The sequence below is a fragment of the Pelodiscus sinensis genome, chromosome 18 (assembly GCF_052426305.1).
Source record: "Pelodiscus sinensis isolate ZL-2025 chromosome 18, ASM5242630v1, whole genome shotgun sequence".
In the NCBI taxonomy this organism is placed as follows: domain Eukaryota; kingdom Metazoa; phylum Chordata; order Testudines; family Trionychidae; genus Pelodiscus; species Pelodiscus sinensis.
In genome coordinates, this window is record NC_143069.1 from 4,460,065 (window position 1) to 4,583,311 (window position 123,247).

Below are 123,247 nucleotides of genomic sequence, written 5' to 3' on the forward strand. Positions count from 1 at the left end.
TATTGAACTATGGGTCTGCCTGCTGTTCCCAGACCAGAGGAAGGGCTCTGGGGAGCTCCGAAGATTGTCTCTCTCCCCACAGCAGATGCTACAAGGCAAGATGTTACCACCAATGTTCCCTCTAATCTTTTCCATCCACATGCAGCTTTTTTCCCTCCATGTGCGGAATATTTGTATGTGCACGGAGGCATGTAGAATGTGCACCACCAGTAAAGACAAAAAACGTACTGTGGGCGCTCTGCTACTCAGCTGAGCGGCATTTAAATCTCTCCTGAGTGACTCCACAAAGCGCCCAGCGTACAGGGAGCAGCGTAAACCTCCCGCACTTGGCTGTGCCATTAAAAACGAACGAAGGATTTCAGAAGCCAGGCGGAATGGAGGTGTAGCAAAAGTCAGGAGAGAGCGAAACCGGTAAAAACATCAAACCCGGACAGGGACAGACGGCTGATCGGGGGCAGGGGCAGGAATATTGAAACGGTCAGAGACCAAATGCGCCGTAAGCCCGACAGCGGGCAAAGCAGAATTGTCCTTGTCGAGACGCCAACGCAGCACAACCCAGATCTGCTTTTGTTTAAACCGTAAACAACGGTTGCATCAGAGGGCTGCCCCCGCACAGAACTAACGCCCATCGAACTTTTCCTGCATGCTCGCGGCTGCCCGAGGCTGAGACGAAGGCAGGCCTGGCAGCGGGTTTGCGTTCTCGCCCGCTGCTCTTTCTCATTCCCAGGCCTGGCCTGCCGCCAGCGTCAAGGGTCACGGATCCAGCCAGGTTAATGCCGATAATGGGAGCCAAGGTGCCGGAGGAGAGAACCGCTCAGGGTACAAATCTAAGCAGCAATTCCCGCGGCAGCGGCAAACGCCGATTTGCTCCCCACTCCGGCGAGTCCTGCTTGACTGTCACTGGTGGAGATCAAACACTATGTGGCCTCCACATTGACAGCTGAGAACTCCTCGGGCGCCAGGCCAAGCCCGACCCCTGGCCAGGTGGTGCCCGGGGGGGGGGGGGGCCGGGTGTCCCAGAGGCTCTGGTCATATACTGGTGCATGCTGCCCCCTGCTGGTTAAAGTGGGAAGCAACATCACACAGGAATCCCAAGCAAAAAAGCCTCCATCCCTGCAGCGCACAGGGGAAGGCTCAGTGACAGCTCCTGCCCCTCTCCCCACAGCGCCCCCTGCTGGGAGAAGTTGGGACTGGAGTAGCCAGGAGCCCACCCTCAGCCAGTTCCTGCCCCTCTCCCACAGCGCCCCCTGCTGGGAGAAGATGGGGCTGGAGTAGCCAGGAGCTTCCCCCTCCCACCCACAGCCAGTTCCTTCCCCTCTCCCCACAGTGCCCCCTGCTGGGAGAAGTTGGGGCTGGAGTAGCCAGGAGCTTCCCCCTCCCACCCACAGCCAGTTCCTTCCCCTCTCCCCACAGCGCCCCCTGCTGGGAGAAGTTGGGGCTGGAGTAGCCAGGAGCCCTCCTCCCCCACAGCCAGCTCCTGCCCCTCTCCACACAGCGCCCCCTGCTGGGAGAGGCCAGGATTGGAGTAGCCAGGAGCTCCCCCCAGAGCCAGCACCTATCCTCCACACAGCGCCCCCTGCTGGGAGAGGCCAGGGTTGGAGTAGCCAGGAGCTCCCCCCAGAGCCAGCACCTATCCTCCACACAGCGCCCCCTGCTGGGAGAGGCCAGGGTTGGAGTAGCCAGGAGCTCCCCCTGCCCCCACAGCCAGCTCCTGCCCCTCTCCACACACCACCGCTGGCGGAGCGAGAGTGGGATTGGCCTTGGCTCAGTAGGGCAGCATGGGGGTCTTGGCGCTTGCCTTACGGTGCCCAGGCCGGGTCTCTGACCCTAGGGCTGCTCAGGGCCTCGAACCCGTCCCCAGCGGCCATCACATCCCAGAGCAGCGGGGGAGGGAGCAGGGCTGGTTTGGAGCCATCACCCCGGCGGGAGGGAAGGGGGAGTCCGGCACTGACAGTGTGAAAGTCACTCGCAAAGACCCAGCGCCCTCCACTCGGGCCCCAATTCACTGACCCTCCCCCCCCCCGGGAGCAGGGGCCTCCCTCTCTGACCGGGGCAGTGTGTGGCGCCACCCCGTGGAGACTGGGCAGAACTACCTGGCCCAGCGTGTGCCCGAAGGCGGGGGAGGGGGGAGAGGGAGTCCCCCACGAGTCCCCTGTCGGGGTTAAAGGACTGGCTGTGGATGGGGGGAGGGGGTGTCACAGGCAAACACGTGAATGGGGGTTGGGTCCCAGGGAACAGGGGAGCTGGCCGGGGAGTGGGAGGGAAAGGCGAGGCTGGTGGGCAGCAGACAGGAGAGGGATGGGGAAGGGACCCTGGGCAGGTGCGAGGGGTTGTAGGGAGGGTACGATGTGAGCAGCTCACCAGATTGCAAATGGAGACGAGACGGCTGGGTTCCTTCCTAGGCAGGTCAGCTGACATGGCCTGGGGCACGTTCCTCACCCTTCCTCCCTCTGGACCTGCTCCCCCCGCTGTCTGTCTGGGTGGCACCCGGCCCGACGGGCCCTGATCTCGGTCACTGTGTGTCTGGGCGGCACCCAGCCCGACGGGGCCCTGATCTCGGTCACTGTGTGTCTGGGTGGCACCCGGCCCGACGGGCCCTGATCTCGGTCACTGTGTGTCTGGGCGGCACCCGGCCCGACGGGGCCCTGATCTCGGTCACTGTGTGTCTGGGCGGCGCCCGGCCCGACGGGGCCCTGATCTCGGTCACTGTGTGTCTGGGCGGCACCCAGCCCGACGGGGCCCTGATCTCGGTCACTGTGTGTCTGGGTGGCACCCGGCCCGACGGGCCCTGATCTCGGTCACTGTGTGTCTGGGCGGCACCCAGCCCGACGGGGCCCTGATCTCGGTCGCTGTGTGTCTGGGTGGCACCCGGCCCGACGGGCCCTGATCTCGGTCACTGTGTGTCTGGGCGGCGCCTGGCCCGACGGGCCCTGATCTCGGTCACTGTGTGTCTGGGCGGCACCCAGCCCGACGGGCCCTGATCTCGGTCGCTGTGTGTCTGGGTGGCACCCGGCCCGACGGGCCCTGATCTCGGTCACTGTGTGTCTGGGCGGCACCCGGCCCGACGGGCCCTGATCTCGGTCGCTGTGTGTCTGGGCGGCACCCAGCCCGACGGGGCCCTGATCTCGGTCGCTGTGTGTCTGGGCGGCGCCCGGCCCGACGGGGCCCTGATCTCGGTCACTGTGTGTCTGGGCGGCGCCCGGCCCGACGGGCCCTGATCTCGGTCACTGTGTGTCTGGGCGGCGCCCGGCCCGACGGGCCCTGATCTCGGTCACTGTGTGTCTGGGCAGCGCCCGGCCCGACGGGCCCTGATCTCGGTCACTGTGTGTCTGGGCGGCGCCCGGCCCGACGGGGCCCTGATCTCGGTCACTGTGTGTCTGGGCGGCGCCCGGCCCGACGGGCCCTGATCTCGGTCACTGTGTGTCTGGGCGGCGCCCGGCCCGACGGGGCCCTGATCTCGGTCGCTGTGTGTCTGGGCAGCGCCCGGCCCGACGGGCCCTGATCTCGGTCACTGTGTGTCTGGGCGGCACCCGGCCCGACGGGCCCTGATCTCGGTCACTGTGTGTCTGGGCGGCACCCGGCCCGACGGGCCCTGATCTCGGTCACTGTGTGTCTGGGCGGCACCCAGCCCGACGGGGCCCTGATCTCGGTCACTGTGTGTCTGGGCGGCGCCCGGCCCGACGGGGCCCTGATCTCGGTCACTGTGTGTCTGGGCGGCACCCGGCCCGACGGGGCCCTGATCTCGGTCGCTGTGTGTCTGGGCGGCGCCCGGCCCGACGGGGCCCTGATCTCGGTCACTGTGTGTCTGGGCGGCACCCAGCCCGACGGGGCCCTGATCTCGGTCACTGTGTGTCTGGGTGGCACCCGGCCCGACGGGCCCTGATCTCGGTCACTGTGTGTCTGGGCGGCACCCAGCCCGACGGGGCCCTGATCTCGGTCGCTGTGTGTCTGGGTGGCACCCGGCCCGACGGGCCCTGATCTCGGTCACTGTGTGTCTGGGCGGCACCCAGCCCGACGGGCCCTGATCTCGGTCGCTGTGTGTCTGGGTGGCACCCGGCCCGACGGGCCCTGATCTCGGTCACTGTGTGTCTGGGCGGCACCCGGCCCGACGGGCCCTGATCTCGGTCGCTGTGTGTCTGGGCGGCACCCAGCCCGACGGGGCCCTGATCTCGGTCGCTGTGTGTCTGGGCGGCGCCCGGCCCGACGGGGCCCTGATCTCGGTCACTGTGTGTCTGGGCGGCGCCCGGCCCGACGGGCCCTGATCTCGGTCACTGTGTGTCTGGGCGGCGCCCGGCCCGATGGGCCCTGATCTCGGTCACTGTGTGTCTGGGCGCCCGGCCCGACGGGCCCTGATCTCGGTCACTGTGTGTCTGGGCAGCGCCCGGCCCGACGGGCCCCGATCTCGGTCACTGTGTGTCTGGGCAGCACCCGGCCCGACGGGCCCCGATCTCGGTCACTGTGTGTCTGGGCGGCGCCCGGCCCGACGGGCCCTGATCTCGGTCACTGTGTGTCTGGGCAGCGCCCGGCCCGACGGGCCCTGATCTCGGTCACTGTGTGTCTGGGCGGCGCCCGGCCCGACGGGCCCTGATCTCGGTCACTGTGTGTCTGGGCGGCGCCCGGCCCAATGGGGCCCTGATCTCGGTCACTGTGTGTCTGGGCGGCGCCCGGCCCGACGGGGCCCTGATCTCGGTCACTGTGTGTCTGGGCGGCACCCGGCCCGATGGGGCCCTGATCTCGGTCACTGTGTGTCTGGGCGGCGCCCGGCCCGACGGGGCCCTGATCTCGGTCACTGTGTGTCTGGGCGGCGCCCGGCCCGACGGGCCCTGATCTCGGTCACTGTGTGTCTGGGCGGCGCCCGGCCCGACGGGGCCCTGATCTCGGTCACTGTGTGTCTGGGCGGCGCCCGGCCCGACGGGGCCCTGATCTCGGTCACTGTGTGTCTGGGCGGCGCCCGGCCCGACGGGCCCTGATCTCGGTCACTGTGTGTCTGGGCGGCGCCCGGCCCGACGGGGCCCTGATCTCAGTCACTGTGTGTCTGGGCGGCGCCCGGCCCAACGGGGCCCCGATTTCGGTCACTGCACCAGCACAAATCATTGTAACAACACCACACTGATCCTGTTCTCATTGCAATGTTACGGGAGTGAGAGTCACCTGACCCAGTTTCTCCTGTTTACACCAGAGAAAGCCGATTCGGACCTTTGGACTTGCTCCTTTCAGATGTGAACTCTGAATCCTGGGTGAGCATTAGCTGATTGAGCCTAAGACCAAAATGGGGCAACATCAGCCATCTCCATTATAAAGAAGGGGAAACTGAGGTACAGAGACAGTAGGTTACTCCAGCATCCCGCCCTGTTCCCACCACTAGACCCCACTTCCTCCCAGAGCCTGGAATCAGACAAAGAAGTCCTGGCCTGCAACCCCCACACACTGTAGCCACTTGACTCCACTCCCTTCCCATAGCTGGGTGCAGAACCTAGGAGTCAGGACTCATGACCCCCCCCCCCCCCGCCCCATTGGCTCTCTGTGCCCCGCTACTCCGCCGTGCACAGTCCCTGCAGGAGGCACAAGACCAGTGCAAGGCATGGAGCAGGACCAGGAAGGGGCAGTAACTGAATCCTGCCCCACGCTACCAGGCCGGGGCAGGCCCGGGCAGGGTGCTGGTGCAGCAATCGAAGGCAAAGCGGGGGACACGGAAGGGGCGGCAGGCTGCGTCTGTCCCGGGGAATCCTCAGTCTGCGCCGTCCCGCAGCAGGGAGGCAGCGTGTCTGAGGGCTAGGGCACTGGGAGTGAAGCTGCCTGGGTTGCAGTCTGGGAGGAGAGTGGGGTCTAGTGGTTAGAGCAAAGGCGAGCCTGGGAGCTGTCCCTGGCTCTGGCACTGATGTGATGGGTCATGCAGGACGGATCGTTTCAGTGGGTGGATTCCTGGCCGAGGCAGGGAATGGAGGGGGATGGGGGCAGAGTCTGGCTAGGAGCACAGCTGGCCGTTTCTGCTGCGCCCTTGGGCAGGGAGAACCCCAACGGGGCCTGATCCCACACAGGGCCTGATCCACCGCGCAGCTCTCTCTGGCGCTAGCAGCGCTCCCGCGATTGGAGGGTTAAACCCGGGCAGCCGGGCCGGCTTGCCAGCAGCGCTCCCGCGAGCGGAGGGTTGAACCCAGGGCAGCCAGGCCGGCTTTTCAGTTTGCTCAGCCCTGCGTGCCCCAGCCTCTTGAGAAAGCCGCGACCTTGGCTGTTCTTTTCTCTTCTCTCCTCCTGTCCTTTCGGGACCCCTTGGGCCCTGCGCCCACGGCCCCTCCGCCCCGGGCTTCGCAAACACAAGGAGGCTTTCTCAGGCTGCTGGGCTGGGAAAGGGGGCCGAGGGTTGGGTTTACATTGCCGTTAAGTAAACAGTCTGGGGGGGCAGGAGTTAAAATAAGGGGGGGAACAGGGAGCCCCCCATTGCAGGGAATGCACCCCCTTGCTCGGGCAGGAAAGAACATTTCTTTCCAGGTCAGTTTTGTGGTGGCGAAACTGACGTCCGATCTGGTTCCAATCTGGATTGAGTGGGGGAGGGGCTGAGTCTGATGGGGTCTCCCTCCACCCCCAAGCATCACCTGAGGGGGCCAAGGAGCCTGAACTCTATGCCCAGGGGCCTGGATCCATGTGAAAATCGGCAGGCTTCCCCTAGGTTTGGCTCTCAGCCACACTCGGGGGTGGGGCGGGTTTCTCCTAGGTTCAGCACCCAGTCTAGACGGGCCAAATGTCGGAAAAGACAAAAGAATCGGAAAAAGCAGTACCTGAGAGGGGACAGGATAGCGGTTTTCAAGTATCTAAAAGGGTATTACGAGGAGGGAGAAAATTGTTCTCCTTGGCTGCTGAGGATAGGACAAGAAGCAATGGGCGTACATTTCAGCAAGGGAGGTTGAGTAGGGGTGAGTAGGGGTCAGTTACCAGCTCCCCGAGACGCCCCTCTTGCTCCCCCGTAGGCGTGACTATTGTGAAAGCGGTGTGTTAGGTGTGGCGAGTTTATCAGGGCTGAGCTCTGTGTCACAGCAGCCCACCATCACAGTCGCCCCTGTGAATCCAGGGGCGTCCCGGACAGACCGCCCAGGGCCAACACGGAGAGCGGGGGATGCAGGGGAGCAACGAGGCATTGCATTGTGGGGGGGACGGGACCAGAAAGAACCTAGAAAAAAGCTCTCTATTGTAATGTCAGGGACATGGTACCAGCTGGCTGCACCTGGCCAGGCTGGACTGAGCCCGCAAGAGGCTGGGATGGTAGGGTTACACCCCGGGGTGTGGGAAGGTGCCAGGTGGGGAGAGTGGGGTGCAGGCTGGGAGAGGAGGTGGGAGAGCAATAACAGCATTGTGAGTGGCATTTGGAGTGGGCAATGCTACTAGAAAGGTGCCAGGGCGGGGACCTGGCTGGCCCAGGGGGATGGGGAGTGGGGCGTGGAGTTTTCCCCCCTCTAGGGCAGGCCTGGGGAAAGCCCCAGGCTGCTACAGCACAAGCCATACTGCCCATGACCAGCAGGGGGAGCAGGCAGTGCAGCTGTGTGCAGGCCTGGGGGGGACTGCAAGGAACCGGCTGCCTTGAAGCCAGGAGAGGCTGTCTGGGGAGGGGATGGGGGGGCAGCTGCTGAGCTGTGAAATCCGCCCTAAGGGACTAGGAGGGGGGTGGGGATGGCTGTAGGAGTGGGGGAGGGGCTGGGAATGCAATCCTACTTGCCCAGGGGCACCAGCTGACGCAGTTCCGGATTTCCTGGGCACTGTTGTAAGGAAGCTCACAGCATTCCCGCTTGGCACTGACAGGACACTGCTGTAGGGAAGCTCGCAGCACCAGGCCTGGGTACTGACTAATCCTGCCTTTTTCTTGGGCTCTATAGTTCCCAGTCCAGGCAGACGAAGGTCTTTTAGGACGTCTTTCTGCCCTGGCCTGGCTGTCTTTCTTGGGGGAACTGTTCTGTGTGAACAGGGCAAGAGACTCTGGAGGATCCCAAAGCGCTTAACCAGTGGCACAGAGAGATTGCTCGCTGAGCACCGAGATGCAGCCACCTCTGGGGTTGGGTGCAGCAGCTGTTTATACAGGGATCCCTCAGCCAACCCTGAGATGCAGCCTCCTCTGGGGTGAAAAGTGGCAGCTATTTATTCTTCAGCCGCACAGCGATGGTCCTTGTTTCTTTGGGCTGGGAGTGGGCAGCGCTTTAGCCCAAGTTTGCTCCACCAGCCTTAAATACAGTCACCTCTAGGGTGGGAGAAGCCAAGCAGTTGTTTAGCACGCCTTCTCCCGCAAGACAACTTAGGACAGGAAGTGGGGGGGGGGGGGGATGGATGGATGGATGGATTGACCAAAGTATATAGGGATTGGATGGATGGCAAGGTTTTGTGTCTGGACAGATAGACAGACAGATGGATGTACATTGGGTGGTGGATGGACCAACATGGGAGTGAGGATGGATGGATAATTGGGTGGTGGATGGACCAATGTTTATAGTGGGTGCTTCATGGGCTGATGGACAGACTGATCTGTAGTGGGGAGATGGATGGATGTGTATCGGCAGTGTAGTGGACAGAGGGAGATGGATGGGTGTATATTGGATGGTAGATGGACCAATATGTGAGGTGGGGACGGACGGACAGATAGACCGATGTATGGACCAATATGTGGGGCGGGAACAGATGGATGGACAGATGGACGGACAGACGGATGTATGGACTGAGCTGCGGGGTGGGGACTGACGGACAGATGTACAGACCTAGCTGTGGGGCGGGGACGGACAGATGATACGGACTCTGAGGAGGGAAAGGACGAACGGATGGATGGTTGGATGGACAAATGGACGGACACGTGTATATTGGGTGGTGGATGGAGTGAGCTGTGGGTGGGGACGAATGGACAGATGGATGGTTAGACGGACAGACGAGTGTATATTGGGTGGTGGATGGACCCAGCTGTGGGCGGGGACAGAAAGACAAATGGTTGGACAGACAGGCGGACGGACAGGTATATATTGGGTGGTGGGGCCAGATGGACGGATGGTTGGATGGACAGATGGCTGGACGGGTGTGTATTGGGGGGCTGGATGGACTGAGCTGTGGGCGGGGCCAGACAGACAGACAGATGGTTGGACGGACGGACAGACGGGTGTGTGTTGAGGGGCGGATGGACCAAGCTGAGGGCGGGGCCGGCCGACTGGCCGGATGGTTGGATGGACGGACAGACGGGTGTGTGTTGGGGGGCGGATGGACCGAGCTGAGGGCGGGGCCGGCTGGCCGGATGGTTGGACGGACGGACGGACGGACGGACAGATGGGGGTGTGTTGGGGGGGCGGATGGACCGAGCTGTGGGCAGGGCCGGATGGACAGATGGATGGTTGGACGGACGGACAGACGGGTGTGTATTGGGGGGCGGATGGACCGAGCTGTGGGCGGGGCCGGATGGACAGATGGATGGTTGGACGGACGGACAGACGGGTGTGTATTGGGGGGCAGATGGACTGAGCTGTGGGCGGGGCCGGCCGGACGGACGGATGGTTGGACGGACGGACAGACGGGGGTGTGCTGGGGGGCGGATGGACCGAGCTGTGGGCGGGGCCAGACGGATGGATGGTTGGACGGACGGACAGACGGGGGTGTGTTGGGGGGCGGATGGACCGAGCTATGGGCGGGGCTGGATGGACAGACGGATGGTTGGACGGACGGACAGACGGGTGTGTATTGGGGGGCGGATGGACCGAGCTATGGGCGGGGCTAGATGGACAGACGGATGGTTGGACGGACAGACAGACGGGGTTGTGTATGGGGGCGGATGGACCGAGCTGTGGGCGGGTCCGGACGGACGGATGGATGGTTGGACGGACGGACAGATGGGGGTGTGTTGGGGGGCGGATGGACCGAGCTATGGGCGGGGCTGGATGGACAGACGGATGGTTGGACGGACGGACAGACGAGGGTGTGTTGGGGGGCGGATGGACCGAGCTGTGGGCGGGTCCGGACGGACGGATGGATGGTTGGACGGACGGACAGACGGAGGTGTGCTGGGGGGCGGATGGCCCGAGCTATGGGCGGGGCCGGCCGGACGGATGGATGGTTGGACGGACGGACAGACGGAGGTGTGCTGGGGGGCGGATGGCCCGAGCTGTGGGCGGGGCCGGCCGGACAGACGGATGGTTGGACGGACGGACAGACGGGGGTGTGCTGGGGGGCGGATGGACTGAGCTGTGGGCGGGGCCGGACGGACGGACGGACGGATGGTTGGACGGACAGACGGGTGTGTATTGGGGGGCGGATGGACCGAGCTATGGGCGGGGCTGGATGGACAGACGGATGGTTGGACGGACGGACAGACGGGGGTGTGTTGGGGGGCGGATGGACCGAGCTGTGGGCGGGGCCGGACGGACGGATGGTTGGACGGACGGACAGACGGGGGTGTATTGGGGGGCAGATGGCCCGAGCTATGGGCGGGGCCGGCCAGACGGACGGATGGTTGGACGGACGGACAGACGGGGGTGTGCTGGGGGGCGGATGGCCCGAGCTATGGGCGGGGCCGGCCGGACGGACGGATGGTTGGACGGACGGACAGACGGAGGTGTGCTGGGGGGCGGATGGCCCGAGCTATGGGCGGGGCCGGCCGGACGGACGGATGGTTGGACGGACGGACAGACGGAGGTGTGCTGGGGGGCGGATGGCCCGAGCTATGGGCGGGGCCGGCCGGACGGATGGATGGTTGGACGGACGGACAGACGGGGGTGTGCTGGGGGGCAGATGGCCCGAGCTATGGGCGGGGCCGGCCGGACGGATGGATGGTTGGACGGACGGACAGACGGGGGTGTGCTGGGGGGCGGATGGCCCGAGCTATGGGCGGGGCCGGCCGGACGGATGGATGGTTGGACGGACGGACAGACGGGGGTGTGCTGGGGGGCGGATGGACCGAGCTATGGGCGGGGCCGGCCGGACAGACGGATGGTTGGACGGACGGACAGACGGGGGTGTGCTGGGGGGCGGATGGCCCGAGCTATGGGCGGGGCCGGCCGGACGGACGGATGGTTGGACGGACGGACAGACGGGGGTGTGCTGGGGGGCGGATGGCCCGAGCTATGGGCGGGGCCGGCCAGACGGATGGATGGTTGGACGGACGGACAGACGGGGGTGTGCTGGGGGGCGGATGGCCCGAGCTGTGGGCGGGGCCTGCCGGACAGACGGATGGTTGGACGGACGGACAGACGGGGGTGTGTTGGGGGGCGGATGGCCCGAGCTGTGGGCGGGGCCTGCCGGACAGACGGATGGTTGGACGGACGGACAGACGGGGGTGTGCTGGGGGGCGGATGGCCCGAGCTGTGGGCGGGGCCTGCCGGACAGACGGATGGTTGGACGGACGGACAGACGGGGGTGTGCTGGGGGGCGGATGGCCCGAGCTGTGGGCGGGGCCGGCCGGACAGACGGACAGACGGGTCCTGTCCCCCCCCAGTCCCCACGGCCCCTCCTGCCGGCCCCCCCCCCTCTCCGCGGGGAAGTTGCCCGGCCGGGCGGGCGGCGCTGGCCCCACCCTCCCGCATGATGTCAGGCGGCTCGGCGAGCGCCCGGCCGGGAGGCAGCCGGGGCTGGGGGCGCCGGCTCCTGCACCCTGCGCCGCGAGGGGCCGGGCCGGGCGGAGACAATGAGGCTGGGACCGAGCTGCTGGCTGCTCTGCGCCCTCCTCGGGCTCCCCATGCGGCCCCAGGTGAGTCCGGCCCCCCGCCCGGCTGCCCTTTGTCTGGGGACTGGCCACTGGCTATGGGGCAGGGCGAGGGGGGGCTGTCCCCAGGCAGGGGGGCCTGCGCCCCCATGGCACAGTGGGGATCCCTGGAAATCCCCCCCTCAGCCCATGGGGCGCTTGGAAATGGCGAGGAGCAAGGGGGGGGGGGTCTCTGGCTCAGCAGGCACCCCCATGGGCAGGCTCGGGGGGGGGGGGCAGCGAAGTCCCCCCTCCCCAGCCATGGGCCCCCCAATGGGGTGTGGGGTACGTTGCGGCTGTGGGATGTAAAGGTGGCGTGAGGGCGAACTCTGCGACCCCCAGCTGGTGAGAACCCACCCAATGGGACCCCCCACTGCCCTTCGGCACAGCCGCACCCCTCTTGTGCTGCGCGGGGGGGGCCTGGATCCACGGTTCCCGTCCCTCCGTGGGGCACCCGAACCCCACGTCTCCCTCGGGCCACTGTGAGGAATCGGGGTCCGGTTGCTCCTTGCCCTGGGTCCCAGTCCTGCCCGGGCAGGTGTCCTAACACATTCCAGCCTGCAGCCATCCGCCGTGCCTGGGCAGGCTCTGTGCCGGGATGGGGCGCTGCAGGGAGCCGGGCGGGGGCTCACGAAGGGGCACACCCTCCCGGCTCAGTGCTGAGGCCCACACGGGGTTAGGGGGTGCCAGGCTCTTGGGGGGTGATGCCTGCCTCCATCATAACGACCAGGATCTCGAATGAGACGCCAAGCAAGATCATAATGGCCTATGTGCCCCGCCCATCTCATGTGACCCCTGGGGTCCCACTGGCTGAATCCACTGGGGTGGGGGGTTCCAGTTGCTTTCCCCCCAAGTCCCTCTATGGACTCAGTTGGATGGAGGAGCCTGCGTGGCTTCAACTGCTGCCCAGTGTTAAACAGCCGTTGCGCCCCACCCCAGAGGTGGCTGCACCTCAGCGCTGGGTGAGGGATCCCTGTAGAAACAGCCGCTGTGCCCCACCCCAGAGGTGGCTGCATCTCAGCACTGGGTGAGGGATCCCTGTACAAACAGCCGCTGCGCCCCACCCCAGAGGTGGCTGCATCTCAGCACTGGGTGAGGGATCCCTGTACAAACAGCCGCTGCGCCCCACCCCAGAGGTGGCTGCACCTCAGCGCTGGGTGAGGGATCCCTGTAGAAACAGCCGCTGCGCCCCACCCCAGAGGTGGCTGCATCTCAGCGCTGGGTGAGGGATCCCTGTAGAAACAGCCGCTGCGCCCCACCCCAGAGGTGGCTGCACCTCAGCGCTGGGTGAGGGATCCCTGTAGAAACAGCCGCTGCGCCCCACCCCAGAGGTGGCTGCACCTCAGCGCTGGGTGAGGGATCCCTGTAGAAACAGCCGCTGCGCCCCACCCCAGAGGTGGCTGCATCTCAGCGCTGGGTGAGGGATCCCTGTAGAAACAGCCGCTGCGCCCCACCCCAGAGGTGGCTGCACCTCAGCGCTGGGTGAGGGATCCATGTAGTAACAGCCGCTGCGCCCCACCCCAGGGGCGGATGCCTCTTAGCACGGGGCGAGGGAATCGCTGTCTGTTTGCTGCCTTAGTCCTGCTACTCCATCTAACCATGGACAGTGGATCCTGTTTTCTCCGGGCTGGGCTTGGAGGCTGAGCAGAGCTGGGGGAGGGGGAGTCTGGATCTTGCATTTGGCAGCTCCCTGCCCTGAGTTGGCAATGGTCCCCGATACCCCTCTTCCCCCTGAGCCCCAGAGATCAGCGGGTGCCTGCACAGTCTGGGGACCTGCCTGGGGCCCAGTGGGTCTGGGGCGGGGGGATGGGAGACACAGGTAGCTGCTAAGACGCCATCAAAGGCCCAGGAGCCCCACCCACCGAGCCCCACCCACCGAGGAAAGGAGCGCGGCAGTGAAACCAGGCTCATGGAACACCAGCTATGCCCGGTTTTCCCTGGCAGCTGGTGCTAGGGCCTGGGGCGGGGCAAGAACTGGTGGCGTGGGGACATGTCCAGCTGCCCCCCCTTCTTTCACTCAGCCCCGGGCTTGCCAGTGGGGTGGGGATCAGGCAGACGGGGAGGGAGGTGAGAGCTGGCGTGAGGGGCAGGCGCAGAGGGCCTGGATTCACACCCCAGCCTTCAGCTAGGGCGGCTCTGTGGGGGCAGCTCAGGGCATCTTCTGGCCTGGGCCAGGGTCCTGTGTAAGCTGGGCCAGGCGTTCCCCTGGGTGTTATGTGCTTCCGCACTCCACCCCAGAGATGGCTGCATCCCCGTGGAGCCAGTGCCAAGCCCCAGAGCTGTGGGGTGGGGCAGATCAGGGAGAAAACTTTGCATTCCCTGGGCTGGGCCCAGCCCCCAGCTCCGGCTCAAGCTGTGATGCCCAGACGGAGTTTGTCACTGCTTGCATAGGGGGCCGCAAGCCTTTCGGGCTTAATTCAGATGGGGTGGCAGCCAGGAGCGTCTGCTGTCACCACAATGGGCTTGGGGCACAGCTGCGGCTTCTTACTGGATGAAATCAGCGCCGTAGTGTGTGTCATGGGCCCTGTACTGCTCAGAGCTGGCGAGGGAGTCTCCCTTTGTGCTTGCAGCGCGATGGGAAGAGGTGGGAGGAAAGTTCCAGCCTCTGCTCTGACCAGCTTCTCTCCCTCGCAGATCCTCGAAGCAGCTGGCACCTTCGAGCTGCAGATCCGACTGATGCGCAACGAGAGAGGGGTGCTGGCCGACGGGCGCTGCTGCCAGGGCGGGGCGGCCCCGCCGTGTGCCAGGCAGGAGCAGTGTCGCACCTACTTCCGGGCCTGCCTGAAGGAATACCAGCTGCGTGTGGTCCCTGGGGAGCCCTGCGTGCTGGGGGCTGGCACCACCCCTGTGCTGGGGGGTAACACCTTCGCGGCCAAGCCCCAGGAGGGCGCAGAGCCCGTGGGCAGGATCACTGTGCCGTTCCAGTTCGCCTGGCCGGTAAGGCCTGAGTCCTTCCCCGAGCGGGGAGCTGTGGGGCGGGGGCCTGGGGCACCAGCGCTGGGCTGAGCTGGCTGCAAATAGGACGAGGTTTGTCCAGGCTGGATGGGAAGGGGGCGGGGTTTATCTCGTCTGAGTGTGTAATGGGTGGGGTTTATTTGGCCTCGGTGTGCAAGGGGCGGGGTTTATCTGGCCTGGGTGTGCAAGGGGTGGGGTTTATCTGGCCTGGGTGTGCAAGGGGTGGGGTTTATCTGGCCTCCGTGTACAAGGGGTGGGGTTTAATCTAGTCTGTGTGTGTAATGGGTGGGGTTTATCTGGTCTGGGTGTGCAAGGGGTGGGGTTTATCTGGCCTCCGTGTACAAGGGGTGGGGTTTAATCTAGTCTGAGTGTGTAATGGGTGGGGTTTATCTGGTCTGGGTGTGCAAGGGGTGGGGTTTATCTGGCCTCCGTGTACAAGGGGTGGGGTTTAATCTAGTCTGAGTGTGTAATGGGCGGGGTTTATCTGGTCTGGGTGTGCAAGGGGTGGGGTTTATCTGGCCTCCGTGTACAAGGGGTGGGGTTTAATCTAGTCTGAGTGTGTAATGGGTGGGGTTTATCTGGCCTCCGTGTGCAAGGGGTGGGGTTTATCTGGCCTGGGTGTGCAAGGGGCGGGGTTTATCTGGCCTGGGTGTGTAATGGGCGGGGTTTATCTGACCTGGGGGTATGTCTACACTACAAAGTTAGTTCGAACTAACTTTCATAGGCACTACACTAGCGCTCCGTTAGTTCGAACTTAATTCGAACTAACGGAGCGCTTAGTTCGAACTAGGTAAACCTCATTTTACGAGGATTAAGCCTAGTTCGAACTAGCTAGTTCGAATTAAGGGGTGTGTAGCCCCTTAATTCAAACTAGTGGGAGCCTAGCCCTCCCCAGGTTTCCCTGGTGGCCACTCTGGCCAACACCAGGGAAACTCTATTGCCCCCCTCCAGGCCCCGGAGCCCTTAAAGGGGCACGGTCTGGCTACACAGTTTGTGCCAGTTGCAAGGCTGCCAGCACCCGTGCCAGCAGACCCTGCACCTGACACCCATGAGCCAGCCACCCGAGGACACCCAGCCCTCCACTGCTCCCCAGGACCAGCCTGGCGGCTCCCAGGAGCCTGCCCGGGGACGCAAGAGGCGGGGACCCGCTTGGTCAAGTGGACCTCATCCAGGTTTGGGGGGAAGCCTCCAATGTCCACGATCTCCGCACTAGCCACAGGAACGCGGCCGTCTATGGCCGCATGGCTGCCAGCCTGGCCGCCAGGGGCCACCAGCGCAGCCGGGAGCAGGTGCGCTGCAAGATTAAAGATCTGCGGCAGTCCTACTCCCGGGCCTGCCAGCCAGGGGCCAACCTGGAGGCCTGCCCCCACTTCCAGGATCTGGACTGCCTCCTGGGGGCTCATGCCGTCCCTGCCCCCCGGGACGTGATAGACCCCAGGGCAGAGGGACCGCTCCAGGAGATGGAGGAGGAGGAGGAGGGCTCTGAGAGCCAGGAGCCTGCCGCCAGCCTGCCCAGGATCCGGGACCCCTGAGGCACCCCACAGAGCCGCTCGCCTGTGTCGTCCGAGGCCGGGGAGGCGTCCACCTGTGAGTACCATCGTGCTCCCCTTATGTGTACGGGGGGCTGGGGCGAGAGGGAGCCCCGGGACCGTGCGCCTGGGCCTTGCCCACCACGGAGCAGCAGCTGGGGATCCTGCAGGGGCCCTGGCCTTGCAGAGGGGAGCTGGGTTTCACACACCTGGGCCCCTGGGGTAATTGACCGCTGGTCTTGTTGCACCACAGCTGCAGCATCTGGGCCTGCAGGGCACACCATACCGCCTGCAGCAGCTGCCCGTGCCGGCAAGCAGGAGAGCCAGAAATGAGGAGGAGTACCAGAGGCGGCACCTCCGGTTCCTGGATCACCAGCTCCCAGGACCACTGGGTCCAGGAGGACCTGAGGCTGCGCTGGAGGAGTTTGGAGGCCCTGGAGGAGCAGGGCTGTGCCCTGCAAGGCCACCTCCAGAGCCTGCTCGACCGCTTCCCAATTCCTCCTGCTCCTGCTCCCCCTGCTGCTCCCTCTGTTCCCCCTGCTCCCCCTCCTGCTCCCGCTCCTGCTTCCTCCACACCCCCCATCCCTCCTGCCCCCCCTCCACAACCATTCCCCACCGACGACCCCGGACCCGCAGTGTGGCGAGACGGGAGAGGCTCCCACCCCTGAGCTTTCCTTTCCCTTCCTCCCTTCCCTCCCCTTCCAGCTCCCTCGTCCCAGGTTTCCCCCTCCCCTCTCCCACCCTCATTCCTCCCTTCCCCCACCCCAGTTATGTGAAATAAACATACGTTTTTGTTTGAAAAACAGGTGTCTTTATTTTACAGTAGGTAGGGAGGGGAAAGGGGAAGGGGGGTAGGGTGGAAGAAGGCCCCAGTGGGGCATGCAAGGGAGAGGTCAGTCCTCCTCCTCCACCTGGAAGCTCTCCCGCAGGGCTTCCCGGATCCGGACGGCCCCCCGCTGGGCTTCCCGGATGGCGGCGGTGCGGGGCTGACCGTAGTGTCCAGCCATGCGGTCAGCCTCAGCCACCCCCCTTTCGCTCACACAAATTGTGGAGCACACAACATGCTGCCACCATGGGAGGGATGTTGTGCTCGGCCAGGTCCAGACGGGTGAGGAGGCATCGAAAGCGGGCTTTCAGTCGCCCGAAGGCCCCCTCCACCATGATGCAGGCCCTGGTCTGCCTGGCATTGAAGGCCTGGCGGGAGGGATTGAGGTGCCCCGTGTAGGGCTTCATCAGCCACGGCTGCAGTGGGTAGGCGGCATCCCCCACCAGGCACACGGGCATGTCCACGTCCCCGACCCTGATGTGGCGGTCGGGGAAGAAGGTCCCGGCCTGCAGCCACTGGAACACGGAGGAGTTGCGGTACACCCGGGCGTCGTGTGCTTTGCCGGATCAGCCCACATTAATGTCCGTGAACTGGCCCCGGTGGTCACACACGGCCTGCAGGATCACGGAGAAGTACCCCCTGCGGTTGACGTACCGGGACGCCTGGTGTTCCGGGGCACGGATGGGGATGTGCGTCCCGTCGATGGCCCCCACGCAGTTGGGGAAGCCGAGGGCGCCGAACCCCCGGATGACGGCGTCCGGGTCGGCGAGGCGGACCACCCTGCGGAGCAGCACCCGGTTGATGGCCTTGACCACCTGCGGAGAGAGACACAGCAAAGCGCCAATCAGTGGGGCGCCAGGGTGGCTGGGAGCGTTCGTGCCCTGGCAGTGCCCCGCGCCCCACTCCCGGAAGCAACCCCCTGGCGGCGTGTAGTACGGCCGGGACAGACCAACCCCTCTGGTGCGGGGCGCTTTCGCCTCTTCCCGCCCCGCCTTTGTCCCTGGGGCGGCCCATCCCCTCCTCGCAGCCCTCCTCCCCCCCCGGCGCAGTGGCCGACGAGTGCCGTACCTGCATGAGCACCGCTCCGACGATGGATCTCCCCACGCTGAACTGGTTCCTGACGGATCGGTAGCTGTCCGGCGTGGAGAGCTTCCAGAGGGCGATGGCCACCTGCTTCTGGAGGGGGATGGCGGGCCTCATGCGAGTGTCCCTTCTTTGCAGGGCAGGGGCGAGCCACTCGCAGAGCTCCAGGAAGGTGTCCCTCCTCATCCTGAAGTTCTGGGTCCACTGTCGGTCCTCCCAGCGCTCCAGGACGATGAGGTCCCACCAGTCGCTGCTGGTGTCCAGACGCCAGATGCGGCGGGGCACGCTGGTGCCGGGGCGCCGCCGCGGCCCCTCCACGGCCCCCAGGGCGGCCAGGCGGAGAGGCAGGGGGCTGACGTGCACCAGGAGGTGCCAGGCAGCCTCGAGCCATTGCTGACAGGCTTGCAGCAGCAAGTCCAGAAAGTGCACCAGAAGGTGCAGGGCGAGCTCTGGCTCCATGTTGCCACCTGCGGCGGCCCCCCCGAAGGGAAGCACCGACACAGACGGGCACAGAGACCAACGCTTTGCTGTCCCTCGGCGAGGTTGGCAAGGAAGCAGGAAAAGCTGAGAACCGGCTGTCCGGGGGGGTCCCTTTAAGCACGAGCCTCAGATAGCCTCAGACAGCAGCCACACAAAGCAACTGCTGACCTGATGCCCTGCCGGAACCGGTTTCAGCTGCCCTTAAATGCCCCCCTGCGTCCAATCAGTGTGGACGCGCTAGTTCGAATTAGCAAAACGCTAATTCCAACTAGTTTTTAGTTCTAGACGCGTTAGTTCGAATTAGCGCTGTAGTGTAGACGTACCCTGGGTGTGCAAGGGGCGGGGTTTATCTGGCCTGGGTGTGCAAGGGGCAGGATTTATCTAATCTGGGTGTGCAATGGGTGCAGTTTATCTGGCCTGGGTGTGCAAGGGGCAGGATTTATCTAATCTGGGTGTGCAATGGGTGCAGTTTATCTGGCCTGGGTGTGCAAGGGGCGGGGTTTATCTAATCTGGGTGTGCAATGGGTGCAGTTTATCTGGCCTGGCCGCGCAAGGAGACAGATTTTGTCCAAGTTGTTGAATGCAAACCAGTCCTGGGGGTCTCCCAACCTCTCCCCCTTGGCCTGCTGCTGCGGGAGGGGTCATGCACCCTGCTGGCCCCAATCCACCCATCATGCCTAGGCCCAGGCAGGCTCCTCTCCCATGGCTCCATTTGGAGCTGCGATCGACTGGGGGAGGGATCCCTGTCAGCTGCAAGCTGCCCAGGGCTCAGGGAAGGTGGCTGCTGGGCCATTGCCCTAGTTGGAGGAAACAGATGTGGAGAAGGGAGTAGAGTCTAGTGGCTATAGCGGGGACAGCTGGGCTATAGCGGGGACAGCTGGGCCATGTAGCTCAGCTCTGAGGCAGTGATGTGAGAAGCCCCCAGGAGGGGGGGTGGGGACAGTGACATGTCTGGACACTCGCCTCGCCCGGCTCCCAGGGGACTGGCAGATGCTAAATCTCTTTCCATCCTTGTGATTCAGTGGGTAGCCCCGGCTGCTCCGTGATTTATTGATCCTGGGCTCCATCCAGCTCCCGCCTCCCTTGGCCTCCCAGCCCTTCGCTCTCCGGCTTCTATTCCAGTCAGCTTCCGCCGGGCCGCGTTATCAGGCAGCTCACGGCAGCTCCCCGCCCGGGCGCGGAGCATGAGACAGTCCCTGCCTTGCAGCGCTCGCCGTCTGAATGCACAAAGAGCGGCAGGGGAAACTGAGGCACCGCCAGGCCTCAGAACTGAGGGCGCCCGGCCTGGCCCGTGAGAAGCTGGGCCCCATCACAGGGGCCAGAATGTTCCCTGCCCCCACCCTTTCTCTGTGGGAGCTGGAGGAGGGGTCCCCAAGGGACCGGCAGCTGTCAGGGGGAGCAGACTATAAGCCAGCTGTGGGCAGAGGGCCGGGCAGAGATGAATGCACACAAAAGGCCTGGCTGATCTGCATGCACAGAGGCCCGTTCAGCCCACTCACTTGGCCATGGCACCTCCGGCCGCAGGATGCTGGGAGCCCGTGTCCCACCCTTTGCGGCATGGGGCTTCCTGGGGCCGTGACCGGACTTTGGCCCTAGCGGCTCAGCGGCCCGCCCTGCGTGACCTTTCCCAGGGCCCGGATCCAGCGCCGCTCACTGCGCCCAGCATCCTGGGGCCGGGCTCCCAAAGCCCCTAGGCACCATCCCCACTGCCATAGGGAAAGGCCAGCGCCTCGCCCTGCTCCCCGCAGCGCCCCCTGCTGGGAAAGGCTGGGACTGCAGTGGCTGGATATAAGGTGCCCATATAAGGTGCTGGGATGTGGGGTGTGGCCAGGTGAAGGGGACAGCTCCCCCTATGCCCCCCTGTGGTGTTGGGAATGGGGTGCGGCCAGGTGAGAGGGACGGTTCCCCCTAGTCCCCCCTGTGGTGTTGGGAAGAGGGGTGTGGCCTGGTTTGAGGGGAGAGCGCCCTCTAGTGCCCATGTAGGGAGCTGGGATGTGGGGTGTGGCCAGGTGAGAGGGACGGCACCCCTACTGCCCCCTGTGGTGTTGGGTAGTGAGGTGTGTCCTGGTTTGAGGGTGAGAGCGCCCCCTAGTGCCCATATAGGGTGCTGGGATGTGGGGTGTGGCCAAGTGAAGGGGACAACGCCCCCTACTGCCCTCCTGTGGTGTTGGGAAGTGGGGTGTGGCCTGGTTTGAGGGGAGAGTGCCCCCTAGTGCCCATATAGGGTGCTGGGATGTGGGGTGTGGCCAAGTGAATGGGACAACGCCCCCTACTGCCCCCCTGTGGTATTGGGAAGTGGGGTGTGGCCTGGTTTGAGGGGAGAGCGCCCCCTAGTGCCCATATAAGGTGCTGGGATGTGGGGTGTGGCCAGGTGAGGGGGACAGCGCCCCCTAGTGCTCCCCTGTAGTGTTGGGAAGTGGAATGTGGGCAGGTGAGGGGAGACAGCGCCCCCTAGGGACTTGCTGGAGATTGCCCTCTTAGCAGGGATCGCTCCCTCAGCCTAGGACAGCCTCCCTTGGCAAGGGTGGCCTGCACCGGGCCAGGCTGCGAGTTCATGCATGTCAGTGCACATGCGTGTGAGACAGGCCCAGGCTGCTCCCACCCCACAGTGGAGGGGGCTGAGCTGGAGCAAGGGCCGCTCTAGACTCTGCCTGTAGACAAGGCTCCCAGCGGGATCTCAGCTGGATAACGCCCCCTCCCCCGAAAGATGGGGGGCTCCGTGGCTCAGCAGGAGCCAGGGGTCACTGGGCTTGGGGGACAGACCTCCCCTCCCACCCCCAGAGACAGGGCCCCCTCTGCATCAGGACCAAGGGCACCGGCAGAGCCTGGAGGAGGGGAGCCCAGGGCTAGGCTGGCAGGGAGCTGCCGGGCGTGATGGGGGGCACAGGCAGAGCTGGAGTGGGGCATGGCAGGGTGAGGAGGGGGAGCAAAGCTGTGGGATCTGCCTGCCCTGGGGGAGTACAAGACCCTCTCACCCCTGTCCTCCAAGCCACCCCACTGTGACGGGTTGCAGCTGAACCCTGTGTGGGGCCAGACCCGTGGTTCCCTGCAGGGCAGGCCTGGCCCGGCAAGGAAAAGGATTTCTGCTGATGCCAATTGCGGGAAACAGGCCGTCGCGCCCGGCCCGCGGGGCCTGCGCCAGCTGCTGCCCAGGAAGTACAGGGCTGCGGTCCCACCCCGTCCCTCGCCCCTGCCCAGGGGGAAGCAGAAGGTAAATAACTTAATTACATAACTTCCTTAATTACCGGGAAGACACGTACCCTGCGCCCATCCTGTGCCCTCCAGCCAGCTGGCAGATGTGCCCGCCATTCCAGGCTGGGTTAGTGGAGAGAGGGCGGTGAGCTTTCCTGCAGCAGTGCTCCCACCAGGGGCTGAGGCGCTGCGAGCTTCCTCGTGGCAGTGCCCTCTGCATCCAGCTGCCCTGGCTAATGCTAGATGAGATTCACTGCAAAGCAGCTTACATCACTTGGGCACAGACAGGGCACTTCTATGGGGAAGCTCACAGCACCGGAGCCCCCAGCTTGACGCTGACATGGCAGTGGGTTAGAGATACCCATCATCCTCTGCTCCAGCTTTTTTCCCCCTTTGGCGTGCCCGGCTTGGGGGGCCCCTCTGCCAGTGGGGCCAGGGTGCACCAGTGTTTGGAAAATTGGTGAAGGGGGGGAGCAGATAGGGACCTCCTTGGGACTCAGCTGGAGGAGGGGGGTACATGCCAGACTGTATCACTGGGCCCCCTCCCTCATATCCTTCCACCTCTAGGGGCCCTTTTCTGCCCCCTTTCTCCTGCTCATACTATTTCTGCCTCTAGGGCCCCTTCACTCTCTCATATGGACTCATATGGCCTACCTCTCTCATAAGGACTCTACTTCCCAGCCTCCCCGCCTGTATCCTTCCACCTCTAGGGACCCCTTCACTCGCCCCTACCTCCACCCATATCCTTCCACCTCTAGGGACCCCTTCACTCACTTCTCAACCCCGCCTGTATCCTTCTGCCTCTAGGGACCCCTTCACTCACTTCTCAACCCTGCCTGTATCCTTCTGCTTCTAGGGACCCCTTCACTTGCCCCTACCTCCACCTGTATCCTTCCGCCTCTAGGGACCCCTTCACTTACCTCCTCACCTGTATCCTTCCACCTCTAGGGGACCCCTTCACTCGCCTCCTCACCTGTATCCTTCCACCCCTAGGACCCCTTCACTCACCCCTTCCTCCCACCTGTATCCTTCCACCTCTAGGGACCCCTTCACTCACCTCCTATCCCTGCCTGTATCCTTCTGCCTCTAGGGACCCCTTCACTCACCCCTTCCTCCCACCTGTATCCTTGCGCCTCTAGGGACCCCTTCACTCCCCTCCCCCCAGCCTGTATCCTTCCATCTCTAGGGACCCCTTCACTCACCCCCACACCTCTATCCTTCTCCTTCTAGGGACCCTTTCACTGCCCCTCCCCATGTGTATACTTCTGGATATGGCACATCCCAGGTCTCCAAACACCCATGGGGAGGCAGCGGGGGGGGGGGAGGTGTATGGGGGGGGCATATCCCAGGTCTCTCCACATCCACAGGGAGGCGGGAGGGGCAGTGACAGCCACATATGGGGCAGCCCCTTTTCCTTCCAGAGTAGAAGTGTCTGGACTGGATCCATGGGGAAGGGGGTTTCCTGCCTAGGGCGAGGCTGCTGGGCATGGGCTGAGCCTGGGGAGAGGGTCTCTCTGCTGCAGCTCCCCCCCCCCCCACCCATTGGGCTCTCCCTCCCAGCAGACACCGCCCAGGGAGTCAGGCAGGATTGCTACTGGGCCAGGATGGTGCTAGAAGGGGATATTGGGGGGACTTGTCCAGAGGTCCCTGGAATATGGGTGGAGGGAAGGGAGCATGGTGCCCTCCACCCCCACTTCTGCTTTCAGAGAGAAGGTGGGATGCCTGGTTGGCTGGACCTGTTGATCTGATCTGGCCTGGGTTCAGTCAGACCTGATGTTCCGTGTGTCATGGCCCCTATACTGCCAGCCGCTCGCAGGGAGTCTCCTTAAGCTAGAGTGGCATTTGCAGCAGCTGAGCTGTGTCCCTATGGTGGTTGTTCCCCCAAGTGGCTCCAGATGACCCCAGGGGAGGGGGGGCCATGCCCCCAGCCTCTGAGTGAATGCAGAGATGGGGCAGCAGGGTGGGTCTGTCTGGCAGCAGGAGGGAACAGCAGGGCCTGGGTGTCTCAGTGCCCAGTCACCTGTGAGAAGGGAAATAGGGCTCCACCAAGCTCAGCCCCATCAGCTCGGCTAAAGGACGGCGGACGCCCTTGCTCGGCCCTGAGGGGCACTGGCAGGGGTGGAGGTGGGGAACCCTCCTCCCCCAGAGTATGGGCCATGCCTGGACCGTTACATGGGCAGAAGGAATGTTTCATGCGGGTGGAGGCAGCTGCGGGAGGTAGCATGGACAGAGCCAAGCTCTGAGTTTCGTCCCTCCGTGCCTCCATTTTCCCACCTGGGAAATGGGGTTGAAGATACTGAGCCCCTGGGGAAAGCACTGGGGATTGTTTTGGGGTTTGGGCTGTCTCCAATGCTGTCCTCCATTCATGCAGCCCCTGGCGCTTGCAGGCACAGCACCGACGTAACAGGGCAGCCGCCTTTGGGGAGGAGAGGAGTCGATTGCTGCACAGTAAAGAGTGGGGAAAGGAACTCTAAAATGCCCAGCAATCATCCGTCTCCAACAGGGATCCCTCTAATTTTTTCCATTCACGTGCAGAATAAATTTTATTACTTGCACCCAGGCATGTGCAGATGTGCACAACTAGTAGAAAGACATGCTGCCCTCTCTGTTGATCAGCAGGGAGGCATTTGAATCTCTCCCGAGTGGCTGCCCAAGCACACAGCTTAACAGAGAACCCTGGCAGGAAGGAATTCACTGGCACAAGGAACGGGAAGGCAGGACTCCTGGGTTCTATCCAGGTTTGGGAGTAGGACAGTGGGGGGTCTAGTGGATTAGAGGGGGGGCTGGGAATCAGGACTTGTGGGTTCTATCCCCAGCTCTGGAAACGGAGTGGGGGGGGGGGGGGGGGGGGGGGGGGGGGGGGGGGGGGGTCTAGTGGCTACAGTTGGGGGCAGAGGATGGGAGTTGAGATACCAGCGCTGTGTACCTCAGTTTCCCTCAGTCTCACCCCACTCCCCCAGCCCTGCAACAACTGGATCACAGGGGGGAGGGAGTGGAAGTCAGGATGTGACACCTGTCCCCTCTACCTTGTTCTTTCATCCCACAGCGTTCGTATTCGCTGATCCTGGAAGCCTGGGATGCTGACAACACGACCGGCCCTGACACACAAGGTAAGGCACCCCCCGTTGGCCAGCGCCCCCCCTCCTGGGGCTGGATTGGAGCCAGTGCTCCCTAGAGGGGAAAGGCCTCATGCCACATTCCCCACCCTCCCAAGCCAACCGAGGAGGGGGGCCGCTGGTGCCGGGTGCATGAGGCCGGGCAGGGCATGACAGGCTCCCTCTCTGGCAGGCGGGTCCCTGGTGGAGCGGGTGACGCGCTCGGGGATGCTGAACCCGGACGAGGGCTGGCAGGATTTCCAGCACCACGGGCGGGGCACGGCGCTGGAGTACCGGCTGCGGGTGCGCTGCGCCCCCCACTACTACGGCGCCGCCTGCAACCGCCTGTGCCGGCCCCGCGACGATTTCTTCGGCCACCACCGCTGCGAGGCCGGCGGCAGCAAGGTCTGTCTGGACGGCTGGACGGGAGCGCAGTGCACTCAGGGTACGTGGCTGGGCATGGTGTCCCCAGGAACCGAAGGGGTGCGTGGGGGGCATGGTGCCCAGGGGAGCAGGTGGCCATGGAGGAAGGGGGAGGTGATGGGGGCTATTCCCGCCCTTCACCCCCCTCCCGTTTCTCTCCCAGCCGTTTGCCACCAGGACTGCCACCAGCTCCACGGTTTCTGCGAGGCGCCCGGAGAGTGCACGTGAGTGAGACGGGCCCCGATCTCGGCCCCCCCCCCCCCACCCCCGACTTCCTACGAAGGACAGATCTGGGGGGAGGGGCTGTGTGTCTGGTGGCTCCCCACAGCCGGAGCCCAGCCCAAGCGTGTCCCTGCGGCCGGCCCGGCTCGCCGGTGGGCAGGACCGGAGGCACTGCAGAGGCCAGGCTGCCTTCTGCCCCCTGCCCTTGGGGGAGGAAGCAGCCGGCTAGGCAGGGAGGGGAACACTGGGCGTTTTCCTGTGCGGATGAGGCTTCGCAGGGCAGGGAACCAGCCAGGGCAAACCTGCCCGCCTCCCTCCCTCCCTGTGCAGAACTAGGGATAGAACCCAGGAGTCCTGGCTCCCAGCCCCTTCCCCCCCCCACTCACCACTAGACTCCCCTCCCCTCTCAGGCAGCTGCCCCTAACGCTAATCTCCCTGCCCAGTTCCCTTCCCCCAGACCCCCCAATAAGGCATCATGGGACTCTCTACCACCCCCTCGGGGCTCCAGCTCCCCCTGGGCATCCCATCCCCCACCATAGGGAACCTCAGGGCCGGAGATTGCTTGGGGGGGGGGGGGGTCACAAGCAGAGACACCTCCTCCCCCGCAGGCCCAGCGCCGGCGCCCCCGTGGCCCACAGGAGACAAGATGCCCCTGGCTGTTCAGAGGGAGGCTCCCTGCTAGGTTGGGTTCCTCCCCCTTCTTTCCCCCCCTTTCCTCTCCCGTGTGTCCATCTCCCCCCCCCCCCCCCCGGGCGTCTCCGCAGGTGTCACTACGGCTGGACAGGCTCCAATTGTGACGAATGCATCCCCTTCCCTGGCTGCCTGCACGGCACCTGCACGGAGCCCTGGAAGTGCGACTGCGACACCAACTGGGGCGGGCTGCTGTGCGACAAGGGTGAGCAGCGTCCTGCCCCACAGCCCAGCCCCCCAGCACCTCCGGCTGAGACAGCCCGGAGCTGGAGTAGCCAGGGACTACCCCACAGCCAGCGCCTACCCTGCTCCCCACAGCGCCCCCTGCTGGGAAAGGCTGGGACTGGGGTATCCGGAGACTGCCCCAGAGCCAGTGTTCCTGTCCCACAGCGCCACCTGCTGGGAGAAGCCAGGACTGGAGTAGCTGGGGGCTCCCCTATAGCCAGCATCCCACAGTGCCCCCTGCTGGGAAAGGCTGGGACTGGGGTATCCGGAGACTGCCCCAGAGCCAGTGTTCCTGCCCCACAGCGCCACCTGCTGGGAGAAGCCAGGACTGGAGTAGCTGGGGGCTCCCCTATAGCCAGCATCCCACAGTGCCCCCTGCTGGGAAAGGCTGGGACTGGGGTATCCGGAGACTGCCCCAGAGCCAGTGTTCCTGCCCCCACAGCGCCACCTGCTGGGAGAAGCCAAGACTGGAATATCCAGAGGCTCCCCCATAGCCAGCGTCCCACAGCGCCTCCTACTGGGAGGGGCTGGGACTGGGGTATCCAGAGGCTGCCCCAGAGCCAGTGTTCCTGCCCCACAGCGCCCCCTGCTGGGAGAAGCCAGGACTGGAGTATCCAGAGGCTCCCCCATAGCCAGCGTCCCACAGCGCCTCCTACTGGGAGAGGCTGGGACTTGGGTATCCAGAGACTGCCCCCACAGTCAGTGTTCCTGCCCCACAGCGCCTCCTGCTGGGAGAGGCTGGGACTAGGGTATTCAGAGACTGCCCCCACAGTCAGTGTTCCTGCCCCACACCTCCCCCTGCTGGGAGAGGCTGGGACTGGAGTAACTGAGCGCTCCCCCACTCAGCCAGCCCCTGCCTGCCCTGCTCCCCACAGCCTGCTGGGAGGGGCTGGGATATCAATGGGCTCCCCCATCCCACAGCGCCCCCTGCTGGGGGAGGCCGGGGCTGCAGTAGCCGGGAGCTCTCCCCACAGCCAGCGCCCCCTGCAGTTGCTTGTCAGGGTTCCCTCTCCCCCGTGGGAGGGCAGGGCCTGACCGCAGCTGGCCGGGCTGTCTGGCCTTTGCCCCGAGCTGAGCCGAGCCCTTCTCCTTCCAGACCTGAACTACTGCGGCTCCCACCGGCCCTGCCGGAACGGCGGCACCTGCACCAACACGGAGCCGGACGAGTACCAGTGCCTCTGCCCGGCCGGCTTCCGGGGCCGGGACTGCGAGAGAGGTGAGGGGGCAGCGGGCGCTGGAGAGGGGGCGTGGGATGAGGCGGGGGCGGGGGCTGGCTCGGGGAGGACCCCAGTTTCTCCGCCCCTCCTCTCGGCTGCTCTCGTGAGCTTCGGGGCACCCGAGGGTGGGGGGAACTGGGTGCCAAGGGGCCCTGTGGTAAGCCATGGGGGGAGGGAGATGGGGCGTTCAGAGGGGCAGGGAGAGAGCTGGGGGCTGGGGTTACAGGGGGAATTGGGGGTGTCCTGGGAGAAAAGGCCCAGTGTTGTGGGGAGTCGAGTGACAGGGGGGCAGGCTATCAGGGAGAGGGGCTGGGGGCGAGTGTGGCAGAGGAAGCTGGGGGTGGGGTACAGGAGGTTGTTGGGGGGCTGGCGGGCAGGGCTGGATCCCCCCATGGCTTAGGTCGTCCCAAAGCACTTGGGGCAGGACCCATAACTCAGCCTTGGGAGGTTCCTGCCTCGGGACCCCGTGGATCGGGGTCTAGGTCCCGTCCCTGCTCAGCGGCCAGACCCTGCTCCCAGGCTCCCCGCTGCCCAGATGGGCATGTGGCATTGCTGGGCGTGATGCCCAGGCCCATGGCTGGGGCCGCCCCACACGCTGCAGGGTCCCTGGGTCCGACCCTCCCTAATCGCTGCCTGTCCTGGCAGGGCTGGACGAGTGTCTGCCGGAGCCCTGCGCCCACGGCGGGACCTGCCACCCCCACCCAGATGGGTTCAGCTGCACCTGCCCGCCCCAATGGACCGGCCAAACCTGCCAGCTGGGTGAGGTGGTACCCCAGGCACAGAGCGCAGGGGTCCCTGGCATCCCCCGTGTGCCCCCGCACTCTGCCTCCTGCCCCATGGCACCCCTCCTACTCCCATACCCTGCCCCTGCCCTGTGGCACCCCCATACCCTGCCCCTGCCCCGTGGCACCCCTCCTAGCCCCATCCCCTGCCCCTGTCCCATGGCACCCCCATACCCTGCCCCTGCCCCGTGGCACCCCTCCTAGCCCCATCCCCTGCCCCTGTCCCATGGCACCCCCATACCCTGCCCCTGCCCCATGGCACCCCTCCTACTCCCATACCCTGCCCCTGCCCTGTGGCACCCCTCCTAGCCCCATACCCTGCCCTGCCCCATGGCACCCCCATACCCTGCCCCTGCCCCTGCCCCATGGCACCCCTCCTAGCCCCATACCCTGCCCCTGTCCCATGGCACCCCCATCCCCTGCCCCTGCCCCATGGCACCCCTCCTAGCCCCATACCCTGCCCCTGCCCCGTGGCACCCCTCCTAGCCCCATCCCCTGCCCCTGTCCCATGGCACCCCCATACCCTGCCCCTGCCCCATGGCACCCCTCCTAGCCCCATACCCTGCCCCTGCCCCGTGGCACCCCTCCTAGCCCCATACCCTGCTCCTGCCCCGTGGCACCCCTCCTAGCCCCATACCCTGCCCCTGCCCCTTGGCACCCCTCCTAGCCCCATACCCTGCTCCTGCCCCGTGGCACCCCTCCTAGCCCCATACCCTGCCCCTGCCCCGTGGCACCCCTCCTAGCCCCATACCCTGCTCCTGCCCCGTGGCACCCCTCCTAGCCCCATACCCTGCCCCTGCCCCTTGGCACCCCTCCTAGCCCCATACCCTGCTCCTGCCCCGTGGCACCCCTCCTAGCCCCATACCCTGCCCCTGCCCCTGCCCCGTGGCACCCCTCCTAGCCCCATACCCTGCCCCTGCCCCTGCCCCGTGGCACCCCTCCTAGCCCCATACCCTGCTCCTGCCCCGTGGCACCCCTCCTAGCCCCATACCCTGCCCCTGCCCCGTGGCACCCCTCCTAGCCCCATACCCTGCCCCTGCCCCGTGGCACCCCTCCTAGCCCCATCCCCTGCCCCTGTCCCATGGCACCCCCATACCCTGCCCCTGCCCCATGGCACCCCTCCTAACCCCATACCCTGCCCCTGCCCCATGGCACCCCTCCTAACCCCATACCCTGCCCCTGCCCCATGGCACCCCTCCTAGCCCCATACCCTGCCCCATGGCACCCCTCCTAGCCCCATACCCTGCCCCATGGCACCCCTCCTAGCCTCGCACCCTGCCCCTGCCCCATGGCATCCCTCCTACCCCAACACCCTGCCACTGCCCCCATGGCATCCCTCCTACCCCCACACCCTGCCACCCCTCCTACTCCTGCACCCTGCCTCTGCTCCCTGCCCCATGGCACCTTTTCCTGCCCCCACACTCTGACACTACCCTCCGCTCCATGGCAACCCCTCCTCCCTCTGTGCCCTTGTGCTGTGGGTACCATCCCGTCCCCTTTTTGTGAGTCTGCAGCAGGGGGCCCTGAACTCTTCCCCAAACTGGGCCCAGGAGTGGATGTGCCCCCCCCCCCCCGCAGTGCTGCCCCCAGCCGGATGGGGAGTGGGGATGAAGGGAAGCCACGTCCCAGGGACCGAGCCGAGCCGGGTGCCAGGCCCTGGGGGTCCTTCTCGGCCGTGCCCAGCCCTGACCCAGCTCACCCGCCCCCAGATGCCGACGAGTGTGAGCACGAGCCCTGTGTGCACGCCCGGGCCTGCCGGAACCTCATCGGGGGCTACTTCTGCGACTGCCTGGAGGGCTGGGCCGGCCCCAACTGCGACGCCAGTAAGAGCCACCGGCGGGCCGGGGGGGCCGGGACTGATCCGGGACAGGGGGCCTGGGGGCCAGTCCAGGACCCGGTGGGGCCGATTCCCAGTCGCCAAGCGAGGAGGTTTTACTCACGCCCCCGATCCGCCCCCATGGGCCCTGGGGGGCAGGGAATAGCCACTGGACTGTGAGCCCTGGCCACGCCCCCGATCCACCCCCATGGGCTCTGTGGGGCAGGGGACAGCCACAGCATGGCGCTTTCCACCACACCCCTGCGCCAGAGCGCTGGAGTCAGAGCCCTTCTGCCCACTCACACCTGCTGGGGGGTCCCACCTCCTTTCCGCTATGGGAGGGGCCTGAGCGTGACCGAGAATTGCCCCGCCCCCCCCAACAGCTGGCACCGGCGGGTGCTGATCGGCAGCATAACCTCCCCCGCCCTCCTAGGCACCACCTGCCGCAGGTGGGACAGGATAGCGTGGATGGGGTTGAGGGAGGGGGGATGGTCGTGGGGCACGTGGGTTGCGGGTTTGAATCCTGCCTCACCAGGAGGCCCCAAGCTTCGAACTGGTCCCTGCCCCTCCTCCTTTTCGCCCCCATCTGGGAGGCAGTGGGAGAGCCAGGCCAGATGCCTGGGGACCCTCGGCTTGCTCCCCGGGATCCCCCCCCCCCATGCTGCTGCGTCTCTCCCTGACCCTCGGCCTCTCTCCGTCTGCAGGACACAACGGCTGCCCAGCTCCATGCCTCAATGGTGGGCAGTGTCAGGTGGGTGCGCGCCCCTCGGGCTCTGCCCCCCGGGAGGGTTGGGGGGGGGCCAGGCAGCTCCTCTCCCCTTTACTCCCCGCCCGGAGAGCAGACAGAGGGACCTGGGAACGCAGGCAGTGGTGGGGGATGGGCATGGAGGCTGGGGGGACATGAAAGGTTAGTGGGGGATGGACACGTGGGCAACCCCAAAGGCAGGCAGTTGCAAGATGTTGGGGAGAGAAGATGGATGGGGGGGCTCAAAGGCTGGGGTGAAGGGAGGGGTTCCTGGAGGTGGGGGAGAGAGGCAGTGGATTTGGGGGGAACCCCAGAGGCTGGGGGTGGGAAGGGGACAAACACGGGGGGGACCCAATTGCTGGTGGGGGGGTGGGTGAATATTGGGGGGCCCCAAAGGCTGGTGTGGAGAAGGGAGGGGTTCCTGGAGGTGGGGGAGAGAGGCAGTGGATTTGGGGGGCACCCCAGAGGCTGGGGGTGGGAAGGGGACAAACACGGGGGGGACCCAATTGCTGGTGGGGGGGTGGGTGAATATTGGAGGGCCCCAAAGGCTGACACCCGGACACTTGAGGTAAATTTGCTAGTGCGGGAGGGGAACGTGCCGTGGCCACGGCCCAGGCCCTAGTGGCTTGTGTCCTACCGGCCTGGGGTCTCCGTTGCCATGTCACTGTGGGGGGGCTGCTCTCTGCTATGCCAATGCCAGTGTTCCTGCTCCTCCCCCTCCCCCCCGCAGGTGGTGGGCACCCGACACGTGTGCTCCTGTCCCGCTGGCTACACGGGCCCCGCCTGCGAGGCAGAGCTGAGCGGCTGCGCCGGCTCCCCATGCCAGCACGGAGCCCGCTGCCAGGAGACGCCGGAGGGGGGGGTGGCGTGCAGCTGCCCGCCCGGCTTCAGCGGCCCCTTCTGCGAGGTGAGAGCCGCAGGGATTTGAGAGGCAGGGGCCATGTCAGAGATGGGAGGGGTGTGGGGGCTAGTGGTTAGAGCGGAGGGGGGAGGGGCTGAGTTCCATTCCGAGGTCTAGGAGCGGGGTGGGGTCAGGTGGGTTGATGCGTGGAGGGTGGGGGTGGCTGGAAACCAGGGCTCACTGGTCCTACTGCTGGCTGTGGCCCCCCCCCCCCCGCCTGTAACCTTCTGCAAGTCACTTCCTCCTACCCACCTTTTTGCCTCAGTTTCCCCATCTATAAAATGGGGACCGTGATCCTGGCCCAGGGAGGCTGTGCGGCTTCAATGGGCCAGATCCAGTCCAGGAAGAAGCTGGATCAGCCCTCCGTGTGGGGCTGCGTTCTCCCCTCTCCACCACCACACACGTGCGCCATGGGGCTGCCCAGACCAGAGGCCCCCTGGCCTGGCAGTCTTGCGCCCCCCACTCCCCCCACTCCCAGCATGGGGCCAGCCAGGCCGTGTGGGGTCCTGCTAGCTCCTCTCTCCCTGTGCCCTAGGTCTGGCTGGATCTCTGCTCCCCGAACCCCTGCCCCAGAGGGGCCTCCTGCCTCAGTGGGGCAGGCAGCTACGTGTGTTCCTGCCCCGAGGGCGATTGTGCAGGTACAGCCGGGTGGCAGTGGCTATGGGCCAGGCACGGTGTGTGGGGGGGGGGAGGGAATGCTGTGAGTGGGAGAGGGGCAGGAGCTCGGGGTTGGTGACAGGTGGGGGAGGGACACATCCCAGGGAGGGGGGCAGAGGGGGAAGGGAGCCAGAGGAGAGGGGCGGGGACTGGGTACCGCGGAAAGGAGGCGGGGGTGGGCATTGGGGTGCAGGGAGGGGTGGGTGGGGAAGCTATCAGGGTGGGGGAAGGGCTGGGCTTGGGGCTGGGGTTCTGGGGGGCTGCCTGTGCCTGCTCACCCCTCTCTCCTCCCGCAGGGGCTGCCCACCAGACCCTGCTCTATGCCCTGCTGCCTCTGGCACTGCTGCCACTCCTGGCGCTGCTCTGCGCCCTCCTGGCGCTGTGGGCCCGGCGGAAAGGCCGGGCACTGCCCCCCCCAGAGCTGCTGGCCAACAACACCTCGCACCTCATCCACAATGCGACCCGGGAGGAGCACGGCCGGCCCCCGGACAAGGGGGGGCCGCCCGTCCCCCCGCCCCACGGCCTCCCCAAGACAGACATCTCCAACTTGGAGAGAGCCAAGCTGAACAGACTCAAATCCCCAGCTGGCCTGGCGCCCGAGCTCTGAGCCGCACGGGGGGAGAGCGGGCTGGACCCATGTTGCCCCCCCATGCCGCGATAAACGGGGCTGGGGGTGCGGCTCAGACCCCGCGGGCTCCCCCTGCAGTGGGGACCCTCATGCCCCCTGGTTCCCCCCAGCTCTGCTAAAGCACCTTAACCAGCCCCCCCATGGGGGGGTACATTTGCTGTCCTCACCCTCCCAAGATGCCCCCTGGGGGTGATTCAGAGCAGCCGGCTGAGGCTGCCCCCGTTCGTCACACTGGTGAGTGTGGCCGCGCCAGGTGGAAGCTCGGCGGGGGAGGGGCAGCGGATCGCGGCCTAGAGGGAGCCTGACTTGCCAGGGTGCTGCCCCCTGCCAGCTGCTCCAGCGCCAGGAAACAGGCTGGCAGGGAAAGGATCCATCTCCTCTCCCCCACGGCCGGGATGGCCGTGGAACGGGCACGAGGGGAACTGGTGCATGGTGGGCAACGGGGATGTGGGGCCTTTCTCCTCCAGGGGGCGCCATCTCTGACCTGGCCCTGGGGGCCCTTCCCCCCTAGAGGTGCACCCACCCCACCCCATTCAGTCCTCACCGACTGTCCCGACAGCTTCCCTGTGGATAATGAGCTCCACCCTGCCAGGGTCTCCTGGGGTGGGACTGAGAATTGGGGACCTCTCTCAGGGCATGTCCCCCCCACACCTCTGCCTGGGCTGTGCTCACTCTGCCCAGTAGATTTCTGGGACGGGGATGACTGTCCATCTGGCGTCTGCGCTCCATAGATGGAGAGCAGGTCTGCCCGTTTCCAGGAGCTCCACGCCCCATTATCTCTCCATCACCCAGTCCAGCCCCGTCTGTTTCTGTTCCGAGAAGTCCATTGGCCCCTCTCCAGCCCCCTCTGTCTTGGAAACACCCACCGGGAAAGGAGTAGGGGGGGCTGGTGGGAAAATTTCCACCAAAACTGTTCGTTTTTTCTCCAGGAAATTGAGTGGGCAACCAAAGGAAATTTATCTCCAAAAGCACCTGATCCCCTAGGGTGAGTCCACGAAAACCACAAACCCGGACCAATCTACTAGTGCCTCATGGGACTCATAGGCTGTGTCTACGTTGGCACCCTTTTCCGGAAAAGGGATGCTAATGAGACCAGTCGGAATTGCAAATGCCGCGGGGGATTTAAATATCCTCCGCGGCATTTGCATGAACATGGCTGCCGCTTTTTTCCGGCACGGGGCTTTGCCGGAGAAAAGCACCAGTCTAGTCGGGATCTTTCGGAAAATAAAGCCTTTTCCGGAAGATCCCTTATTCCTGATTTTAAGTAGGAATAAGGGATCTTCCAGAAAAGGCTTTATTTTCCGAAAGATCCCGACTAGACTGGCGGTTTTCTCCGGCAAAGCCCCGAGCCGGAAAAAAGCGGCAGCCATGTTCATGCAAATGCCGCGGGGGATATTTAAATCCCCCGCGGCATTTGCAATTCCGACTGGTCTCATTAGCATCCCTTTTCCGGAAAAGGGTGCCAATGTAGACACAGCCCTGGTGTGGTCGCCTCATGTTTCAGTTCTCTACAGCGGGCCGTGGCAGCTGGACTACATTTCCCATGATGCCCCATAGAGAGGGACTCCCCTGGAGCATCATGGGAGATGTAGTCCAACCAGACAGCTTGGCCTACACAGAATGGGAGCATGAGGCAATGGAACTACCTCACCCATGATGCACCACAGACTCCCTTTGGTGCCAACTGCATCCTGTAAATTGTGGGCTAGCTGGGGAGCCTGGTGTATAGAGGAGTGTAAGAGGACTTGGACTACTTCTCCCATGATGCACCATGCCCTCGACCTGTTGGCCAGAAGGCTGTGGCTCTGTGGCCATGAAGCATCATGGGAGATATAGTCCAGTTGGGGAGCCCAGCCCATACAGATGAATAGGATAATGCAGCAACAGAACTACAACTCCCATGATGCACCTCAGCAGCACTTCCAAGTATTCCGAGTTTCTGCCAGAAATCCACGTTTTCCATAGAACCCCCATGCCATCATTTTCAATTAGCTCTTTGCCTAGGGGGCCCTTTGGAGACTCCCCTCCACTTCCACTCCACATTCCCACTGGGCCTGGAATTAGGAAAAATAAATTATTCTGTGCCAGAATCAAGGCACAGTCCCCCAACCCTGGGGGAGGGAGGGGTTCCCACTGCAGCACCCCCTGGTGGCAGGTGCCTGTGTGCTGAATGTATCTATGGTGTATGATATTGTACAGCTCCCTTTGTAGAGTTTTCGTGCCCCTTTGCTTTTTTGTACCAGGTTCTATTCCAGCCCTGGTGTGGCACAACCTCGCGTGGGGTGAGGAGTTTGAGCCATGAATAAATATTTTCCAAGTCTCCCCCCAAAGCTGAGAGACTTTTGTCTTGGGGCAGTCACACGGCAGGAAGGTTGAGAGGTGGCTGAGCACTGGGAAAGGGAGGGAGAATTGGATTAGATTGGTGGTTTCTAGCCAACCGTTAGGATTAGAATCCAGGGTGGGTTTGTTTGCTTTTTTTTTGAGATTTGACTGTACCACAAGCTGCAGCCCCAGCCAAAGGCCTGTGGTGTTGATAGCTTGGTCCAACAGGACACCCCATTGACCTCTGCTGGTTGGTATCAGATCTGCTGTCCTGCATGTCATAGCCCCTGTACTGCAATGGGGGATTCTCCTGTAGCTCAATGGGCTTTCAGAGCTGAGGAGTCTGGGTTCTATCACGATGAAGCATCACAAAGCCCAGCATGGCCAGAGATGGACTGCGATGCTGAGGAAAGCACTACAGCAGGAAAGTCGGGGGGACCCCAGGGCAAAGGGAGAGAGGAGGAGCAGAGACAAGGAGAGGGGGAACAGAGGCGCTGGGGAAAGACAGGGAGGCAGTGGGAGGAGATCAGAGCCCATGTTGTGTCCCTGCTTGTCGGAGGATGCGCTCAGGGCTAGCAAGGCAGCTGAGGAATTTTGGCTCTGTGCCTCGCTGTACCCAGCCCGTTTAAACCCCACTTGAGTGTTAGCGCAGCTTTAGCCTGGGGCAGCCACCCACAGGCCACAGCACCCTCCCTCCCCCACCCTCACCTAGGGTGGGTTCCTCTTCACATGGCTCCCAGCCAGGTTAGCCGCTGACCGGTTTGAGAGGGCGTCTTTGGATGGCAGTGAATCGCTGGTCTGTGGTAAGAGTGGGAGGGGAGAATTGCGGCCTTCTTCATCTGAAATGCCATGGTCTACTGGAGAATCCCCACTAGCTACCAGCCATATGGGGACTATGACACACAGCTAGGTGGTACTGATTGCAGCCAGCGGTGGCCACACTCATACAGTGCTCTCCTTGTCCCCATCCCAAGCTCTGCGGAATTCAGCTTGGTGGTGCCACGTTTCCTGCTGATTCACGGTGAAACTCCGGCAGGGTTTCGTGGACGCGAGGCCGCAGGGAGGAGGCACTGCCCTTGGCAGCCCTGTTCTAATGCCCCCATCCCCACCCAGCTGCAGCTGCAGGAGTGGCTGGTGTCCAGCCAACTGAAGCATTGGCACCTGAACCGGATCCCTGGCTGCCAGCAGGATGAGACCTGCCCTGCCTGCAGCGCTGGCAGCGGGGAGACAGGGATAAGGTCTTAGCAGAGGCCGCATCTATAGGTAGGTCCCTACCAAATTCACAGCCATGCAAAATGCATCATGGCCAATAAACGCTAGCCACCAACAGCTGTGCAGACATAAAAGAAGCAGTACAGCAACCCCCATGCAATAACCTTGGGCCCCCCCAACCTCCATAGATCCCTTGTGGGGTAGGACCCCTACAATTACAACCCCGTGACATTTCAAATGTACATCTCTCAAAGCAGGGCGTTTACCCTTTTACAAATCCTGTGCCCATGAAATTGACCAAACTGGATGGCGACTTTGATAGGGCCCTATCCATAAGGAAGCAATGGCTGTCTGGTGCCCCCCATAGCTAATGAGTCTGGGAGGAGAGGAGGAAGTTAAGCCAGTTCCCAGCGGACCAAGTGTTCTACATCCCAGAAACCATCACCAGCTCAGCCATCCCCTTCCCCGTGTTGGTAACTTCAGTCCCTAATTGGATCGATGGCACTGGGAAAGCTGTCCCCCACAGTTTGTTTTAGAGGCTGTGGCCCCACCGGGAGAATGGGACGAAGCAAAGAGCCACTGGTGCTGCTGAGAAGGAGGGACAGAGCTCGCTGTGGATTCAGGATGCCTATGGGGCAGGGGAAAAGGGGGCAGCAGTGGGAGTGCCTGCCTGAGACTGCAGGAGAAAGGCTGGATTCAAAAGATACTGCTGGGGGTGGGTGGGGAGGAGGGATAGAGGCATATCCTGGGACAGGAAGGAGGAGGGATGGCTAGATTGCAGAGGACAGGAATAATAGCGAGGAGACAGAGAAAACAGAGTTAGACGTTAGCCATGCTGTGGGAAGGGGCAGAGAGATGCATAGGATGGGAGGAGGGAGGGAGACAGATATTGCAGATGGAAAGACAGACAGGAAATTGATACTGGGAAGGGAAAGAGAGAAAAAACCCAGCTAGCTACTGAAACTAGACCTGGCAGAGAAAAATCTATCCCGCTGCTGCCAGGCAAGCTAGCCCCAATCCCCCAGGCAGCAGGTTCCTAGCGACCGGAGGATGGGTTGGGCACAGCTGGTGGGGGATTACGGAAGGGTGGAGGGGGGCTCAGGGGAGCTAGCTATTCCTGCCCACTCAACACTCCCATTTCAGGCTGGAGCCCTGAAAGGACAGGGTGGGGACAGGGAGGTGACGCGGAGTTGGCTGCCACCTAGCTGTTGAGAGAGGGATGCAGAGAAGTGGGGAGGCAAAGCAGCAGGTGTTCAGAGACTGGGCAGGAGGGCTGCAAAACTGGGGCCAGGATTTCCGCGGCTTGCCCCCACAGTGGTGGCTTGTTTGGCCTGGGCCCTGAGACATCTGGGTCCACAGGCCTGGGGCATGATGGGCCGAGGCGGGGCCATGGGTGCAGTGGGGGTATCAGGAAGGGAGCTGGGAGGTGGAGAATGGGGTAGGCCGGGGTGGGGGGTACCAGTGGTGAAGGTGCTGGGGCAGGGCTGTTAGGAAGGGGGTGTGATGGAAGAATGGGAGTGCTGTGGGTGACTGTCTGCGGGGTGGGAGGGAATGATGTTCGGGGGCTCTGGGAATGGGGGTGGAGTGGGTCCTTAGACATTTCAGAGGGAGGCAGACCTGGGAAGGATCCAATGGATCATAAACTGGGAGGACTAAACGTGGATTGCTACAAGGCAGAGACAGTTGCTGGGCTGTGGGGTATCAGCATCCTCAGGACCCATCCAAACCAGGCAGGCAGCAGCCGGCTCCAGCAGCAGGGCCCCGGGCAGTCAGCGAAACCACTCATCTCAGCAACATGGGCTGTGTGCGCCCTGACTCCCCCCTCTCCCCCGGGAAGGGGGGACAGGGAAGGAGGGGGGCAGGGAAGGGCCTGAGTGTGGACTGACTCCCCCATCTCCCCTGGGAAGGGGGGACAGGGAAGGAGGGGGGCAGGGAAGGGCCTGAGTGTGCCCTGACTCCCCCATCTCCCCTGGGAAGGGGGGACAGGGAAGGAGGGGGGCAGGGAAGGGCCTGAGTGCGCCCTGACTCCCCCATCTCCCCTGGGAAGGGGTGTCCTTTCCATCAGACTGGCCACGTGGTGGGGGGGTGGGAGGGGGCTGTCCCTGGGTGGTGCACTCCAGCCTAGTGAATGGGGCTGCCCCCAAGTTCCACGTGCACCAGGCACGATGGAGGTGTGGTCCTGAGAAAAAGAGGCGTGGCCAATGGAGATATGGGCGTGGCATTAGGAGCAGGGGCGTGGCTATAACTGAGAGAGTGGTGCTGGGAGCAGGAGGCGCCACCAACGTTACTATGGGCATATTAAGGAAAAGGGGCGTGGCCCTGGCCATGAGGGGCGTGGCCAACATCTTCAGGGGCGTGGCAAAATGGGAGGGCCCATTGCTGTGTCAATAAAGGCGTAATCTTTTTAGAGGCATGATCATGTGTCATGTGATCTCCTGGGCTCCGCCCACTCCCTGGGTCGGTCCATATGCCCGCTGGGGAGGGTTGCTCCGGGCTGTTCCATTCTGGAAAAGGGAATGTCTCCGCCCTTCTCCTTCCCCCCCGCCTTAGCTGCACTGGTCTGGCTGGGCCCCGCCTGGCTCCGCTCCCCTTCCCGAGTCCCGCGCTTTGTTCCATCCCCCCCGCCAACCCCATAACATGGCTCGCTCCAATTTTTACGCATTGCAGGTGAGCAACGGCCAATCAGCGCCGCGCTCTCATCCCGCCGCGGCAGGCGGGCCAATGGGAAGGCGCTACACATGATCGACGTGACGAGATAGTGTTCCTGCGCGGAGAAAGAAAAGAGTCCCCGGGACGCGGCGTCACGGGTGGGCGGGGCCGAGGCGGCGGGCGCCACCCCCTTTCCCGTTCTGCCGCGGCGGGCCCGGGGGCGGGGCCAGGGCCGCGAGTGGCTGGCGGAGGGATCTCACGGCGGGGTGGTGAAAGAAGCGGTTCGCGAGTCCCGGCTGGTGCTTCCCTCCCTCCCTCCCCCAACCGCCGCTGCCGCCGCCTGGAGCCTCCTGCCGCCGCCGCCGCGAGCCGGACCCCGCCATGGTGAGGGGGGCGGGGGTGCAAGGAGGGGGGAGGGGTGGGGGGTTGGGGAATGGGGGTGCAAGGAGTGGGGGGGTTAGGGGATGAGGAGTTGGAAGGTGGGGGGTTAGGGAATGGGGGTGCAAGGAGGGGGAGGGGTGGGGAATGGGGGTGTAAGGAGTGGGGGGGTTAGGGGATGAGGAGTTGGAAGGTGGGGGGGTTAGGGAATGGGGGTGCAAGGAGGGGGGAGGGGTGGGGAATGGGGGTGTAAGGAGTGGGGGGTTAGGGGATGAGGAGTTGGAAGGTGGGGGGGTTAGGGAATGGGGTGCAAGGAGGGGGTGGGGTGGAAGGGGGGTTAGGGAGTGGGGAATGGGGGTGCAAGGAGGGGGTGGGGTGGAAGGGGGGTTAGGGAGTGGGGAATGGGGGTGCAAGGAGGGGGAGGGGTTAGGGGATGAGAGGTTGGAAGGTGGGGGTGGGGGATTGGAAGGTGGGAGGGGTTAGGGAATGGGAGGTGGGGGGGTTGGGGGTTGGGGGTTAGGGAATGGGGGCGCAAGGAGTGGGAGGGGGTGGGGTTGGGGAATGGGGGGTTGGGAGGTGGGGGGGTGGGTGAGGATATTGGGGAGCTCAAGGAGGAAGCAGTGAGGGTTTGTCTGCTGGAGATGTGGGTGCCAGTGGGTGTGGAGGGGGTCTAAGGTGATTGTAGGGGGGCCCTGAGAGTGTCAGTGGGGTGGGAGTTTTGAGCTTTCAGGCCTCCAGCCTCCCCCCCCAACTTCCTGTGTGGCAGGGAGGGTGACTTGGGGGGTTGGGCCCATTGAGTTAGGGGTTGGAAGCTGCAGAGAGAGGGAGTGGCTGCAGTGGGTTAGGCAAGAGGGGGTGGGTGGGTAGGCTGGGCTGTGTCGGGTGGGGTGTTGAGAAAGCTGGGTGTGTGCAGAGATGGAAGAGATGAAGGTGCAGGGTGTGGAGAGGCTGACAGGAGAGTTGCTGCCTGGGTGGGCGGCTCTCCAGGAGGGTTGTCACAAGGAGGCTGCAGGGGTGTGCTGGGGCTGTGAAGGGGGAAGATCTAGAGCTTTTGCAAAGGGTGGGTTGGTGTCTGGGATGCTAATGGGAAGGTGTGAAGGACAAGCTTGGGGGTCTAGATCTGTGCAGCTCAGGGATGCAGTGAGAGAGCTTTCACCCAGTGTCACTCTAGCTCGAGGGGGAAAGGGTTGGGGGGGGTGGCTTAGAGGTTTTGGGGACCTTAGCTGGAGCCTATGAAGCTAGAAGAGCTTGGGGGTGTGGGGAGAGTGAAAGGCCTGGAGCAATTGGCGATCTAAGGGTTTGCAGTAAAGTGTGAATGGGGTTTGGGATTTAGGAACTAAGGATTGGGGGTGGTCATAGGGAAGAGATCTGGAGAAGATCAGACCTGGGGTGGGGAGAATTGAGGCCATCTAAGTATGTGTTAAGGTAGAGGCTTGATGGAGGAACTACCAGAGCTGAAGAAGTTGAGGCAGCTGTTGGGGTTGGCACTGTTGTCTGAGTGGGAGGGCCGTTGGCTTTGGGGTGTTCTCTGATATCTGGGGAGAGCTTGATGAGGTTGATGGAGAGGGTCTTGCTGAGTAAGTCCTGGAGATGGCTGGTGTGAGGGTGCAGGAAGATCTTGCTGAAGTTTTCGGGCTTGGTGGAGAGGGCCTTGTGAAGTGGAGGAGGGATCTCTGGGGTTAGGGGATGAGGGAACACCCTGGGGCTCTGTCCTGAGGGAACATGACCTTGGTGGGTGTTGGAGACTGGGCTTAGGTGTTTGGTAACTTAGGGCTTGCCAGGCTGGAACAGGCCAGGGGCTCCTGTAAGCTGCTCCCAACAATGGCCAGCACCAGCTGCTACAAAGCAGGGTACAAGAAACTAAGTCGGCAGGTACTAGGCGAGGGGAGCTTTGTTGGCAGTGGGAGTGCTGAGCAGAGAACCTGAAGCTGCAGAGGGTGATTCAGCATGAGTAAGGATCAGAGCTAGGCTGAGGAGAGAGTTCTACATTGGTGGGATCTAGGAGCAGGCACCCAGGGGAAACCCAGGGAGCAGGCACCCAGGTGGACATGAGGAAGTGGAGGCTCATTTGGAGAGGAGGATGGTTAGGAGCTTGAATTCCTGCTGGGCAGCAGATCCTGGTACTTTCTACATGCCAGCATTGAGCTCTGGCCTTTGGTCTTTTGCTCTGTGAGGATACAGGCCCTGGCAGGATCCGAAAAGTGAAGAGAAGGGCCATGCTGGGTCAGATGAGCAGTCCCTCTGCCTATTGTACTGTCTGACAGTGGCCAGGGCCAGGTGCTCTGGGGGAATGAATGGAACACTGCAATTCCTGAGTAGGGATGTAAAATCCCATTGAAAATGGTTAACTGGCCCATCACTCTGCAGGCATGACAGGCCCAGCTGGGCCCAGGCCAGGTGCTGGTTACCCTGTTACTGAGTGATCATCCCAGTTTCTAGCAGTCAGCGGCTTAGAGACACCCCCCTGTCCCCCCCCCGAGTATGTGGTTGCGTTCCTGCTCACTTGGCTAATAGGTCCATCAATGGCTATCTTCCATAACTCATCTCGTTCTCTTTTCAAGTTGTTACATTTTTGGCCTTCATCACCCCCAAGCAATGAGTTCCACAGATTGTCTGTGCTGCCTATTAATGTCATTGGGTGACCCCTAGTTCTTGGTATGCAAAGGGATAACTAGCACTTTTTTGTCACTTTCTCCACACTCCTCCTCCTCCCGTCCCTTTTCCCAGTTGTCTTAACCGTCCCTCGTGTGGAAGCTGTTACATATATTTAATTGGTTTTGTTGCCCATCTCTGTACCTTTTTCCAATTCGAATATCTTTTTTGAGATGGGGCGACCTATACACCATGTTCCAGGTGTGGGCATATCATGGCTTTTTATAGTGGTGTTAGATTTACTGTTATCTATCCCTTTCCTAATAGTTCTTACATTGTTTGCTTTTTTGACGGCTGCTGCGTGTTGAGTGAATGTTTTCAGAGAACTATCCACATGACACCACAGTTTTGAGTGGTAACAGCTAATTTAGACCCCATCATTTTGTATGTAGTTAGGATTCTGTGCATTATATGCATTGCTTTGCATTCATCAGCCTTGCATTTCAGCTGCCACTTTCTTGCCCAGTCCTCCAGTTTTGTGAAATCCCTTTGTCTCTCTGCAGTCTGCTTTGGACCTAACTCTCAAGTAATTTTGTATCCTCTGCAGACTTTGCCACCTTTGGTCATCCCCTTTTTTCGGATCCTTTTTCATTGTTGAACAACTCTGATCCTAGTACAGACCCTCAGGGGACATAACTATTTACTTCTGCTTTCAGAATGGAGAGACTTTTTTTTCGTCTTTTAACCAGTTACTGATCCACAGAAGACTTCCCCTCTTATACTGAGAGCTTGTTTTGCTGCTTCAGAGCATTTAGGGCAAAGACTTTCAGAAAGTCCATGTGCATTGAATCTATTGGATCACTCCTGTCTACATGTGTGTTGACCCCCTCAATAGATCCAGGAAGCATCATTTCCCTTTACAAAAGTAGCGTTGACTGATCAACACTGGAGATCCCCATTGGAGATCATTGAATCAGACAGTGCTAGAACTGGGAGGGACCTCAAGAGATCATTAAGTCCAGCCCCCTGCCCTTGTGGCAGGACCAAGCACCGTCTAGATCAGTGTTTCTCAATCTTTTTTATAAAGTACCCCTTTTTCAAAAAATAAGTACCCCAGTACCTACAGTTTTCAGACACAACGTTTTTTTTACATTTTTTTTTTCTACCATTGCAACACATTTGTTTAAACAACTTAATCGTGGGTGGGCGATTATTATTTTTGTACTTTTTACACCCAAAAATTTCAAGTGCCGTAAAACTTAAAACAAATGAAGTTTTCTCCAAGTTTCAGTTGTGTTGACATTACCCCCCCCCCCCAGACTTCTCTTGAGTACCCCAAGGGTACCAACTTGCTTTTAAATATCTCTAGTGATGGAGATTCTACAACCCCCCTAGGCAATTTATTCCAGTGCTTAACCACCCTGACAGTGTTTCTTCTCCCCCCCCCCCCCCCAAGTCCAACCTAAACCCCTCTTGCTGCAATTTAAGCCCATTGCTTCTTGGCCTGGTCTAGCCTCTGAGGTAATGGAGAACAATTCTACACACACACACACACACACACACACCCATTATGCCCTTTTAGAGACCTGAAAACTATCATGTCCCCTCTCAACCGTCTCTTTTCCAAGCAAAACAATCCCAGTTCCTTCAGCCTTCCCTCATAGCTCATGTTCTCTAGACCTTTCATCATTTTTGTTGCTCTTCTCTGAACCTTCTCCAATTTCTCCGTCTTCCTTAAAATGTGGTGCCCAGAATTGGATACGAGACTCCATTGATGCCTGATCAGCGCAGAGCGGGAGAATGACTTCTTGTCTTGCTTGCAACACTCCTGTTAATGCAGGCTCTCGTCTTTTCCTTGATACCCTCCAAATTCTCCAGCCTCTCCCTCTGCAGCTGGGCAGAGAGCTGCCTCCAGTGCTGGGGAGCTGTGTAAATGACCTCTCATCTCCGTGAACGAAGATACCTCATTCACATCCAGCCCTGCAAACTACCATCAGCTCTGGGGACAGGTAGCTGCCTTTCCCCATCTCAATTGACTGATCAATATTCCTGCCTAATAAATGCATCTTTGTTCATTCTCTCCTTAATAATCTGTTTCTAGAGCACCTTTCACCTGAGCGGTCTAGGAGGGTCCTGCAAGATGTACCACTGGGATGGGTCAGGCTAGGACCATAAGAACTCTATCCTACTGAAACCGCAGGGGAGTTGGGGAGGCCTAATGGATCTGCCCAAGTCAGAATCGTCTGGGATGTAGGGGCTAGTACGCAGTCTTTTGGGGAAATGCCTTGGGATCATTTAATGCCTGTAAGGACATTGGTGTCACTGCCTCAGCTGAAGATACCTTTGCCCACCTGGTGCCTGAAGTCTCCATCACTGCTTTGTGCCTTCCCATCCCTCAGGGGGCTCCCCCCAGCCTGACACTGCTTTTGGGTCAAGATCTGACAGAAGGTCAGTCTGAGGTTGGGTGGCTGCAGAACCCAGTCTCAGCCAGAGAGCAAAGGTGAAAATGACACCTGCCCTCGTGGGCTCATGCCAGCCCGTCCCAAAACCAGCTGGGGCTGGTGAGAGATTGGAGCCACTTGGTCCTGTAGCTGGTTCTCTGCCTCACGAATTGGTCCCCTTATTGGACCCTCTGTTGGGAGCTGACCTCACCCCCATCACCGTCTATGGCTGAGAACTTCATTGGGTCTCCCTTCACTCGCTTTGAGAATTGTTCTGTGGGCTTGAGTTCACCCTGGCTGGCTGGGGCTCTGTTGCTTTTCTCGTGGCGCTGCTCCACAAACGCTGCACTGGGGCTTTCTGTGGAGCTGGGCACTGCTGTCCCGAGGGACGCACAGCCGCTAGGGCCTATGCGGGGCTATTCATTTGATGCCGAAGTCATGCGGCTATTACAGGGACGGGCTGCAAGAATTGTCTGATTGCTGCTCTGCTCCAGCGTCCTTGGTTCCAGGGGTGAGCTCGCCTTTCACAGTGGAGCCTCCTCCCTTCACCATTCCTAGTTGCTTGCACGGGGTTGCCTCCTGGTGCGGCAGTTTCTAAACCTGCAGGCAAAGCTTTAGGTCCAGAGGGACCTGGGCTGAAGTCCTATTCAACCAGCCTTGTGACAGGCGCTGCTTCTACAAACCCTGCGTTGGGGGCTGCCGAGCTTTGGCGTTCTTAATCCCCATGCTGGCGCGTGTGCCTCAGCCCAGGGCTCCTTCGCAGGCTGCCTTCCTGCCGTGGCTGGCCAAGGCTCCCCAGCAGCGAGCTCACAGATGCTTGCAGCATTGGCTAACCTAGCTTGGCTGTTAATATAATACATGGCCCTGCCGAGATGCCTGCCTCCATGCGCTGTGAGCCCCACTGAGGCACATAGCGGCTCCAACTCCCACGGGGTGAGCAGCGAGCGCACGCCATGGGCAGTGGCTCTGAAAGGAGCCAAGCAGTCCCGGGACGCTGGCTGTATTGGCTGTGACAGTGGCTGGGGGGTTCAGCTGCCCCCTTGACTTCCATGCTGAGGCGTTGTAGCAGCTGACGTGCCCGCTTTTCGGGGATGGCTGGGTGATCCCGGTTTCTGTGGGGAGCTAGGGCTGCCCTTACCCTAGAGCCGTGCCCTGAGAGCAGGGGGTATCCCAGCCTCTGTTAGCAAGAGTCTGGGAGTGGGCGGGGAGGAGAGGAAGTCACTTGGTGATTGTTCTGTTCATTCCCTCTGGGGCACCTGCCATTGGCAGCGTGCTGGGCTGGCCTGAGGGCTGGCCTGGTGTGGCCGTTCTTGCTTTCACTGCTTGAAGCAGCGAGGCGGTCGCTGGACAGGCCTGGCAGGCCAGCACCCTTTGCCAAGAGCTGCCTGCTGGATTTGGTGACAACTGCCCATTTCCATGCCCTGCTGACTAACTTCTCTCTGCTCCTTCTAGGCCGACCAACTGACCGAGGAGCAGATAGCAGGTGAGTCCCAACCCGCGCGTGCCCCTCGGCCCTGGCTCAAATACTGCCAGCTTGGGTCTTGCCTTTTGTAGTCTTTCGCTGAGTTTGGGCTAACCGGCCTATGCCTGGGGCAGCCAGATCACACGGCCTCTTCCCCCCTCCCCCCAGCTGCCTCTAGCCATGTGGTTTTGACAGGGTGTGATTAGTGCGCTTGGAGTCACGGGCTTATCTTGCTGGAATCACTGACGCCTGGTGGCTTCCCCCTCGCAGAGTTCAAGGAGGCTTTCTCCCTCTTCGACAAGGATGGGGACGGCACCATCACCACCAAGGAGCTGGGGACGGTGATGAGGTCCCTGGGCCAGAACCCCACTGAAGCCGAGCTGCAGGACATGATCAACGAGGTGGACGCGGATGGTGAGCAGCCGAGGGCAGCCTGCTTGGCTGGGGCGGGTTGGCCAGGAGCAGCCCCCCCACACGGCGCTGTATGTGGCATCCCGGGCGCCCTGGCTTGTCCCGATTGGGCTCCATCGGCCTGTTCAGCCCAGCATTGGGCTCCGGTGTAGCACTTACCTCAGGGCTGGTGGCTCCAAGCCAGGCAGGGCCCATGCTGGCTGCTCGCAGCCGCTCTCAGGGACCTCAGGCACGTCGAGTGGTGCCGGTGCGAAGGCAGCCGCAGCAGAGAGGCCCAGGGGCCCGAACTCCTGCCTCACCCGCAGCCCGTCACCTGCGCTGTCCCTTGCACCGCCAGCTGCCGCCTCAGCGAATCGGTGTCCGGCCAGTCTCCTTCGCTGACCGGCGGCGATTGCTTTCCAGGGAACGGCACCATCGACTTCCCCGAGTTCCTGACCATGATGGCGAGGAAGATGAAGGATACGGACAGCGAGGAAGAGATCAGGGAGGCATTCCGGGTCTTCGATAAGGTAAGCCCCCCTCTGGAGGGGCGAGGTGGGCTGTGTCGGAGGCGATCTTGCACTCGGCACTAACACCTCGCTCCATTGTCCCCACCTGGCAGGACGGGAACGGCTACATCAGCGCGGCTGAGCTGCGCCACGTGATGACGAACCTGGGCGAGAAGCTGACCGATGAGGAGGTAGACGAGATGATTCGGGAGGCCGACATCGATGGGGACGGGCAGGTCAATTACGAAGGTGAGTCAGCGCATAGCCAGCTGCCAGGGTGGTGTGTTCACGGGAGTCCCCCAGAGTGGAGCGCCCTTGACCTGACCAGGCCATAGGTGGTATGGTCCTGCCCCCTGAAAAGTGCCCCCGGAGGCTGGTAATTCCCACACTTGTGCTAGCGGGATGTTGAGATTCTTGTAGTGCTCAGCTGCTGAGTCCCTCCTCAGAGGTGGCTGCATTTCTGCATTGGGTGAAGGTGGCAGAGACCCAGAGTGCTGGGTGCTAGTCTCAGCTCAGCCACTGGGCACTTGGCTGTTTCTCCTCATGCCTGTCTACAGACTCTCCCGGTTTGAGAGACTGGCCAAGATGGGTACCCCGCCCCTTGTACCTATGCGACACTTCGCTCTGAGCACGGGCCCTTTGGGGATGTCAATGGGCTGGGCCCCCCATCCTGGGGAAAGGCGCAGTGGGGCTGCAATCCTGCCTCACTCCTTTACCCCGTGTGTCTCTTGCAGAGTTCGTGCAGATGATGACCGCAAAGTGAAGGATCCGGGACGGGCGGCTGGCGATGCCCTTTCTCCTTCAGTACTTTTCTCCAACACTCTCTCTCTACTTAAGTAACCTGGTTCTTTCAGCAAACTCCAATCGGCTGTGGAATAAATCTGATGAAACCACAACAAATTAACTTTCCCAAACTGCATGATTGTGCCCTGTCCCCTCAGCCCCTTTCCTTCTATTCTCGTCCCCGTCCTCCCCTCGCCCAACCCCCTGGAAGTCTCAGCCTTGCAGATGTGTTTTGTTCCTGGGGGTTTTTGTTCTGCAGCCGGGGCTGGCCGGTGTCCCAGCACGCCGATTTCGCTATCCACGCGTCTGCGCGGAAAGAGCAAACTTTAACCGTGTTGCATGCGTCTGGCACTGTGGGTCTATGCATTCACCCCGCGGCCTCAGCGTCTCGCCCCTGGAAACGGCGGGGGGGCAGCAGGAAGGAAAGCCTCTTGTCTGGTCGGCGAATGATCCCAAGGCATGGTGAGAGGGGGTTGCAGAGACCTTGTCACGCCATCCGGGGAAAGACGGGGGAGGGTCTGAACAGCCTCCCCCAAAAAAACCCTTACATAGAAATTGGCTCTTGACACCTGATCCTAAAACCAGGACTAGTTTCTCCCTGATCGTAGCCCTGTACAAACTGTAAATGTCCATGCGATGATTCCTAAGCAACATCCAACGCTCAGAGCTGCTGTGTAAATACTGGTGCTAACCCATCCAGTCCCCGCCCTGCGCAAGGCATGGCTGCTTTTTGACTGGCAAGAGCTAGCGGGCGGGAGGGGATTGTCAGAGCCCTGCGGTGAGTGGCCGTTGGCCAGGTGGGCGTCACCAGCGCTGCTGTTTTTACCTTGTGACCTGCCTTTGCTTTCTTGATGTCTGTGCTCTTGTTGCAAAGCCCCCCCCCCCCCCCCGCCCCCCCCTCTTCCCCTTGCCTGGCCAACCTGCTGCGGAGAGCATGAGCCGTCAACTTGCTTCTCTCATTTTTAATTTTGTAAGTTTGGGGAAGGGGCAGGGTGCTCAGAAAAAAAGGAGATTTTTTTTTTTCCCCCTGGAAAGCTGGCGCTTTTGTGTGCCCTGTGGCAGAACCGGTGGCTGGCGGTGCCCCTCTTGGCCCCCGGCTGTGAGCAGTAGCGGGCGGAAGGAGAAAGCCAGGGTGCGGGACTGGTGGGAGCGAGGCTGTCTGAAAGCGGGCGGTGTTGTGTTCAGTTCAAGCTGTGAAAATAAAACTATATCAATGTTTTCCAATAAAATACAGTGACTACCTGATGCTGCTGAGTCATGTCTCCGTCTCTTCCCCCTGCCCTCAACCCCATCTTCCCTCCGAGGTCTAGATCTCTTCCGCTTCTCTCCTGGCAGCCTGTCCCAGCTGGCGAGCTAGGAAAGCAGATGCCAGTGTCAGAGCTGAGGCCTGACCCACCGAAGTGGCTCTTCTAGGCCTGGGACTCTGGGCCAAAGGTGTCAAAGACGTGAGTCAGATTTTACCTGAGGCTCCAAGTACAGAGTGAGTCCGAAGTGGGAAAGGGGCCTTGGCGGGTGCCTCCTTTCTGCTCTGGGGTGAGCAAACCTGCTCCGAGCAGCCACCTTGTATTTCTCTTCTCACATGCTTCGCTGCTGCTTTAAAACTGCCCGTTCATGGCCAGACAGCTGCTGTGTTCCCTGCACTGCCCCTAATCCCATTAGGCCAGGTCCCCATCTGATCAGGGTGCCAGGGGCTTGTTTGCTGAGGGCAGCTTCTCTTCTCTCTCCCCCCTGGTTCTGGGGCGGTGGCTTTCAAAGATCATAGGTTACAGGCCCCTTTCCCAATCATATAGACTGAATCCCCTTGTGGCAATGCAGCATGGGCAGCACCCCACCCTGTCTCCGACCCCGGCTTTGCTTCCAGTTAGCAACAGCATCTGGGGCTTTTAAACAGGCTGAGGCCCTGGAGGAATGTTTGGGGGGGCTACAATTGGGGGCATTTCCTCAGTCAGCTGGCTCAAGTGAGTTGGGGGAAGGGGCTGGCCTGAACTGCCTGGCATTGTTGCTTTGTCCCCACCCCGGGTGAACGCTAACCCTCTAAATGCGGGGCCGCTGGGGGTTGTCTTATGTACCCCCTGCCGAGAGCAGGCTGCCCTTGCCTGGAAAAACTAGCTGCCGTGGGTCTGGCTGGGGGTGGGGGGCAAATCCCAGCTCCCATGAACTGCTGGGGGGGCTCCACTCCCCCTTTTGTCAAGTTAGACGGAGCTGTCCAGGCTGTTCCAAACTGGCGGGTGGTGGGTGGCCAAGACTGTCACCTCCCTGCCTCTGGGGTGGCAGGGGGGCGGAGGGGTGCCATGCCCTGCCAGCCTCCTGCGTATCCTCCCATCTCACCCAGCCCCTGCAGCCTGACTCCTGCTCCCTGCCCTCTGTGTCCAGCTTCATCTCGCTGGCATCTAACCCTTGGGCAGCGACCTTTGTGGGGGGCTGAGATGCCAGCTGCCCTTTTGGGAGACTGATTTCACTGCCCTGCTTCCCCCCCAGCTGCCTTGAAACCCACCGGGCCTACCAGCCCGCAGGACCAGCCTTAGAAGGGGGGGTTGTCCCTCTTTTCCCCTAAGCATCGTGGCCTGTGTGGCTCAGCCGGAGTTGATCCTAGATCTGCCCGCTGCTTCCCTCTGGCCTTGCCATCTAGGAGAACGGGTGCCTGGGCAGATCTGAAAGTGGGCTCTGTCCTGGGGGCTAGTAAAGGTGCAGCTACCACAGGCTGGCTTGTTTGCAAGGCACAAACCTGCCCTTTGGGGCACGGTCTCCCCTGGGGGCTGCCGGCCTCCCGCTGCCTCGGTCGTGTGCCAGCAGCAGAGCTGGGCTTACGGAGCAAACAGGGCTGTGCCCAAGAGCCAGAGACGGGGCCCCAGCTCTTAGGTCAGGCGAGGGGGAGACTTGGAGCTGGCCGGAGTGGGGTAGGGAGACCTCGCCCCTGGCCGGGGAGGCTTGGATCCAGCAGCTGGTTGCTTGGCGGCTGGCAGACACCCAGTGCCGCAGTTACAAGGGGAAGACACTGGAGGGAGGCAGCGACCACAGAGAGGGGCCCTGTTGGCGCAGGGCAGTGGACGACGCGGGTGCCCTCTGCTGCGGGCAGGGGGAGGTGGGAGGGGCCTTGCCAGGCAAAGGGCCCGGAGCCAGGGGCTGTCACGGGTCAGCCGAGCAGTGGCTCGGCAAAGGGGCATTTGGGAGCCAGGCTGGGGAGCACCCAGCAGCTGTGGGTCCTGCAAGCTGGGACCCCGCGACCGTGCCAGGGTTTGGCGCTTGAGTGCAGAAAGTCCCAGTCCCCACCCTCCCACCCAGCTGGATCAGACCCGGTGCCCCAGGAGGGGAAAGGCCCTGTATTGTCCCCCTCCCTCCCCCTGCCAACCCGGACTGGGATCTGCCCCACTGGCTCCCTAAGTTCCCCTCCCCCTTGCAGGTACAGAGCAGCCTGCCAGGCACTGGCTGCCCCCCCGCCCCCAGCACAGCAGGGAGCAGCCGGCCTGTGGTCCCCTCACCCCCCGCACTTTGTGGGCTCCAGGTGCCGGCACGTTTCGGGGCAGGAAGCGAACGCGAGGCCAGGGGAAGGGAACCCGGATGTTTCCAACAGCACCATTCCCAGAGCTGTGCGGTGGGGGAAGGGGAGGGGCCTGACCGCCCCAGCACAGCAATGGGGAAACTGAGGCACCAACCTGGGCAGCAGCGAGTCTACGGCAAAGCTGGGAATGGAACCCTGGAGTCCTGCCTCCCCCCCCCACGCTAGACCCCACTCCCCACCCAGAGCTGGGGCTACAGAGCAGGAATCCACCAAGCAAAGATGCAAGATTTCTGCCTCCCCCCTCCCCCCACGCTACAGAGAACTAGCCCTCCCCGGCCCCCCATTCCCAGCCCTGCCTAGCAGGCAGACTGTGTACCACCAGGATGCCTGGGTTCCAGCCCTCGCTCTGGAAGGGGAGTGGGGCCTAGCGGTTAAAGCAGAGGGTCCCGGGAGTCAGGACTCCTGGCTGTTCCCACTCTGCCTCCATCAAATCACCACCCCGTGCCTCAGTTTCCCTGTGTGATTGTAGATGTTGGTCCCTTGTGGTCAGCGCCACGGCCAGAGCGATGGGGGGGGAGGGTTGTTTGTGGCTAAAGGGACAGGCTGGTGGGGGCAAGAGGGCGAGCGCCTGCCCCGTGTCCTGCTTTCCCCCCGCTCAGCCCCTCCCGTGGTGGAAACATAAACAGCTGTCGTGCCCGGTATGGCAGAAATGCGCCAGCCACCAGACGAGAGCCAGGCCCAGGGCAGGTAGCGGCTGGAGGAGCTTTGCACACACGGCTCTGGGTGCCCCTCCCCGCCCCCCCCCCCACAGCCCCTGCCAGCCTGGCCCTGGGCTCCCCCAGCTCTGCCGGTGCCCACTCCAGCCCAGGCCCCTCCCTCCCCGCTGCTCCTTGCCTGCAGCCTCCCCCCTCCCACCCCCACACACAGTCCCCTCTCCCCACACAGTGCCCCCCCCGCCCCAGGCTGATGGCCGCACCGACTCGTCCCCCCCCCCGCTTGCCACGCAAGCCCGTGGCGATGGGCCGGGGGAAGGGATTTCACGGGACACGGTATCGAACGGCCCCCGTGCAGCCAGATTCCAGCTCCCCGGCTTTGCTGGTTCTGCCAAGAGCAGGCTCCGGCCGTCCCGTTCCGCGGGCAGGCTCCCAGCTTGGCCCAGACGCTGGCCTGGCCTGGTACGTTTCATACCCAGGCTCACGCTGACCTCTTCTCCAGCCTGCAGTGTACAGGGTGGGGACCCTCCCCCAGCATCCCAGCCTCCAGCCCAGATCTGATGGCCGAGCTAGCCAGCGGCACCTGCCCTCGGTTCCAAGGGCTGGGGGATCCGCCCCATCCCCCGGGCGCTGCCGAGTCCGCCGGCCGGATACCAGAGCCGGCTCAGCCCCGGGCCTCTTTCCCCCAAGGCGGATCCTCGCCGAGGCGGGCTCAGGCTGAAGGCAGCCAGGCCTAGTGGGCGGCGCCGCTCGCGAGGACGGCCGGTCACGCACAGAGAGGAGCGAGGCCTCGGCCGGGGCGGTTCCCCGCGGAGCCCTGCAGGGAGGCGGGTTTCCGGCTCCGCTCGCTCCGAAGGCCCGGAGCAGACGGGCTGCGAGGGGCCGAGCGACAGGCCGTGGTTACGAACAAAGCAGCTGTCTAGGGGGCACGACGCCCAGCGCACCGGCCTCCTGTCTGCAGCCGGAGCCCCAAGGGGCTTTTGAGCCCGGAGCCCCGGCCCCCTGCGCCGGGCAGCCCAGAGCTCGGCCCCCTCCCATGCTGGCGTCCCCCGTGGTGACGGCCTTGCCGCTGGCTTTAGGCAGCCTGCTAGAGACTCTGCACACACACACACAACTCTTTACACACGTACCTCTTTACACGGGTGCACACACACAACTCTTTACACACGTAGCTTTTTACACGGGTGCACGCACACAACTCTTTACACACGTACCTCTTTACACGGGTGCGCACACACAACTCTTTACACACCTACCTCTTTACACGGGTGCGCACATACAACTCTACACACGTACCTCTTTACACGGGTGCACACACACAACTCTTTACACACGTAGCTCTTTACACGGGTGCGCGCACACAACTCTTTACACACGTAGCTCTTTACACGGGTGCGCGCACACAACGCTTTACACACGTACCTCTTTACACGGGTGCGTGCACACAACTCTTTACACACGTACCTCTTTACACGGGTGCATGCACACAACTCTTTACACACGTACCTCTTTACATGTGCGTGCACGCACACAACTCTTTACACACGTGCCTCTTTACACGGGTGCACACACACAACTCTTTACACACGTACCTCTTTACACGGGTGCACACACACAACTCTTTACACACGTACCTCTTTACACGGGTGCACACACACAACTCTACACACGTACCTCTTTACACGGGTGCACACACACAACTCTTTACACACGTACCTCTTTACACGGGTGCATGCACACAACTCTTTACACACGTACCTCTTTACACGGGTGCACGCACACAACTCTTTACACACCTACCTCTTTACATGTGCGTGCACGCACACAACTCTTTACACACGTGCCTCTTTACACGGGTGCACACACACAACTCTTTACACACGTACCTCTTTACACGGGTGCACACACACAACTCTACACACGTACCTCTTTACACGGGTGCACACACACAACTCTTTACACACGTATCTCTTTACACGGGTGCGCGCACACAACTCTTTACACACGTATCTCTTTACACGGGTGCGCGCACACAACGCTTTACACACGTACCTCTTTACACGGGTGCGCACACACAACTCTTTACACACGTATCTCTTTACACGGGTGCGTGCACACAACTCTTTACACACGTACCTCTTTACACGGGTGCATGCACACAACTCTTTACACACGTACCTCTTTACATGTGCGTGCACGCACACAACTCTTTACACACGTACCTCTTTATACGGGTGCGCGCACACAACTCTTTACACACGTAACGCTTTACACGGGTGCGCACACACAACTCTTTACACACGTACCTCTTTACACGGGTGCGTGCACACAACTCTTTACACACGTACCTCTTTACACGGGTGCATGCACACAACTCTTTACACACGTACCTCTTTACACGGGTGCACGCACACAACTCTTTACACACGTACCTCTTTACATGTGCGTGCGCGCACACAACTCTTTACACACGTATCTCTTTACACGGGTGCGCACACACAACTCTTTACACAGGTACCGCTTTACACGTGCGTGCACGCACACAACTCTTTACGCACGTATCTCTTTACACGGGTGCACGCACACAACTCTTTACACACGTACCTCTTTACACGTGCATGCGCACACACAACTCTTTAAACACAAATCTTTACACGTGCACACACAACTCTTTACACATGTACCTCTTTAAACGTGCGCGCACACAACTCTTTGCACATGTAACTTTACACATGTGTGCGCACACACACACGCATAACTCTTTTATACATGCACACACACATGTAAATCTACACACACACACACGTGTAACTTTACACTTGCATGCACACATGTAACTCTTTACACGTGCATACACACATAACTTTACACGGGCACATACACACATAACACTTTAAACACACGTAATGCTTTACACATGCACACAGACAAGTCTTTACACACACATGTAACTGTACATGGGCGCGTGCATAACTCTTTACACGCACACGCTCACGTAACGCTTTACACACACAGAACACTTTACACACACACACTCATGTACTGCTTTATGCACACGCGCACAAGTAATGCTATACACACACCCCACACGTAAGTCTTGATATGCACACATAACGCTTTACATGTGTGTGCACACACGTAACTCTTTACACATGCACACACATAAGTCTCTCCACGCTGCCGGACACACCCAGTCTGCCCGTTTTCTGCGGAGCTCTCCAAGCGCCTTTTCGGAGAGCTGGTGGGACATCAGTGTGTTGAGTGCGTCAGGCTCACACTTTGGGGAAGGGGCTGTCTTTCCCTCCCGGCACGCGGGGCCCCGGCTGGGTTACGGTGCCTGTGCAGGGCGTAGGACAAAGGGGCTGTGATCTCGGCGGGGCTCTGTGCGCGTGGCGGGGCCACGAGGTGCTCCCGGAATAGCAGCAACGGAAACGTAAACAGGAAGGGCTGATGCAACCTGCTTGGAAAGGAGCATTCGGCTCCGAGCGGCCGCAGCAGCAACATCCGGGGCTGTCACGGCTCCAGCCTGTAACCGCACCGTCATTTCCCCCCTGCGCCTGGCCCTGGGGATAGCGCCTGGGGCTTTGCCTGGGGCGTCGCGCAGACAGCAACAGAGCCGGGCCCCTCCCAGCCAGTGTGAACGGACATCGCTCCATGGGAGTCAATGGGCAGATCCCAGCTGGGGTCAATGGGCTGTAGCTCCATGGGAGTCAATGGACAGATCCCAGCTGGTGTCAATGGGCTGTAGCTCCATGGGAGTCAATGGACAGATCCCAGCTGGTGTCAATGGGCTGTAGCTCCATGGGAGTCAATGGACAGATCCCAGCTGGGGTCAATGGGCTGTAGCTCCATGGGAGTCAATGGACAGATCCCAGCTGGGGTCAATGGGCTGTAGCTCCATGGGAGTCAATGGACAGATCCCAGCTGGGGTCAATGGGCCGTAGCTCCCTGGGAGTCAATGGACAGATCCCAGCTGGGGTCAATGGGCTGTAGCTCCATGGGAGTCAATGGGCTGTAGCTCCATGGGAGTCAATGGACAGATCCCAGCTGGGGTCAATGGGCTGTAGCTCCATGGGAGTCAATGGACAGATCCCAGCTGGGGTCAATGGGCCGTAGCTCCCTGGGAGTCAATGGGGCAGATCCCAGCTGGGGTCAATGGGCCGTAGCTCCCTGGGAGTCAATGGACAGATCCCAGCTGGGGTCAATGGTCCGTAGCTCCCTGGGAGTCAATGGACAGATCCCAGCTGGGGTCAATGGGCCGTAGCTCCCTGGGAGTCAATGGGGCAGATCCCAGCTGGGGTCAATGGTCCGTAGCTCCCTGGGAGTCAATGGACAGATCCCAGCTGGGGTCAATGGGCCGTAGCTCCCTGGGAGTCAATGGACAGATCCCAGATGGGGTCAATGGACCGTAGCTCCCTGGGAGTCAATGGACAGATCCCAGCTGGGGTCAATGGGCCGTAGCTCCCTGGGAGTCAATGGACAGATCCCAGATGGGGTCAATGGACCGTAGCTCCCTGGGAGTCAATGGACAGATCCCAGCTGGGGTCAATGGGCCGTAGTTCCATTGGAGTCAATGGACAGATCCCAGCTGGGGTCAATGGGCCGTAGCTCCATTGGAGTCAATGGGGCCAGATCCCAGCTGGGGTCAATGGGGCATCACCCCCTGGAGCTGCAGCTCCACTTCCCGGCTGACAATCTGCCCCCTGCATCGCACACTGCTGGGATCCCTCACTCCGGGCTGCCCCAGGCCTATGGGCCCCAAGGGAAGCATTTCTCTAGCTGGCGTCCCCTGGGTCCCCCGCGGCCAGAGGGGGCGGGTGGAAAAGCAGGACTCGGCAGCTGGGGGAGGGCGTCTGTCATGGGGAGGCACCCGGCACTGGGCTGTTCCTGCGGGGGCACGTGTGTGTGTGTCCGTGCACTGTGCAAAGTGCCCAGTGCCCACCCCGCTCTCTCCATAAACCCCCCCCCCCGGCCACCTCTTTCTCTCTCCCCTCTCTGCACCCAATGGGCACCCCCAACGCTGGGATCTGGATCAACCCATCCCCCCCGCACCCTGCTCTGTGGTTGAAGGGGGATGGATTCCTCCCTGCCATTCCCGCCAGGCCTTCCTATCCACCCACCTGCCCCACAGCCAGACCCGACCGACGCCCACAGCCTCCCGCGCACACGCTGCGGCCCTCCAGACCCGGCGTGGCCCTTCCGGCCAGGGGCTGGCTCCAGCGGGGAATCGGGGCTCAGGAAGAGCCCAGATGGCTGGGACACCGGCAAGGTGAGCCCTGGCGAGGCTGCCGTGCCCAGTGAGACCCATTGCAGTCCTCTTGTCGGACCCCCACATAACCCAGGCCAGAGACCAGCCCACAAGGAATTCCTGCTTGCTCCAGAGCCGGTGGTTTCGAAGAACCATCCAAGCGGGGTGTTAAAAAGGCCAGCGCTGGAGAATTCCCCACGGCCCTCAGGAAACCGCCCCCTGGTCAATTACCCTGCCCATCAAAAACTGGCCCCTTGTTTTTAGCTTTCGCCTTCCAGCTGCTGGGGCAGGTGGGGCCTTTCCCTGCGAGACCGGAGGGCCCGTTAGTCAGGGTCGGGTCCCCGCGTCGGTACCGACAGCCTGCGACCCAGTCGCCCTGTTGCCATCTCTTCGTTTTGCTAAATCGAGGGAGCTGCTGGAGTCCTGGCCCTGCAGGCAGGTTTTTCCTAGACCGTTAATCACTTGCGTGGCTCGCCTCTGCCGCTCCCCCCCCCCCCCCGCCATGTGCCTTCCAGACTTGTGGGCACCAGAACAGGACACAGGATTGCAGCTGGTGCTGATAACAGAGGGGAAATGCCCTCTCTGTGTCCAGCAGGAAAGCCCCGCTGGGTTCAGTGACATAGGGCCCTCTCTCGGGGAGACTCCAGCCACCCAGAGGGGCTTAGCCAGGACTCAGAGCAGTGGGTACTTGGCGGGAGCTACAGCAGCTGATCGTAGAGAGGAGCCCTTGTCAATGGGTGGAGGGAAAGTCAGCTGCAGTAATCCACCCTCACCAGCACCTGTGCTAAGGGAAAATCCCCATCTGCTGTTAGCACTATAGGGCTTATGACACACAGTTCTGAGTCATGTAGTAGAGGGCAATGGTATATAGTCTCTGCTTCCTGGACATTCTGCATCCTGCACCTCCCCCTGACTACTGCAGGGGTCACCGTATTTGATGCCTCCTCTCTGGCCCTAGAAGTCTGGTTCATTTCAGGAGTGAGGTTTGAACAACCTTTCCTTGTGATGAGGCATGGGAAGGGTGAACCCCTTCCTGGGGACAAGCCCCGGTTTAGGGTGCCAGGGAACAGCCCCAGGTGGTCTCCGGTCGGGGGCTGCGATTGGTGTTCACAGACTCATAGAATCCTAGAGCTGGAAGAGACGTCAGGAGGCATCAAGTCCAGCCCCTGCCCAAGGCAGGACCAACCCAACTCAATCAACCCAGCCAGGGCTTTGTCAAGCCGGGACTTAAACACCTCTAGGGATGGAGATTCCACCCCCTCCCTAGGGAACCCAGCCCAGCGCTTCCCCACCCGCCTAGGGAAAGAGTTTTTCCTAATCTCCAACCTAGACCTCCCCCACTGCAACTTGAGCCCATTGCTCCTCGTTCTGCATCTGTCACCACTGAGAACAGCCTCTCTCCATCCTCTTTGGAACCTCCCTTCAGGAAGTTGAAGGCTGCTCTCAAATCCCTCCTCACTCTTCTCTTCTGCAGACTAAACAAACCCAAATCCCTCAGCCTCTCCTCATAGGTCATGTGCTCCAGCCTCCTAAAAATTTTGGTTGCCCTCCGCTGGACCCTCTCCAATGCGTCCACATCCTTTTTGTAGTGGGGGGCCCAGAACTGGACACAATACTCCAGATGTGGCCTCACCAACGCCAAATAAAGGGGAATAATCACATCTCTAGATCTGCTGGCAATGCTCCTCTTAATGCCCCCTAATATGCCATTGGCCTTCCTGGCTACAAGGCCACCCTGTTGACTCATATCCAGCTTCTCATCCGCCGTAACCCCCAGGTCCTTTTCTGCTGAACTGCTGCTTAGCCAGTCGGTCCCCAGCCTGTACCAATGCTTGGGATTCTTCCGTCCCAAGGGCAGGACTCTGCACTTGTCCTTGTTAAACCTCATCAGATTTCTTTTGGCCCAATCCCCTAATCTGTCCAGGTCACTCTGGACCCCATCCCTGCCCTCGAGTGTATCTACCTCTCCCCCTAGCTTAGTGTCATCCTCAAATTTGCTGGGGGTGCAATCCATCCCCTCATCCAGGTCATTAATAAAGATGTTGAAGAAAACCAGTCCTAGAACTGATCCTTGGGGCACTCTGCTAGAAACCAACCGCCAACCTGACATTGAGCTGTTGATCACTACCCATTGGGCCCGACGGTCTAGCCAGCTTTCTATCCATTTTACAGTCCATTTATCCAATCCACAATCCCTTAACTCGCTGGCAAGAATATTGTGGGAGACCGGATCAAAAGCCTTGCTAAAGTCAAGGTCTATCACATCCACTGACTTTCCCACGTCCACAGAGCCAGTTACCTCATCATAGAAGCTAATCAGATTGGTCAGGCACGACTTGTCCTTCATGAATCCATGCTGACTATTCCTGATCACGTCCCCTCTTCCGAGTGCTTCAAACTGGATTCCTTGAGGATCCCCTCCATGATTTTTCTGGGGGCTGAAGTAAGGCTGACTGGTCTGTAGTTCCCTGGATTGTCCTAGAAGACGGGCACTACATTTGCCTTTTTCCAATCATCCGGGATCTCTCCCAATCTGCATGAATTTTCAAAGACATTTGCCAACTCCCTCAGTACCCTCGGATGCATTAAATCCGGGCCCATGGATTTGTGTGTGTTTAGCTTTTCTAAATAGTTCCTAACTTGTTCTTTCCCTACCAAGGGCTGCCCACGTCCTTCCCGTACTGCGTTGCCTAGTGCATTTGTCTGGGAGCTGACCTTGTCCATGAAGACAGAGGCAACTTCAGCTTTTCCTACATCATCTGTCACTAGATTACCTCCCTCATCCAGTAAAGGCCCCACAGCCTCTCTGTTAAAGACACGTGGCGAAGTTAAGACACAGGCGCCTTGATCTGCCTTCCTAATAATAGCTCCTTCGATTATTAACACGGAAAGAATGTCAGGTTCCACGTGCGTTCTCACCCGCATCCCTGGTCAGTTTCACTGTCTCCCTCTGATCAGCTTTCCTTTAAGGGAGCGGAATTCGGACACCCCCGATCACTAGCCGCTTGTGAAAATGATGCTCCCCTCCCGGCTCGGATTGTGCTGGTGCGGCACGGCAGGGCTCGCCACAGCTGTTCCCTGCCACAGGGCACCCGTGAGCACTCGGCCCAGGTTCCTGAGAATCGAAATGCTTTGGCCTCACTAACGTCATGAGGGTCAAGTACCGCTGGGGTCAGAGAGCCGTTCAACCTGGATCAGTGGCTTACAACCTATTTTTCATTTGCGGACAAATCGTCCGTGGACCCCCAGGGATCCCTGAACCACAGGGGAAAACCACTGGCCTGGCCCGGTGGTTATCCAGCCGGGGGCAGGGGTCTTCTGGGGGCACCCAGAGCGCTTCCCGCGAGTCCAACAACTCGCCTAGGGATTTGCCTGGTGTTTCAGCCATCCAAGGCCTTGTTTATACTGTGCTGTGTACTAGCCATGGAAATGTAAGTGCGCTATTTACATCTCCGGTGATTGATTTGATTGTTCTGGGGTAAAACAGGGAAAGTCAGATGCTCTCAGTAGCAGGGGGCAGGGACCCTGTTGACTGATTTTCTAAACAAGGCATTTCTGAGGGAGATCAAACCTGGGGGTGGGACGCAAGGCAAACCAGCTATTGGCCTAGATCGGGGTGGAGAACCTACGGCCTGGGGGCTGGATCTGGCCCCTGGCTTGCCTGGATCCGGCCCCCGAGGCTAAGGGTTCTCTCCCAGCATTGGTGCTCCAGCTCTGTGACACCTCCCGACCAGTTCCCACGTCCCCCTCTGCTCCTGTATCCTATCTCCTGCCTAGTCCCCTCACCCCCAGCCTGCTCCTGCACCCCCCCTCCCACCCCGCCTGCCCTCCCACTGCCAGCCTGCTCCTGCACCCCCTCCCACCCCCAGCCTGCTCCTGCACCCCCCTCCCACCCCACCTGCCCTCCCACCCCCAGCCTGCTCCTGCACCCCCCTCCCACCCCGCCTGCCCTCCCACTGCCAGCCTGCTCCTGCACCCCCTCCCACCCCCAGCCTGCTCCTGCACCCCCCTCCCACCCCACCTGCCCTCCCACCCCCAGCCTGCTCCTGCACCCCCCTCCCACCCCGCCTGCCCTCCCACTGCCAGCCTGCTCCTGCACCCCCTCCCACCCCCAGCCTGCTCCTGCACCCCCGTCCCACCCCGCCCTCCCACCCCCAGCCTGCTCCTGCACCCCCCTCCCACCCCACCTGCCCTCCCACCCCCAGCCTGCTCCTGCACCCCCCTCCCACCCCACCTGCCCTCCCACCCCCAGCCTGCTCCTGCACCCCCCTCCCACCCCCAGCCTGCTCCTGCACCCCCCTCCCACCCCGCCTGCCCTCCCACCCCCAGCCTGCTCCTGCAGCCCCCTCCCACCCTCAGCCTGCTCCTGCACCCCCTTCCCACCCCACCTGCCCTCCCACCCCCAGCCTGCTCCTGCACCCCCGTCCCACCCCGCCCTCCCACCCCCAGCCTGCTCCTGCACCCCCCCTCCCACCCCACCCGCCCTCCCAGTGCCAGCCTGCTCCTGCACCCCCCTCCCACCCCACCCGCCCTCCCACCCCTAGCCTGCTCCTGCACCCCCATCCCACCCCGTCCTGGGCAAAAAGCCGCCGTCCTGATAAACCAGGAGAAAAAATAGCATCAGGGCGAAGTGCGAATGATTTTTTTCCCAGAAATGTTGGCAAATTGAAAAGGTTGAAAACGATGCATGACTAGATTTGCTTCCGCATCCAGACAGGGCCGTTGTCGGAGCTCAATGAACAGCCCAAAACGACCCCTGTTCCGAAACGCAGCCCACTGGGACTTAAAAACTGCCCGTGACAGCTAATCCATCATGACCCTTGCGTCAGCAGTGAATTGCTCTCACCATTAAATCGTGACCCCGTTTTTCCAGCCTGAATGTGTCTAGCTTGCAGTGCCAGCTCTCAGCCCATGTTCGACCTGTGTCTGGCTATGTCTTGACTGCAGGCGTCTTTTGGAAAAAGCTGTTCCGGAAGAGAGCGTCCGGAAAAACTTCTTGCAAAAGACAGTGTCCACACTGAATAGCCACCAGAGCACGTGTGCCTTTCCCTCTTTCCTCTTCTTGCAAAAGAACTCCCTCTTCCCCGCCCACACATGCCTTTTTCGGAAAGAGCTCTTTCGGAAAAAGGCTTCTTCCTTGTAAAAAGAGGCTTACCAATGTCACAAAAACCCCTCTGTTCTTTCAATTTTCTTGCAGAAGAACGCAATTGCAGTGCGGACGTAACTCACGTTTTTCCAAAAAAACCTCGGGGTTACGTCTACACTGGCATGATTTTCCGGAAATGCTTTTAACGGAAAAGTTTTCCGTTAAAAGCATTTTCGGAAAAGCGCGTCTAGATTGGCAGGACGCTTTTCCGGAAAAGCATCCGTGGCCAATCTAGACACGCTCTTCCGCAAAAAAGCCCTGATCGTCATTTTCGCGATCAGGGCTTTTTTGCAGAAAACAGTACTGTGCTGTTTACACTGGTCCTTTTCCGGAACAATTTTCCGGAAAAAGACTTTTGCCCGAACGGGAGCAGCATAGTTTTTCCGGAAAAGCACTGATGATTTTACATGAGATCGTCAGTGCTTTTCCAGAAATTCAAGCGGCCAGTGTAGACAGCTGGCAAGTTTTTCTGGAAAAGCAGCTGATTTTCCGGAATAACTTGCCCGTGTAGACACAGCCCTGTAGCGCAGACATACCTGCTGCGAGACTGAAGAGCTTTGTCATTAATTATTTGTTCCTAGATAGGCACTGGGGGCCAAGTTACCCCTGACTTGACTTTTCAATGTATCAGTGGGTGTTCTGAATTGTGGTCCCCAGACCTGGATGCAGGATTCCACCAGCAACAAATACAGAGGTAAAATAATCTCTCTCCTTTTTCTGGAGGTTCCCGTTTATACAGAGATCTTGTTTGTTCTCCCGGCCACAGCGTCTCACTGGTTAAAATTAAATTAAATTAATGGAGATTGCCTATCTCCTAGAACTGGAAGGGACCTTGAAAGGTCATCAAGTCCAGTCCCCTGCCTTCATAGCAGGACCAACTACCACCTCTGATGAATTTTTGCCCCAAATGGCCTCTACAAGGATTGAACTCACAACCCTGGGTTTAGCAGGGCAATGCTCAAACCACTCCCCCCAAAATCATTCTGAGTCTCCCTACTTCCCTGGAGACCGTTCCTCATGCACTAAGTCCGGCCTTTGCTCCTTGACGTGCACCTTTGGCAATACAACCAAATACTGTTTGGCAAAGGCTGGAGAGGGATGGCAGGAGACAAATGTATTGATCATTGCCTTCGGTCCACCCGCTCTGGGGCACCTGGCACTAGCCACTGTGGGCAGACAGGATACTGGGCTAGATGGACCTTTGGTTTGACCCAGTACGGCCGTTCTTATGTTCTTATGGACATGCACAGCGCGTGCTTCACCCAGCTTTGCCAACGAGCTGGCGTTCTCATCCCTGTTTCCCGTGCCCCCCCATTCATGTGCCACCGGCAAACTGTATTGCTGGTCAGCTTTGGGCTCCAATGACTTGGCACCGTTAGATTTCGGCACCTGTTTTGAAACATTTTCTCATTAACACGCACAACCATTTGGCACCCAAAAGCCATTTAGAAGAGAAAAAATTAAAGCTCACTCTTCAAAAGCCCTCCAAATGGTATTTTTTCAGGCATATTTATTTGGCTTAACGAGGCCAGGGATTTTCTGACCAAAACCATTCAGCCGAATGACACAGCTTTGGCAAGACGTAAGTAATGAAACCGATCTTTCAGCCGACACAAACTGGCAGCGGTTTGGGCGGTGGGAAAAAAAGTAGCCAGAAGGGTTACGTCTAGGGAACTACACACCTGCTCTAGAGAGCTCCCGGCAGCTTCGGCAGTGTACTAGCTGGTGGGTGCCACCAAGCGTCCCACCTAATTCCTACGCCTCCAGGTCTAGGGGCGTTATGTGGCAGCCAGATGGCACGCCATTACGCTGGAACCCTGTTCCACTGTCCGGCCAGCAGGGGGCGATAAAGACACCCTGGCATTAAGATGGGTGTCACTGGCATGGTGGAATCGTTGCTGTATCATTTCTCCGGGTGGCTCCGGGCGCAGGGAGGTGGGGGTGAAAGCACCCCCCTCGGCCGGCCTAGTTTCTGCAGATCTCCATACTGTGTCTTGGGGGAGCCGGGCAAATTAGTCGAAACAATAATAAAGAATAAAATTGTGAGGCATGTAGAAGAACATAATTTGTTGGACAAAAGTCAACATGGTTTCTGTAAGGGGAAATCCTGTCTTACTAATCTATTAGAGTTCTTTGAAGGGGTTAACAAACATGCGGACAAGGGGGATCCAGTAGATATAGTATACTTGGATTTTCAGAAAGCCTTTGACAAGGTCCCTCACCAAAGGCTCTTGTGTAAATGACATGGCCATGGGATAAGAGGGAAGGTCCTTTCTTGGATTGAGAACTGGTTAAAAGACAGGAAACAAAGGGTAGGAATAAAGGGTAAATTTTCAGAGTGGAGAGGGGTAACTAGTGGTGTCCCCCAAGGGTCAGTCCTGGGACCAATCCTTTTCAACTTATTCATAAATGATCTGGAGAAAGGGGTAAGCAGTGAGGTGGTAAAGTTTGCAGATGATACCAAACTGTTTAGGATAGTCAAGACAGAAGCAGACTGTGAGGGACTCCAAGAAGATCTCACCAAACTGAGTGATTGGGCAACAAAATGGCAAATGAAATTTAATGTGGATAAGTGAAAGTAATGCACATTGGGAAAAATAACCCCAACTATACGTACAGTATGATGGGGGCTAATTTGGCTACAACAAATCAGGAAAGAGATCTTGGAGTTATCGTGGACAGTTCTCTGAAAACTTCCACACAGAGTGCAGCGGCGGTCAAAAAGGCAAATAGGTTGCTAGGAATTATTAGGAAAGGGATAGAAAATAAGACCCAGAACATCTTACTGCCCCTGTATAAAACTATGGTACGCCCACATCTTGAATACTGTGTACAGATGTGGTCTCCTCACCTCAAAAAAGATATTTTGGCCTTGGAAAGGGTTCAGAAAAGGGCAACTAAAATGATTAGGGGTTTGGAACGGGTCCCATATGAGGAGAGGTTAAAGCGACGGGACTTTTCAGTTTAGAAAAGAGGAGACTGAGGGGGGATATGATAGAGGTCTATAAAATCATGAGTGGTGTGGAGAGGGCGGATAAAGAAAAGTTATTTATTAGTTCCCATAATAGAAGAACTAGAGGACACCAAATGAAATTAATGGGGAGCAGGTTTAAAATTAATAAAAGAAAGTTCTTCTTCACACAGCGCATAGTCAACCTGTGGAACTCCTTGCCAGAGGAGGCTGTGAAGGCTAGGACTATAATAGCGTTTAAAGAGAAGCTAGATAATTTCACGGAGGTTAGGTCCATAAAAGGCTATTAGCCAGGGGATAAAAGGGTGTCCTTGGCCTCTGTTTGTCAGAGGCTGGAGAGGGGAACCACCCTTCAGCTTCAGAAGCCCAGAGTCCCCCGTTGGCCTCTCCCAGCTCTTCAAGAGCCGTCAGGCTGTTGATTTCTAAGGCCCTTTTGGAGACAAATGACTTTTGTGGCTCCAAGGACAGAAGTGTTTTGTTCTGACTGAAGGGCTTGGGTTTGCGCCTTGGCTAGCGTTTCATGCCCTGATGTGCACTCACCAATCAGGGGCTGTTTCGAGCCTTACAGGCCGAGTCATTAGGATCAGACCGGCCCAAGTCGCAGCAAGTTCTGCTGCTAAGAGCGACGGGTTTAACACTAAGAGTGTAGCGCAAAAGTTCATTGGGTGCGGCCGCGTAAAAGTCTGGGATGCACAGGGCATTTGTCATGGAGCCCTTCCAGACACACAGTGACCGAGATCAGGGCCCCGTCGGGCCGGGCGCCCAGACACACAGTGACCGAGATCAGGGCCCGTCGGGCCGGGCGCCGCCCAGACACACAGTGACCGAGATCAGGGCCCGTCGGGCCGGGCGCCGCCCAGACACACAGTGACCGAGATCAGGGCCCGTCGGGCCGGGCGCCGCCCAGACACACAGTGACCGAGATCAGGGCCCCGTCGGGCTGGGCGCCGCCCAGACACACAGTGACCGAGATCAGGGCCCCGTCGGGCCGGGTGCCGCCCAGACACACAGTGACCGAGATCAGGGCCCGTCGGGCCGGGCGCCGCCCAGACACACAGTGACCGAGATCAGGGCCCGTCGGGCCGGGCGCCCAGACACACAGTGACCGAGATCAGGGCCCCGCCGGGCCGGGCGCCGCCCAGACACACAGTGACCGAGATCAGGGCCCGTCGGGCCGGGCGCCGCCCAGACACACAGTGACCGAGATCAGGGCCCGTCGGGCCGGGCGCCGCCCAGACACACAGCGACCGAGATCAGGGCCCCGTCGGGCTGGGCGCCGCCCAGACACACAGTGACCGAGATCAGGGCCCGTCGGGCCGGGCGCCGCCCAGACACACAGTGACCGAGATCAGGGCCCGTCGGGCCGGGCGCCGCCCAGACACACAGTGACCGAGATCAGGCCCCGTCGGGCCGGGCGCCGCCCAGACACACAGTGACCGAGATCAGGCCCCGTCGGGCCGGGCGCCGCCCAGACACACAGTGACCGAGATCAGGGCCTGTCGGGCCGGGCGCCCAGACACACAGTGACCGAGATCAGGGCCCCGTTGGGCCGGGCGCCGCCCAGACACACAGTGACCGAGATCGGGGCCCGTCGGGCCGGGCGCCGCCCAGACACACAGTGACCGAGATCAGGGCCCCGTCGGGCCGGGCGCCGCCCAGACACACAGTGACCGAGATCAGGGCCCGTCGGGCCGGGCGCCGCCCAGACACACAGTGACCGAGATCAGGGCCCGTCGGGCCGGGCGCTGCCCAGACACACAGTGACCGAGATCAGGGCCCCGTCGGGCCGGGCGCCGCCCAGACACACAGTGACCGAGATCAGGGCCCCGTCGGGCCGGGCGCCGCCCAGACACACAGTGACCGAGATCAGGGCCTGTCGGGCCGGGCGCCCAGACACACAGTGACCGAGATCAGGGCCCCGTTGGGCCGGGCGCCGCCCAGACACACAGTGACCGAGATCGGGGCCCGTCGGGCCGGGCGCCGCCCAGACACACAGTGACCGAGATCAGGGCCCCGTCGGGCCGGGCGCCGCCCAGACACACAGTGACCGAGATCAGGGCCCGTCGGGCCGGGCGCCGCCCAGACACACAGTGACCGAGATCAGGGCCCGTCGGGCCGGGCGCTGCCCAGACACACAGTGACCGAGATCAGGGCCCCGTCGGGCCGGGCGCCGCCCAGACACACAGTGACCGAGATCAGGGCCCCGTCGGGCCGGGTGCCGCCCAGACACACAGCGACCGAGATCAGGGCCCGTCAGGCCGGGCGCTGCCCAGACACACAGCGACCGAGATCAGGGCCCGTCAGGCCGGGCGCCGCCCAGACACACAGCGACCGAGATCAGGGCCCCGTCGGGCCGGGTGCCGCCCAGACACACAGCGACCGAGATCAGGGCCCGTCGGGCCGGGCGCCGCCCAGACACACAGCGACCGAGATCAGGGCCCGTCGGGCCGGGCGCCGCCCAGACACACAGTGACCGAGATCAGGGCCCGTCGGGCCGGGCGCCGCCCAGACACACAGCGACCGAGATCAGGGCCCGTCGGGCCGGGCGCCGCCCAGACACACAGCGACCGAGATCAGGGCCCGTCGGGCCGGGCGCCGCCCAGACACACAGTGACCGAGATCAGGGCCCCGTCGGGCCGGGCGCCCAGACAGACAGTGACCGAGATCAGGGCCCCGTCGGGCCGGGCGCCGCCCAGACACACAGGGACCGAGATCAGGGCCCGTCGGGCCGGGCGCCGCCCAGACACACAGTGACCGAGATTAGGGCCCGTCGGGCCGGGTGCCGCCCAGACACACAGTGACCGAGATCAGGGCCCGTCGGGCCGGACGCCCAGACACACAGTGACCGAGATCAGGGCCCCGTCGGGCCAGGCGCCGCCCAGACACACAGTGACCGAGATCAGGGCCCGTCGGGCCGGGCGCCGCCCAGACACACAGTGACCGAGATCAGGGCCCCGTCGGGCCGGGAGCCGCCCAGACACACAGCGACCGAGATCAGGGCCCCGTCGGGCCGGGCGCCACCCAGACACACAGTGACCGAGATCAGGGCCCCGTCGGGCCGGGTGCCACCCAGACACACAGTGACCGAGATCAGGGCCCGTCGGGGTGGGCGCTGCCCAGACACACGGTGACCGAGATCAGGGCCCCGTCGGGCCGGGCACCGCCCAGACACACGGTGACCGAGATCAGGGCCCGTCGGGCCGGGTGCCACCCAGACACACGGTGACCGAGATCAGGGCCCCGTCGGGCCGGGCACCGCCCAGACACACGGTGACCGAGATCAGGGCCCGTCGGGCCGGGCGCCCAGACACACAGTGACCGAGATCAGGGCCCCGTCGGGCCGGGCGCCACCCAGACACACAGTGACCGAGATCAGGGCCCGTCGGGCCGGGCGCCGCCCAGACACACAGTGACCGAGATCAGGGCCCGTCGGGCCGGGCGCTGCCCAGACACACAGTGACCGAGATCAGGGCCCGTCGGGCCAGGCGCCGCCCAGACACACAGTGACCGAGATCAGGGCCCGTCGGGCCAGGCGCCGCCCAGACACACAGTGACCGAGATCAGGGCCCGTCGGGCCAGGCGCCGCCCAGACACACAGTGACCGAGATCAGGGCCCGTCGGGCCGGGCGCCGCCCAGACACACAGCGACCGAGATCAGGGCCCGTCGGGCCGGGTGCTGCTGCATAACTAAAGCTGAATGATTGGAAGGCCGAGAGGGAAGGTGCTAATGAGCAATGGGTGATTATTTCCTTTCTTGATCAGGGTGGTGTATTGCAGGGGGCGGGGGAGGGGTGCAGATGCACCTCTGGCCCCCTCCTGGACACAATGAGAACAGCTCGTGTGTGTCACAGACCCCCTACCGCTTCCCACTCTGGGCGATTCCCCAGTGGCTCTGCTGACAGAGGCGGGGCAGGGGCTGGGGTGTGTCCCTGCTGAGTGTGATGCAGCGACTCACCTGAATTCCTGGGAAGTGATTTGCTCCATCCAGTGACCTCAGATCCAGAGAGAAGCACGTCCCGTCCAGCCCCCCAGCTCTGGCCCCCGAGACCAGTCACAGGCCGGGGTAGGGGGAGACAATGGCCCCACATGGACAAGGTGGGCAGGGCATGGGTCTGGCAGGGCTTAGCATCAGGCTCGCCCGCAGCCCAGGGCAAAGAGGGAAGCTAAGGAGTTCTGGGTTCTCTGGGCCCCCCGAAAGCACAGGTGCTATGGGGCAGCTCCCAGGGATGCCAGAGAGGCTGCTGGGATATGGCCATGCTTGCTAAGCCAGACCGCCCCCCCAGGCCGGGACGGGAGGGGGCTCAGGGCCCAGTGGGGCCGGGCGCTGCCCACCATGGGCCTGCGCTGAAAATATTTAGACGGGGGATTAGCCGGCAGCTGCGTGGGGGAGGCTGGAAGAGGATGAATTCGGCAAAGGAAATATTTACACTGGGCTCAGCGCTGGCTGCGGCGTCAGCTCCGGCACCCACATCCCAGCGGGGGACACGGCCGCAGGGGGAGGTGTCGCGGCACCAGCCAGAGGGCAGGATCAGGGCAGGGAGACTGAGGTAACTGGGGGCACAAACACTCCAGCAGCCTCCCCCATGTTATCCAGCTCTGGCTGCCCCCTAGCTCATCCCCTGCCCATCACTCCCACCCCACAGCCCCCCCACGTTATCCCAGCCCTGGGGACCCCAGCTCGGACCCGCCCCTCACTCCCACCCCACAGCCCCCCCCACGTTATCCCAGCCCTGGGGCCCCCAGTTCGGACCTGCCCCTCACTCCTACCCCACAGCCACCCCCACATTATCCCAGCCTTGGGCCCCTCACTTTGGACCCGCCCTTTACTTCCACCCCATAGTCTCCCCACATTAACCCAGCCCTGCTCCCCAGCTCAGACCACACCCCTCACTCCTGACCCACAGACCCCCCACGTTATCCCAGCCCTGGGGCCCCCAACTCGGACCCGCCCCTCACTTCCGCCCCACAGTCCCCCCACATTAACCCAGCCCTGCCTCCCCCCAGCTCAGACCACACCCCTCACTCCTGACCCACAGCCCCCTCATGTTATCCCTGCCGCGGCCCCCACCCAATTTGGCCCCGCCGCCCACTCCTGACCCACAGCCCCCCACTCCCTCCCACTCTAATACAAAATGACCAGGAAGCGACTCTGTTACATTATCTTTAATAAGGACGCTGGAGGCATTAATTGCGAGTACCACTAACGAGCCAGAGGCTGGACTCCATTTCGGGGGGGGGGGGGCATGTAATCCCTATCCCCCTCTCTATCACCAACCCATTTGTACCATGCCCAGGACATGGGGGGAATCAATGTCTGAGCCAAACACCCCCCTTCTGCCCCCCAACCTGCCGTCCCCCCCACAAGGTGCTTGGCCTCCGGCACCAGCTTCCGCCTCCAACCGCTGGGGGGGTTGATACACCCCTTAGATCCCACCTGGGGGGCATCCGTCACCCTCCCTCGTGTCCCTCTGCCCCACACCCGGAGGGGCGTCTCCCCTGCTTAGCCCCCTTCGCTCTGTCCAGTCTCGTACCCCCCTCGCAACCCCAGCGCCCCCCCCAGCCACGTGTCCTAGGCCTCTTCATCCTCTTCCTCAGTCCGGCCGCCTCCCCCCAGCTGCGTCTGTGGCACGTGGACGGGGCCGGAGGGTGGCACTGCCCCTGCCGGGAGCGGTGGTGCCCATGGCAGGGTGCCCGGCCAGTTCCCGGAGGTGCCCGGTGCTGGCGCTCGGTGCCCACGGCAGGGCCTGGAGGGGCCCGCATGGTGCCCAGAGCCCACGTCTCAGCAGGCGCAGTTGGCCTGGCACGGGAGGCTGTCCAGCGGGCGGGGCTCGGGGCTCCGGCGCCGGGCCCAGGGCCAGCAGAGCAGGGCGCGCAGGCTGCGGAAGGCGGCCTTGCGGAACAGGATGAAGATCCAGGGGTCCAGGATGGGGTTGAGGGCGATGAAGCGAAAGGCCACCATGTCTCCTTGCTCGTAGCCGTCCGGTTTCAGGGCGCTGACGTAGGCACGGATCTGCGGGGACAGGGAGGTTACAGCCACTGCCCGGGCTGTTAAAAGAGACTGGGGGGAGGGGGAGAGATCCTTTTGGGGAGGAGGTGTACAGCTCTGGGACCTTTTAACCCCCCCCAGAAGGTACTGATCCCCCCCAAGCTAACACACATCCCGGCTACCCCCATGGTTACTCCATGGGAAGCCCCAATATGAGCTGAACCCTAGCACAGGGGCAGAACCCAGAAATCCCTTCTCTAACCACTAGACCGAACTCCCCACCCTGAGCCTAGCATAAAACCCAGGAGTCCTGGCTCCCAATGGCTTGCTCTAACCACTAGACCGTACTCCCCACCCCGAGCCTGGCATAAAACCCAGGAGTCCTGGCTCCCAATGGCTTGCTCTAGCCACTAGACCGTACTCCCCACCCCGAGCCTGGCATAAAACCCAGGAGTCCTGGCTCCCAATGGCTTGCTCTAACCACTAGACCGTACTCCCCACCCCGAGCCTGGCATAAAACCCAGGAGTCCTGGCTCCCAATGGCTTGCTCTAACCACTAGACCGTACTCCCCACCCCGAGCCTGGCATAAAACCCAGGAGTCCTGGCTCCCAATGGCTTGCTCAAACCACTAGACCGTACTCCCCACCCCGAGCCTGGCATAAAACCCAGGAGTCCTGGCTCCCAATGGCTTGCTCTAACCACTAGACCGTACTCCCCACCCCGAGCCTGGCATAAAACCCAGGAGTCCTGGCTACCAGGTCCCCAGCTCTAACCAGTAGCCTCCACTCTCCCCAGAGCCAGCAGGGGCAAAATGAGAATGGCCCGACTGGGCCGAACCAAAGATCCGCCTAGCTGCTTGCTGGACCCACCTGCTCCTTTCTCTCTGAAAGCCCCAGGCTCCAACATGGCTGAATTTATCCCCAGGCTCCGCCCTCTTGCTCTAGCTCCTCCCATTTCTCCCAGTGCTGACCCCAGATGTTGGCTCCGCCGGCAGGGAAAGGGGGCAGGGCGCAGTGCTCTCCCTTCCTCCAGCCCCACACAGAGCAGGGGGGCTGGGAAGCAGTTCAGCAAGCGGTTCAGGCTCTCTGCAGACCCCGGCGGCGGCGCTGCACAGCTTACACCTGTTTCACGGGATTGAGGCTTTTCTCGCCATCCCCCTGGGCTGGAAACACCTGTTACAGGTTTGGGGTTTTTTTATGGGTTCGACTCAGGAGAATGCAGGAGCCATGGGCCCGGGCGGAGCCTTACCTGGCCTGGGCTTCAGACCAAGTAGACCTGTCTGACGGAGGCAGATTCGCAGATTGCAAGACCAGAGGGGACCTTTGGGGCCATCTGGCACGGCGCCCCCCTACGACACGGGCCAGGCCCAATCGTTTTCGAAACCCAGCCCACCTGGATTGAAACCTCGCCAGTGCCAGCGAACACCCCCCCCCCCAACCTCCTGCGATCTGTCCCCAGGGTTAACGGCGCCCCGGTTAAAAATGCCCGTTCCCCCCCATATTACCCATCTGAATGGGTCTAGCTCCAAATACCAGCCCTCGGGCTGGGCTCAACCTCCCGCTACGAGGGGGGAGCCCGTTATTCTGCATTGCTTCCCCAGGCACCCCCGGATCTTCTCTTTGGGGAGCGAAATCGACGGAACTCCTGGAGTCTGTCGCTACCAGGCTAGTTTCCAGCCCTTTGGCCAGGGGTGGGGAAACTGAGCCCCGAGGGCTGGATGCGGCCCCCTGCCTGCCTGGATCTGGCCCCCAAGGTCCAGCCTCCCTCCCCCAGCATTGGGGGAGCCTCTAATGCAGCTCCCACCCCCTCTCCTTCCTGCAGCCTTCCCCCCTCCCATGGGGCTGGAGCACACAAAATCGAGAAGCCTGGGTCTCTAGACTCTGTCGTGCGAGGGGAATGTGGGGAGCATCTTTCTCCGCAGTCAGGGGCCCCGGCTGTGAGGCTTTGGGGGGCTCGTGCTTTTCACTTGTGTGCACCCCCCCCACTGATTTTTCTGTGGGTCAGCGCCCCCCCCAACCCAAACAAGGTTCCCCCGCCCTGTCTTCGATCCTTCTGGCTCTTCTCTGGGATTGATCAAATCCAGAGGGAAAAGAACCCGTCTGCTCCTCTTCGAGATTCCTACATCCCAGCCCGGCGCTAGCTCTTTTAGCCCAACAGCAGCAGGTAGCCAATGCTGAAGGAGGCTGAGCCCCCCCCCCCCCCCCAGACAGCCCTGCATAGCCCCGGGGTCCGCCCCCTGCTGCCTGCCGCACTCTTCCCCTGTGGCCTGGGGCTAGTGGGGGCCAGGGACTCCGAGCCCACAGTGCCCCCACTGTCCAAGGGTTGTCCCCAGAGGGTTCTCCCCTCCCCCCCAGCCTTTTCCAGAGTCCTCCAGCCTCTCGGGCCGGCCGCCCGGCTCTGCTGCCCGCGGGGCTGCATTCTCACGGACATGTTTGTGCCCACCCCGCCACCCAGCTGGCTCCGGTCCAGGGGCAGAAGCCGTGCGCATCGAGGAGGGGACGGGCGCGGGCGGCGTCCGTTCCCAAAGCCCCCAGCCACACCATCCGGGCTCCACGGAGCTCGGTCGGAACGAGGCAAGGCAAGCAGGGAAACTGAGGCACGGGGCATGGCAACACACACACGCCCTGCCGGGGGCCACGGAGCCACCCTGCCTCCTGAGGCGACACAGTTTTGTGTCCCCACTCCCTTGCTGGATCAGGCCAGGGTCCCCTGGGGTCCAGTGTCCCATCCCCAGGGGAATTTATCCCTCCCCCCTCGGTATTCATGGCCTCTCCCAGCTGCGAATTAACCCAACACAGAGCTGGGGGAGGGGGGAGGGTTGATGGAAAGCAGCAGCCACCCCTCTCCCCCCCCCGCCGTGCGGTTTCTCTCTGGTTCATCGTTTCGGTCTGTTGCTTAACTCATTTTGCAAGATTTAAATCACTAAGGCGGCGGGACATGACCAAGGAAAAGCCTCATTTCACAATGTGCTAGACACCGACTTATTTTTCCCACTGGGTGCCCCACCCCAGCGCTATCCCTGCCCCACCCTTTCCCCCAGGTGCCAGCCCTGCTCCACCCCCATGCTCTGCCCTGCCCCCCCCACTCCTCAAGGCTCCGCCCTTGCTCCATTCCTTCCTGCCCTAGCCTGCCCCTTGGAGGCCTTGACACCCAGCGGGAGCTACCTGGGCTTTATTTTATGGCTTTGTTTGATGCCGTTACAGCCACGTTACTTCCTCCGCTGCGTTCGGCAGCCGCTGCCAGGAGACACCGCATGAGGCTTTAGAAGTGGGTAAGTGTAACCCACACACTGTGTCTACACTGGGCCACTTATTCCGGAAAATCAGCCGCTTTTCTGGAATAAGCTGCGAGCTGTCTACACTGGCCCTTGAATTTCCGGAAAAGCAACGACGCTCGACTGTACAAAATCAGCCGCTATTCCGGAAAAACTATTCTGCTCCCGCTCGGGCATGAGTCCTTATTCCGGAACACTGTTCTGGAAAAGGGCCAGTGTAGACAGCCCAGTGGTCTTTTCCAGAAAAAAGCCCCGATCGCGAAAATGACGATCAGGGCTCTTTTCCGGAAAAGCGCATCTACGTTGGCCACAGACGCTTTTCCGGAAAAAGGGCTTTTCCGGAAAAGCAGCCTGCCAATGTAGATGCTCTTTTTCTGGAAATACGTATAACGAAAACTATTCTGTTTTAAGCATTTCCGGAAATTCATGCCAGTGTAGACACAGCCCTAGTGTGGTTCACTGTCCCGTGCAACGACACCTAGACCACGGTGACAACAGACAAGCACCCAGACCAGGACAACAACAGCCAAGAACAAGAGACCTTTGCAGCACCAGCTGAGAGCCAGCTGGCTTTTAGCGCAGAGAGTAGAGGCTCCTGTCCTACGCTTCAAAGGTCCCCGGTTCACATCCCCCTGGTGGCGCTTATATGAAGCAATTGGCTATAGCTTGTTTGCCAGCTTGGTAGGGGGCTAAGAAAACCCGCCTGCCCCTCGGGAAGAGAAACGGCGTTCTCCAAAGTGAACGGGGCCTCGTGCGAGGGAGGAGTCCGAGAAGAGGCAGACGCTGCCTATGCCAGACGCTCGGCAGAGTTAGCAAGGAGGAGTGAACTCAGACACGGGTCCCAATCAGAAGGGCAGAAGTGGGGACCCTAAAGCAGAGACCCGCCGGCCAGGAAGGAGCTCGGGAAGGAGAGGAGCCAGGCAAGTCATCAACACAGGGAGGGAAGCAGCCTGCGGGTAAAGGCCAGTTACCAAATCGAGGACACTGCAGATCCCATGGACTAGCGTTGGGACTCGCAGCCACAGAGGGGTGGCGTGTGTAGCCACGGGGCTGCCTGTTTGTCTTGTGAAGACAATTTGGCGAGTCTGTCTGTGCACATGTGCGTGTTTGTCTGTCTCTGCGGATGCACATGCTGATGTCTATGCTGATTTTGCGATAAACTAGAAGGAAAACACCCTAAGGCCACCGCCTCACTCTGCTTCCTCCCCAGGGTCCCACCCACCCTCCTGCCACTCACTCTTCTCAGCCCTCCCCTGGGCACCTCCCTCCAGGCACCCAACAGCTCCGGAGCCAGCCCCTCGGGCCCACGGAACAGCTGATGGGTGGCCAGGCCCTGTCCACGCCCCAGCTGTGGCTGGTGGGGGCTGGTCACACGCAGGGTATCTCCCTGGGTGCTGCAGGCCAGACCATCCACAGAGCCGACACCCATGCCCGTGAGGATCAGTCAGAGAACCGTTTTGGAATGGGCTGGTGAAATGATTGGCCAAGGCAGAGCTAAGCGGGACTCAGGGCTCGCTCTATAAACCAGGGTCCACGAAGAAGACCAGCTGGGAAAGAAAGGAAAAGGGAAGAAGAAAATGAAGAACCCTAGAACTGGAAGGGACCTCGAGAGGTCAGCAAGTCCCATCCCCTGCCCTCACGGCAGGACCCAGCACCATCTGACCATCCCTGGTAGATGTCTGTCCAACCTGCTCTTAAATATCTCCAGTGATGGAGATTCCACAACCTCCCTGGGCAATTTATTCCAGTGTCTGACCACCCTGACAGGGAGGAAGTTTTTCCTAATGTCCAACCTCAACCTCCCTTGCTGCAGTTTAAGCCCCTTGCTTCTTGTCCTGTCCTCAGCGGCCAAAGAGAACAATTTCCCTTCCTCCTCCTTGTGACACCCTTTTAGATACTTGAAAACTGTTATCCTGTCCCCTCTCAGTCTTCTCCTCTCCAGACCCAGTTCCTTCAGTCTTCCCTCATCGCTCATGTTTTCTTAGACCTTTAATCACGTTTGTCGCTCTTCTCTGGACGTTCTCCAGTTTCTCCACATCTTTCCTGAAATGCGGCGCCCAGAACTGGACACAAGACTCCAACTGAGGCCTAACCAGCGCAGAGTAGAGCGGAAGAACGACTCCTCGTGTCTTGCTCACAACACTCCTGTTCATGCAGCCCAGAATCAGGTTTGCTTTTTTTTTTGCAACAGAGTCACACTGTTGACTCATATTTAGCGTGTGGTCCTCTATGACCCCTAGCTCTCTTTCTGCAGGACTCCTTTCTAGACTGTCACTTCCTATTCTGTAGGTGTGAAACTGATTGTTTCTTCCTAAGTGCAGCACTTTGCATTTGTCCTTATTCAACTTATTAAAGGAAACTTATTAAAAGAAGATAAAGATGAAGAAGAAAAAAAAACACCCCTCCCAGGCACAGCCCAAAATCAGAGCCACTGGAATTGTCTGCAGCTGGACCCCAGACTATAGGCTGAACCTCTCAACCAGGACTTTCTGGTCCGGCAACAGCTGTGGCCCAGCAGGGAACAGGGGCCGCCTGGAAGGCTGGTGTCCTGTGGACCTCGGCCAGCAGCCGGGGCGGCAGGGAGCCCAGCTGGGACCAGCAGCAGAACCCAACGGCCAGGGCTGGCAGCAGGGTTGGTGGCTGGGAGGGGAGCCTGACTGGGAGGCTGCCAGCCCCTCGGGAGCACCTGGAGGCCGGCAACAGAGTGGCCCGAACTGACCATTCCTGGTCCAGCAAACTCCCTCGTTTGGGACCGGTCTGGTCCCATGGATGCTGAACCAGGGTAGCCCAGGGGTCTCAAACTCAGTTTGCCTTGGGGCCAGAGCCAGGCCTCAAATCCCGCTAGCAAGCCAGCCCCCTTCCCCCCCCCCCCGGCAGGGCTCTGGAGCTGGGGGTCCCCAGGAGTGCAGAGCTGTCTGCCCAGAGGCTGGGGCAGGGTATTTGAACAGAACCCCAGCTGCCGCCTTCCGTTTTGTTACAGGCAGGCTGGCTGGCTCCTGGTTTGCGGAGAAAAGCGCGAGAACGTGCCCCGAGTTCAGCCAGAGGCCTCAAGCACCAGATGTCAACTAAAAAGACCCCAAGTGTATTTTTATCTGGGATTTCCAGAAGCTCTTCTCTTGGGGCGGGGGGGGGGAGCTGGTGCCTGAGTTGCGAATGCCTGGGGTCAGCAATACAGGGTCAGCGCACACGCCAACAGCGTCTCCCTGCGTCTAGGTGCCCAGACAGTCAACAGGATCCCATGAAGACCGGAAACGGAATCCTCCCCCGGCACCGCTGTGTCCTCCCGCGCTGGAATGCCGCCCCCTCCCCCGCTGGAACGCCGCCCCCTCCCCGCTGGAATGGCCAGTGCACTTCCCATCGTGACGGAGGCCGCCCCGCACAGCTTCCCGGACCGAGCGGCGCCCCCTGTGGCTGGGATTATGGAGCTGCAGGGTGCTGCCGGGAGGGTGAGCCGTGCCAACCCCCACCTCCTGGCCTGATGACATCACGGTTTCAGAATATTTCACGAGCTGGATTGGGGACGCGCTCAGGCCACCAAGGGCCCCTGGGCCGGGAGCTGGAGTCCCTGGCGGTAGACTGTAGGGTTGCCAGATGGTTTAACCAAAAATACCAAACACCTCCCCCCAAAAAAAGAACCACCAGGGAAAAAAATTGTTGAGGAAACAAAGGGGGAGACCAAAGTTGTTGAGCAAATAAAAAAAAACCAGCATGGCCCCTTTAAGAGACTTTTTGGCTCTAACAGGCTGCTGGCAGCAGTCTGCCATCTTGCCTTCCTGTGCCAGGCCAGACAGCTCCCCTGCATAACCTGGTAAGCACCCGGGATTTTCGCCTCCTGGCTGGGAAAAAAAAAATCAGAAAGTACTGGACATTTTAGGTCCGGTATTTTCTGAATTTTTTTTACTGGACTGTCCAGTTCAATACCCGACACTTGACAACCCTAGTAGACTGACTTTGCCTGGCAAGAGAAGTCAGCCTGCATAGCCAGGACTGGTGTGCGCAGTCTACTGAATGTGTGTGTGTGGCTAGGGGATTGCTCACGCCGGAGGGGCAGGATGTGGTAGTAGCGGGAGAAGGAAGGCCGGAGTATGCAGGGATCGGCCGATCGACCTGCACAAGGCTCTTTCACCGGGAGAAAACCCACAGACGTCCTGGCCCCTAGGAATGGGGGAAGAGTGGAGGTGTGGAGATTAACCTTGAGCCCACAGAAGGGTAAAGGTGTGGGGGGACCCTGGAACATGTGGCCATGGGCACCAACTCTGTGGGTGTGGAAAAAAAACAAGAGGTGGTCAGGATCCACCAGGGGCCCTTGCTGATCATCTTCCTCCCACCGAGGGTTGTCAGATGGTTGAAACAAAAATATCGAACACCCGGCCCACCCCCCCAAAAAAAAATCCAGGGAAAATTTCTGTTTAAAAAAAAAGGGGGGGGGGGGAGACCAAAGTTGTTGAGCAAAAAAATAAATATATTAAAATAAAACAGCATTAAAAAAGCATGTCCCCTTTAAGGTGAGTGCAGGGATAGGTTGAGCACCAAGACCCAGGGGAGTCATTGCTTCCCCTTGGTCTTTTTGCCAGCAGCTATTCTGTGCCAGAAGCCTTGTGGAACCAGGTAAGCATGGGGTCTGGGGTCAGGGGGCTGAGGGTGTTGGGAGCGGGAGGCCGGGTGCTAATTGTTTGTAGGGTTGCCAGGTGCCTGGCATTTTTGCCTCCTGGCCGGGGGGTGGAGGGGAATCAGAAAATACCGGACATCTTAGGTGTCTGGTATTTTCTGAATTTTTTACCAGACAGGAGGCAAAAATACTGGACAGTCCAGGTGAATACCGAACAGCCGGCAACCCTACTCCCACCCACTGTGGATCAGCTGTTCAGGAGGCACTGGGGGAGGGGGAGAGAGGGAACAGGGGCAGAGCTGGGGGAAGGAGTGGAACGGAGGCAGAGTGGGAGGCGAGCAGCTTAGGGAAGCTGAGAGGAGGCCTACGCTCAGGGGGGGGCATAGAAGGCAAATAGAGCGGCCCCAGATCAGCACTGAGTGCAGAAGAGCCAGCTTCACGGAGGTGAACGGCGCGCGCACCCCGGCCAGAAACCAAGCCCAAGCATCCGGATCACTACGGGCAATATCTCTGGAGAGGAACCAGCCACACCCGGGGCCAGGGCCTGGGAGGAAGGAGATTAGCAGGGGAGGGGGGATGGAAGGCAACGTCAGCCCTTATCTCCAGGCCCCTTACACATACACACACCCCACCGGGGTGGCAGCTGCTTCCCCGGCTGGAAGAGAGAGAAACAGAGAAACTTCGGGGGGGGGGGGGGGGCTGCTTTACCCCAGCGAGGGCGCTGGCCCATTGAGTCCCTTGGAGCCAGGCTGTTTTACACCCCGGGCGCAACCCCCGTTTACACCCCAATCTACCACGCGCACCAGAGACACCAGATGGAGACAGGACAGAGGCGGGAGCAGGGGGAACCAATGAATCCAAATAGCGGGGCAGAAGAGGAGCTCAGTCCAGGGAGCTTGCCAGAGAGAAGGCTGAGAGGGGGGTGGCCACAGGCTGAGAGAGAGAAAGGTGGAAGAAGGCCGGGGTGTGACTGGCAGGGCCTGACCCAGGATAGAAGGCCCAGACCAGCTGGGACCAGGCCCACCGCTCCATGCTCTCTGAACTTGCAGCCTCCAAACACTCATTACTATGCAATCCCGCCCTCTCGTCGGACTCTTTCCATCCGCAGAGCTCCGAGCACTTCACAAAGGTGGGAAAGGGGCAGAATCCTTCTCCCCATTTTACAGATGGGGAAACCGAGGCTGTTACGGCCTGTCGGTTGTCTGCTCTTTGGGCCTGTCTCACTGTCCTGGGTTTGTTCAGCGCCTGGCTCGTGTCTGGGAGGGCGGCCTTCGTTCTACCGTAATACGCCTAGTCGTAATAAAAATGCCCAGCGTCTACTACGATAGGGTCCTGGTCCACGACTGGGGCACCGTAGCATCACCAGTGTACCTAAGAGCAGTCAAAATGTACAGCGCCTGGCGCAGCGAGGCCCAGTGCACTGCTACGATCCACAAGACCAATCACAATCTTTGACGGCCAGGCCAATTTTTTCACTCCCTGCATCAGCCTGCAACGGGCTCTTTCCCATCACCAACATCCTGTTGGAAGTGGGGACAACAGAGCCAGGCTCGGCTCATCCGTATCCCGTAACCTTCCTCCTCCTCAGCGCACCCCTTTCAACTTAATGCCAGGCGCCTCGTTAAATTCAATGCCGCATGGCCAGGGCGGACAGCTCCCAGTAGGGCCCCAGCCAAGTTCCCTCCTTCTGAAGGAGCAGTCTGTAAATAAACATCCCTTTTGCAACCGAGCAGAGGGCCTAGGGGAGTGTGAAATGAAATTGACCAGAAACAGAATCTCAGGAGAATTGAAACTGACCGGTTCTCACGCACCAGAACTGGTGAGGAAAGGGCCCGTCGGTTCAGGGGGCAGGAGGGTGTTGCGCAGAATGGGAAGGGTTCCTGATGTTTGATCCGGTAGTGGTTGGGTTTTCGGGGAGGGGGGGTTATTAACGACTGGGGCATGATTCAGTCCAGCTCAGCTGTGACTCTGTTGAAGCGGGGGAAGGGGGGCGGTGTACGGCAGGAGTCGCTTTGCAATTCAAGAGGTGACATCGCGTGAATCCACCGAACCCGGCCGAGTGGCCAGCTGCCTGCCCCCCAACCTGCTCGCGTCCCTTGTAAGGAAGAGGCTGATTCATGCCCCGGGAAACGCCCCCGATGGCGACAGAGAAACGAGTTTGGGGGCAGAACGTGACTGCCAAGGAACCCGTGTGTCAGCCTGAGTCAGCTGCTGCTCTCTGCCACCCTGAGGAACACTCCAGGAAACCAACGACACTCCAGTGACGCGGGAGACAACGGAGGAAGGTCGGAATCAGGCCTGGGGACTGCAGATGGGAGCTGCAGCCGGGGCACGTGGCCAGGCATACCTCGCACCCACGCGGGCGTGCAAGGGGGGTGCAACTTGCACGCCAGGGGCAGATGGGTAGCAAGGACAACAATCAGAAGGGGGAATCAAATTAAGTTCCACTCACACAGACACACCCCCCCCCCCCGCCACGTGCACCCCTCCGGCAAAGAGGCACGCACCGCAGGAGTGCACAAACACATGCCTGCTCGCACACGTGCACACTTCTCTGCCCTGCACACTGGTGCCAGACGAGTGTGAAATGCTGGCCAGCCCATCTGGGGCTCTCTCTTTACCCTCCCCTCGCAAATTCACAAAGGGCTGGAAACAACTAAAAAGCAGCTTTGAAAAATGCTCATTTTCTTCCCTTCCCTCCTCCCCCTCCCCCGCCCGAAGGGTCTGTGTTAAAAACAGATCCGATGGGCGTACCTGCCCGGGTGGCAGTGGGGTGACATCCCGATGCGCACCCCAAATTGGTGCCAGTCGGGGCGTCCCCCCACTACCATCCAGGAGAATCGGCGCACGGGAGAATCGGAGCACAGCTCTTCCCGCTGGTGTGCAGGGATGCTCTGGTGGCGCGGAGGAGACCAGAGTTGGGCCCGTGCCCTATTTAAAACACGCAGCCCGGAAAAGCAAGAAAACAAATCCTGGGAATTAAGGCCTGGCTTTAATTGAGAGACCCAGGAGGCAACCAGAACCCAAGGAGGAAAGAATGAATCATGCTGGGAAGACAGCAGAGGCAGGCAGTGGCGTGGGGGTTCTGGACATGCCAAGCGAATGGGGGGGGGCAGTGTTCTCTGTGAGCTATGAACTTGTGTCTCAGGAGAGACACTAACACCGCCCAGCTGATTTTGTTTCTACTGGTGGTGCACATCCGCACATGCCTCAGCGCATATAAAAATTATTCTGCACACGGATGGAAAAGATGAGAGAGCGACTTGAACCTGATCCCATTATTTCTTGGGCCCGATCGGGGTAAAGCCTCATCGCTCGGATGGCTGATTTACCCCAGCTGGGTTGGTTGCGTGAGGCTGGAGCATTGGGAGCCAGCCGGGGGAGGCGATAGGAGGGAAAGGCAGTGTTGAACCAGGTGAAAGAAACATGGGGTGGGGCCAGCCAAGGAGCGTGATCTGCACTGGGCAGCCGATAAGCCTGATAAAGCAGGGAGGGTTTGGAAGGACAAGGAAAGCGGTAGCAGCCGTGTTCAGAGAGACGCCCCACGGCAGCGTTTGCTCTAGGTGCCTTGGGGGGCCCTATGGAGTCCGGTGAGCCGCTGGGACTACAGCAAACTCTGTAACCAGCCCGCAGTTCTGCCTGGCTATGGAGCTGTTGCAGCCAATCAGAGCAGCTTCTAAAGCCCAACTTCCAATGCCTGACAGGGAAATCGCCATCCACTGGGAGCAGTGCAGGGGCTAGGACACATGGACAAACAGTTCTGATTTCATCCACTAGGTGGCAACAGTGATCTCTCTCACACACACCACCTCTCAGCCCAGAGCCCTCACTTGCTTTGTGAAGGTCAAAGGTGCCTCTTGCCATCTTTATTTTATAAGTGGGGTAAGCCCTGGTATGGGGAGGGAAAGTGACAAGCCAAAAGCCACCCCGCAGAGCCAGGAACAGACCCCAGGAAGCCTGGCTCCCAGCCTCTCTGGCTTTAACCACTAGACCCTACTCCCTTACCAGAGCTGGAGACAGAACCTTGGCTCCTGGCCTCCCTGCTCTCACCACTAGACCCCACTCCTCTCTCAGAGCTACGGAATAGAACCCAGGTCTGCGCAGTGTGGACTAGACCAGGGTTTCTCGTCACCCACCTCTGGGGTGTCAGAACGCACCAAAGGGTCGCAAGGGGGGGGTGTCGGGTCAGGAGGCCCTGTGGTGCAGCGCTCACCCCATCTCCAGGCTGGCTAGTTTCAGCTCCCCGCTCCGGCCTGGTGCACGGGGGCATGACGCTCTTGGCCCAGCCACCTCTCCGTCATCATGGCCCGGGGCACAGCAGCCCCGCCTGCCAGCACATGAAGCTGACCCGTCGGGAGCAGCGTGACCACCCCGGAGATTGCAGCGCCCAGAGCAGGGAGCCCAGCCCACCCTGGGAGCTGCCGGAGTGGCCACTGCGGTACACACGGTATAGGTTGTGCGCGTGCACTATCACGCTAAGAAATATTCTGTCGAGCAAGCTTGCACGACAGCTATTTCCTGGGTCACGACAGGCCAGCGAGGTCGGGAATGGCCGTCCCAGGCCGCGCTGTGCCCCTGCCACGCAGAGCTCTCTGCTAACCCCTGCCTCCCCACTTCCGCCCCCCGTGTTGGTTTAACACTCAGGGAACAATACGCAGCTTGTTTGCCCGGTAATCACCAGCAGGGTTTGCTTTTCTGAGCTTCAAACCAGGCAACAGCAGGATTCAAAGCCCTGGATCCGGCAGGCAAAGGGGCTGTACACCAGGGCTCTGGCACCAGCACTCACTCACGGATCCATGTGCGACAGGGGCTGTACACCAGGGCTCTGGCACCAGCACTCACTCACGGATCCATGTGCGACCGGGGCTGTACATCAGGCTCTGGCATCAGCACTCACTCGTGGATCCATGTGCGACCGGGGCTGTACACCAGGGCTCTGGCACCAGCACTCACTCACGGATCCATGTGTGACGGGGGCTGTACACCAGGGCTCTGGCACCAGAACTCACTCACGGATCCATGTGCGATGGGGGCCGTACACCAGGGCTCTGGCACCAGCACTCACTCACGGATCCATGTGCGACAGGGGCTGTACACCAGGGCTCTGGCACCAGCACTCACTCACGGATCCATGTGCGATGGGGGCCGTACACCAGGGCTCTGGCACCAGCACTCACTCACGGATCCATGTGCGATGGGGGCCGTACACCAGGGCTCTGGCACCAGCACTCACTCACGGATCCATGTGCGATGGGGGCCGTACACCAGGGCTCTGGCACCAGCACTCACTCACGGATCCATGTGCGATGGGGGCTGTACACCAGGGCTCTGGCACCAGCCCTCACTCACGGATCCATGTGCGACAGGGGCCGTACACCAGGGCTCTGGGACCAGCACTCACTTGCGGATCCATGTGCGACGGGGGCCATACACCAGGGCTCTGGCACCAGCACTCACTCACAGATCCATGTGCGACGGGGGCCGTACACCAGGGCTCTGGCACCAGCACTCACTCATGGATCCATGTGCAACGGGGGCCATACATCAGGGCATCCCCCATGAGCGCCCCCTGACAGCACCTCCCTCAGCACCAGATTGAGGCTTTCCCCCCTAGTGCTGTAGCAGTGCATTCTGGGATCCCTGCTATGCCTGGGCCCAAGGCATTTGGGGCTGGAGAGACGCATGGCATTGTGGGAGATCACTAGCAGAACGGCTTTCGAGCCCAGCCCCATGAGGGAAACCCGGGCACCGAAGGCCTCCAGGTCCGCCTGAGTCTGCAGGCAGCCTGAGCCGCGGACTTCAAGTGGGATGAATGTCTCTAAGAGCAAGGCGCTTGCGGGGTGTTAACTCTGAAGCCTAATGAGGACACTCCAACAGGTCTGGTGCTCCCTGTTTCAAGCAGCCTGGGCTGTCTCGGTTTGGGGGTTTGCCTTCTCCCATCGCTCCTCAACCACTGACACACGCAAACAAAGCTGAATGCCAGGTATCCCCCATCCATCCACAGTATTATCAGTCTCAGCGCCCATCACTTCCCTCGCTGTGTCCAGGCAGACAGAAAACAGCGCGAGACAGACAGGCAGCGGGGCGTGTCTGGGGATGGATGAACCCGGGCAGTTAGACAAATGACTAAGGACACATTGAAGGAGGTTGATTACACCATTATCTGGCTACTCAGACTCCATTAGCCCCCCCAGGGGACTGACTTTCAACTGCTGGGAGATGGGGATGAGCTGGCAGAGCCTTCGTATCTGCAGAGCCCTAGGGCCCCGCTACCGAGAACCGACACCTCCCTGACAATCCGACAGACAGACACACACCCACTCACCCCACACTTATAACTTCCCTGACAATGGCTCCCCACGGACCTACCCCCAGGACCCTCTGATGCACACACACCCTGACAACCCCCCCCCACACACACCCTCCATGAGCCCCTAGAATGCCTCACAACCCTCTCTCCGATGGACACACACACACACACACACACACACACACACACACACACACACACACACACCTGGAACCTACAGCATCCCTGACACACACAACTCCTCAATGGATACACATACACACACATGGAACCTATAGTATCCCTGACACACACACACACACCCCTCCCCGATGAATTCACACAGAGAACCTACAGCATTACACACACACACACAACAGATCCATACACACAGAGATACCCGGAACCTGGTTAAAAGACAGGAGACGAAGGGTAGGAATAAATGGTACGTTTTCAGAGTGGAGAGAGGTAACTAGTGAGGTCCCCCAAGGGTCTGTCCTGGGACTCATCCTATTCACCTTATTTATAAAGGATCTGGAGAAAGGTGGCAAAATTTGCACTTGCTACCAAACTGCTCAAGATATTAAGACCAAAGCAGACTGTGAAGAGCTTCCAAAATTAAATCGAAAGAATGCGGCGTTTTTTTCAACCGTGGTAAACCTCATTTTACAAGGAAGAACACCTTTTTTGGACAGTGCTCTTTGGAAAAAAGGTGTTCTTGACTGCAAACTGTGCTTTTTCTAAAGAGAGCATCTGGACTGCCTGGGTGCTCTCTTTTGAAAAAGCGCCTCGCTTTTTCGAAAGAAGTGATTGCAGTCTAGATGCTCTCTTTCGAAAAAGGCTTGCAGTCTAGATGTACCCTAAGGGTATGTCTAGACTACATACCTCTGTCGTCAGAGGCATGTAGATTAGGCTACCCGGCATAGGGAAACGAGGTATACCTGCGCCGGTCGACAAAGGTTTCCTTGTCGACCGCGGTGCATCTAGACTGCCCTGACCTGCCAACAAACAGCTGATCATCAGCTGGTTGACAGAGCGTGGCAGCCATTTTAATTTAAATGAAGCCACGATTATTTAAGTCGCAGCTTCGTTTCCCTATGCCGGGTAGCCTAATCTACATGCCTCTGACGACAGAGGCATGTAGTCTAGACATACCCTTAGTGATTGAAGCAAAATGCAGGACAATGTAGCACTTTAAAGGCTAACAAGATGGTTTATTAGATGATGAGCTTTCGTGGGCCAGACCCACTTCCTCAGATCAAATAGTGGAAGAAAATAGTCACAACCATATATACCAAAGGATTGGGCAGCAAAATGGCAAAAGAAATGTAATGTTGATAAATGTAAAGTAATGCACATTGGAAAAAATAATCCCAACTATACGTACAATATGATGGGGAACAATTTAGCTACAACTTACTCAAGAGAGATCTTGGAGCCATAGTGGATAGTTCTCTGAAAACATCCACTCAATGAGGAGCGGCCGCAAAAAAGCAAACAGAATGTTAAGAATCATTAAAAAAGAGATAGAGAATAAGATAGAGAATATATTATAAAACCATGGTGCGTCCACATCTTGAATACTGCCTACAGATGCGGTTGCCTCATCTCAAAAAAGATCTCTCGGCATTGGAAAAGGTTCAGAAAAGGGCAACAAAAAGGACGAGGGGTTTGGAACAAGTCCCGTATGAAGAGAGATTAAAAAGACTTGAACTTTTCAGCTTTTCAGACTTGAACTTTTCAGGCGACTAGAAAAAGTGAATAAGGAACGGTTATTTCCTTGTTCCCATAATATGAGAACTAGGGGGTCACCAAATGAAATGAATAGGTGGCAGGTTTAACAAACAAAAGGAAGTTTTTCTTTACACAGCGCACAGTCAACCTGTGGAACTCCTCGCCAGAGGATGTTGTAAAGACTAGGACTTTAACAGGGTTCAAAAACAAGCTAGATAAGTTCATGGAGGTTGGGTCCATCAATGGCTATTAGTCAGGATGGGTAGGAATGGTGTCTCTAGCCTCTGTTTGTCTGGAAATGGGTGACAGCAGAGAGATCACATGATGATTACCTGTTGTGTTCCCGCCCTCTGGGGCATCTGGCATTGGCCACAGGCAGCAGACAGCATATTGGGCTATACGGACCTTTGGTCTGACCCACTATGGCCGTTCTTATGTTCTATAGCAGTGTTTCTCAACCAATGGTACGAGTACCCTTAGGGTACTCGAGAGAAGACTGGGGGAATACGTCCACCCAACTGAAATTTGGAGAAAACCGAAGTTTGGTTGTAAGTTTTACAGCACTTTATTATTTTTGTACTTTTTACACCCATGAATTTCAACACCCGCCCAGCTACGATTAAGTTGTTTAAACAAATGCGTTGCAATGGTAGGAAAAAAATGGTGTGTCTGAAAACTGTACTGGGGGTACTTAGATTTTTTTGTAGTTGTTGTTTTGAAAAAGGGGTACTTTATTAAAAAAAGGTTGAGAAACACTGTTCTATAGCATCCCTGACACACACACCCCCCAGTGGTTCCCTCCAGGAGTCTATAGAGTCCCCAACCTGGATTCACACCTGCACTGGAGCCTGTAGAACACTTATCCCCCTACACTGGATCCAGCACCCCCTACAGAACCCTGACAACCCCCCGATGGAGCCACACACCCCTGGAGCCTACAGATGCCTCACAATCCACACACGCACACACCCGCCCCAGGCAGGGGCGAGGGCAGAGGAAAGATGGGGCCGAGTCCAGCAACACCTCGGGCCCCTGTGTAAACAATGCCTGAGTCCCATCCCGGAGCCCCGCTCCCACAGCAGCTCAGCGCCTGGCCCAGCCAGCTGGCTTGGGAAGGGATCAGTCCCTCTCCCGGCCCTGGGGGGAAATGGGATGATGGGGCTCCTATTTCCACAAGGGCCACAGCAAATAGTGGGGCCAGTCCTGGGGCGCCAACTAGGAGTCCCGGCAGCTCCTGGTCCCCCAGCACCCCGAGGGGCTCCCAGTCTCCCCTCCCTAATGCCCCCCAGCCTCCCCCCAGCCAGGGCCCCATGGATTCCCGGCCCTTACCGTGAGAGGCAAGGAGCAGATGACGAAGATGACAGTCATGAGGGCCAGGAGGACCAGGTGATCCACCTCCTCCTCCCCTTGGCCGAACCAGTTTTTGCGGTGGCGCTGGGCGGGCGCCAGGGACCCGCGCCGGGCCTTCTGCTTGCGGTACATCTGGCAGAGGCTGGCGCTGACGGAGCCGTTGCAGAGGAAGATGGCGAGGATGAGGAGGGCCATGAGGGTGGCGTAGGTGAGCGAGAAGGCGACCGTGCCCGGCTGGTCCCTGCCCGGCTGGTCAGAAGCCATCGCCACGAAGCACCAGGTGCCGGGACAGTACTGCTTGTGCCGTCCCACGCCCAGCAAAGGCAGGCTGCAGAAGAGGGCGCTGAAGGCGTAGACGCCCGGCAGCGCCAGCTTGGCCCAGCCGCGCCCATTGTGCTGGGAGTAGAAGTAGGGGTAGCTGATGGCCAGGCACCGCTCCACGGCCATGGCGCAGAGGATGAGCATGGAGGCAAGGCCGAAGAAGGTCATGGTGAAGGCGAAGAGCTGGCACAGGCCCGGCCCGCCCTGCGCCAGGCCCAGCAGGGAGGCGTTGCGGGCGTAGCTGACGAAGACCACGGGGCTGAGGAAGCAGGTGCCCAGCAGGTCGGTGGCGGCCAGGCCGGTCACCAGGATGCAGAAGGCGGAGGACTTGGTGCGCTGCTCCTTGCGGTGCACGCCCAGGATGGCCAGTGCCACCACGTTGCCAGCCACTCCGGTCGAGAACATCAAGGAGGTCACGACCAGGTTGCTGTTCTCCTGCAGCTGGGTGGTGTTGGCGCACTGGTTGGCCAAGGGGCCTTTGCCTTGCAGGAGGCGCATCGGTGGGGCCAGGGACCCTGGGGCTCCGTTCCTAGATGGGGAGGGGAGCAGGTCCTAGTGGTTAGTGGGGGAGGGCAGGGCTGAAAGCCAGGACTGGTTGGATCCCAGGCTGTGGGAAGGAAGCGGGGTCTAGTGGTTAGAGCAGGAGGGCTGGGAAGCAGGATCCTGAATCCTCTCTCAGGCTCTGGGAGAGGACTGGGCTCCAGTAGTTGGGAGGGGGTGGGGTGGAGGCCAGGACTCCTGGGTTCGAAGGGTCTAGAGGTGAGCACAGGGGTGGGGTGGGGGTGCTGCAAACCCGGTACGCCTGGGGTCGATGACAGGCTCTGGGAGGGAAGCGGGGTCTAGCGGTTAGAGCAGGGGGCGTTGCTGTCACCCCGGTACTCCTGGGTCAATGCCAGGCTCTGGGAGGGAGCGGGGTCTAGTGGTTAGAGCAGGCGGAGTTGCTGTCACCCCGGTACTCCTGGGTCTATGCCAGGCTCTGGGAGGGAGCGGGGTCTAGTGGTTAGAGCAGACGGGGTTGCTGTCACCCCGGTACTCCTGGGTCAATGCCAGGCTCTGGGAGGGAAGCGGGGTCTAGCGGTTAGAGCAGGGGGCGTTGCTGTCACCCCGGTACTCCTGGGTCTATGCCAGGCTCTGGGAGGGAAGCGGGGTCTAGTGGTTAGAGCAGGGGGGGTTGCTGTCACCCTGGTCCTCCCGGGTCGGTGCGAGGCTCTGGGCGGGGGCGGGAGCGGGGTCTAGCGGTTAGAGCAGGGGCGGGGGTGGGGGCCAGGACACCTGCGTTCGGTCCCGGGGAGCGGGAGAGGCGGCCGCGTGGGTCCCCCGGAGATCCGCAGACGCGCTGCCTCGGCTCGGCTCAGCCCGGGACGCTCCAGCGGCAGCTGCTCCTCCGGTCCCGGCTGCAGGGCGGGGAGGAGCCGCCCAGGGGCGGGGCGCTCGCCACCAGTTTGTTTCCTTCTCTCGAAGCCGGAGCTGCGGGGCGGGGACCGGCTGCTCACACCAGCCCCGGGGCAGCGGCTCGAGCCAGGGAGGGGTCCCCAGCGCGGAGCGGAGGAGGCGTGGGGGGGAGGAGAGGGGAGGTGTGGGGCACAGGGAGGTGCATGGGGCAGTGGGGGGTGCATTGAGGAGAGGGCTTGTATGGGGGAGAGGGGGTACGTTGGGGGGAGAGACAGAGGGTGTATGGGGAGGGGTGTATGAGGGAGAGCAATTGAAGGGGTGTGGGGGGGGGTGGGAGGAGAGCTACAGGGATGGGTGTCTATGGGGAGGGAGAGATGGGTGGGGCAGGTCTGTAGCTGGAGGGAGAGTTAACCATCCCTGGTTCTTTTCAAAGCCCTTCTTACAGGAGGGGTCATTATGGCCATTTTACAAATGGGGAAACTGAGGCACAGCGCGGGACAAGACGCGTCCACAGGCCAGTGGCCAAGATACAAAGCAAGCACAGGCCTCCAGCATCCCAGTCCAGTGCACTGCGGCCGTGGGCGCGGCCACATGCCCGCCACGGGCCGCCGCACACCAGGCCGGGTCACAGGGCCGTCCCCAGCCGCCCGGAGAGTTGGTGCCTCGGACAGGCCCGTGTGCACGGAGCCACGGCTGCCGGAGCCGGACGCAAAAGCATGGCGTCGATTTCAAGGCAGAGCGAACAGCATGGATGGAGGGAATTGCCGGAGAGGGAGGCGGGGTAGAAAGCGGAAACTGGAAAGAGAGAAGGCGACATCCTTGTCAGTTTCGCGTATTCAACATTAGCTCCCCCAAGTTCTCGGTTTCCATATAAGAGCCTGAGGGCAAAGATTCGCAGCCTCTGGACTCCGCCTTCTCTGTGCTGGGGGCATAATAACTGGACCCTGGAGTACATCCCGGATTCCTCCTCACCAACAACCCAGAGCCTCAGTGGGTGTTGAACAATCCGGCGCCGCCGGATCTGTGGGGTTGGAAACCCAGCTGGTGAAAAGGGCTGTCACCCCCTGGCAACACAGGCTGTCACCCCCTGGCAACCCAGGCCAGAGCCCCTGCCCCTCTGGACTGGATTAAGGGCCTTCAGTGTTTCTCAACCATCCTCACGAGTCCCCTTAGGGGCACCTGAGAGAAGTCGGGGGGGGGGGGAGTACGTCAACCCAACGTAAATTTGGAGAAAACTGAATTTTGGTTTTAAGTTTGACAGCGCTTTCTTCTTTTTGTACTTTTTACACCCAAAAATGTCATCTCCCGCCCGGCTCCGATTCAGTTGTTTAAACCAATGTGTTGCAATGGTACCAAAAAAATGGATGTGTCTGGAATTGTAGGTACGGGGGTTACTTATAATGTGTGTGTGTTTGTTTGGAAAAGGGGTTCTTTATTAAAAAAAAAAAAGGTTGAGAAACATTGGATTGGGTTAACACCAAGGAGTTGGCCCAGGATCCTGGCTCCACACCCCTTTCTAAGCCCGTGTCCTGCCAATATTCCACAGCCTGCTTATTAAAAGCAAATTCCGCAAAAACGCCAAACGCTCCGTATCCAGTTCCCCGACCTCCCGCGCCACGAGGCACAGAGCCAGCCTGTCCCCGCCCCTTCCCCGGCCCCACCCACCGGATCAGAGCCAGCACCAACAGAGGGCCCGGGACTAGGCTCAGCGGCAGCTAATCCACGTGGGGGTGGGGGAGTCTGTAAAACAGGGATCCAGAGAGCACCTCTCTGCTCAGCCCCGGGGGGGAAGAGGGTGAGTTGGCAAACACATGCCCTGATTTGCAGATAAATTCCCAGCCACAGCATCTGCAGCCTTGGTGTGCTGTTCCCACCCGCTCCGGGCAACGTTTATAGTCAGATTTCATGGATTCGGTGGGTCCTACAGCAAAAGAGAGAGATCCGGGGAGAGGCGTCCTATTTATTAGGTGATTTACGGTAACATCTAAAATCCCCATCTGAGACCGGATGGAGGGAGAGGGGGTGTCATGCTGGGTGCAGCGCAGACACATTGGTAGCTGAGATCAGGGGCCTAGTTATGCCGCACGCTGCCCAGACACACAGAGCCCGAGATCAGGCACCCCATTGCGCTAGGCACTGTACACACAGACCTGGGGCCCTCGTGCTCTCGGGGCCACACACTCCTAGTGAGACAGCCCCAGAGGTCCCACAACCAATACCGAGGAAGGCCGGGAGTGGAAACAACACTTGGGGAGACTAGCCAAGGCCAGGGTCAGAGCTAGCCAGTTGGGGAAACTGAGGCACCAGCTCTGGCTGGAAGAAAGCAAGGCCCAACAAAGGTTAGAAGTGTGACCATGAATAAATACATGAGTTTCCTCTTCGCATCAAAGGGAAAAGAGCCTGAGATGCAGTTTGCTCTGTGGGAGGGGACATGCCCGGAGTTCTGGTTCTGGAAAAGCCCCGGGGGAGGAGTGGGTGGCAGGCAGGACTTGAAACAACAACAGAAAACATTGACACAGTCTGAGGGCTGCCAAGAGCAGAGAGCAGCACCCCCCCCCCCCCCGCCGCCTCATCCGGCTTTGAGCCGACCCTCCCGCCGGGGGGCCCAGGGCCGAGCCCTCAGCTCCGCCAGCCCCAGAGTCCCGCGAATTCGGCTCCTGATGCTCCTCCAGCCTCGGGGCCTCCTGCACGGAGGGGCGGGGTCTTCAATACGGTCCCGTTCCAGGGCCAGATCCTTGAGCTTGGTCTGCACTCAGCCGCGGTCCTGGCACAGAGACGCTGGCACCAGCGGGGCCGGAGAGCCGTCCCTCGGCTGTCTCCGATGCGCCCGCACCTGGAATCCCGCCGGCGGGTCCGAGCGCCCCCCCCCGCCCCCCGAGATCAGAATGGAAAACTGGGCAAGGAAGGCCAGTGGGGGGGGGGGGCTGGAGCAGCCTCCATATGAGGAGAGATTCAAAAGGCCTGGACTGATCAGCTTGGAAAGGAGCAGACGGGGAGGGGATAGGTCAGACGCTGGGGCCCGGCGAGTGGGGGAGGGCAGAGGTCACAGGCCAGGGCTGGGCAAGTGGGGGAGGGCAGAGGTCACAGGCCAGGGCCCAGCGAGTGGGGGAGGGCAGAGGTCACAGGCCAGGGCTGGGCAAGTGGGGGAGGGCAGAGGTCACAGGCCAGGGCTGGGCGAGTGGGGGAGGGCAGAGGTCACCCCCCAAACTCTCTGCCCCAAGCCTGCCTCTCGGTGCTGAGAGAGAAGCCCCGGACTCAGCAGCCCCACTGGGGCAGAGGGCAGAAACTCATTCCTCCTGTGGCTGGTGGGGGCCAACAGCTTCCATTCCCCCCCCCACACACACACAATTTCCATCAGCCAGGGCTGGGCAGGTTAATCTGGCCTCGTGTTATGGGCCTCAACGCTGGATGTTTATAGGCTCTGAATAGTTAAGCAGCATGTTCCACGCCCCCCCTCCCCACAGGAAGCATGCCAATCATTTCATTTACAGCGAGGGGAAACTGAGGCACTAAAGGGAAACAGACCTGCCCGTGGCAGAGTGGAGGACAGAATTTGGGAGTCCCTGGCTCTCAGCCTCTCTGCTCCCACCCTTCAGATCCCATTCTCCATCTAGAGCTGGGAACAGAAGCCAGGACTCCTGGCTCCCAGCCACTCCACTGTCACCACTAGGCCTCACTCCCCTCCCGGAGAAGGGAGCACAAAGCCATCCATCATCTACTGGTACGTTAGTTTCTCCACCCCTGTTGGACCCAATTAACAGAGACATTAACAGTGGCTGATTTAAACCAGCTGACATATCTGGCCCAACATATGGTTTCACTCTCTACTGAGCCACAAGGCCTCTGAAGTGAAACCCCGTTTAACAGCAGCAGCCGCCCACTTGTGGGGTGGGTGGGGGTGAAAATATGATGCTCCCCATTTGCCACATGTAACTACCTACATCAAGCCCCCTTCCTGTCCCCTTCTCTGTGCCCCGCCTTCCCACGTTCTCCTTTTACCAGCGTGAACCAGGAGTAACTGAGTGGAAACGTGCCACAATGTAAACTAGGAGTCAATTCACTGGAAACTCAAACCCAGTGAAAGCCAAAGATGAGGTCATAGTGATGCTCCCTCCCTTTACCAAAGAGAGCTTTTCTCCCAAAGGCTACTCAAGCATTTGAGTGAAATCAGCACTCACAAAAAGAAAGTGCTTTGGAAATCCCCGCCTGTTCTGATTTCACAGCTTTGGTATTTCCTACCTGATCCTTATCTGCCTGCCTGAACAGCCCCAGCCTGAATCTGCAATGTTTAAAGAACCCGAACCATGAAAAAGCCCCTTTCTTTCCTCTCCTGGCTTCCCACATGCAACACCCTGAAGCTGTCAGGGCCGCGGACGACTCCCGTGGTGCAGGGCTGAGCCTTTCGTGCCCCCTCCCCCACGCTGCTGGCAGACACAGGGTCCTTCCAGTGGTGGAATCTACTTGCTGCTGACTGGTCCAATTCAGAGACTAGAGCGGATCAGGGTAAACATCCTGCTTCTGTCTCCTGACTTCTTTCCCACCACACCCACCCAGCGGTGAGACCCTCACGCTTCCCCCTACTGGCCCCCTGCCCCAACTCCTTATCAGTTTCTTTATTTGCCTAAAAATTATCCAATAGCCAGGGGCCTGAATCCGACACCCTGAATGTGCCCCTTTTGGGCTACAGCCCAGGGCAAGCGGGCCTTCAGTCAACACGCACGGCCCCCTCTACCACCTGGGAGCAGGCACGTGCTTCCATGGGTCAGAGACCCCATACTGGCAGCTGATGAGGATTCTTCTCAAGAGCAAGGGGCTGGGCCTTTGGCTAAGTGGGGAGTCTACTTTAGCCCCTGTGTGTGCGCGGCACAGCAGCCTCACGTGACGTCCTAGGTCCATGTGGATCGCTTAGACCAGCTGAACTGGGCAGACACTGGGGTGCCCAGAGGATGGGGGAAGGTGCTGCCTTGCATAGGGCAGCCAAAGCAGGAGGGGCAGAGCTGGGTTTCTGTGGGGAGGGCTCTCCAAAGCTGGGGGAGGTGTGGGCAGAAAGCGGGAGCCAGGACTCTGGGACCAGGGGAGTCCAAGCAGAATCCCATGCATGTGCACACATATTCACATATACAGACGTGCACACTCACACGTCTATGCACCTGCATGCACACTCACTCATACACACACACACACACACACACACACGTCTGTGCACTTGCAGGCACACTCACTCACATGCACACTCGCACACGTCTATGCACCTGCATGCACATTCACACACATGCACACTCATATGCACCTGCATGCACACTCACACTCACACATGCCCATTCGCGCACGTCTATGCACCTGCATGCTTGCGCGCGCACACACGTGCACTCGCACACATCTGTGCACCTGCAGCAACACTCACACAAATACACACTCACACACATCTGTGCACCTGCATGCACACTTGCTCACACACATACTCGCACACATCTATGCACCTGCATGCACATTCACACTCATGCACACTCACCTGCATGCACACACTCACTCACACACAGACATGCCCACTTGCACATGTCTAAGCACCTGTATGCACACTCACACACATGCACACTTGCACACATCTATGCACCTTCATGCACACACACACTCAGACATGCACACTCCCACGTCTATGCACTTGCATGCACACTCACACTCACACACTGAACTTTCACGCCCAGCTCCGGCACCTCACCCACGAGCCAGCAGCCGTGTCATTTCCGAGGCCTCTGGCGCGAGCTGAGCAGCTGTGCGCTTGTCTCAACCTGCCTCCTCCGCCCCGACCCGAGAGCATCTCACCACTGCTGGGAAAGGGGCAGCTGTTTTTAACCCGCCCCCCGGCTCAGAACCAGACGCCTGCCCAGAGAGTGAGCATCCAGCCATTGAAACCACGTCCTCTTCCCTCCTGTGGGGTGAAACAGAGCAGGCAGAATCCCTCCAGCCACCCCCTAGCTGTCTAGCTAGCTAGCTATCCCCACACACCGGATCTAGCCCCATGCACACAGCCACACATGGGACTCGGCGCTGCTCTACCAGGGCGGGGCACGAGCTGAGTGGAAGTCTCCGTGTGCAGGGTGCTGGACCTCAGGGTGCAGGGGTGGGGCTGCACACTGCCCTCTGGCGGGAAGAGGTTTTCGTCAGACCCAGGGTTTGCGCTTGGGTTCAGTGGCGCCCAGCACAGCCATGTGCAAGCTGTTCCAGTGTCCCTAGCAAAGCCCAGGGGGTTCAGGAGCCTGGTTCCGAGACATGGGCAGCAGGAGGTGGCTGGGAGCCTGCCCTTCCGCGAGCCTGCAGGCCCGGGCGTAGGGTAAACTATGCTTAAACTTCCTCGCTACCTCCTGGCTCTACCTTCTGATCAGGCCGGGCACAGCCCACCCCGTCCCCCGGGCGCTCTCTTAGTAGGACACAGCAGTGGGGGGAGGAGGGGGAGGAAGATGACAGGCGCGCACACACACACACACACACACACACACACACACACACACAGGTCTCCATGGAGCCGGCGTCAAACACACGCCGCCTGGCATTCCGATGGCGTTTTGGGGGGCATTGGTGAGAGCGTTGCCAGCAGAGCTAGAGAAGTGACACCTCCCCTTAGCTCGGCGCTGGGGAGGCCACATCTGGAGCGTGGTGCCCAGTTCTGGGCCTCCCGCTGCAGAAAGGACGCGGACGCATTGGAGAGGGTCCACGGAGGGCGACCCAAACGATGAGGAGGCTGGAGCACATGGCCTACGAGGAGAGGCCGAGGGAGTTGGGTCTGTTTAGTCTGCAGAAGAGAAGAGTGAGGGGGGATTTGAGAGCAGCCTTCAGCTACCTGAAGGGAGGTTCCAGAGAGGGTGGAGAGAGGCTGTTCTCAGGCAAAATGAGGAGCAATGGTTTCAATTTGCGGGGGCGGAGGTCTAGGTTGGGTATTAGCAAAAAATCTATTTCCCTAGGCAGGTGGGGAAGCTCTGGGATGGGTTCCCTATGGAGGGAGTGGAATCTCCATCCCTAGAGGTTTATACATCCAGGCTGATTGAGTTGGGGTTTCTCCTGCTTTGGGCAGGGGGCTGGACTTGATGACTTCTGAGGTCTCTTCCAGCCCTAGGATTCTATAAAGTCTGGGAAAGGCAGGCACCCAGACAGTGACAGGTGGCTTCAGGCTGCAGGGCTGGGAGGGGTGGCTGTCCTTCAATAGCCCTCGTGCCGGGCCACCACTGCCCCTTCCAAGAAATTGGCAGGGTCTCACCAGCACCATTGCCTGCAACAAGAGAGCCAGGGGGCACTCACTGGAGCTGGAAAACAGCACAGGCACATGGGCAATCTGTGGAACTCCCTGCTGCAGGAGGACTGGCGATTCAAATGCTGCCTTGCATCACCTTTTCCCAGGGCAGGAAGTACTGTTTTAGCTGACTGTGCTAAATTGGATTAGTGTGTGTAGATTAGTGTACATGTGTGTGTTTACATGTGCGATGTGTGTGTACAATTATGGATGAGAATTCATGCATGCCCCAAACACACACATCCTTACATAGGAGGGCATACATTTGCACAGACCTGCCTATATGTGTGTTTGGATGTTTGCATTGCACTAACTAAAGCATGTTTGTATTGCATGCATGCATTGCTGCATGTATATGTGTGTATGGGTTGTGTGAATGTGTGTACTACACGTGTCCATATTGAGTGCATGAGTATTTGTACACATGTGTTTATGGATGTGTGCATGTGTTTGTATTTCATCCATGTCTGTATTGCAAGCCTCTCTTGCTGTGGACCTGTACACCTGATTGTGTGCTTTCCTGTACTACATGCAGCATTGTGCTGCCTGCAGGTGTGTGTTTGCACATGTGCATGTCTGTATTGCATGCATGTGCGCATGTGTACCTGCGTGCTTGCACGCCTACTCCATGTATGCATGCTCGTATTGCACGTGCATGTGTTGCACACTCATCTGTGTGTGCAAACCATTCGGAATGCAATGGTGCATCTGCAGCACGGACCAAGCAGGACCCTGAACCCAGGACAGGAATGTGAACCCCTAGTATGAGAGCCAGGCAAGTGTCTGCATTAGTACCCGTGAGGAAGTGTGTGTGTGTGTGTGTGGGGGGGGGTGATGAGTTCAGACACCCCAGGAGCAGAACAAGGGAGGGTGAACCCCCAAGAGCAAACAGCTGAGTCAGCTGATCATGCCACCAATGCTGAGTCAGGAACCAATGCTGAGTCAGCTGATCATGCACCAGTGTTGAGTCAGGGACCTTCTGAAAGCTGACATTGCTGGGGAGTGACATGTCTGCATTCACCCCACAGGAGGCATGACGGGGTCATTGCCGCTTTACAGACTGTGCCCAAAGGCGGAGCCAGGTTCGCCCCCCAGCAAGGAGGGCAGGCACCGACTTGCTGCTTGCCCATGGAATTGCACAAAGCAAGCGATGCCCCGTTCACCCAGGAGGCAGACGGGGGCTGGGCAGGGCGGACTGGCGCTGGAACCAGGGTTGGGGTGGGGGAGCATCCCTCTCCTTAGACCTGTTGAGATCGGGTTGTCAGCTCTCCCGGACGGAGAGAGCAAGTGGCACCGATCCAGGAGAGCTGGCAGCCCTCGGGGCCCAAGCTGGGGGGCTGGGGAGGCCAGGGGGCTGAGGAGCCCATGGCAGGGCCAGCAGGACCCCAAGGGCCACCGGGGGGTGACAGAACCCTGAGGGCTGGACCCTGGGGGGCCTGATAAAGCCCATGGCCCCAGTGGGCTGATAAAGCCCATGGCCCCAGTGGGCTGGCAAAGCGCATGGGGCTGGCAAGATTCTGTAGGGGCCACCCAGAGGCCAGGACCTGGGGCGCCGCTGGAGGAGCCAGTAGTGGGGCCCGCCCCCAGGTGTGGGGGAGCTGGGTGCACACCCTGGGGTGCTGCAGCACCTGAACCCCCTACTCCCCACGCCTATGGGGCAGATCAGCCGGGGGCCATCCGAAGGAAACAAGGAGTCTGGGGCAGTAGTTGCAGAAGTGAAAGGCTTCCTGGCCTGGAGATGTGGCCGCAGGGCGCACAGGCTCGGGAGGGGGGGGTCACCTCGGGATGCGCTCAGCACGAGGGGCTGGACATGATTGTGGGGAGACCGGAGGAGTGGTGGGGCCAGCCGCGGGGAGTCGCTAGGCAGGCGGGAGGCTGGGTGTGACCCATATGCCAGGAGCCGGCTCTAGCCGGAGCTGCTCGGACAGAAGCAGCCGCGGTGACAGGTGGGGGGGGACCCCTCATGGGTCTGGGTGCCCCGGAGGGCGAGCGGGGTTAGACGCAGTCCATGCACCAGCTGCCAGCACTGGCGGGTCGGCTGCCTGCTCCTCTCTATGCCAAGCAGTGAAAGGTGCTGCCAGTACACGCCCCCCCACTCCATCCCCACCAGGTCTGATTTTGGCATCATCCCAGTTCCAGGCTCCTCCCCCAGTCTGGCTACATCAGGGATCCGGAGGCACTCATGCAGTGTCATTGCAGGGGCCGTAGGCAGCCCCCATCTGCCCCTCCTGCTTCCCATCTACCCCCTCCAGCTCCCCATCTGCCCCCTGTCCCCAGACCCTTTGAGTGGGTCTAGGCCAGAAAATGCTTTGCTGGTCTCCAGCCCCTTCCACCAATTAACCCTCTCTGTTTCCCCTGGGTGGAGTGTGTGTGTGTGTGTGTGGGGGGGGGGGGTGGTCACACATGTTATGCCCATTGTACAGTGGGGAAAACTGAGGTACGCGGCAGGCAAAAATCCTTAAGCACTATCCCAGGGGATCTGTCCTCCTTCCTTGTGCAAGATCACTAGAAAATCCCTGAACCTAGGCTAGATCATCCTCAGATTCTGAGCCCAGCCGCCACCTCCAATTAGAGGCAAAGGCTTCTCCCTCCCTCCTCCCGCCCCCAGCCAGTCCTGGTCCCAAGGGCAGCTCCTTCCAAGAGAGGCAGGGAAAGGGTTACCCTGGAAACCTGCCTTTTTCTCTAAAAGCAATGTTCCGTTGCAGCTTCTTTAGCCAAAGTGCCCAATTAATTAGGGAGGAAATGAGGGGTCGGAACCAGGGCCGGAGGCTACATCTGGCCGGGGGTGAGCGGCGCCATCCGTGCTGGGGTGCTGGGCTGGCACAGAAGTGCCCACGGCGTGGCAGGAAAAACGGGGCCTGCTCCTCTCGGCCCATGCAGCCACCTGGCTGCATGGTGAATTCAGGGCTTTGGGGGGGAGTCGGGGTGCCCCCCCGGGGTCTCACCCACTCACCCCAGATCTGATGGGCACAGAACATGGATCTGGGAGGGCGGGGGGCGCTCAGAGCTGTATGGACCTGCTCCGTAAGCCCTCAGTCTCAGATAACCTGGGACTGCCCCTTGGTTTGGGATAAACTGTCCCGAGAAAACAGGGCGAGCAGATTAGTCCCAATAAACCGGCACAGGAAAGCAGCATGAGGGGATTAGCCCAGATAAACGGGCCTGGGACAGCAGTGTGAGGGGATTAGCCCTGGTAAACTGGCCTGGGACGGCGGTCTGAGGGGATTAGCCCAGATAAACGGGCCTGAGACAGCAGTGTGAGGGGATTAGACCTGGTAAACTGGCCTGGGACAGCGGTGTGAGGGGATTAGCCCGGGTAAACCAGCCTGGGACAGCGGTGTGAGGGGATTAGCCCGAGTAAACCAGCCTGGGACAGCGGTGTGAGAGGATTAGCCCGGGTAAACCAGCCTGGGACAGCGGTGTGAGGGGATTAGCCAAGATAAACCGGCCTGGGACGGTGGTGTGAGGGGATTAGCCTGGGTAAACTGTCCTGGGACAGCGGTGTGAGGGGATTAGCCTGGGTAAACCGGCCTGGGACGGTGGTGTGAGGGGATTAGCCTGGGTAAACTGTCCTGGGACAGCGGTGTGAGGGGATTAGCCTGGGTAAACCGGCCTGGGACGGTGGTGTGAGGGGATTAGCCTGGGTAAACTGTCCTGGGACAGCGGTGTGAGGGGATTAGCCTGGGTAAACTGGCCTGGGACGGTGGTGTGAGGGGATTAGCCTGGGTAAACTGGCCTGGGACAGCGGTGTGAGGGGATTAGCCTGGGTAAACTGGCCTGGGACAGCGGTGTGAGGGGATTAGCCTGGGTAAACCGGCCTGGGACGGTGGTGTGAGGGGATTAGCCTGGGTAAACTGGCCTGGGACAGCGGTGTGAGGGGATTAGCCTGGGTAAACTGGCCTGGGACGGTGGTGTGAGGGGATTAGCCTGGGTAAACCGGCCTGGGACGGCGGTGTGAGGGGATTAGCCTGGGTAAACCGGCCTGGGACGGCGGTGTGAGGGGATTAGCCCAGATAAACCGGCCTGGGACAGTGGTGTGGGCAGATTAGCCCAGATAAACCGGCCTGGGACAGTGGTGTGAGGGGATTAGCCTGGGTAAACTGGCCTGGGACAGTGGTGTGAGGGGATTAGCCCGGGTAAACCGGCCTGGGACGGCGGTATGAGGGGATTAGCCCGGGTAAACTGGCCTGGGACAGCGGTGTGAGGGGATTAGCCTGGGTAAACTGGCCTTGGACGGCAGTGTGAGGGGATTAGCCTGGGTAAACCGGCCTGGGACAGCGGTGTGAGAGGATTAGCCCTGGTAAACCGGCCTGGGACGGCGGTGTGAGAGGATTAGCCCTGGTAAACCGGCCTGGGACGGTGGTGTGAGAGGATTAGCCTAGGTAAACTGGCCTGGGACTTCAGTGTGAGGGGATTAGCCTGGGTAAACTGGCTTGGGACAGCGGTGTGAGGGGATTAGCCTGGATAAACTGGCCTGGGACAGAGGTGTGAGGGGATTAGCCCCCAATCTCAGATGATTTGCAGCCAGGGGTGGGGGATTCACACTCGATCGCGAATCACGTGGGCGTGGCTGGCGGTGCGAAAGGGATTCGCCCTCCGTGACAGCAGATCTGGGGCGCAGGCAGGTCTGGCTGCAAGGGCCCCGCCCCTCAGACTTACTCAGACTAAGGACAAGGCCTGACCTCCGCCATGGCTCCCACACTGGCCCCCGTGCCCACCCCAGCCACATTCTGCCCTGACCTGCCTGGTCACACAGCTCCTCTGGCCTGGCCCGAAATGAGCAGGGGCTGACATTAACAGTGACGTGGGTTTCACATCTGGTTCCAGTCAAGAGAGAGTCATTTTCCTCCCTTCCCACCACGCCACTTCGAATCACTTGATTTTACAACCCAGCGTGACGTGTGCTGGGGTCCTGGAGCCCACCCTGCCCAGCGGCCTGGCCACCACGCATGTCAGGGCCGCCAACACGTGGGGAGTAACGTCCCCCCTGGGAAACACCCGGAGCCAGTGACAGGACCAAGCAGAAACAGACCCGGAGGGTTGAAGCTGGCTCCAGAGAAGGTAGAACGCCTTCCCCTCCTGAGCTGCGCGCTTGGTGGGTCTTCCATGCAAAGAAGCCCAGCCCTGCTTGGTGTAAGAGGCCAGCCCTCGGCACCATCATGTCCTAAGCCCTACAGTGCTGAGAGCAAATGGAGATTCTCATAAAAACATAACATAAGAACATAAGAACGGCCATACTGGGTCAGACCAAAGGTCCATCTAGCCCAGTATCCTGTCTGCCGACAGTGGCCAGCACCAGGTGCCCCAGAGAGGGTGGACCGAAGACAATGATCAAGCAATTTGTCTCCTGCCATCCCTCTCCAGCCTCTGACAAACAGAGGCCAAGGACACCATTTTATCCCCTGGCTAATAGCCTTTTATGGACCTAACCTCCGTGAAATTATCTAGCTTCTCTTTAAACTTTATTATAGACCTAGCCTTCACAGCCTCCTCTGGCAAGGAGTTCCACAGGTTGACTACACGCTGTAGTCAAAGTGGGAGGGCCGGGGCGGGGCTGGACTTCAGAAGCAGGAAGGGCCGAGCGGCATTCTCAGTGGGGCTGGGAAGGGCTGAGAGGCCTGCGTGTGCAGCTGAGAAACCAGCAAAACTCTACCTGGTGTTGGATCCGTTCTAATGTGGAACGCCCGGCTGCCGAGCAGCTAATCGTGGCGGATGTGCAAGGCAGCTGTGCACAGAGCTGGGGGAGTTCCAGCCTGAGGCCCGACCTCTTGGTGTTGTGGGGACAGCTGTTTAAGAGCACCCCCAGAGTCCTCCCTGCCCAGGTGTATCTGACCACGAGGCAGGGGACGGGCAGCTCCGTGGGAGCCGGCTTGAAAGCCGCTTCCCACATGTACCCCTCCCACTTGGCCTACGGCCCCGTGCTGCTGCTTCTGCAGGCTCTGCTCCAGTCACACCTCCCCAGACTATGACCCCTGCAGGAGAGAGGCAGCCGGGTGCAATAAGGATACTTCCTCCTACAGCTGGATTTGAACTCACAGCCACGCTGAGCCAGGCAGATGTTACAGTGCCCTCAAGAGTCACGCAGCCTGCACAGTGCCTGAAACGACAGCCCCTCCGGTCCACTCATGGTGGTGTTGACTCTGAAACCTACTGACCGTCCATTTTAATGCAGTTAGCTTTGGACGCTGATTGTCTCGGCGGAGGCACTCCGGGGAGGGGGAGGGGGAGGGAAACGGAGACGGTGTCACTTTAACCGCAAGCTGATGCAGTCCAGGCAGGGCTGGAATTATGATGCAAGTTTAAGTGCTAGAGGGCCAGCTGCAGAGAGGGAGACGGAGGGAAGCCAGATGCAATTACAGCTGCAATTAGCAGGAAGGATAGTAAATCAATAGTGGCTAATGGAGCCGTAAGCAATTGAGCTGAGAGTGGAGACCAGGCGCAATTGAGATGTTCCAAACACGCAAAGGAAGTCACGGGGGCAGTGGCAGGCCTGGACGGCTCATTCCTGGGGCTCCCAGGCTGAAGGGAGTGCCGGCCAGTCTAGAGGTCTGAAATGCGGCTACATCTGGGGTGGAACGGAGTCCAAAGGTTAGCGGCTGGGAGAAAGACAGAGCAAGAACCAAAGCCAGGCAAATGCTGGTTAGAAATAAGGCCCAGATGTCAAACTGTGGGTGCAGGAGACTGGCTAATTCATCAGCGGAGTCCCTTCAGGGCCCAGCTGGAGAAGGCAAAGCTCCAGCCCCGCCCCTTCCATCCGAAGTCCCGCCCCTTCCCCCGCCCACTATGGAGCCAAGCCCCACCCAACCCCATCCTGATCCTTTCTGGCCACCTGCCCCAGCCTCCTCCAGCAGCCATAGAGGGTAGGCATTTTTGGGAAGTGCCTCCATTATCCCCTGCCCCCATGGGGCCCAGTGCATTTCCCCAGACGTGGCAAGACAAGCGGCTGAATCCACGGGGAGAGGCGGATCGGGGAGGGAGCAACCATTGGGGGCAAGTCATGCAACAAGCCACATGAGCAGGGTGCAGGGAAGCCGGGAATGTCGGTTGTGAGCGGGCCGGGTTTGCCTTGCTCTGGCGCGGGGGTTCGTTAGACTGGCCGGGTCTTTTTCCATGCCCATGAATGGGGCAGGCAGACTGTGGGGTGGTGGGGAGCCATGTACAGCGGAGGGAGTGCCCTAAGCCGGGTGGAGCTATATCCAGCCCCTGCCCTGCAGAGGGACACAATAAAACCACCAGGCCCCCGCTCGCGCCGTCGTCCCCTCAGCACACACCCCCCCCAACCCTGGGCAACGGATCTGCTATTCTGGGCATTATGGTAGCACCCAGAGGCCCCTCTGCACCAGGTGCACAAAGACAGAGGGCAAGAGCCGGTCCCGATACACAAGGGAGGGGTGGGGGAAACTGAGGCAGGGAGCGGGCAGTGATGCACACACAGAAACTGACCGAGCTAGGACAAGAACCTGGGTCGCCTGAGCCTCCGTTGCAGGGTGAGGCTTCTTCTCCAGCTCTGGGGGGCATTGATTCACTGCCACGCCTGGGGCGGGCCGGCTGTCCCTGGGTGGCTCCTAGCTAAGCTCCCGCCAGGGCCAAAGCTGCTAGCAGGGGAGGAGCAGCGCGAGCAGGCAGCGGGGCAATAGGGAGCAACTGGGGGAAGGGTCTGGAGCATCACCTGGCCCCACCGCCACTCGCATGGGTGACCACTAGGTGGCGGACTGGCACCGGGAATCCCAGCGTGCGACTGGCTGCCTCCAGACTGGGGGTCTGGGGATCCCGACCAGCAGGCAGTGGGCCGGGCACGTGTACGCATGCGGGGATCTATAGGCGTGGGTGTGCACCAGCGTTCCCTGTAAGCTGGGCACTTGGGCAGCTACCGAGGAGAGAGTCACATGCCGCCCAGCTGACGAGCAGAGCGCCCGCAGCCAGCAGAAAGCCAGCAATGTTTTCTACTGGTGGTGCACATCTGCCCATGTCTTGGTGCACATAACAAAATGTATTCTGCCCGTGGATGGACAACAATAGAGGGAACACTGGTGTGCACGTGCATGGGTATGCGTGTGAACATGCATGCACCCGTGCATCTGTGCATGTCCATGTGTATACACGCACACATATGTGTATGCATGTTCTTTCATGTATATGTGTGCGCATCCCTGTGTGTGCGTGCACGTGTGTCTGTAGGCATAGGTGTGCATGTGCATGGGTATATGTGTGAATCCATGTGCATCCATGCAGGTGTGTGTATACATGCACACCTACATGTGCATGTATCTACATCCATGTTCATACATGCACACACATGTTCCTCCATGTGTGTGTGTGTGTGTGTGTGTGTGCATGCATGCATACAGGCATGTATGTGGGCATCCATGCATAAGTGTGCATACAAGCGTGTGTGTGTGCATGAAGGCATGCATGTGTGTGCGTGTGTGCGCATGAAGGCGTGCATGCATGTGCATGCAAGCACGGATGTCGTACCTAGGTGTGGACATGTTCCCCATGCAGCAGGCAGCGCTGCCCCCTGCTGTGTGGCAGGAGCAGTAACCCAGGGTCACTCTGCTCCGTGTGCTGTCCACGTGGACAAGCCAGTAATGTCCAATCCCATCCCACAACCTGGGATGTCACCTGTTGTATCTAACAGGAGAAGGGCAGCCTGGCCTGGTCTGACCTCCCCACCCGGCCCTGCTGGAGTAGGGGGCATTTGGGGGGCCAGGAGATCCCGTCTCCCCCACATGGCCGGCTGCCCCCTGCTCTTCTCTGTGGCACCCTGTTAATAGAGACACAGCGCCCTTAGGCCTCACAGCCACAGCTGGGAGACAGCACCTACATGGGGGGCCTGGGTGATGGGGCACACAGCCTCACCTTCCCCCACTGAGGGCCACAGGGGCCCACGACACAGGAGGGGGTCAAGTGCGTGATGTCTGTCACCGACCCCTGGGCATCCCGCACCCTCTGGGAGACTCGGCCTGGGGAGCCAGTGACCACTATGGGGTTAAAGTGGGGGCGAGGGTCTGGGGGGCTCCGTGATGTGGGTACTGGGGGAGGAAGGGTGAGATTTGGAGGGACTGGTCCTGGAGGGGTCAGTGGGGATAAGGAGACAGGACCTGGGGATACACAGTATGTGGGTGGAGGTTGCCGGGGGGGAGACATCGCCTGGGATTCAGGAGGGAACAGGGCCTTGGGGGCTCAGTGATTGAGTGGGGGCGATGGGTCCTGGGAGCTTGGGGGGGCATAGGGCCTGGGGGACAAGGGACTGGGTGGGGCCGTGTGGGGAGATGGGACCAGGAGGCTTGGCGGAGGGATGAGGCCGGGGAGGGTGTCAGGGAGCAGATAGGAGCAGCAGGGTGTGGGGAGCTAGAACGAGGGGTCCCATGAGGGGAGGGGGGCTGTGGCCGAGTGACCAGGCGGGGGCAGTAGCAAGAGAGGGGCCCTGGGGGCTTGTGGGGGGGCAAGGGCTGGGGACGCAAAGAACAGACGGGGCAGAGGGAGAATCACTCAGCATGTTTGTGTTTACGGACGTTGGCAACAGCAGCCAAGGGGCGAATCCACAGAGCTAATCGGCACTGTAGTGAGGGGCAGAGCAGCGGGGGGGGGGAGGGGTATGGGTATGGGGGGGTTGGAAGAAGGGCAGGTGAAGACACCATGGTTATGCTCAGAGAGAGAGAGAGAGAGAGAGAGAGAGATTCATTCCATAGGGCAACAGATTGGTACCATGGATGGACGGGAGGGTAGCTGGATACACATACTACAAAAGGACAGATGGATGGATGGACAGACGGCTTCTATTGCTTGATTCCATGGACGGGAGTCTGGACCGGTGGATGAGGCGGACGGAAGGGCGGATAAGTCAGATCGACAGGCTGCCGGGATGGGTAGAGGAGGCAGATTCGGTGGTGGATGGATACTGTGAGTGGGAGGGAGATGGGCAGACTCCCCAGGTCAGGCAAGGTGTGCAGCTCCCCACCCTGTGCCCCATCCCCTGGTGTCCCCCCCCGCCAGCCTGGCCCCGCTCCTTGCTCATCCATGCTAAAGCTAGCAGTGCGGCTCTGGGGGTGCTGAGTTGCCGGCCCCGGGGCTCACAGCACGATGCAGAAGAGCCGCTTTTCACGAAAGGGGTTCTCCGAGGAGGGCACCGGGGTCACCAACGGGTCCTCCTTGGCGTGAGCCTCGCAGTAGGCCAGCAAATCCGCCGCTGCCTTCGACACCTGCCACAGGGAGGAAAGGGTTAAACACGCCAGCCAGAGCCCAGGGAGAGCACCCTCTGCTGTTAGTCCGTGAGCGATCTCCCAGCCAGGGCTCCCCCCACCAGTGCCCCACAGCGCCCCCTGCTGGGACAGGCCAGCGCTGGCATAGCCAGAGTCTCCCTCACCAGCCAGCTCCTGCCCCATTCTCCACAGCGCCCCCTGCTGGGACAGGCAGGGCTGGCATAGCCAGGGTCTCCCCCACAGCCAGCTCCTGCCCCATTCTCCACAGCGCCCCCTGCTGGGACAGGCAGGGCTGGCATAACCAGGGTCTCCCCCACAGCCAGCTCCTGCCCCATTCTCCACAGCGCCCCCTGCTGGGACAGGCAGGGCTGGCATAACCAGGGTCTCCCCCACCAACCAGCTCCTGCCCCATTCTCCACAGCGCCCCCTGCTGGGACAGGCAGGGCTGATGTCTTCAGGAGCTCCTCCCACAGCAAGCTCCTGCCTTGTTCCCCACAGCGCCCCCTGCTGGGACAGGCCTGGGTTGGCGTAGCCAGGGGCTCCCTCCCACAATGGCTAGCGTGCCTGCCCAGAGGTCAAGGGGGTGGCACTGAGAGTGGGGCTTGCACCGCAACAGAGAGTGGCACGGGGGCGGGCCTTGCACAGCCACGTGTGGCGGAGGAGGTGGGGGAGGGGGAGAGTGTCACACCTTCATGCGGTCGATGTTCACCTCCAGCTTGAGCTGCTCCACTGTCTTGCGGGCCTCAGCGATCTTGGCCATGTTGTTGGACATGGTTCCCCAGGCAGACGCTTGCCCTGCAAGACCGGGGGGGCAGGGAGAAGGAGAAAGATTTGATCCACCCCCAGGGCAGTCGGGACTGGTGTCTCAGGGAGCAAGCAATGGGGTTGGGGCTCTTCCCCTCCCTGTCAGTAGTAACAGAGTCCTCCCTGCGGAGTGGGCACACGCGAGGAGTTGGTGGGGACACGGTTTCCTGGAGGCGCTGTACAGACCGTGCCCAAGCGGGCTGAGAGTCACCTGTCCTGCTTGGGTCTAGGGACTGTCCCTCTATGCCAGGACGGGGCCATATGGGCAGGAGGTGAGCATATGTGTGCATGCATGGATAGATGTGTGGATGATTGCATGCTTGGATAGATATATGGATGCATGGATAGGTGTGTGAGTGCATGTACAGGTGGGAATGCATGGATAGGTGGGTGTGCATGAACAGAGGTGTGGACGCATGATAGGTGTGTGAGTGCATGTACAGGTGGGAATGCATGGATAGGTGGGTGTGCATGTACATGTATGGATGCATGCACACCTGTGCATGAAAAGAGGTGTGGAAGCACAGCTAGATGTGTGTGAGTGCATGTACATGTGTGGATGCATGCATATGTGTGCATGCATGAACAGCTGTGTGGACGCATGGATAGGTGTGTGCATTGGTGAACATGCATGGATAGGTGTGTGTGCATGGGTTAACATGCATGGATATATGGATAGGTGTGTGCATGGGTGAACATGTATGGATGCACGGATAGGTGTGTGCATGGGTTAACATGTATGGATGCACGGATAGGTGTGTGCATGGTGAACATGTATGGATACATAGATGGGGCGCATACATGAAGTGCTGTATGAATGCCTGGACAGGAGTGTGCCTATGAGCTCACCCTGCCCCCCCACGCTGGCTCCCTGCTCCATCCATGGCCCCCCCATCCCGGAGCTACCCTTTAAAGGCAGCTCCGTGGCACAGCTGGGCAGGGCAGGGGGCTGCAGATGAAGGGGGCTCGCTGTGCTGGGGACAGTGGGGAACCCGCCACCTCAGACTTGATCCAAGCAAGGGAAATTAGCCACCCTCCAGGAAGAGGGGGAGCCGTGTTGGGGGGCCTGGCTAATTAGGGCCTCTCTGTCGCTGCCCCCTCCCGCCCCAGCCCTGCTGGCAGGAGGCCGCTGATCAGCTATGCTCAAAGCAGCCGGCTAATTGCTCAGCCAGGGCCAGGGAAATGTCACCTGGGCCGGACTGGCACAGGGAAGAGGAGCCCTTAAGTGGCACGGCAGGGGGCTGTGCCTGGCTAGGTGCCCGGGCAGGCCTTTAAAGGGACGGTGCCTGCCCCCGTCTTTACCCGACCCACCTTAGCTGTGCTGGGACCCGGGGTGCCGGGGGGCTGCAACGCTGCCGGCCTCAGCGGGCTCTGAGTTCCCATCCCGCCTGTACAACCCCAAGAAGGTGGCTCCGGCGGGGCAGGTCCCGCCGATCCAGGTCGGGTAGTGGGACGGCAGAGTCTCCGGCCCCTTGGGGCAGAGGCAGGTTTTAAAATATGGGGGATAGAGCGAGTGAAATTCAGCTAAGTCGGGGAGGGACGGTGAGAGATTGGGGGTGATGGTTCATGTCAAAGCTGCTTGCTCTGGGGTGCCACCATCTACACCCTGAGCCAGTTCTTCCAGGCTGGGGGAGCTGTCTGGTCAGCTCATGTGCACGGCTCTAGGAGCCGGTCGGTGGGGGGGGGGGGGATGTTTGTAAAAGAGGCTTTAGAAGCCGGTTGGGGGGGGGCCTGTCTGTAAAAGAGGAAGCCCACCTGCACGAGAAACAGTAGAGGTAAAGGTACACGTGTGGTTGGTGCACGCTGACATGCCCCCACGTGCAAGCTTGTGTCAGGGCATGTGTTAGTGCGGGCATGATGCAGGCTTATGTCTGATGGGGGGTGCGTGCCGGGTCCAGGTACTCATGGCCTTTTTATGGCAATGCATGAAGGTGCTCATGAGTGTGCATGCAAGGGCATGTGAGTACACGGGCTCAGGGGCTTGTGCCTGCATGGGTAAGGCCATGGGGAGGGAAGGGATGCGTGTGCTGAAGTGTGCACATGAGAGTGCAAAGATTTGCACATCTTCGTGGACATGCACGAGTGTGTGCGCATGCACAGTGAGTGCGTGCAGGGAAGTGTGCACAGATGGGCGCGTGCAGACACGTTCCCCTGCTGGGGAAATGTCCCAAGCACCCTAAAGTGCCACCTGCATCCTTACTGCCCCAGGCCCTCCCCTCCCCTCACAGCTGCTGCTGAGGGAGACGCAGGTCCCCGACCTCACGGGGCTGAGCCTCCGCGGCTTTGCTTTTCGGTTCCAGCTGATCCCTCCCTCCAAGCAGGGATCTGGGGTCTGACCCCTATCGGCTGCTGGAGTCACAAACGCCTGCCTACCTACCTACCTACCTTCCTGATCTGCAGATCCAGCTGCCCTCAGACCCTTTCTGGTCATGGGCCTCGGCGCTCTTGCCAGAGAAGCCAAGCAGACGCATGGCACAGCTGGCTCTGCTCTGCCACCTGCAGGGCTCTGGCATAGATGGGGAGGCAGATGGGGCAGCGGCCTGGGACACCCCCCACATCACAGACTGGGGATCCCACAGCCCCCACGCTGGGGGACGGACACAGGAGCGGTGGCCGGCAGAGGTTCAAATCCCCGGACCACTCCGCCCGGTGAGCTGAGGTCCCCGAGCCAGGTGGAACACAACCTCCCTGCCACAGGACAGTCCGGGCTTGGGGCTGGTTCTGGTGCTGACCTGAATGGCTCAGAACCTTTTGAGCTTGCAAATCCACTGGGGAGTCTTGCTCCGTATGGACCCGTGCCTGCCTGGAACTCACTTTCGACAGGGATTTGGTTTATTTGGCAGCAGTATTTACAAACAAAGGGGAGCCGGAGATAAAGAGTAGTCAGAACTTCTGGGGGTATCTTTCTATCTATCTGTCCCCATACACACCTGAATCTATCTATCCGTCTGCCTGTCTTAGCTCTCTCTCTGTCCCCATACACACCTGTATCTATCTATCCGTCTGCCTGTCTTAGCTCTCTCTCTGTCCCCATACACACTTGTATCTATCTATCCGTCCGCCTGTCTTAGCTCTCTCTCTGTCCCCATACACACCTGTATCTATCTATCCGTCCGCCTGTCTTAGCTCTCTCTCTGTCCCCATACACACCTGTATCTATCTATCCGTCTGCCTGTCTTAGCTCTCTCTCTGTCCCCATACACACCTGTATCTATCTATCTATCCGTCTGCCTGTCTTAGCTCTCTCTCTGTCCCCATACACACCTGTATCTATCTATCTATCCGTCTGCCTGTCTTAGCTCTCTCTCTGTCCCCATACACACCTGTATCTATCTATCCGTCCGCCTGTCTTAGCTCTCTCTCTGTCCCCATACACACCTGTATCTATCTATCCATCCGCCTGTCTTAGCTCTCTCTCTGTCCCCATACACACCTGTATCTATCTATCCGTCTGCCTGTCTTAGCTCTCTCTCTGTCCCCATACACACCTGTATCTATCTATCCATCCGCCTGTCTTAGCTCTCTCTCTGTCCCCATACACACCTGTATCTATCTATCCGTCCGCCTGTCTTAGCTCTCTCTCTGTCCCCATACACACCTGTATCTATCTATCCATCCGCCTGTCTTAGCTCTCTCTCTGTCCCCATACACACCTTTGGGGGATGCAGGAAAACATAGACTCATAGACTTTAAGGTCAGAAGGGACCATTTTGATCATCTAGTCTGACCCCCTGCACAACGCAGGCCACAGGATCTCACCCACCCCTCCCAGAATAATCCTCTCAAGCAGGTGTCAGCGGAGGGAAAGAAGTGGAGGGAAGTGGGGGGGTCTAGAGATCAGACATGGGACCTAGGTGACAGGACTCCTGGCTCTAGTCCCAGCCTGGTTCGAGTCCTGGTCCCACCACTGCCTCACTTTGGGACCCGGGGCAGAGTCCTTCCCCCTGGGTGAAACAGGGGTACGGAGCCCAGCCTACGTGCTGGGGAGAAAGCAGGTAACTGCTTGGCAAAGGCGCCGAGACGCTGGGAGAAGGACCAGACCCCTGCAGACCAGTCTGCCGCGGGCAGGGAGACTAGCACTGCACGGCACAGTCCGTGGGGCTCCAGCGGTCCTTGCCCGAGGGGGACTGCGGCTGTCGGATGCGCGGGAGCAGCTGAGGATTCATGCCAGCTGGGTCCTGGGGACCACAGGGGCCCCTACGCTAACAGGCAGCCCTACCCCCTCGGCCACTGCCCCAGCTGCCCACAAGGGAGTTCCTGGCGCCACATGCCAGATCCCCAGCCCGGGGTGGGGGGGAAGGGGAGGTTCACACTGAAAGGGGGGGGCTGACCAGCTCCTACCTGTTGCCAAAGTGCCCGGGTCTCTCGCTGGCTCTGGCTGGCGTGAGCAGCGTCCGCTCCCCTGACCGAGCAGCCTCCAGTGTGGAGTGCGGCTGAGTGTCGCCTCCCCCTACCCTCCTGGGGGGTGCCGGCTCACTGCAGCTGGCAGAGCGGGGGAAGGCAGGGCCAGGATCAGAGCCACACACGGAAGGACGGACAGACACAGGCGTGAGCACGCTCCTGGCTGGACTAGACCTGCTGGCGTGGAGGGACGGACACAGGGCACACAGATAGGCAGGCACGTGGGTGCACACGCCTGGCCCTGCGGACGCACGGACCCAAGCGCCTCCTGGCCCCTTGAGAGCCACCGTGTCGGGCAGCTGCAGGGACAGACAGACGGACCGGCACCGCCGTGCACACACAGGCACACACGACACCCACACCGGACAGATGGACACACACTAGTGCAACGGGACAGCCGTGCACGGGAGCCTTCGTGCACGTGTGCACACACGACACCCACACCGGACAGATGGACACACACTAGTGCAACGGGACAGCCGTGCACGGGAGCCTTCGTGCACGTGTGCACACACGCACACCCCCAGAGCCTTCCCCACTGACGCACACAGAATGAGGATTCTGGGGGTGGCCTCTCTATCGCTGGGGAGTGGCCTGTGCCCGACTCCCCCGGGGTCTCGCCAGCCCCAGGGCCGGGGGAATGGCTGCCCGGCTGCAGCCCAGGCTGGCTGGAAGTGGGTGTCTCATGGCTCGTGTCCCCTTTGCCCTCAGCAGCCCAAAAGGCTCCAGGCCTTATGACTCCACATGGCACTAGGAAGGCTCCTGCCCATGGGTCAGAAGGGGTCCCAAGATGCGGCGGGAGGGGGCAGCTGCCCAGCAGCTGCACTTGGACAGGATGGTGGGGGAGCAACCAGACCTTTCCAGTCTCATGCCATTACCCAGACCCCCCCGGGACCCTGCCCCCCGATTCTCTGTTGGCCCGGGCCCCCGATTCTCTGTGCCGTGCCGTGACTTTGCTTTGACTGGCCCAGGCCCGGGCAGGGCACCCCAGTCTCCCCTCTGCTTTCTGCGCCGGGGTCCCCAAGTGCGGCACTGGCCTTGCCCACAGGGGGGCACCAAAGGACAGGGGATGGGGACGCGCCCCAGAGCCAGAGCTGCCAGACACCGGGTGGGGGGGCGGCTTGGCGGGAGGAGGGGGGACGCTAGGTGTCCTCCTGTTGCAGACCCGCTCCATGGCAGCCGTGTGCGTGGGGCCGTGGCCTGCGGGAGGGCTCCGGGCCCAATGGCTGTGACTGCAGGCACATGGCCTGGCCACGGCGTGCCCACGTGTACCACGGCAAGCGTGACCGTGGCACACGCAGCGTGGGGAGGTGGGGGCAAGAGATCCGCCCTCCCCCCCGGGCAGTGCCGGGCAGTTGGGACCTCACAGAGGGCTCTGATCTGATTGGGACACATGTGCCCCCCGCCCCTGTGTAGCGGGGGAGGCGGGGGCTCTCGGGGCTCTGAGTTCCAGCAGGAAGGCCCTGGGGGGGTTACAATTAGCCCCAGCAAATCCCAGCTCCGCATGTGGAAGGGCCTCGTGGGTTCTAGCCTGGGAAGGGGGGGGGGGGGTGATAGAGCAAGAGAGGGGTGGGGATGGGGGAGGGGAAAAGAACAAGCATGAACACTGGAATCAGCAGGCCCCACGTTCAGGGCCTCCAGGCCAGCTGGTGGGGGGGAATCAAGGCCATTAAAAGACCCACATGGCAGGGAGGAGGGATGGGAGGTCTGGGGGGGCCACAGGGCTAAATGGCAGTCAGGGGACCAGCTCCCACATGCACCCCCCATATCCATGGGACTGTTCGCTGATAGCATGTCCTCCGGGGGCCGGAGGGGCGGGAATTCAGTACTCAGCAAGGGCTATGCCTGCTGCGTGCCACCCCAGAGGTGGCTGCATCTCAGCACCTGGCGAGGGTTATACGTGCAGATAGTAATTCAATGCAGGGTGAGCGGTTCTGTATAAACGGCTGCCAGGCCCCACCCCAGAGCCAGCTGCACCTCCACGCTATGTAAAGCGATTCCTCACTCATCGTTTCGTTGAATAGCCATCTTCTCCTAACCCTGCCCAGCAACCGCAGAGATAAACCCAAATCCTGCACCTCCATCAGCCCAGATCACTCGAAGCTGAGAAACTCCATCCCAGCAGTGAAAGGTCTAGGACACACACAGCATCCGCTTCCTCCCTGCAGAAGGCTGGTCCCAATATTGAACCTTGCGAGCAAGCAGCATTTTTCCGAGATTGGCTGCAAACATTTCTCCAGGGCTGAGGCCGGGCCAGCTACGTCCCCCAAGGATGGGTGTTTTTTCTTACCTGGAAGAGACGCAGCTCTGCCGATGTAGGTTCCCAGGGTGGCTCAGCCTGAGAAAGGGAAGGTGTGGGGGAGGTCAGCCATGACGGCTGCACAGAGTGATTTCAGCCTCGTGGTGCTCTGCACCCTGCTGCATTCTGGGACAGCCCATCTCCCCAGCATTTGAACCCGGGACCATCAGGGCTGTATCTCTCATTGGCGTGAGAGGACCACGCCTCATGCACTCCCGGAGCAGTTGCTAGAAGGTGGTGCAAATCCAGGCTTTCCTGGTGTGAGCAGTGCCAGGTGGCCCCCTGGTTTTTTTTTGCTCAACAACTCTGGTCCTTTTTTTTTTTTGCTCAACCAATTTTTTCCCCATCATGTTTGGTATCTGCCAATCCCACTGCCGGAAGCAAGGCATGATGGGTAATTCTCAGGTGCAGCGCAGTGCACTGAAGAGTTGGACCAGCTGCCGCACACGTTGCTTCCTACCCCTGCTGCTGCTGCATCCAGGGCTGGGCTTAACTGGAGCAGAGGCCCCATCCTTGCAGGGTGGACCCAATACTGCCGCCCCGCATGACGCACTGTTGCAACCTAGCTTGGCTTAGTGTAGACGGGCCCCGCAGGGAGGCGGCTTTGCTTTCCCGGAACTTCTTTGCCAGGAGGGCTGGCGAGGCAGGAGCCGGCGGAAGGGTTAACCTAATCCCCACTTCCCCGGCGGCAGGTCGCCATGGCAACGGCACCAGCCAGTTCTGATCCCGGAAAAAGCGAGGGGTGGGAATGCCGGGGTGTGGGATCGCTTCATTAAGATCCGGGCCTGATAGTGGGAGAGGGGAGGGAGGAGAAGGAACCGGGCACGAGACAGAGGAAGGTTTCGACAGGGCCTCTCCCTGGTGTGCTTTTCGAGAACAATGCACCCAGTGCTGAGATGCAGCCACCTCTGGGGTGGGGCGCAGCAGCTCTTTAGACAAAAATCCCTTGCTGGCATAGGCTGCAGGGGTACTTTATACAGGAATAGTCGCCCAGCACTGAGATGCCGTTGTCTCTACGGTGGTGTGTGGCTGCTGTTTCCACAGAGACCTTCTGCCCAGTGATGAAGTGATGTGGGATGCGGGGGATTTTCATACCGGGATTTTTTTTTACCCACCACTGAGATGCGGCCACCTCTGAGGAGGGCTGTTCAGACAGGGCTTTCCACCACCCCTGCCCAGGCCCCCAGATTTTCTCAGCATCGCTGATTTCTAGTCTGGTCCTAGTCACTGCACGGACGGGGGCGGGGGCTGAGTGGGTTCGGCCAGGTGGGATCTAGAGAGACACTCCTCCCGGCCCCCGGATTAGCTCACCCCAGGGTCCTACCATAACCTCCCTCTCCCTGCACCCATGGGTGAGTCTGAACCAACCTGGGACTCACGGGATGCTTCCGGGGCACTGGCAGGAGGAACCAGCAAATGCACCCCACTTGAGCTACTCAGCCCCATCCTGGGCACCAGTGCATTGTGGGAAAGCAGTGTCCACTTGCATCTCCTCTGGCCAGGTGGGGAGTTGGGGGGGGCTTTCCCCGGGGCTCTTTGGGGGAAAGAGGCAGGACGAGCCAGCTCGGAGGCGGCAGGATGGCGTGAGGGACGGAACCACACGTCCTCCCTAGAGATCCTCCCTTAGATTCCAGCCAGCCCTGCCCTGGCTGCAGAAGACCAGTGGGGATGGGAAGAGAGTGGGGGTGGAATGTCAGTGGATAGTCCTACAGCCCCCCCCCCCAACCCGCCACCTTCAGACACCCCAGCAGCAGCCCCCGTGATGGCCAGGCACTGGGGAGGGGAACCTCACAGCACTGGGGTTCCTGGGGAGGTGTTGACAGGGCACTGCTCTGGGGAAGTTCACAACATTGGACTCTCCCACCAGGGACTCCTGCTGGGTGTCCCTCTTTTGTGGCACTGCCCCAGAATCCACAACCCCTTAGATTGGGTTGCTTTTACCCCGTTTCCCCAGCCTGGCTCACCCAGCCCCCAGGCCAAGCTGTTCTACCGCTCGGGTCCATCAGTGCAGTGTGCAGCTCCCATCTAATTACTCCCCCTGGCCCGGACTAATTAATTGGCCCCATGATGCTGCTAATTAATTCTCTCTCCTCCCTCTCCTTCTGCTGCCACACTGGCCAGTTTTTTCCCAGGGTGACTCATTATCCAAACGGATCGATTACTTCCTGCCCTCCACCCCATGGTGCCAGGGGAAGGAGGCAGATCATCCCCCGTCCCCCGTCCCCCGCAGGGCACCAAGTGCCCGTCCCCCCTGCTGGTCCCTGCCTCCATCCCAACTTAACCCTCCACTCGCAGGTCCCTGCGTGCTCAGGCCCAGCGCAATGGGCATGCGTCAAGGAGTCCGGATGGGACCTTGGCTCCTTGCTGGGAGGGGGGGGGTCCGTCTGTAGGGTGGCCCCTGAGGTGGGGGAGGCAGGGTGCCTGAAGGCAGGAGCACAGCACCTTAGGGCACTGCCCTGGAGGAGTGCGCAGCACAGCCGTGGTGGGCGATGCAAGCGGGTGGATGGGAAGGCGCCTGGGCGGGGGGGTCAGGCCTGATTTTCAGGCCCCTCTGTGCTGGAAACAGCCCCTTGAGGCTCTCCCCCCACTCCTGATGCCCCATCCCCCCCCCCCCATACACAGGGGGCCTCTAGTCACGCTAGAGCTGACTCCCAAAGCATGGCAAAGGGGGCGGCTCGGGGACTAGCGGGAGCACATTGCCCCGAGGTTGTTCTCTGCCCCCCCGGGCCATAGGGGGCAGATCGGGGGCGTGGCCAGGGGGCACTGTGCAATGGCTATTCCCTGCCCCCCAGGTCCATGGAGGGTGCACCCCAAGGCTGTTCTGACGCAGGGGACTGGGCCGAGCTCGAGTGAGACGCACACGTGGAGTTAACTGTCGCGCGCCCTCCAAGTGCAGGGAGCAGGGCCTGGGGCCAGCAGCCTGCCCCAGAGGGGTAGGAGCAAAGTGAGGGGGGGGGTGGTGGCTGCTGCCTCTGAGCAGGACCCAAGGCAGTCGCCCCTTTGCCGGCGGGGGGAGGGGGTGCCCAGCCGGCTCCGGCAGCAATCTGGGGTGGGGGTGTCTGGCAGTGCCGCCTGCGAGGTATTTTTAGCGGCTCCGTGGGAAGGTGCTGCCTGACTCAGGCTTCATGTTCCCTGCAGTTTAGCAACTCGCAGGGAGCTGGGCTCGGCTCCTGCTGGCAGCCGAGGGCGGGGGAGTGGGGGGGGGGGGGGAGTCAGTGCAGGGGAATTGCTGGAACAAGAGCAGTAGGGGCTGGCCTTGGGCCTGCTAACACCTCTCAAGCCCAGCGTGGCTCGCCCTCTGCTTTGCCCCCTGCCCCGCGCTGGCAAAAGCCCCGCCTCGCTCTCTTCTGCCTGCATCCAGTGCTGCGGCACTGCTGTAAAGAAGCTCGCAGCACCACAGTCTCCAGCCGGCACTGCCCGAAGGAAGCTCACAGCACCAGTCACGGCACCTCCCCGAGGAGGTTTGCAGCACGGCACTCCCCAGCCGGCACCTCCCAGAGGAAGCTCACAGCACCCTGTTCCCCAGCTGGCACTCTCCTGAGGAAGCTCGCAGCACCATGCTCCCCAGCCGGCACCTCCCAGGGGAAGCTCACAACACCGTGTTCCCCAGCTGGCACTCTCCTGAGGAAGCTCGCAGCACCATGCTCCTCAGCCGGCACCTCCCAGGGGAAGCTCACAACACCCTGTGCCCCAGTTGGCACTCTCCTGAGGAAGCTCGCAGCACCATGCTCCCCAGATGGCACCTCCCAGAGGAAGCTCGCAGCACTGCAGCCTCACCAGCTCCAAGCTCTGCTGTCCGGACACTGCCCTCCTGTCTCCCCCCAAGGACTCCCACCCCTGCTGCATGGAGAACCCTGCAATGGCCCGGCGGCCCCCGCAGACCCTCTCGCGAGGGCTGGGGCCCGGCTGGACCATAGATCTGGTGTGGCTGCTTTACGGGGTTTCGGCACCAATCTGTGCTGCACGGGGGCTCAGGCGAGCCGGCCGCCCTCTGGCCTTGGGATTGAGGCATCTGGTGCCTATGAATGGGGCAGCCTGCTCCCCATGCACAGCCCCTCCCTGCTGGGCGAAGGGGGGGGTGATGGTGGGTCACACAGGCCCGTGGTGCCTCCCCCCTCAGCACAAAGCAAACAGCCCCAGCGGCCGGTGGGTTTGGCTCGGGGCAGGCCATGAAAGAGCCACTGTCTCCCATCTGGCAGGCGTTAGAGCCCAGCGCAGCGCAGGCCGGCCCCTCGGCAGCCAGAGCAGCCATCCCCTCCCCACCGCCCCTCCGCCCCAGCCCGCCCCCCCCACATCGCCCCCACAGCACAGCCAACCCCCGCCCCCCGCCACATCACCCCCACAGCAGAGCCAACCCCCAGCCCCCCCACATCGCCCCCACAGCACAGCCAACCCCCGCCCCCCCACATCGCCCCCACAGCACAGCCAACCCCCGCCCCCCCACATCGCCCCCACAGCACAGCCAACCCCCGCCTCCCCCACATCGCCCCCACAGCAAAGCCAACCTCCGCCCCCCCCCCCCACATTGCCCCCACAGCACAGCCAACCCCCAGCCCCCCCACATCGCCCCCACAGCACAGCCAACCCCGCCCCCCCACATCGCCCCCACAGCAGAGCCAACCCCCAGTCCAGCCCCCCAACACAGCTGGGGGTCCCCGACCCCCTCTGCCAGATCTTAGCACCTCTCCCCACAGCCCATCCCCTGCAACACCCCCCACAGCAGAGCCCAGCCCCCCACTACAGCCCAACTGACCTCTCCACCGCAGCCCAGCCCCCCAACACCGCCCACAGCAGAACCCAGCCCCCCACTACAGCCCAACTGACCTCTCCACCGCAGCCCAGCCCCCCAACACCTCCCACAGCAGAGCCCAGCCCCCCATTACAGCCCAACTAACCCCTCCACCACAGCCCAGCCCCCCAACACCTCTGACACAGCCGAGTCCAGCCCCCCCACCCAACAACCCCCACCACATAGCAGAGCGCTCCGTCCAGGACCCCCAAACCCGTCAGAGCCCAGCCCGCCACAGCCGCCACGACACAGCAGAGCCCAGCCCCCCCGGCCTCCCCCAGAGCCCAACCCACCCCCTTCCACAGTCCAGCCCCCGCCTCAACGTCCCAACAACCCCCACCCTCCTACACCCCCGCCCCCACAAACACCCACCCCACCGTTTGGGGGAGCCCAACCTAGTCACATCCCGCCCCACCATAGCCCATGACCCACCTCACAGCCTCCAGCCCCCCCCCTTTCAGTGCGATTTGCAGAGGGTACAAAGGAAAGGGTGTGATCCCATCCTCCCCCCATTGCCTGGCTACCCCCGGCCCCCTCCCCCCCGCTTCCCCTTGCCCATGCGAGGAGATGGGCCACCCCGAGAGGGGGTCGGCTCCTTCCACCTCAGAATGTGGGGGTGTCCCCTACCCACCAGGCAGAGCGGGAGAGGGGTGAGATCCGGCCGCTCAGGGCTGGAAGGGGGAGGGGCGCAGTGGGGCAGGTTTTGGGGTGCAGCGAACACAGCCTTGGGGTAGCCAGGGAGAGGTCTCAGCCCCACAAGTGTGGGGGGGACCAGGAGCAGGAGAGAAAGTGCATCGCTGTAGGGGGGCGCAGAGAGCTCCAAAGCCCAGGTTTTGGGGGGGAGGAGACAGCCGCCCAGGCCGGGGTGGGGGAGCCGAGACCATCTGCACGGCTGGGGCGGAGGGGGGCAGGGAGCCAAAGCGGCTCGGCGCGGCGGCTTCCAAGCGCGGCTGGAGGAGGAGACTGTGTTGTCCGCAGCTCGTCATAATTCAGCTGAAAAAGGGCCGGGGGGAGGGGGCCCTGGCCCGCCGCGTTCCTGGGGCCGAGGGAAAGAATTTGGAAGGCAGGAACCTTTTCCTGACGGCTTCGAGCATCTGGTTTTCATAAAGGGCTCTGGGCCGGGCCTTTCTAACAGCAGCCATGGACATGCCTGCAGACGGGAGTCAACCTCCAAAGGCACTCGTGGGGTGAGCGGTGGGATGAGGCCAGGCACGGAAGCGATTAAAGTGCCAGGGATTGATCCACTAGGTCTGCAGCCACAGTCAGGCTTAGGGCATGGGGGAGCGGAGGTGCTACGGCTGACCCAGCCTAAGGTTTGGGGGCCTGCTCCCCCCAGACAGACCAGGGCGTGTAGCACCACACATCCCATGCCGCACCAAAAGCCACGTTTGCCGCGCATTGCAATGGGAGGGGTCTTAATCTCAGTTATTGGATCTGGGCAGTGCCCAGCCGAACGGGCCCTGATCTTAGTCGCTGTGTGTCTGGGCAGCGCCTGATCTCGGTCACTGTGTGTCTGGGCGGCGCCCGGCCCGACGGGCCCTGATCTCGGTCACTGTGTGTCTGGGCGGCGCCCGGCCCGACGGGCCCTGATCTCGGTCACTGTGTGTCTGGGCGGCGCCCGGCCCGACGGGCCCTGATCTCGGTCGCTGTGTGTCTGGGCGGCGCCCGGCCCGACGGGCCCTGATCTCGGTCGCTGTGTGTCTGGGCGGCGCCCGGCCCGACGGGCCCTGATCTCGGTCGCTGTGTGTCTGGGCGGCACCCGGCCCGACGGGCCCTGATCTCGGTCGCTGTGTGTCTGGGCGGCGCCTGGCCCGACGGGCCCTGATCTCGGTCACTGTGTGTCTGGGCGGCGCCCGGCCCGACGGGCCCTGATCTCGGTCACTGTGTGTCTGGGCGGCGCCCGGCCCGACGGGCCCTGATCTCGGTCACTGTGTGTCTGGGCGGCGCCCGGCCCGACGGGCCCTGATCTCGGTCACTGTGTGTCTGGGCGGCGCCCGGCCCGACGGGCCCTGATCTCGGTCACTGTGTGTCTGGGCGGCGCCCGGCCCGACGGGCCCTGATCTCGGTCGCTGTGTGTCTGGGCGGCGCCCGGCCCGACGGGCCCTGATCTCGGTCGCTGTGTGTCTGGGCGGCGCCCGGCCCGACGGGCCCTGATCTCGGTCACTGTGTGTCTGGGCGGCGCCCGGCCCGACGGGCCCTGATCTCGGTCGCTGTGTGTCTGGGCAGCGCCCGGCCCGACGGGCCCTGATCTCGGTCACTGTGTGTCTGGGCGGCGCCCGGCCCGACGGGCCCTGATCTCGGTCACTGTGTGTCTGGGCGGCGCCCGGCCCGACGGGGCCCTGATCTCGGTCACTGTGTGTCTGGGCGGCGCCTGGCCCGACGGGCCCTGATCTCGGTCACTGTGTGTCTGGGCGGCGCCCGGCCCAACGGGGCCCTGATCTCGGTCACTGTGTGTCTGGGCGGCGCCCGGCCCGACGGGGCCCCGATCTCGGTCACTGTGTGTCTGGGCGGCGCCCGGCCCGACGGGCCCTGATCTCGGTCACTGTGTGTCTGGGCGGCGCCCGGCCCGACGGGCCCTGATCTCGGTCACTGTGTGTCTGGGCGGCGCCCGGCCCGACGGGCCCTGATCTCGGTCACTGTGTGTCTGGGCGGCGCCCGGCCCGACGGGCCCTGATCTCGGTCACTGTGTGTCTGGGCAGCGCCCGGCCCGACGGGGCCCTGATCTCGGTCACTGTGTGTCTGGGCACCCGGCCCGACGGGGCCCTGATCTCGGTCGCTGTGTGTCTGGGCACCCGGCCCGACGGGCCCTGATCTCGGTCACTGTGTGTCTGGGCAGCGCCCGGCCCGACGGGCCCTGATCTCGGTCACTGTGTGTCTGGGCGGCGCCCGGCCCGACGGGGCCCTGATCTCGGTCGCTGTGTGTCTGGGCGGCGCCCGGCCCGACGGGCCCTGATCTCGGTCACTGTGTGTCTGGGCGGCCCCCGGCCCGACGGGCCCTGATCTCGGTCACTGTGTGTCTGGGCGGCCCCCGGCCCGAC

General features: G+C 61.0%; 4 protein-coding genes across 7 annotated transcripts; 2 read left to right on the top strand and 2 right to left on the bottom strand.

Annotated features, from left to right (window-relative positions):
* Positions 1–5,095: 5,095 nt before the first annotated feature.
* On the top strand, positions 5,096–34,245 carry LOC112546544 (protein jagged-2-like). Of its 3 annotated transcripts, none has more exons than XM_075915258.2 (13): positions 5,096–5,237; positions 14,327–14,629; positions 24,804–24,867; positions 25,046–25,297; positions 25,439–25,499; positions 26,262–26,392; positions 27,509–27,628; positions 28,275–28,388; positions 30,121–30,234; positions 30,932–30,978; positions 31,703–31,879; positions 32,409–32,511; positions 32,827–34,245. In XM_075915258.2, the coding sequence occupies exons 2-13, from the start codon at positions 14,369–14,371 to the stop codon at positions 33,135–33,137; spliced, it is 1,755 nt and encodes a 584-aa protein (XP_075771373.2). In that variant the 5' UTR covers positions 5,096–5,237; positions 14,327–14,368; the 3' UTR covers positions 33,138–34,245. The 3 variants fall into 3 exon arrangements, with proteins under 3 accessions (XP_075771373.2, XP_089626058.1, XP_075771371.2); XM_075915256.2 differs by lacking the exon at positions 5,096–5,237 and adding an exon at positions 11,354–11,698; XM_089769932.1 differs by lacking the exons at positions 5,096–5,237; positions 28,275–28,388 and adding an exon at positions 11,352–11,698.
* A 5,349-nt stretch (positions 34,246–39,594) lies between these two features.
* CALM3 (calmodulin 3) lies at positions 39,595–49,141 on the top strand. Its single transcript, XM_075915030.2, has 6 exons — positions 39,595–39,725; positions 46,205–46,235; positions 46,485–46,628; positions 47,028–47,134; positions 47,227–47,362; positions 47,848–49,141. The coding sequence occupies exons 1-6, from the start codon at positions 39,723–39,725 to the stop codon at positions 47,874–47,876; spliced, it is 450 nt and encodes a 149-aa protein (XP_075771145.1). The 5' UTR covers positions 39,595–39,722; the 3' UTR covers positions 47,877–49,141.
* A 21,480-nt stretch (positions 49,142–70,621) lies between these two features.
* PTGIR (prostaglandin I2 receptor) lies at positions 70,622–90,466 on the bottom strand. Of its 2 annotated transcripts, XM_075915122.2 has the most exons (3): positions 90,310–90,466; positions 88,696–89,566; positions 70,622–71,483 (listed from the first exon to the last, which is right to left on the bottom strand). In XM_075915122.2, exons 2-3 carry the CDS (start codon positions 89,533–89,535, stop codon positions 71,253–71,255), a joined length of 1,071 nt encoding a protein of 356 aa, XP_075771237.2. In that variant the 5' UTR covers positions 89,536–89,566; positions 90,310–90,466; the 3' UTR covers positions 70,622–71,252. The 2 variants fall into 2 exon arrangements, with proteins under 2 accessions (XP_075771237.2, XP_089626059.1); XM_089769933.1 differs by lacking the exon at positions 90,310–90,466 and having other exon boundaries at positions 88,696–90,294.
* A 16,792-nt stretch (positions 90,467–107,258) lies between these two features.
* On the bottom strand, positions 107,259–113,448 carry GNG8 (G protein subunit gamma 8). The gene is made up of 3 exons (XM_075915430.2): positions 113,062–113,448; positions 108,605–108,711; positions 107,259–107,916 (listed from the first exon to the last, which is right to left on the bottom strand). Exons 2-3 carry the CDS (start codon positions 108,686–108,688, stop codon positions 107,788–107,790), a joined length of 213 nt encoding a protein of 70 aa, XP_075771545.1. The 5' UTR covers positions 108,689–108,711; positions 113,062–113,448; the 3' UTR covers positions 107,259–107,787.
* Positions 113,449–123,247: the final 9,799 nt, after the last annotated feature.

Coding starts and splice junctions, on each gene's coding strand:
- PTGIR (XM_075915122.2), bottom strand. CDS start 89,535: ATGCGCCTCCTGCAAGGCAAAGGCCCCTTGGCCAACCAGTGCGCCAAC. Junction 71,484..88,695: donor TCTGCTCCTTGCCTCTCACG/GTAAGGGCCGGG, acceptor CTGTCCCCGCAG/ATCCGTGCCTACGTCAGCGC.
- CALM3 (XM_075915030.2), top strand. Junction 46,236..46,484: donor GACCGAGGAGCAGATAGCAG/GTGAGTCCCAAC, acceptor TCCCCCTCGCAG/AGTTCAAGGAGGCTTTCTCC. Junction 47,363..47,847: donor CGGGCAGGTCAATTACGAAG/GTGAGTCAGCGC, acceptor TGTCTCTTGCAG/AGTTCGTGCAGATGATGACC.
- GNG8 (XM_075915430.2), bottom strand. CDS start 108,688: ATGTCCAACAACATGGCCAAGATCGCTGAGGCCCGCAAGACAGTGGAG. Junction 107,917..108,604: donor TGAACATCGACCGCATGAAG/GTGTGACACTCT, acceptor TCCCTGTGGCAG/GTGTCGAAGGCAGCGGCGGA.
- LOC112546544 (XM_075915256.2), top strand. CDS start 11,636: ATGAGGCTGGGACCGAGCTGCTGGCTGCTCTGCGCCCTCCTCGGGCTC. Junction 25,500..26,261: donor GAGGCGCCCGGAGAGTGCAC/GTGAGTGAGACG, acceptor GCGTCTCCGCAG/GTGTCACTACGGCTGGACAG. Junction 30,235..30,931: donor CGGCCCCAACTGCGACGCCA/GTAAGAGCCACC, acceptor CTCCGTCTGCAG/GACACAACGGCTGCCCAGCT.